This window comes from Lethenteron reissneri, chromosome 13, assembly GCF_015708825.2.
Source record: "Lethenteron reissneri isolate LAM-NWPU_2019-01 chromosome 13, ASM1570882v1, whole genome shotgun sequence".
Classification (NCBI taxonomy): Eukaryota; Metazoa; Chordata; class Hyperoartia; order Petromyzontiformes; family Petromyzontidae; genus Lethenteron; species Lethenteron reissneri.
In genome coordinates this window covers 11,254,132-11,379,470 of record NC_083791.1, presented here as the reverse complement: position 1 = coordinate 11,379,470, position 125,339 = coordinate 11,254,132, and the positions used below count along the sequence as shown (strand labels likewise).

General features: G+C 52.0%; 2 protein-coding genes across 5 annotated transcripts; one reads left to right on the top strand and one right to left on the bottom strand.

The window, feature by feature from the left end:
• Positions 1–24,079: 24,079 nt before the first annotated feature.
• Positions 24,080–51,312, top strand: LOC133342117 (A disintegrin and metalloproteinase with thrombospondin motifs 4-like). Of its 3 annotated transcripts, XR_009755090.1 has the most exons (9): positions 24,080–26,162; positions 31,682–31,814; positions 42,749–42,931; positions 45,868–46,175; positions 46,648–46,837; positions 47,171–47,391; positions 48,870–49,045; positions 49,354–50,221; positions 50,270–51,312. XR_009755090.1 is itself a non-coding variant. In XM_061551064.1 (8 exons), exons 1-8 carry the CDS (start codon positions 24,855–24,857, stop codon positions 49,784–49,786), a joined length of 2,949 nt encoding a protein of 982 aa, XP_061407048.1. In that variant the 5' UTR covers positions 24,080–24,854; the 3' UTR covers positions 49,787–51,312. The 3 variants fall into 3 exon arrangements, 2 of the variants coding, with proteins under 2 accessions (XP_061407048.1, XP_061407047.1); XM_061551064.1 differs by having other exon boundaries at positions 47,174–47,391; positions 49,354–51,312; XM_061551063.1 differs by having other exon boundaries at positions 49,354–51,312.
• A 6,220-nt stretch (positions 51,313–57,532) lies between these two features.
• LOC133342116 (palmitoyltransferase ZDHHC3-like) lies at positions 57,533–123,969 on the bottom strand. Of its 2 annotated transcripts, XM_061551061.1 has the most exons (10): positions 123,617–123,969; positions 101,959–102,050; positions 99,243–99,319; positions 98,250–98,362; positions 94,861–94,922; positions 93,484–93,583; positions 83,455–83,527; positions 70,632–70,752; positions 63,495–63,546; positions 57,533–61,876 (listed from the first exon to the last, which is right to left on the bottom strand). In XM_061551061.1, the coding sequence occupies exons 1-10, from the start codon at positions 123,742–123,744 to the stop codon at positions 61,834–61,836; spliced, it is 861 nt and encodes a 286-aa protein (XP_061407045.1). In that variant the 5' UTR covers positions 123,745–123,969; the 3' UTR covers positions 57,533–61,833. The 2 variants fall into 2 exon arrangements, with proteins under 2 accessions (XP_061407045.1, XP_061407046.1); XM_061551062.1 differs by having other exon boundaries at positions 57,533–63,546.
• Positions 123,970–125,339: the final 1,370 nt, after the last annotated feature.

The following is a 125,339-nucleotide window of genomic DNA, read 5'->3' as shown; positions in this document are numbered from 1 at the left end:
GCGTCACTTTGGATGGCAGAGAACAAACAAAGCTGGTGGTTTATTGGCATGTCGGGGATGTTCGGAGGGAGAGAGAAAAAGAGGCGGAAGGGGGGTGGGGTGAGAGAGACACGATGGAAATGTAAGGAGAGAGACACGGAGAGGAGGGGAGAGACACACACGTAGAGAGGAAGCTAGAGGCAAAGAAGAGAGGCGCAGGAAGGGGGAGGAGAGGAGACACGGCGAGACGGATTTTAGAGACACACGAGGGAGAGAGAGAGACACGGGGAGAGAGACAGAGACATTCAGAGAGAGACACACGCAGAGAAACGTAGGGAGAGGGGAGAGAGACACGGGGAGACCTACACGAGAGTAAAGGAGAGAGAGAGAGACACGGGGAGAGGAACGGAGAGGCACAGTGAGAGGGAGACTCAGGCAGAGATCGTGGTAGAGTCGGGGAGAAGGGGAGAGAGGGAGAGACGCAGGGGGGTGAGGCTCATAAATCTTCCCCGCCGGGGTCGCGGTGTCGTCCCTCGCGGACGTCACGAGCCGCGCGCGTGCGTGAGGCGCGCGCGCGCGTGCGTGCAGAGGAGGTGGGAGACGCGGCACGGGCAGGGGGAGAGGTGTTGAGGGCTGGGAAGACGACGCGAGGTGAGGGGATGTGAGGTGAGGGGAGGGGAGGTGATGGGAAGATGGGATGAGGTTGTGGGAAGGAAGACTAAATTGGGGGGGGGGGGGGGGGAGGGAGATGATGTGCGGTGAGGAGATGTGAGGCGAGGCGGAGATACGGTGAGGTGAGAAAGAGGGGAGATGAGGTGAGGGTCAGATGACGTCAGCCGAGGGGACGTTAGGTGCGAGGATGGGAATTGGCGGTTGGTGAAGTGTAGGTGAGGTGACGTGAGGTGAGGGCGGATGGGGTGAGGTTACGTATGACGAGGGAAGGTGAGGGTAGACATGAACTAAGAGAAGAGGCAGTGAGGTGGAAAGGGTGAAGAGGTGAGGGGATACTTGAGGGGACATGACGTGCGATGGAAAAGAGTGGAGATGGGTGAGGTGATTCAGAGACATCGATAGGAACGAGGTGAGAAGAGGTGACAGCTGCAATGTTGAAATGAGATTAGGGATGAGAGATTGGTAAATTAAATTACGACGATGGCGGTGATGGTTGACTCGCGATGAGGAGAGACCAGATGAGATGCCAGCCGACACGAGGTGAGATGAGGAGAGACCAGATGAGACTAGGTGAGATCAGGAGAGACCAGATGAGACGCCAGCCGACACGAGGTGAGATGAGGAGAGACCAGATGAGACTAGGTGAGATCAGGAGAGACCAGATGAGACGCCAGCCGACACGAGGTGAGATGAGGAGAGACCAGATGAGACGAGGTGAAGTGAGGAGAGACCAGATGAGATGCACGCTGTACTCGTTAAGGCCCTGCTAGTATGTAAACACCATTGATCACGAACTGAGCTCATTTTACTATTCATGTGTATTACTTGTTTAATGTGCTGGCTTGTCAGGGAACAGCGACAGTGCGTGTGGCCACGTGTGTGTGTGGGGTGGTGTGGCCGCGTGTGTGTGTGAGGTGGTGTGGAGTCTGTGACCACCACAGTGGCTAAACGGGGGCTCTGGACGGGTGCGAGGGGCTGGTAACCCCTCCACCTTCAATTAATTACCACTAAACCACGAATTAAATATGTAACTAATAAGCTTGTGCCAGAGGCCCCGGGAGGACAGGCGTCTATGACGTCTCCTGGCCAAACCCCAATTGACGGAGCCAGGAGATTGAATCTTTACCCTCGGGGCTCCTCCAGAAACAACGAAAAACCACTTCGTGTGGTCACGTGGAATGTTCGAACACTTACTGCGGAAGAGATGCTGCCACTCCTATGTCGGGAGCTGGACAGGTACCGCCTGGATCTCTGTGGCATTCAGGAGGCTCCTGCCACCATGAGGGGTGGACAGTCCTTCACTCGGGGCAGGAGACTGTCAAACAACAGGGTGTGGCTCTTCTGAACAAAAGAATGAAGGGGGCGTGGGAGCGTGGAGGTGAGGAATGGGAAGCTGTAAGCCCCAGGCTACTTTGGGCTCGCCTTCCATCAACCGGAGGCGAGGAGTGGTGGTCGTGATTACTTATGCCCCCACCGAAGACGAACATCCGTGGTGGGATGCAGGCAAAGCCGATGAGTCAGATGCCTTCTATGACATCCTGTCACAGGTTCTGGCTAAAGTGGCCACTCGTGATAGAGTCATCTTGATGGGTGACTTCAATGCCCGAGTTGGTCATGATGCTGGCACCTGGTCTGGAGTGATTGGAGGGCATAGGCCAGATCAGCTCAATAACAACAGCTAGGAGGCTGCTAGATTTTTGTGTAGCCCATGGGCTTGTAATTACCAACACGCTCTTCTGGCATCGGCGCATCCACACAACATCATGAATGCATGCCGGGTCCAAGCAAGAACATCTGCTGGACTACATAGTGACGGACCAGCGGATGCGAGCACATGTCCTTGACACCAGGACCTACCGTGGAGCTGATCTGCCCTCTGACCATCGACTAGTCATCTGTAAGATGCGCCTGCCATTCTTCCACTCCGGTGGTGGGTGTACTCCCAGGACTCCATTCCAACCTAAGGTGGCCTGGTCTCAGTTAGCTGATGAAAGTTACAAGCGAGAATTTCATCATCGCTTGCGGCTGGGGTTGGCATCATCCCCCACTCCTCTTGATGTCGAGGGTAAATGGGCGAGGTTTAGGACTGTTACTCATGCAGCTGCAATGGCTGCTTTGGGTACGCGGTCCAGACCTCCCCAGAGATCCTGGCTGACAGAGGAGGTGTTCAGGATAGTTGAGAAAAAGCGACAGGCCCACTATCATCGGCTACAGAATCCCACATCAGAGAATGAGGAGGCTTACCGCAGCCTTCGCTCGGAGGTTCGGAGAGCCGTAAGGCGCTGCATGGATGGGTGGTGGTCGCAGGTTGCTGAGGAGATGGAGTCTGCCTCAGTGGCCCGCGATCACAAATCACTATTTATCTCCATCAAAAAATTAACCTGCAGCGCCACACCTATTACCATCATTAGACGACAAAACGGTGATCCAAACTCCGACCCTCAGGAACAGGTTTGCAGATTTGCTGAGCATTTCTGTGAGGTTCTGGGGAGAGGAAATCCCTCAGCCAGGAAAACATAATGGCACAAAGTGGGGATGGCCATGCTGAGGCTTGCGGTGCCTCAAATATTGGAAGAAGTCACTCCCTGTGAGTGGCTAGCTGAGGTGCCATCTGTTGAAGAAGTACTGAAGGTGATCAGGAGTCTGAGACCAGGAAAGGCACCGGGCAGAGATGATCTCTCAAGCGAAATGCTGAGGGAGGGTGGCGCTTGTGCACAGACTGCCCTATATGACATCATAACAACAGTCTGGACAACTGAACGGGTTCCGCAGGATTGGAAGGATGCCCTGATGGTCCCCCTCTTTAAGAAGGGGGACCGCACAGACTGAAACAACTACAGGGACATCTCACTCCTCAGTGTGCCGGGAAAGGTCCTGGAAAGGATTATTCAACATCGCCTTGCTAGGCACGCTGAGGAGAGGCTTGCGGAGCCCCATTGCGGTTTCAGGAAAGGGCGGTCCTGCACAGATGCCATATTTTTTGTTCGTCTGCTACAGCAGAAGTATAGGGAATTTCAATAAGACTTACATCTCTGCGTTATTGACCTGGTCAAGGCCTATGATACCATCAGTAGGCCTGGGCTCTGGGTTGTTCTTCATGCTTTCGGAGTCCCTGATCCTCTGCTCACGATCATTAAGGACCTTCATGGCTCCCTATTGGTCAACCACGTTATGTATACCGATTATTTGGTATAGCTGCTCATTCAGAGTAGGAGTTAGAGACACTGCTGCTGAGACTGGAGCGTGCCAATAAGAGGTGGGGCCTTACCATCAGCCCCACCAAAACTAAGCACCTGCCTGGGTATTTTGTACCATCGGACACTCCACCCACACAACTTCCCAATCGGTGATGGGGCAGTTATGGAGAGAGTGGAGAGTTTCCCATACCTGGGCAGTGTGCTTATGGCCGGCTCCAGTTTAACAGCAGAGGTCTCACTCCGAATCAGTCAAGCGGCAATATATTTTCATCGGTTGCGTAACGCTGTGGAAGCTACCTGGTCTGTCGCTCCGCACGAAGCTTCAGGTATTCTCGGCCACAGGCATTCCCTCCCTTCTCTACACTTGCGAAACGTGGACCCCTCTAATGGAGCATCTTCGCCGGTTAGAAACATTTAGGCTGGCCTGCCTACGATCCATCCTGGGTTTAACCAGGCTGGATTGTGTGAGGAGCTCACAAATCCTTGAAAGATCTGGGCAAGGACCCATCGGTGAGCTCCTCCGGCAGGCAAGACTGTGTTGGCTGGGTCATGTAGCCCGCATGCCCAGCCACCTCATGCCTAAACAGCTTTTGTTCGGCCGGATCGAGGGGGCTAAACGGGCGCGGCACGGGCTAGAGAAGAGATGGAGTGATGTGGTACAGGAGGACGTGGAGCTGAGTGGACTTGCCGATGATCGGCCTCTGTGGAGGAAGCTCGTGAAGGACGCTACTGGGCAGTTGGAGGCAGTCGCCCTCCAACAACAACGTAGGGCGGAGGAGCGACGCTCATAACAACGAGCGGAGCGCCCGGTGGCTAAAGCACAGCAAGTTGGCACAGTAGGGTGCACAGGTGGTGCATCAGCCAGTCATCTCAGTCATCTCAGTCAGTCGACCCGTGGCACCTGGGACTGCCCCGTGACCTCCTGCCAGCGGGCGTTCGACACTTCACGTGGCCTCAAGGTGCACTTGGCCTGGCACAAGCGTCGTGGTGACGTCACCGCCACTTAGTGGCGAATGGCGGTTGTTGTTGTTGTGGCTGTGTGTGTGAGGTGGTGGTGTGGCTGTGTGTGGGGTGGTGTGACTGTGTGTGTGTGGGGTGGTGTGACTGTGTGTGTGTGGGGACCATAGGTGCTCGCTAACAGCACTTGCCCCAACAGTCTGCAATGGCTTTGCGGGAGACGGTTGTCTTTGCGTGGAGCGGCAGTGGTAGTGGTTAGCGCACTGCGCTACAAACCCCGCTCGTAACAAAAAATAGCGGCGAATATTTGAACCGGTCCTGGACCTCCCCCTCGGTCGACTCAGCCTGAAATGCGAGCCACACCGGCCTCTCCATGTGCTGTGTTGACCTTAATAGTTGCTCGCTAACAGAACTTGGCCAAACGGAGATCCAATTCTCTAATTCGTGTGGCGCTGTCTTCTGTTGCTCTCTTCAACTGTGCCCACGTCCTTCCTTGTTAGACATCGTCCAGCATCGCCCTTCTTTTCCTTCATTCTCTGTCTTGTTCCAAACAATCCTCACCTCGTTCAGCTCATTCCCTCTCACGACCACCATCTTGCCCAATCAACTCGTTCAACTCATTCCCTCCCACTACCACCATCTTGCCCAATCAACTACGTTCAACTCATTCCCTCCCACTACCACCATCTTGCCCAATCAACTCGTTCAACTCATTCCCTCCCACTACCACCACCTTGCCCAATCAACTCGTTCAACTCATTCCCTCCCACTACCACCACCTGCCCGTTCAGCTCCTTCAACTCAATTACTCTCACTACTACCACCTGCCCAATCTACAGCAAAAACAGCTTGGGTAGGCCTTCAACCAGCGGTGGATTAACCATGGCTGATGATAATGATGATAATTACAGAGAGTCTGTAACCTTCTCTCACTCGGAGCCATCTGTTCAACAACTCAGCACGTGCCCATGTGTTGTATGCTGGTGTGCAGTGAATCCATGGTGCCATGGAATCAGCTGTTGGACTAATGCTCAGGGCACACTCGCCATCTGAACTCTCGCTCATGTACAAATGTTTATCTCTCCTCCTTCATCTTCTTTTTTGCAACTCCTGGCGTCTTTTGCACGCCGTCCAACTGAAGTGAAATCTCTGCCCGCCCGTCATCCTGTCTCTCTGTTGTAACATAAATAAAAACTCAACACAGTTGGCAATAACACCGTAGCCTTAAAAGGCAACGTATTATAGGAGACGTTTCGGACAATGGTCCTCATTCATAGCGCACAAATGCCCATTGTTCATAGCATGGAATGAAATAGATGTATCTGTTATGTATAAGGGTCATTGCCATTCGTTATCTCCTTCTTCGTGTGGCTGATGTAGATGAAACATAACAAAACTCAGATTGTCATTGAGGTGGTTGAGCCAGAGAATGGCATTAAGACTAACAGAGGGCATCGCTGTGATGATGCCTCCGTATTTGTGGAGTGAGAAGTGAGTAAGTGAAGGTTCCGTGGTCTGTTCTGGGTGACAACGGGCGTGCGTTGCTGGAGAGTTTATTATTTATTTTACATGTCTTATGAAAAAGGCCCAATAACCAAAACGCCACCGGTTATATATTGTCATCTTTTTTGAGGCCACGGTGTCATTGACGAGTGTGTTGAGTTTTGTGTTTGTATAATTGTCCTTGTGTACCACTGCCACCAAAGCAGCAGGGAGTAGGGAGGGAGGGGAGGGAGGGGGGGTGGAGCGGCGTCTGTTTTGACAGCGGGTGGCGGGGAGAAGGGGGAGGGGCTCGTGGAGGGGCGTGGGCACACACACTTCGTATAGGTATATTGATATGCATTTAATGAGCACTCACAAAATAATTGCACAATGTGTAAATAGGTTATGTTTGACCTTCATGGAAATAACGATGTTTAGTTGAGTAAACAGCAATGCATACATATATATCAATGCTCGTCACCTTACTCCTGAATTAAGCCGACATTTCTAGGAAACCGCAATCAAATCTGTAAATTATAATAACAACCCATCAGAAAGAAAGGGCCACTACGCCCTTCTTCCTGAACTGCTGATGGACGTTTGCACAATGCACAGAGGCTGAGTGCGTTTTTCACCACTGCTTTAGTGTGTGTGTGTCGAGTGAGGCTTGAGGTCATTTGGTCAGCACACTCCCTGGATTGTCCTTACTATCTATGTACGTTGAACTTCTTTAGCACCGTACGTGGCGACAAACTAAACACACGAAAAGCAATTCTAAAGAAATGCGTTTTCAATCTGGACGACAAGCGTGTTTTTCAATCTCGATGTGATGTCCTTCAGTGCCCTCTTAACTGGCGGGTCTCAATCCGTGTGTCATGTCTTTGTTTCTGCTCCACAGTTTCCGGTGCGGTTTTGTTGTTTCCAGCAAAGGGTCCGATGCCTTCCGGTGGAAGGCGACGTCGCTGGCGCTCCACCGTTCGTTTTGTGGTCAAATGCAAGAGTCCACTGCCCACGACCACTCTGTTCGCGTCTGCATCGTTTGGGGAGGGCGGGGAAGGCAATTACCCAGTTAACGTTGGGGGAACATTGGGCGTGTGGTTGGAACTGAGAGATAAGAGGTTCGGGAAACGTCCATGGTTACTGAGTATAAACACTTTAAAGAGATCACCAACAAACACCCGATCGGCAAGCCCACCACTACCACCACCACTACACTGCTCGGCTTCCATCTTCCACGGAAACCACGGGCCGCTCTTCACCAGTGCCTCACGCACACGTGGACAGTCAGAGACTCCGTCTCCTGTGCGCGACTGCGGCTGTGTCAGTGAGTGGCTGGGGAGATGTGTGGGTGGGTGGTTGGGTGAGTGAATGAGTAGCTCTGTGAATGAGTTGGGTGAGTGAGTGGGGAGCGGTAGCGTAGCGGTTAACGCGCTGCGCTACGAACCCGGTGTTCCGGGTTCGATTCCCGCTCGCCACCAACACCCAGTGACGATTATCTGAGCCGGTCCTGGGTGTCCCCTAGGTCTACTCAGCCTCAAATGAGTACCTGGTGCGATGTGTAACGTCGCCACTCGGGAGACAAAGGCGGCCGGGCGTGGCACTGGCCACCCACCGCTTCGTGTGCCGTGCCGGCCTTCATAGGTGATGCTACTCGCTAACGGCGCTGGGCCCTGCACGGGGGTCCGTGAAGGCTATTGGGGGGATTTTTGTCTTCGCACCTGCAATGCACGAATTCTCGGGTTCAGCAACCGAACGGCCAAATCACTCAGAAGTGAAACTCTTCAAGAGTTGCCCTCCATTCGGCCGCGCACGTGAAGGGGACTAAGCGCTCCTTTGTCTGTGTGGGGTTTTTTTAAAAGAGGATTTTCAGTCTATTGCACAAATACCCGCATGTACGAGGGGCGTTCACCACTGAGGGGGGAGGGTGGGGGATATTAGGGGTCGGCAAGGGACCGTTTTAATGTATCCGCCGGATCGAGCCTCCCAAGATGACGGGGGTAGAAGCTGAAGAATAAAAAAAACCTCGGTCACAGCCGCCGCCGCTCCTTCCCGTTCCGTCTCTCCCCTCCGCTCCGCTCTGCCCTCCAGGGAAGAAGTCTAAAGCAGCCCTGCCACGTGCATCCGTCTCGTGCGCCGGCTGGCGTTCTTAATTCTTGAAAACGAAATTAAATCCGCACGTGCAACCGCCATTTTTCTTGATGTTGTTGATGTTGTTGATGTTGCGAAAGGTCGCGGAGACGCGGGGACTTGGAAGATGTCCAACCCCCCCTCCCCCCCATCGTCGTATCCCACGCGGTTACAAACTGCGAGCAAACTTTGCACCCGCCACGGTGGGCGGAGGTAACGTTTGTTGTTGTTCTTCTTGGTTCTTTCGGTAAAGTCACGTAGAAGGGAAATAATTAAATAATTATAATTAAACATAATAAAATAACATTTTCACGACGTTTCGGCCACAACGCAAGCAGCCGTCCTCAGGTGAAGCACAGGGCTGTCGGAAAGACAGCGTCCGAATGACAGCCCTGTTCTTCACCTGAGGACGGCTGCTTGCGTTGTGGCCGAAACGTCGTGAGAATTGTATTTTATAATGTTTTACTTATATTATTTTATTATTTCCCTTCTACGTGACTTGACCGAAAGAACCAAGAAGATGAATCCCTGCAGTCACGAAAGCTTTACATCGAAATTTGTTGTTGCTGTTCTGGTGTTGTTCTGTTGAACCGGATTGTTGTTCTGTGGCCGCGATCATTCTGCGATGACTGCGATACGCCGTGCGGTGTTGGGGGATTGCGATCGAAAGAGGTTGAGCATGCGTAATGGTCCACTTTGCAAAATGCCACGACGTGTTATCATTGCTGAAGGTCACGCAATAAACCTGCCACTTACCCACAGCAATTACGCTGACTCGCAATGGCTTCGTCATTATTATCCGCATGCGATATATTTTTCGTTCGTCGATTCTTACACCGCTGTTTGTTTACTGAGAGGCGTACGTCGACGAGATGCTACGCCGTCACAACATCGCCTGTCCGACTATCGACCAGGGCCAAACGACACACACGTGCGCACGCATCCAGCGCACCACCCAGGGCTCGCCATCCTATTGTTTCTCGTCGACGCTCCACGCGTCCGCGAGTGTCACGCAGCGATCTCTCGCGCCGCGCGTCGCCTCGCCCGGGCTCCGTTCGGCTCGTGCGAGCGAGACGACGAAGTCCAGGGTGCAGCCGTGAGCTCGCGGCGTCGTTAGTCAGGCGGTGGACGTTGAGGCGGCGATGCTGCACGAGGTGCAGCAGCAGAACGAGAAACACCACGACCGCGTCCAGCATCATCAGCAGCAGCATCAGCATCACCAGCAGCAGCATCAGCATCATCAGCACCAGCAGCAGCATCAGCATCATCAGCACCAGCAGCAGCATCAGCAGTATTAGCAGCATCAGCAGCATCAGCAGCATCATCAGCAGCATCATCAGCATCATCAGCACCAGCAGCAGCATCAGCATCACCAGCATCAGCAGCAGCATCAGCAGTATTAGCAGCATCAGCAGCATCATCAGCATCAGCAGCAGCATCAGTAGCAGCATCGCCTTCTCGCGCGCCATTACGAAGATGTTGTCCACGTGAACGTTGTCTCGCGCACACATTCGCCTACCAATAATATATTCGGTTGAGCATCTCACTACGTGTTAAAACACATGTTTTGCTTCTTTGAATAGACCTTGTTATTATCTCTAACACATGTATGGTAGTATTGTATAATTTGTACTGAAACCGGTGAAATATGTAGACGTAAGAATGAGGTTCGATAGCAGTGCTTTCCCTAACCCCAACCATTTCCGTCATTTCTCGGGGAAAATGACGTTTCATTTTAGACGATTAATCATCGACTCGCCGTTTATTTTCCAAGAACACAACCCCCTCGCGTAAAACGAGAGGTAAGCCGTACATGAATCTCAGCTTTGATTTCCGTGAGACCAAAACTCGTTTTGTTGTTGCTGCTGCTGTTGCGAGGCGTCACACGAAGCGGCCGCTCGCTTGAAGTTCACTTGACAAGTGATTTCAAACTTCAGAAGTCTTTGACGCACCGTTCCGGGGGGCTGCGGGGTGTCGTTTCCTCGACGTCACGCCGCCTGCCGCGAGACTTGCAACGTCTCCGAGTGTAACGGCAAACAATTAACACAATTGCAATTCCGAAGCCAAAAAAAAGTATTTTAAAAATGTTTTTTTAATGTTACAAAAATAATAATGAAATAAAATTAGGCGACCTGAGGATGCTGGGAAGGAGGAAGACAGCTGCATCCGTGCTCATGACGATTGGGTCGCGATGACCATGGGACAATGGGGTGGGGGTGGTGGTGGTGGTGGGAGCAAAGACCCCACCCCTCTGCTTCCCTCTGCTCCTTCATCTGAGCCATATCGGATCCATCTGCGGCGACGCTTAATTGGCCACTTGCCTCTGCTCAAATTGCCGCGATTAAGAGTCGTTGGCGGGGCCCCTTCTCTCCTCCAGCCGCCCTCCCCACAACCTCCTTCCCCGAGCTGCTGCCAGCGGTGGCTGTCTTTAGTAAAAGTGCCGCCACTGTGCAGAAAATGTACAAATGTGGCCACGGGTTCTACAGTTAGCAATCACAGTGGGTGGTGAATCCACATGTACCCGTGTACATTATTACCCAATCGGCATCGTCGTCGGTATGCACGCGGGTCAGCCCTTTTGTCGATCCACTGCTGGATGAAGGTCGCCCCAGGCCCACCCCTCGGCAGTCCTGCAATGCAGCACCCCAAGCACCACGCTGTACGTGCTCTGAAGAAGGTCCGTTGTCCAAAACGTCGACTATCGTATCACATGTTTATCTTGATTGGCGAATGTGAGTGTTTTTGTTCTCCACGCTGTGTGGGTTGTGGCAAGTCATGTTACCATACTTCACCATGGGAACATAGATGTACAACTACGTCACCTGTATTTTTATGCGGAGCTCACAGCACCTGTTATGCATGGTGGCTGAATTTCAAAGCCCTTTACAGTCCCGACGCTGGTTAACGTCATAAGATCTGACGAGTTCTGATGCATTGTGTGTGATTTGGCCGACGACGATGCATGTGCGGTGTATAGAAACATACGTCTTAGTCATCGTCATTGTGATTGTCGTCGTCATCATCATCAATCACCGTTCTGATCACCATACATACTTAAATAATAATTAATTCCTTCATCCAATCATTAATTCATCTGCGCTCCGTCGATCAATCATGCATCATCCATCCATGAAATATCTATACATTATTTATCAATTATCCATCCAACGATCATTATCATTGAATGAATGCTTCCCTACGCCGTTATCATTCCGCATCATAAAGTAATTCCGCATCATCTTGTGCTTTTATTCTCAACTACCTGGACATGTCACTATGAATCGGGCAACCTGAGTTTGATTCCCAGCCATGGTTTATATCAGTGGTGAGTTGAAACCAGCACCTCCCACCCCTCCCCCATCCTCGTTCATGATAATGTAGGTCAAACATTCTCATTGACCGAAAGTTGTGGGGAGGCCTTCATCCAGCAGTGGATTGTTCGTTTAATTTGACAAGGGTGGCTGAATAATTGGCTGGTTGAACGTCTTTTGGTGGCCTTGTCGGCGGTGTGGCTGGCTTGGCTGGTGTTTAGTCCCTGGGTGGCTGGGAAGTTGTGTGGCTGATCTGCTTGGCTCGCTAGGGTGGCTGCGTGTCTGACTGGCTATGCGACCAGGTGGTTGAATTTCTTGCTAGTAGGTGGCTTTATCGGGAGAGGCTGCTTGTAGTAACTGACTTGGGTGACTTCCTGTGTGACTACGGCCAGCTGCGTGGCCGGACAGCTGGCTGGCTGACTGACTGGCCGTGTGGTGAGCGGCTAGCTGACTCAACGGATGGCCAGGCGGGCCGGGTGAGCGATTCGGTGTGGCGTGCGTTTTGGGTGGGCGGAGGGACCACAGGAACTGGGGCATGGGCCAGGAAATCCTCGTCTCCCCACTGATCTCTCATCCACGACCCCAATTGCCTTCCGACAACACAGCCCCTGCCAATAGCTCACGGCGGGGAGGTTCGCGCAGAGCCTCACGTGGTACAAACGCACACACTTAATTGATTATTTATAACGGCCTTGCGGGGTTTTTTTGGGCAAAGAGAGCCTTATGGGCATGATGAAGGAATGGGCCGCGGGGTTCCAAAATGCCCTTTATTCAATCGCTGACCGTTTGCCCTCTATCACTTAGCCTCTCTGGACCATTTGGGATGCATACTTAAATACAAATTAGGCAGACTTAAAAAAAATAAGAAGGGATCAATTTCTTAGCCCTATTTGGCTGAGCACGGTGCGAAAGAAGTTATATACACATATCCATCCTGAGCGTGCCTGGCAAGGCGATGTTGACTAATCCTTGCCAGGACCTTTCCCGGCACACTCAGGAGGGAAATGCCATGGTAGTTGTTGCAATCAGTGTGATACCCCTTCTTAAACATGGGGACCACCAAGTCATTCTTCCAATCCTGCGGAACCCATCCAGTGGACCGAACGGGTTGTAATGATGTCACATTGAGAAGCCTGCACGCAGATATGAGCCCGCCGCAGCAGTTCGCTTGAGAGAGGGCATCTCTGCTCGGCGCTGGACCTGGTCTCAGGTGCTGGGTTTCCCTGCACACTTCTTCCCCAGATTTCACATCAACCATCGATTCACGGCGGGTTGCATCTTACTGCAAAATTTGGGGCACCACAGCCCCAGCAAGGTCAACCCCACAATGCCCCATAATGTTGACTGAGTTGAGAGGTTTCTCCTTCCCCAAGAACTCACGAAATTGCTTAGAAAACCTGTTCCTGGGAGTCGGAGATCAGATCACCATTCACTAAAGGATGGTAATTGGCGTGGTGGTGCAGGTTACTTTTATATATAATTAATGAGAGATTTGTGATCGCGTATTACTGAAGCTATTACATCTATTGAGCAACTAACGAATACCACTCATCTTTGCAACATCTCACAGCTCTCAGAATTTCCGAGCGAAATATGCGGTAAAGCCTTCTCATTCTCGGATGTGGGTTGGTTGTAGACGGTGGGGGTGGTCCAGCCGGTGTCTCCCCACACACGAACAGATGCTTCATCCTTTGCAAAAACAAAACAAAATCCCCATATATACCCTTAAATACTGTTGGGGCAAGTGCTGTTAGCGAGCACCTATGAAGGCCGGAACGGTACACGAGGGGGTGGGTGGCCAGCACCACGCCCGACCGCCTTTGTCTCCCTAGTGGCGATGTTTACACACCGCACCGAGTACTCATTTGAGGCTGAGTCGACCTAGGGGAGGAGGCCCAGGACCGGTTCAGATAATCGTCACTGGCGTTGGCCGTGAGTGGGACTCGAACTCTGGCCGCCGGGTTCGTAGCGCAGCGTAGTGCTAACAGTTGCACTACCGCTCCCCCCTCCCGCAAACACACACACACAACACGTGTGCACATTCATAAGAGAATCTCTGCTCGAGCTGGTTAATAAGTTGGCCCGGTGATTGCCAAAACCGCTGATGGCATTGGTGGAGCGACACACACTCGGGTGGAGAAGCGCCCGTGTGCTTTTCTTGCCGAAGGAGGAGGAGGAGGGAACGTCTGGCAGTTGGAATCCGTTTTGCTCAGTGGGTAAATATCCACCGCTGCGCCATTGACGCACGCTAAGTTAATGGCGATGATGATGGCGATGATGACGATGATGACGATGCCTGTTCCCGGCAAGTTGCAGCGCGGAGCTGGCGAGAAGCGGGGCTCAAGTAGCAGCTGTGCCAAGAGAGTGACTACCCTAAGGACCGGGTGATTACGAGCGATCTGGAGGACGCAAAGAGCGCTCTTCCCCAGTGGATCGCTCACACAAAGGGTGTTGGTAATTCGGCTTCTGCTGCTGCTGCTGCTGTGTTGGCAGCGGTGCACAAGGACGAACAATAACAAACAACACGTAATGAACAACAGACAACAATAACAAACAACACATTCAAAACTATTGACCACATTTATTCTCTCCGCGTGCCCTGTCACGTCTCAAAGACGTCAGTGACCATGGCTTTCTTCCATTTAGCGCCGTCCATTGCATTACTCAACAACTTTGGCAAATTGATTCTCCCAGTTGCATAGAATTACTCAAATTGTTTGCCGTGGCTGCTTGTGCTTATAATTTTGCCAGTCAAAACGCGATACTCAGTGTTGTCAGTATCAGCTGGATGGTGCTTGTTTGTGGATGCTCCTAGCCCTCCACACTCTCATCCTCCCCACAATATTCTCCACGAATAGAGAGGATTGTTTACATTAGATGTGTTTAAATTGTCATCATAATGTTTTTATTTCTTCCAGTTACCCCCCCCCCCCAAAAGAAGGAAATTAACCACCCTACTATATATGTTAAATCTATTTAAGAGCGATCTGCGTTTTGATTGCAATTTTTCTCGTCTTGAACCATCGCTGCCGAAATCACGCACTCCCAGAAGGCCGTGCGACGGCCGATGAGTTGTGCAAGAAATAATTGTATTATTTTCGTGGATAAACGCATGAGTGGAGATGTCCGCTCATTTTTTTATGCGATTCATATCGCTCAACGACATGCTTGCCAAATGTGAGTTTGAGCCATTCTAGAAGGTCAATGCGAATTGACCTCAAACACTGTGCCCCGATGGCCTGTGACATGTAGCGAAGTCGCCGGATCACCTGCGGGTTTCTTCGCTGGCCGGAACAAGAACGTTTTTATTTAGCGTCGGCTTTTACACGTCCGGTAACTGATATTGGCCCCAAAAAAATCCCCATACCAATGCTTAACAAAGTCAGCATCAAATTACTGAATTGGGAATACACAGAGCAGCAACATCGCCCCCGACTGCGACCACAGGATCCTACTGGGAAATAGCCTCGAGACTCGGTGATCATTCCGTGGCTAAGCAAGTGCAACAATGTACATATTTACGTAGTACTTCTTTCGCTCCGTACGTAGCCAGCCCGCGCTAATCGGAGGTGCAGGGGGAGAACAACAAACTAAACGCACAAAAGCAGTCTTAAAGAAATGATTTTTCTGTCGAGAAGTAGCTCCAGTGGCTTCCTAATATATCGGAAGGAAGAGCGTTCCAGACGGCCGCAGAAGCACATCTGAAAGTGCACGATGCAGTGAAAAAAATAATAATAATGAAAATATTTTTCAAGAATTGCGTCAATGCGTCTGACACTGAGGCACTGCACACACCTGATTAGGGTATCCGTGGGGAAGCGTGGCTCGGCGTGTCGAGTGGGAGCCGTGTGATAATGATTGGCTAACTTAGCCAAGCGGAACAAAGTGACCAACAGTGACTTTGGGGTCGTGGTGGTGGTGGTGGCGGTGGCTGCCGGTCAAAGCCGGTTTTACTTTGCTTTTTTTTTACTTTGCGAGCTGCCAAGTTTGAGCCCCTCACCCGTTTTTTTTGGTGTCCCGTGACCTTCACAGAAACGTTGTTCACGTATCAACACTATGCTGTAATCTACTCATCCTTATCTATGTTTGTCTACCGTGGAGAATTACAAGATGTACACTCACGGCATCCGAGATACATAATGGCGAATAGTTGATAATTTAAATACGTTGAGAATTTTTGAAGAGAAAATTTTTCAGATTTTCAATTTCATACGTCGCAGATTTGTTTTTACATTGCCCTGCAATAAACTTCGTGGTTGGACGGATGACGCAACGCTGCGGTGGCACGGCATTGTGGGGGCACTGCGTTACGCAGGCATGGAGCTGCGGTGTCACATCGTTGCGGTGTCACAGCACTGCCCTCACCGCACCGTGAGCACCGCACATTGAGAGCGACTGGCAGTGAAAATCAGAGACAATTCTGCAATGGCGACGAGCAATGTGGAGTTGAGGGGATGGGCCAGACTAACACGAGTCATATCCTGCAACCCTAACTGACCAGCCGCGAACACCAGCCCTGCCGATAATCATAACCCTGCTCAAATAGCCAATCAGACCTTGGTAAAAGCCATTTCAACTTACTCTAACCATAGCCAACGAGCTAACTAATCACTAGCACGGTTTTATTAACTCTAACCAATTAAACACCCAGGCATTACGCCTAAGCCTAATCATCCAGCCAACCATCCGCTCGTACTAGCCCTCTCAATAACCCTCACCACCCACTCACCACCACTCACCTTCACCAGCGAGAGCCAGGGGTACTGTCCCTCTCAATAACCCTCACCACCCAGCCTCTAGCACTCACCTTCACCAGCTAGAACCAGGGGCACTGTCCCTCTCAATAACCCTCACCACCCAGCCTCTAGCACTCACCTTCACCAGCTAGAGCCAGGGGCACTGTGTCTCTCAATAACCCTCACCACCCAGCCACGACCACTCACCTTCACCAGCTAGAGCCAGAGGCACTCTCTCTCTCAATAACCCTCACCACCCAGCCACCACCACTCACCTTCACCAGCTAGAGCCAGAGGCCCTGTCTCTCTCAATAACCCTCACCACCCAGCCACTAGCACTCACCTTCACCTTCACCAGCTAGAGCCAGAGGCACTCTCTCTTTCACTAACCATAACCACCCAGCCACTCGCACTCACCTTCACCAGCTAGAGCCAGAGGCCCTGTCTCTCTCAATAACCCTCACCACCCAGCCACTAGCACTCACCTTCACCTTCATCAGCTAGAGCCAGAGGCACTCTCTCTCAATAACCCTCACCACTCAGCCACTCGCACTCACCTTCACCTTCACCAGCTAGAGCCAGAGGCACTCTCTCTCACTAACCTTCACCACCCAGCCACTCGCACTCACCTTCATCAGCTAGAGCCAGAGGCACTGTGTCTCTCAATAACCCTCACCACCCAGCCACTCGCACTCACCTTCACCTTCACCAGCTAGAGCCAGAGGCCCTGTCTCTCTCAATAACCCTCACCACTCAGTCACTAGCACTCACCTTCACCTTCATCAGCTAGAGCCAGAAGCACTGTGTCTCTCAATAACCCTCACTACCCAGCCACTGCCACTCACCTTCACCAGCTAGAGCCAGAGGCACTCTCTCTCTCTCACTAACCCTCACCACCCAGCCACCACCACTCACCTTCACCTCACAAGCTAGAGCCAGGAGCACTGTATCTCTCAATAACCCTCACCACCCAGCCTCTAGCACTCACCTTTACCTTCACCAGCTAGAGCCAGAGGCACTGTCCCTCTCAATAACCCTCACTACCCAGCCACTAGCACTCACCTTGACCTCACCAGCTAGAGCCAGAGGCACTGTTTATCTCAATAACCCTCACCACCCAGCCAATAGCACTCACCTTCACCTTCACCAGCTAGAGCCAGGAGCACTATCTCTCTCTCAAGAACCCTGAATGACCCCTAAATCCGCCTGCGACACTTTGCCAGTTGACCCCTCCCCCCGTCGGGTCTCGGTGCTCGCTCCAACGCCCAGGCCAAGCCGTGGGAATCCGTGAGGCATTTTGGAATTTCGCCGTGCGTGGTGGAGGGGTGAAGAGACGGAGCGTGGAAGTTTTCAATGACTCCGAGAAGAACGTGGTGACGTCGTCACCTGATCGCGGTGTTCTTGTTTGGGCCGCTCCCACACCCTGTTGGTGTTTCTTTCCCCCGAGTTTCCCCTCCCCAGAGGCGATTACACATTGTCGTTGCAAAACCGTACTTCTTCTTCCTGTGAGCGAATCGCTAATATTAAATCTAAAAAAAAGCAATTGTAACCGTTCTGGGAAATGCGCACTCACTCGCTCGCTCACTCACTCGCTTCCGTTGAAAGGTGACCGCAGCTGAATGAAGTCACTTCATTTCGTCACCATGCATTCGTTAATGATTTCATTCACCTGTGCCGTGTCGTGTATGTAAGGGTTTGCCGCCTGTACGGGTTTGACCCTAGACAGTCCGGGTGGCCTGGATCGATGAGATCTGGTACCGGTATTTGTGTTGAGCTTCAACGGAGTAAACTGCACAATTGCGATAACAGACTTAGTCCGACTGCGGAGTGTGCGCGTCGCCTTTCTCCTCCAGAATTCGCGTTCGTTGAGTTTGCGAGGACAAAGCAGCGCCACCGCTTCACCCAGGCAACCAGAGAGCACAGACCTGGACAATTCTTGACCTATCGCTACGACGACAAAACAACGGCAACATCATCCACGTGTCTTTAAGGAACCCACACGTGAAAAATAAAAGGTGGCAGACCTGCAGGCACGTCACGTGTCAAAGCTGCCGACCCCCGAGACCGCCCCACCAGGTCCAGTGAGCCAGGGGTCATCCGAGAACTCGCACGTGGTGCGTGTATGAATGGGGATCGACGTCTTGAGAGGGACGTGACATGAACTCTGACCCAGCAGCTTGGCTTATCGGCTTTAGCGTCGCTAGCCCCGCTCGATCATTGCAAATCACGCCTCAACGGGCTTCCCGTTGTTGTATTAGCCCGCTGAGTGGCGATGATCAGGTGAGGATGCGGTGAGTGGTAAGTGGCGAGGAATGGTGATGACTGGTGACTGGTGATGACCTGGTGAGTGGTGAGGATGCGGTGAGTGGCAAGTGTTGATGACTGATGAGTGATGATGACCTGGTGAGTGATGATGGCCTGGTGAGTGGTGAGGATGCGGTGAGTGGCAAGTGGTGATGATTGGAGAGGACCTGGTGAGTGATGATGACCTAGTGAGTGATGATGGCCTGGTGAGTGGTGAGGATGCGGTGAGTGGCAAGTGGTGATGACTGGTGAGGACTGGTGAGTGATGATGGCCTGGTGAGTGGTGGATGTGTCGAGAGGGATGTGTTGGAGCCGTGAGTGTCACCAGGACGCGCCCATGGGAAGGGCTGCCCACAAGTCGTGACGGCCACACCGACCGATCGCAGCGGTAGTCCCGACGATTTGTGAACTTCGTGTGTCCGCGCACAGCTTTCAGCTTGGGGTTCGGGCTAGAGGTTCACTCGAGCATCGTTAAGGCACAACTTAATCACTAACGTCGTTCAATCATTGTGTTCTGCACAGCGATGCATGTTCAGTGGTTTGTGTTGTGTGTTATCCAGGTTCGCGTTCTAACTAGAACACCCTTATCTAGCAGAGCGGGGGTCTTTGCCTAAAAACATCTGTCAGTTCGCCAGCATTGCTGCCAGCGAGGCTGACTGCCGATGAGCACACTGAATGTCGAAACCGATCCAGAGTTTGAGATTTTGTTGAACCGTGTGATCTCTGGATCGATGAGGTGCAGGGCTGGCGGTCGGCTTGCTACCTGCGGCGTTCGAAGTAATATTTAGAAGTTGACCGAAGAAACCAAGGCAAACTATTTCAAACTCTTTTTTTATTTTACCAGGTAAGGCCCACTGAGCCATACAGCTCTTTTTCAGAAGCGATGTGGCCACAAATGATACCTCAACGAAGTGGCTATTCATGTGAAAATGTATAACAGCCAAATAATCGAAACGCGTGACGTTGATTCTAAACGTAGAGGGAAAAATTGGAAGACCCCGATTAAAAAAAAATCCACGCGACCACTGGGAAAGAGACACACAACCCCCAAATACACAGGTGCTAGGGTTGGGATCGAATCCACACGCTCCTGCATACCAAGCGAGGCAATTAACATCGTGGCATGCCGGTCTTCACAAGTGCTCGCGAACAGCACTTGCCCCAACAGTCTCTAATGGCTATACCGGGGTGGATCTTTGTCTTCGTGGTTGTGATTTTGCTGGGGGGGGGGTGAGAGGGGGTGGTCAGGATGTGTGGACTCAATCTTGATTTGAAGCATTCGTGACTGCAGGAATCCATACTCGTTGGTTCTTTCGGTAAAGTCACGTAGGTATAAAATAAGATAAAATAAATCACGACGTTTCGGGCGTCCGTCATCACCTGATCACCTGATGACGGACGCTTGTGTTGCGCCCGAAACGTCGTGATTTTTATCTTTTACACCATTGGAACCTCATTTGCCAGTAAAAAATATGATAATTGTTTTTCCAATGGTGTAAATGCTTACCCCGAGCTCTCATACTCTGATGGTGCATTGTGTTTGAGTTGTGCGCCTTTCGGCGTCATCTGGTCCAACACCATGTGAGATGAGGCTCTAAGGAAATCTGTCTCGGGTGTGGACCAATCAACTTCATGGACAGTGCGTACATTATCAGAGTTATGTTTTTGTTTGCATTATGACTGCAGGTATTGTGGTCTATGCAAACATGACTCCTCGTAAAAAAAAGTGCCAGTTTTGTTGCCAGATAGAAGGGTAAAAAAACTATTATTTTATTTTATCTTATTTTATACCTGCGTGACTTTACCGAAAGAACCAAAGAGTATGTGTGGACTCGTAGCTCCCCCTGGTGCCGCGCCTGTTCCACGGTTCACACGCGCGGATCGTGGCGCAAGATTCGTGGGACCAACATTGCCACCTGCTGCACGGGCAAGGAATCGTCGGTTCACGGGTGACACAGGGCGAGACTCCGTGGGGAAGACTCGCTGTGCGTGCTGTGTGTGACATTGCGAGGTCGATCTTCTAGAATCATCCCACACTGCAGCGATGGTTGAGCAAGCACGGGTTGGTGGACCACGCAGTGATGGCCATCGTAATTTTGTGGTGTGATAAATGTCAGTTGCAATAAGTCGATGGGTGGGTAAGTGAATTGTTTGAGTGATGTTTCTCTAGTTCCTGTGGTGGTGGTGGTGGTAGTGATGGGTTTTCTCTGGTTTAAGGCCAGACACGTTCAACGAAAACAACACAAACTCAGCTCTTCAAGGGAATTGGCCAATGATCCCGACGTCGCAGGACCGTCATGAAAATGTGTCTCGACACTCATTCGGGGCCCTTTCTGGACCCCACGACGGCATCGCTGCCCCTCCATCAAGGCGACGTCTCAGCGACAACACGACCAGACCCTGGACATTCGCCTGCCCTCCTTCAAGCGTCCGTCGCCGTGCCGTGTGGCCGTGAAAATGTCAATCAATCAATGAATGTGGGATCTAACAATGCTATCGCATCCTTTGTACACTACACATGATAATCATAATAACGAGCGATTCCTCGTCAACCCCCCTCATCAACATCATCATCGTCTGCGTGGGTTCTTTTCAAAAATTTCCAGCTGACATTATCTTCCTGTTCTGCTGATGATGATGGTGATGGTGCTGCTGGTGGTTGTTATCGTACTTTAAATATTTGATTAAGTAACAGTTTCCTCGACCAGCCGTGGCTTTCTCGTCACCATCAATCATTGGCCGGTGTCCACATGCACAGGGGATCATTGGCCGGTGTCCACATGCACAGGGGATGAAAATGGAGTGGACTGCGCTCGTGGCGTAGTTTCGAAAAAGTGCAACGCACAAAGAAGCGAGCGGTCAAACCATCAATGCATCATTCACGTGCTTATGAATAAGGGCCATTGCCCAAAACGTCGCCTATTTTACGTACACATATTTGTCCCCCTCCCCCCGAAACTTTTTTTAAGACCGCGAGTGTTAGTGACGAATGTTTTATGGTTCCGTCCAAAATGTTGATGTCGCAACTCGCTGCGTTCAGCCGTCTACGCAAAGTGACAGTCAGCGTAGTGCAAACAATTGCCCTGCCTATCGCTTGGCCGATATCTTTTAAACAACATGAACATAAAGTGTGTCTCTGTATGCAACCGCATCCCAATATGTTGCACGGAATCAGTAGGACACGCGCTTAACTGTAAATGGGAGAAACGTGAATTTGTTTATTTTCTAGAGAAGAAAGGGGAAGGCCCAGGTCCAGAGAGTGCGGACTTGGACAATGAGTCGACAGCACGGATAAGTGGTGGGGTGTGGGGTGGTGGTGGTGGCAGGGAGAGAATTACACGTCAGGTTCAGCAGAGGCGACGAACCCACATCCCACGCACGTGTCCAGAACATCACAATCACGCGCGCGACTCCAATGCTGCGTTTTTCCACTGCCATGTCAGGATGCAGAGCCGAGCCGTGCCGATCATCACGCCGAGCGCCTCCTCTTTTTTTCATCCAGCTCTACCGGCCATGTAAATATCTTCAGGGACTTCTAGTCGCTCAGCTGCTCGTAAAGGTGAAGGCAATCTGTTTGATATCAGTGACGTCTACTGCCTGACCTCAGTGAGAGTGAGGCAAGCTTTGTTCCGGCGGTTTGGAGTGCGAGTGTGCGAGTGGGTGGGTGAGTTGACGTCTGTGTGGCTCTGGATAAGGAACATTGTTGATTCGGGACAAGACGTCAGGGGCTCTCTCTTATCGCTCTCATTGCCGTCACTGGAGACCCCCGGGGTCACGCAGAGAAGCGTTCCTGAGATTGCTGAACGCCTTCACCTGATCGCTGGGATCACGGCCCGTTGTGGATCGTGGCCTCCTCTCTGTGAGAGCAATACATCTACAGTGTATATACTGTATATACATACTGTATATATGCTGTATGTTTGGTTATCAGTCGGTCAACATCGCGCGTCGTCGTTCTTTCGTTCGTTCCGCGAGTGACGGCAATTGGCAATGTCCGTGGCACTTCGCAGACGTGACCCTAAACCCCCTCGTCTAATCCCCCCGAGTAGCCTCGAACCCTCCCAGCTGATCCCCACCGCCTCCCCCGCTCTGCCAGCTCCCTCGACTTTCAATCAATCATCCACCACCCACCCACCCATCCACCACCTCCTCCTGCTCCCACTCACCCGCTCACCAGACGGGCCCAGCACGCTGTCTCCGCGTGTCGCGCGCGTGCGTCTCGCCAACTTCAGCTGAACCCCCCCCCCCCCCCCCCAACGTGGCTTCCTTGTGAATGTTTGTGGCGGTTGTGGTGGAAGTTGAGTTTTGAGTTGGTTTAAGGACAAGATTGCAAGAGGCTTGCCGAGTCTGTCTGGTGAAAGCGCCTCCACACTGGGTGGTCTCAGGCCCATTGTTGCTGCTGTTTCTCTTTTCAGAGGCGCAGCTAAAACTCCACGATCGTCAAGGCCACGCAATTCTACTAACACGAGAGACGTCAATGACTAAACTCACCACCGCACGGGCTCACCAACACTGGTGCTAAACTCACTGCACGGCTCACCAATGAAGGACAACTTTGCATGCGGAGCGTTCATCGTTCTACCAGCTCGCGTGTTTATTTGTGTGCGTGACATTTACGAAAACCGCTATGCGACGACTTGCGGCAAAAGGGGAAGAGCAATCATGTGGAGTGAGCGAATTACTCAGAGCCCTGGGCCCCGGTGATCACGGGGCGGGTGTTGTTGGAAGGCTGGAAGGTGTGCGTGCGTGCGTAAGCGCCGGTGTAGAGAGACAGAGCGAGGGGGGAGCGGGAGAGGGTGTCAGAGTTTCTGGACGAAGCCATGCCCCGTCTGTGTGAGCGGGAGTTCTGTAATCTATCCAGCTGTAGCCCCCCCCCGTCTCTACCCGCGCCCAACTCTCCCTACCCCCCACCCCTCCTCTCTGCCGCAGTGCAGTCGGTGTAAGTATAACCTACCCACCCAACGTGTATACAGCGAGGGCGGCACACGCGCACACACGCACGCGTGCTCACGAACACACTCGCCCAAACTTCGTGACAACAATCGCCCTCCCTCCTCCAACACCGTGACCACTCCCTCCCGTGCGCTTCCAGCCACCCACCCACCCAGCTACCCAGCCACCCCCTCCCCGGCCTATTCCCACTCACCAAAAGCCCCCCCCCCCCACTCACCACCCCCCGCTCTCCCAACCCCGACTCCCCCCCCCACCGCCACCACTCTCCTACCTCCCTTCCTCCCTCCCTCGCTGCTACCACCACCACCACCACCCCGTCGTGCCAAGAGGCTCGGCTCATATAAGGCGAGTTGCGCGGCGCACGGGCAAGCGGAGAGCGAGCTGCTGTGGAGAGAGAGAGAGAGAGGGGAAAGAGAGAGAGGAGAGAGAGGAGAGAGCGGAGACGAGTTAACGTACTCGCTCAACTCCACTCACTCAGAGAGTGCAGAGAGAGAGAGAGTTGTAAAGGATTGAGAACGGACAGGAACGGTAACAGTTGCACTTGCGGATAGGGATATTTGCACACCACGTTTGTGCCATCCGATGGCTTTTTAATGCAACGTGACTTTACGCCGTTGTAACTTTCACGGGCTGATAGAAGAGTCTGCGCGTATTTTGATTTGGCGAAGGTTGGTGTACGCCAGTTGTGAGTTGTGCGCGTGTGTTATTGTCTGTGAGCAGATGTGGCGTTTGAAGAGGTGTATTTATGAGTGAAGGAGTGTATCTATAGCCTGCTCTCTGCAGTAACACACGGGGTGACCGCTTTTAGAGTGAACTTTTGAGAACTTTTTTGTTTTTCCCACCAGCGGGTCGCGTAACCTTAAAGCACGGAACTCAGAACACGCGGCAAGAGAGATTGATCGAGCAAAGCCAATCGGCAGGCAAAGACAAGAGATTTTGTTTTGATATTTAACTTATTCATTTAATTTATTTTTTGACACGGCACAAATTCGTGCTTCATTTCGTCGCAGTAGCAGCAGTCTTAGCGCCTTCGCTCGTGTTTTTGTTGTTTTGCAACTTTACACGGGCAGCCACGACGAAGCGTCGTCCCTGACGCTGAAGATCCACGCATCAACGTTTGCCTTTGAATCGTAAAGATGCTCGCGACCGGCGTCTGCGTGTTGCTTCTGGTCTCTGCCACGAGCGCCACTGCACTTCGTAGCGACGTGACGCTGCCCAGACGCGCGAGCCCAGACGGGCAGCACTTGGGTCCCGGACAGCGCCACTTCGAGCCGGTCACGGGCTCCATGTCGACCTCGTCCTCTCCTTCCCTGCCCGCCCCTCCGCTCCTCTACGCGCTCTCCGCCTTCGGCCGCCGCTTCCAAATCTCGCTGCTGCGGCCCGAAGCGTCGTTGCTGGGGCCCGCGCTCAACGCCCATCACCGCGGCGACGGTGCTCGCTGCTTCTACTCGGGCACCGTGCGGGATGTAAGCGGCCGCGGCGAGGAGGAGGAGGAGGAGGAGATGGATCGTCGTGGTCTCGGTGTGGATCTGGATCGAGACGGGAGCGGAGAGGCCGTTCTCAGCGTGTGCGGGGGACTGAGCGGTTCGTTCCAACACGGCGGGCGCGTGTACGCGATCAGGCCCTTGGTAGGGAACCACCGCGAGGAGGGGCAGGAGGATGAGGGTACGGGAGTGGGGCCACACTTGATCACGCGAAGCGAGGTGGCGGGTGGTGGTGATCGGGAACACAACCGCCAGCACCGCCACCACTACGACGACGCTGCTGATGCTGACGATGCTGCTGCTGCTGAAGCCGTGGCTGATGTTAACGACCCATCTGAAGCTGACGCTGATGATGGTGATAACAAAAATAATAACAATGCTGACGATAATGCCGCCGCTAAGGAAGACGACCACCTGATCGGCGATAGAGACAGCATTGCCGGAGAACTCGGTAAGGGTAACCATGACGACGTTGATGAAGACAACGACGATGACGACGACTACAACGATGAATCAGAAGACGGTGACATCGCGGGAGAGCGCCCCCCTTCGTCATTCTCCTCGGCGGCTGCTCCGGCGCTGGCTCCGGTGCGCACCCGTCGCTTCGTGTCGACGCTGCGCTACCTCTCGGTGCTGCTCGTGGCGGACGAGGGCATGGCGCTGGCTCACGGCGCACGCCACGTGGAGCGGTACCTCCTGGACGTGGCGGCCCGCGCCGCGCGCCTCTTCTCGCACGCCAGCCTCGACAACGCCGTGCGACTCAGCGTGGCCGGTGTCGTGGTGCTGCAGCAGCAGCAGCAGCAGCAACAACGTCGCCACGGCTCCAGGGGAGGACCTCCGGCCGTCTCGAGCAGCGGAGGACTCACCCTGCGCAACTTCTGCGAGTGGCAGAAATCGCTGCGGAGGGCGGGAGGCGCTGGGGCGGAGCATTTCGACACGGCTGTACTCTTCACCAGAGTGGTGAGTGGTGGTGGGTGCGGGGGGTTGGCTTGTGTGTGATGTGGTGGTTGGTGGTGGTGTGATGTGGGGTGAGAGAGAGAGAGCGATGGAAGGCAGTGGGAGATTGCAAAGCGAGCGCGTGTGGACATTCGTACCCCGTGTTCCCACACTCGTGCGCGTGCGTGCATTCACGAGTGTGCACACGCTCGTGAAAATACAAAGACAAAGATTCCTCCCCCTCCCCCGGTATAGCCTTAACCAGAGTGACGGGGCAAGTGCTGAAAGCGAGTATCTATTACGCACGAGGGCGCGTGGTGGCCAGCACGACGCACGGCCGCCTCTGCATCCCCAGTGGCGATGTTTACACACCGCGCCAGCTACTCATTTGAGGCTGAGGCTCGGATAATCGTCACCGGTGCTGGCCGTGAGCGGGAATCGAATTCGGTTCGCAGGTTTCAGTAGCGCAGCGCGTTGACCGCTGCACTGCCGCTCCCCACAGTAACACACGCAAACACACGTACAGACACAGACAGACACTCACACGCAAACACACGTACAGACACAGACAGACACTCACACGCACTCGTGTACAAAGTGAGACGTGCAAGAGCTCACGTCCCCGTGGGGGAGGAACTTTCCTCAACGCCAGCCGCACGCACTTGCGAATTCACAAAGATAATGATCACCCGTATAGCCTACGATAGGATGTTGGGGCAAGTGCTGTTAGTGAGTTGTACCTTACACGCGCACTCGCATATACAAGACACAGATCGCCAGTATGGCCTTTAACAGTGCCGTTAGCGAGCGCCTCTGAGGGCCGTTACGTATGTTGAACTTCCTTCGCCCCGTACGTATCCAAACTTGCTCATCGGAGGGGGTGAGTGGCCAGCACCACGCCCGGCCGCCTTTGTCTACCTAGTGGCGATGTTTACACACCGCGCCAGGTACTCATTTGAGGCTGAGTCGACCTAGGGGAAGCCCAGAACCCGTTCAGATTATCGTCACTGGCGTTGGCCGTGAGCGGGAATCGAACTCGGGTCTGCAGGTGCGTAGCGCAGCGTAGCCGCTAACCGCCACACTACTGCTCCCCACACACAGACCCACTGAGACACACACACTCACTCGCCATGGTTGTTAGCCGTGAGCAGGAATCGAACTTAGATTGGCGGTTGCGTAGCGCAGCGCCACCAAGCCGTCTCCAGACTGCTCCCGGACACGCGCTCAGTGCTTCCCACTCGCCCGCACTCCTCACCGACCCCCCCCCCCCCACTCAACGCACGTACTCTCTAAGAGAGGGACGGGGGGAGAGACGTAAAACGTTGTCCAGGTATCACCGCCACTACCACGAGGGGCCAGAACCGACCACGTTCCCTCCCTTCGCCCCGTGCCACCCGTGGCCACGAACCCGACCCTCACCACCACCGCCGGATCGAATTCACGCCGTCAGACTTCACGACTCCTGCGGGTTGTTGCACGTCGCCTCTGTCGCCTTTGCTCGATCACCATCATCCAACAGTATAACGATGCCTTCGACACAGCCACCGCTACGACCACCACCACCGTCATCATCATCATCATCACGAGACATGTTCTATCCACTGCTAGGCGATGGCATCCGCGATATACGTGTGGTCCGTCGTTCCCTCGTGTCGCGCGGTGCCACTACGACCCTTCTTTCTGAACTCAGAGCTCGGTATCCGTGGGTTGTCGTTCAATCAAGTCGGGCGAGTTATCTCCCTCTGCTCTCCTTCGGCTGCCCAGTCCCTTCTCGCGAAGATGTGTCCTGCCCAGTCAATGTAGCTTGGGTCCTGAATTGCGTTTGTTCCCTGGCGCATGCGCGCGCGTGTGTGACTGTGTGTGAGACTGTGTGTGTGTGACTGTGTGTGTCTGACTGTGTATGTGGGGGAGCGGTAGTGTAGCGGTTAGCGCGCTGCGCTATGAACCCGGCGACCCGAGTTCGATTCCCGCTCACGGCCAACACCAGTGACGATTATCTGAAACGGTCCTGGGCCTCCCCTAGGTCGACTCAGCCTCAAATGAGTACCTGGTGTGGTGTGTAAACATCGCCACTGGGGAGACAAAGGCGGTCGGGCGTGGTGCTGGCCACCCACCCCTCGTGTACCGTGCCGGCCTTCGTAGGTGCTGCTCTCAAACAGCACTTGATCCAAAGTCCGTGACAGGCTACACGGGGGGATCTTTGTATCCACCGTTGTCTCTCTGAGTAATCTCAGTGTCGTTTTCAAGCAGCGCGTCTCTCTCTCTCTCGCTGCACGGATTGTATCTGATGATTATCTTCGCAGTGGGTGATGCGAAATGATTGCACGGTTTCCTCTCCACGCACATCGTTTGCTTTTCGGTTTATCCTCGGACGTTTGTTGCCAGTATCAAAGTATGAAAACAAAAAGTTTCAAGGACAATCAATCATATATTATCAGAGCATGTTTTGTTTGCATGTCCACCACAAGTACTCTGTGTGGTTAACGCAGAATCGATTCCTTGGAGTTTGAAAGGGTAAAACACTTTTCTAGGTTTTATCCGTAACATTTATCCTGCTAAGTAAGGAAGAGTCATTTAACCTGTTCTTCATCGCCTCTATTTTCTAATGTTGATCTCCAATCCCTTCCAATCCATCCCCCCCATGTAGCCTGTACATACATGCTCTATAGCCTACACATGCTCTATAGCCTATACATGCTCTATAGCCTATACATGCTCTATAGCATGTATATGCATAGTCTACAGCCTATGTGTGCCCTAGAGCCTATACATGCATACTGTTGAGTTTACACATGCATACTATATGGCCTATCATGTACATGCGTACTATATAGCCAATGGATGCACGCTCCATAGCCCATAGGCGCGCGCCCTCTAAGCATTTACAAGCCGGTCCATACTTCGTGACCCGATCAGCGAGACGGAGTCTTCGTAGGCACGTGGGACGTTGCCTGTTGGTGGGGGAGGGAGATTGAGGTCAATCGTGGGCACGGGTGACAGTGCAGAGCGAGAAGACCCATAGACTTACATAGAGACCCATAGACTTACATAGAGACCCATAGACTTACATAGAGACCCATAGACTTACATAGAGACCCATAGACTTACATAGAGACCCATAGACTTACATAGAGACCCATAGACTTCGAGACGTGTGGGCTTACGCAGAGACCCGTAGACGCACGCAGAGACTCATAGACTTACGGAGAGACTCAAAGATTTAAGTAGAAACCCATAAACCAGCACAGGGAATCATAGACTTACACAGAAACCCATGGATGTGTAGACCCATGGACACACAAATAGACCCAAACACTCCCATAAGAGCTCAAAGAGTTGCACAGCGACCCATCGTAGACTTGCAGACACCCACAATTGTAAAATGTATAAAACTGTTAAGGACGAGTGTGTCATTATTTTTAATTTAAAACGCCTCTTGGATCTGGGTGGCCCCGGAAACCCGCTGTTGACGATCGCTCCGCGCGTGTCCCTGCACAGAGGGGCACTCAAAGCCACCCTACCCGAACTGGAGCCGCCGTGACCTTTAGCACAAGGCTGCTGCTGCTGCCTCTCATCTCTAATCTGCCCGGGGCTTTCCTCATCCCACCCCATCCTCTCCCACCCACCACACCCACCTACGCGTCCCGTCCACGCATCCTTCTTTTCTTGTTGCAAATGGTCGAGGATTCATGATTTCCCAAACTCCAGTCCTCGCCATCGCCCACCACGCTCCGTCTTTCCGCGTTTACCTATGTACTCCCTCTCCCCCCCCCACCCAACCCCCATTCAAATACGAATTAACTCGTTCCACGCTGCACGTGCCCGATGTTTGTTAAACACGTCCCACGTGACGCGCCAAGCAATTAACGCCGTCTGCGTCACGCTGAACGAGTGTACACGCGCCACACCGAGAGAGATAGCAGTCTTAATGTGAAGCGGCTCCATGAAGGCAGACAGTGTGAATAGAGCAGTGGGTTCATACCGGAGGTTGTCGATGTTCGCGTGTGCACGTAAGTGGCTTAGAGCACGCGCTCTCAGTGTGGGAGTCTCGACGGGGTAGTGAGTGCTGGGATCATATCACGGCTAATCTCAAGCCCATGCTTAGGGTTTGGTTGGGAGTTTTGTTTACAATTTCCAACTGAGGTTGAACACGTGGGAGCATTAGCTCCGTCCGTAAGGCGGGGGCATGCTACCTAGCTGTGAACGATTATAATCCGACACGAACACAACTTGAGTGTTGCTATTCGGGTAATCGTCCTTTGTGAAAAGCGGCCACATTGATCGGAGGAGTTGCCCAAAAGTTTGAGACGACAACCAGAGAGAGAGAGAAAACCAGTGACAATTTGTATCATGTTGGAATGCGTTACATAATCCCTGCGGTGTGCATTTAACCAAACACATTGCGCCGCGTTATGAGCGCGCATATTCACGGGAGCGTTGATTGTCCGTGCTCGCCAGCTTTCTCCGCACAGTCCAATCCGATTCACCGACGACATTGGAGGCTCCATAAAAGTGCCGGGCTTAGCGAGTTTGTGTTTTTTTTTCTCTTTGTGTTTATACTCCGGTATGCGCGGGCAGAGGCAGCGGCGGCGTTTGGACCACGGGGGGATTAACCCCTGACCTCCAACTCTAACCTCAAGCCCCGCAAAAAAAACCGCGCGCTGTATCCGAATCTTTTTTTCAGGGCCCATAAAAGTTTTTTTTCCCCTCCCCGACGAATGCTTCCTCCGCTCTTTGACGACGTGTGCACCTCCTCCTCCTCCTTCACTTGGTGCCCGGATACAATTGAAGAGGCTCCATTGTTCACGATGACTCCTGCGCGCCCCCATCACGCAAGCCCAAGTCCTTTAATAGAATAAATATATTAAATTGCTTCCAGAAAAGGTTCCCCCCGGCTCTACAATAGTAGTTCCATTAGCACAACAAAGACGGAGATCCCTCCCCCCGGTTCGGTGCACGAGGGGGTGGGTGGCCAACGCGCACATACACATTTGTCTCCCCAATGCTCGAGTTTACGCACTGCACCAAGTACTCATTTCATGACGAGTCTACCGTTGTTTGAGTCGAACTCTGGTCTCCGGGTTCGTAGCGCGGTGCGCTAACCACTACACTATCGCCCCCCAAAGCCCCAGACAAACGCCTTGCCCAGCCGCACACAGGCGTCTGATGAGTCGAGTTTGCGCGCAATATATTTCCCACAAGCTACTACGCGTCCCTTGCTATCGTGCTCGCTTATAATCTCGACACCGAATACTTCGAGAAAATCACCGGTAGCATTTGCCACCCTGACTGTTCTAGATTTGAAACTTTCGTGACTCACTTGATACAGCAAATCTGGCTGTGACGGTCCCACCTAATGACGGAGACGTGTGTTGCCTCCGAAACGTCGTGATTTTTATTTTATTTTTATTAATTAAAATTTCATTTTTTACCTACGTGACTTTACCGAAAGAACTAAGAGTATAAGCCCTGACTGTTACCGATGTGACCCCCCCCTCCCCACCGCTCCCATCCTACCTCGCCGCTCGCTTGAAACCACGCAGGATATCTGTGGCGCGTCGGACTGCAGCACGCTGGGGGTGGCCGACGTGGGCACCGTGTGCGACCCGGCCAGGAGCTGCGCCGTCATCGAGGACGACGGCGTGCAGACGGCCTTCACCCTGGCGCACGAGCTCGGTGAGGCCCCGCGAGCCACGTGCGCGCGCGCGCGCGAGCCCGAGGACACTCACTCACTGCACACTCACTCACTCCACACTCACTCACTCCACACACTCCACACTCACTCACTGCACACTCACTCCACGCTCGCTCACTCCACACTCACTCGCTCCACACACTCCACACTCACTCGCTCCACACTCACTCCACGCTCGCTGACTCCACACTTACTCACTCCACGCACTCCACACTCACTCGCTCCACACTCACTCCACGCTCGCTGACTCCACACTTACTCACTCCACACTCACTCCACACTCGCTTACTCCACACTCACTCACTGCACACTCACTCCACGCTTGCTCACTCCACACACTCCACACTCACTCCACACTCACTCGCTCCACACTCACTCCACACTCACTCACTCCACACACACTCCACACACTCCACACTCACTCACTCCACACACTCCACACTCACTCACTCCACACACTCCACACTCACTCCACACACTCCACACTCACTCCACACACACTCCACACTCACTCCACACTCACTCGCTCCACACTCACTCCACACTCACTCTACACTCACTCGCTCCACACTCACTCCACACTCACTCAATCCACACACACTCCACACACTCCACACTCACTCCACACACACTCCACACTCACTCACTCCACACACTCCACACTCACTCACTCCACTCACTCCACGCTCGCTCGCTCCTCACTCACTCACTACCACCCCGCCTGTACGCGCGCTTGCCCTGCACCCATTCCACCCTTGCACTCGTCGCACGAGGCCACCCCTTGCAAAACTCGACTCGCAGCATGTTTTGTTTTGCGCCGTTTTGCCACAAGTGCAGACGCGGTTGTTGCAGACGCGCGGCGACCTTTAAAAAAGGGTGGGAGTGCTGTTAGCGAGTAGCACCTATGAAGGCCGCCACGGCACACGAGGGGGTGGGTGGGTGGCCAGCACAACGCCCGGCCGCCTTTGTCTCCCTCGTGGCGATGTTGACACTCCGCACCAGAGGACTCATTTGAGGCTGAGTTAATCATTACACCAATACACTCACCATAAATACAAGCGTACGCATGTACTCAAATCAACCCCGACAGTTTAAACTCACCCGTTCCACCTGGACCGTGACTCACGCACCCACCCACACGCTCACATTCACACAGTCACCTCTTGACCTCTAGACAGCAGCAGAGGCAGAGACTCACGATGATGATGATGATGGTGGTGGTAACGATGACAACCACCATCACCACGACGGTGATGGTTATTCGAATGTTTGGCTTCGGGTCATCCAGACGTTGTAAATAAACGAGAGGGGTTGCTGGTGATTCATTCGTTTGAACAAATTTACTCTTGGCTGCCCAGTGCTCCTCGCACCTCGTGTACGAATGTAGCGGTGACGTCGCTGGCGGAGAGCGCTTTGAAAGGCGCTTCATCTGTGTGTGTGTGTGCGTGTGTGTGTGCGTGTGTGTGGTGCATCTGCACGTGTGTGTGTGGTAGTGTGGTACGTGTGTGTGTGTGGTGCATCTGCACGTGCGTGCGTGTGTGTGGTGTGTGTGTGTGGTGCATCTGCACGTGTGTGTGTGTGCAGTGCATCTACACGTGGGTGTGCGTGGTGCATCTGCACGTGCGTGTGTGTGTGTGGTGCATCTGCACGTGTGTGTGTGTGGTGCATCTGCACGTGCGTGCGTGTGTGGTGCATCTGCACGTGTGTGTGTGCTGCATCTGCCAGTCATCACAGTCAGCCCATCGCACCCGGGTCTGTCCCGTGACCTCCTGACAGCGAGCCTTAGACACTTCACGTGGTCTCAAAGTGCACCTAGCCTGGCACAAGAGCTGTATAGAACGTCATCGCAATATAGCTGTGAATGGCGTCCGTTGTGACGGTGCTGGTCACACCACCCACTCGTTGCTGCCAGCTGCTCGCGAGGAGGACTTGCCCGTCCGATCTTTATGGATTTGCCGGGCTGCCCCCCAGCATCTTTCATCTGCCGCTCGGTTCAATTGCCTCTGTGCCGAGCGTGCGTGGAGGTCGGCAATAGAACGTTGACGGAGAAAGCGATGTAGGTGTTACCTAGCAGCGGGGGGGGGGGGGGTAGGTTGTGATGATGGGTTGGACACGTGTGCAGGGTAGAAGGAGAGTAGTCCACGGACAGAGGGGGGTAACACACACAACCAGATGGTGGTGATGAGACTACGAGCGATCCTTGAAAGCGCTGTTTACTTTGGTAGCAAGGAGACGATCTGGAGGCAGGATGGTGATGAGCGTGTGAGATTGAGCTCTGCCTGAGGTTGGGCTGTCGATAGCGCAGCGGCTGTCGTGTTTAGCAGAAGGAAGGAAGCGATGGCGGTGGTGACATCGACGCCTTCAGCTGTGGGTCGCCTTCTCGACCTTGACTGAATTAGCAAATCCTCACTGCGCCACTCCACTCCTCCCCCTCTCTCGTGGCGCCTGCACCCCTCCCAACGTCACTTGCTCTCATCCAAGGCCAAACGCGCTCTCACTCTCACAGACACACCGATGAACACATACACAGATTAACACACACACAGATGAACACACACACAGATTAACACACACACACAGATTGACACACACAGATGAACACACACAGTGTACCGTACGTAGCCAACCGTGCTACTGGGAGGTGTGGGGGAAGGACAATAAACCAAACACAAAAATTAACCAGACACACACACACACGGACTTGTACTCACACACACACACAATCACACGCTTTATTTACGTGCATACATAGAGACTCGCACACACACAGACCCAGGCATGGGCCTCTTTACGCCAGTGTTGTTGTAAGCGGCACACGGAGGGGTAGGTGGCTGATTTTAGTCTGAGGCGACCTAGGGGAGGCCCAGGACCGGTTCAGAAAATCGCCACTGGTGTTGGTCGTGAGCGGGAATCGAACTCGGGACGCCGGGTTCGTAGCGCTAATCGCCACACTACCGCTCCCCACGATTACACACACACAGATGCACGTACACAAACACGGGAACTTACATCTACACAGACCCACTTATAGACACGCAGATCCACTTAAACACACACATGGACCCAATGACACACATACCCACACATGCGGAGGTCCACACACAGACCCACTTACACACCCACACAGACCCACTTACACACACACAGACCCACTTACACACCCACACAGACCCACTTACACACACACAGACCCACTTACACACACAGACCTACTTACACACACACACAGACCCACTTACACACACAGACGTATTTACCCGAGGACCCACTTACTACACACACCCCCCACAAAGACAAACCCACACACATACCCACTTGAATCCACACAGACACACACACTGACACACACTGACACACACAGATACACACCAACTGACACACACACAGATACACACACAGACACACACACTGACACACTCTCCCTCCGCGCTGTGTGCTATGCACTCATTCCTGTTCGCGTCGCCTCCGCTATTTTTGCGACAGTGAGTTGAGCCGCGATGGTTTTTAAGCAGAGGTCCCCCGTTATTTATGTTCTTATGAACATATTAAGCATTCGCTCGATCTTGATAAAAGCGCGACGGATGGCCTTTTCACCCAACCTGACCCCGTGTCGCCCACGGGAACCCGTCTGCATGCTTTTACTTCCCCACGGGAAAGTTCACGTGTGGGGTCATCGGCACCGAGTACAGACCGTGGGATGCGATGCCACTTTTATACGTCCAGCCAAAGCCTCCCCCGAGTCTCAAGGGCTCTTTCGTGCAGGAGGCAGTAGAAGGAGGAGGGGGGGTCGCGTGCATTCGATTGTTCGACCGATGCCACGAGCCGATGGTCGTTGTTTGTCGTCACGTGGTGAGTGGGAAAACTGCGGTGACCGGAGGACAACCCCAGCCACGCACGAGGAAGCATCACCCCGCGCCTGGATGGCTCGCGGGCTCAGTAACTCGGTACAACCGAATCGATGTTGAGTCAACTCAAGGGGAGTGGGGGGGGCAACATGCAGCTCTTTAAAGAGCCGCTTCGTGGCGTTACTTACAGAGTGACCGCCGTCTGGTACTCGCCCGCAGTGCGCTGCGACTATTGGAGTATCGAGGTTGGCTGTTTTGTTTTTAGACCGAATTCGAGCAAAACGCCTCCGCTTGCTACTTTTGGCTTCCGACCCCCGGCTGAGGGTGCAGTTCGGTGGAAAACAACAAGTTTGTGTCTCTGCAGCGGCCGATGCTGACCGTCGCCTGTTGCTGCTGCTGCTGCGATGTATTTATGGCAACATTATTTATTCGTGTATGACTGTTATTTACGCTCGTGCTTTATTTAAGCAGCAAGGGGTGGGGGGGGGAGGTCTAATCGGAGCTGTCTGAAACGGCGCGAATTTTTTTTTTTATTTCGTTTGCGTCTCGGCGCAATGGGCATCTCAAGAACTTGTTACAATCCACCCCTTCCCACCTCCACACGTTTACATGATCATAATCGCATTAATTATACAAGCTATAACGGGTGTAGCTCATGTTTACCCGCTCCCCGAGCAGAGAATTTGATAAGTGTATGATGAGGGGTAATATGAATGATGATATCGATTAATATGTTGGTGGTAATAATGATGCCAATCAGGGGGTGATGATGTAATGAAGATGATTGATATTGACTGCGATGACGACGACTGTGATGATGATGATGATCGTGATGGTGGTGGTAGTAGTCGCAGTGACAGACTGTAGAGGCAAGTGCTGTTAGCGAGCACCTATTAAGGCCGGATCGGCACACGAGGGGGTGGGTGGCCAACAGCACGGCCAGCCGCCTTTGTCTCCCTCGTGGCGATGTTCACACATCGCACCAGGTACTCATTTGAGGCTGAGTCGACCTAGGGGAGGCCCAGGACCTCCCCTAGATTCGTAGCACAGCGCGCTAAGCGCTACACTACCTGCTACACTACCACTCCCCCAAGTTTGTTACAGGCTATACGGGGGATCTTTATCTTGTGGTTACAGTTGTGGTCGTGGGTTATCCTTCAGCGGTGTGGTGAGGATGTGCGTCTCTCTCTATCGTGTGTCTCTCTACCATGTGTCTCTCTACCGTGGGTGTCTCTCTATCCTGTGTCTCACTATCATGTCTCTCTACCATGTGTCTCTCTACCGCGTCTCTCTATCATGTGTCTCTCCATAATGTGTCTCTCTACCGTGTCTCTCTCTGCCATGTGTCTCGACCATCACCTCTTATCGTGTATGGTGGACGTCAGCTGTGGCTCCTCGTTTAGACCGACAGCCACCAGCAGAGTGGTGCAGGGACCGTGTCGGTGTGTGTGTATGTATGTCGGTGTGTCTGTGTGTGTATGTCGGTGTGTCTGTGTGTGTATGTCGGTGTGTGTGTGTCTGTGTGTGTGTCTGGCACAAGCGTCGTGGTGACGTCACCGCCACTTAGTGGCGAATGGCGGTTGTTGTGTGTGTGTCGGTGTCTGTGTGTGTGTCTGTCGGTGTCTGTGTCTGTCGGTGTGTGTGTCGGTGTCTGTGTGTTTGTCTGTCGGTGTGTGTCTGTCGGTGTCTGTGTGTGTCGGTGTTTGTGTGTCTGTATGTGTGTCTGTCTGTCGGTGTCTGTGTCTGTGTGTCTGTATGTGTGTCGGTGTCTGTCTGTCGGTGTCTGTGTGTCTGTATGTGTGTCGGTGTCTGTGTGTCGGTGTCTGTGTGTCGGTGTGTGTGTGTCGGTGAGGAGCGGTAGTGTAGTGGTTAACGCGCTGCGCTATGAACCCGACCGCTTCTGAAATGAGTTACGTACCTCAGTCGGCCTTCACCTGCTACAATAATAATACTATATACGTGTGCTTTGTGCTCACGTACGTGGATGGATGAGTGGAAATCTTCATTTATAACTAAAATGTCTTCTTTGGGAGGCAGGCTGTGAAAAAATACGGGGCTCGAAGGAGAATATGATGAGTGCCATTGCAAGGCTCGTTTATTAGCGAGCGTCGTGATATACAACCACTTCCTGTTTTAAAATCAACGACGATTATTATAGCAGCAATGCACATTTTTATTTCACTTTTACCGTGGAAGCCACTACTGAGTCTCAGTACTCTTTGTCGGGAGGGTCCTGCATTGGCAAGTTCGAGTAAATGACTTCAAAAGAAACGCCAGGGGCACCCTCTGAATCCATCCTTCCATACTCACGAAAAGCCGCCTGGTGTTTTATGACCTTGCCTGGAACTTTCCAGCAACCCCAACGACTTTGGTTTTTAATCGGTCGCAGCTTCGCCGATGGGAGTCATAAAAGTAAAAAAAAAACGGCCCAGAATGTAGAGAGGTTTAAACGAATGCTCTCAGAGCACATTGCTTCATGCACATTATAGGCCGGTTGAGCCAAAGGTTGTTAACCATTTTGGCAATGCGACGTAACTTTCCCTGTGTTTCGTGATGTAACTTTTTGTAATGTCAGAACTTCCTGGCAACATCTTTGAGTCTCGGTGAGGGTTGCCCAAATGGCGTAATGAATCGGTATTATCGGCGGCTGGTCTGCATGTATCTTTGTTATTATTGTGTAAGTTTGTCTGGAATTCCTCTTTAAAATGCTTCGAATTTTTCCCACTAATCAGGAACTATTTTAAACCAATGCGATACGTGGTACAGTTTATGGCGGCCCCGTAAATCTGCCCTGGCGCTGCTTGTCCACTCTCGCAATTTCAAAATCGACGGATACATGTACCATTGTTAGAACGCTACCACAGTTATCCCAGCGGTCTCAGTCGGTCAACCCGTGGCAACTTTGGGTATGTCCCGTGACCTCCAGCCAGCGGGCATTCGACACGTCACGTGGCCTCAAAGTGCACCTCGCCTGGCGGCTCAAGTGCCGCCGTGGTGACGTCCCCGCCACTAAGTGTTGCACGAGAGTCACGTGTAAGGGAGGGAGCGGTCGTGTCGTGCTTCGCGCACTGCGCTACGACCACAGCGCACACCGGTTCTATTCCCGCTCATGGCCAACACCAGCAACGAATCTCTAAACCGGTTCTGGGACTCCCTCTAGGTCGACTCGGCCTCAAATGAGTACCTGTTTTGGTGTGTAAACATAAGCGCTAAGCCGGTCTTGATGCACTTGCTCTGATAATCTTGGCGAAGTCGAGAACGGGGGGGAAGGATCTTTGAATCTGAGCAGGCTGTCCCACGATTGTGTCATGGTGGCTGTGGCCACATCGGTCCAGAGTGCGGATCTCATCTGTGCCTGTGCAGCAGGGTTCGAGCCATGCTGCTATTATTAGTGTGGAGGCAGCAGCAGCAACAACAAAACGCCTGTCAACACAAAGGCGATTTAAATGCCTTTGAGGTTGTGGGTGGTGGGGGTGGTGGCTGCTGGGTTGTGGACAGGTGAAAGTGTTTATGTGTGTGTGTGACTGCATGTATATGTGTGTATGTGAAAGTATTAAGTGTGTGTGTGGGGGCGGAGCGGGAGCGCAGTTGATAGCGCACCGCGCTATGAATTGCAGTTAAGGGGATGAATGAATCTGCTCGGCTTGTTTGTACACCAACACTTTGCGGATGTTAGGAGGCAGTTCACGAAATGTGGAAGAACATGGGCGCACACACACACGTTTTCGTGGAGCATATCGGTCCCGCGGATAAACCCCATATCGATGACATGGGGTTAACAAAACTGCTTCACTTCTTGAAAACGCTCTCGAATGTAAGACGGGTTATCGTGACTGCTGTGAATCCCGACAATATCCTAGCGGGGCTCGACAGCTGGAACTTGTCACGCAATTAGCACGAGTCTACGCTTGCGACTTGGGGAAAACATCCGAAAACTATAAGTTTCAAAATACGGTCGGTTCCAGTCAGAGGGCAAAAAAAACGATAGAGGGGGCTTGGGAATCTTGAGGTTGGAGTGGCGAGGCGTTGAGACCACAGCCACATTCGTGGGCGATGGTCTGACCACGTGTCTCTTCCCCGCGCATCCATCACGCACTGCGATGCCTCGGAAACTCTGACACTTTGGAGTTTTTTTCCCCCCTCTGCCATAGAAACGTAGGCTACATGTGCCGGGGGTGGTGTGTGTTGTGTGTTTGGGATGTCTGTTTGTTTTGTGTGCGCATGCCTGCGTGTGTACGTGCGTGTGTGTGCGTGCACGCGTGGGTGTATGTGTGTGGGTACGGTGTGGACTCATCCTCAAATGAGTACCTGGTGCGATGTGGAAATATCGCCACTAGGGAGACAAAGGTGGCCAGGCATAAATTCTGGCCAGCCCACCCCCTCGTGTGCCGTGCCGGCCTTCATAGGTGCTTGCGAATAGCGCCTATGAAGACTATACGGGGGATCTTTATCTTTGTGGGTACGGTGTGGAGTCAACGTCGGCACTGGGCTGGCAAATGTGGCCGGGCGTGGTGCTGGCCACCCAGAACGGCTGCTCAAGTCAGTGCTGTCGTGTTTAATTTGCCCTGCACAGAGTGGTTCATTGCCCCTCGATCATATATATTTGGGGGGGTTCGGGGGGGTTGGGGGGTTGCACGTATGTTGAACTTCATTCGCGCACCGTACGGAGCCAACCGTGCCACTCGGAGGAGGTGCGGAGGAAGGACGACACACTGTTCTTCACATATATCGATTTTTTTTTACCGAATTTTAGTGCAAAATTCAGCTTCTACGTGAATTTGGTTTCCGTGTCTTTTTTGTTGTTTTGGGTTTCCCCCCCTATTGAGGATAAAATCACGAGCCACATCGAAAGCCGCCACCTGCATTCACCCCCCTCCAGGTCGCTGAGCTTTCGTGGCCGGCTCAGCGTCCTGAGCAGCCCTCGAAGCCGCCTGCTGGCCACCTCCCTACCACGACACGCGCGGTGCGTGTGTCGTGGGTGTCTCGCTCACGGAATCAGAATCTCTTAAAACGCGAAGACGCTTAAACCAGTGATTCTCAACCCTTTTTTCTGGGTTTGGCTACGTTGAATTTAGTTTCAAACCCGAGCCATCCCGTTTACCTGACCCTAACATGGTTCTGAGAAATAAATGAACGTCAATATTGTAAGCAAATTAAGCGCAATGATACGTGGCAGTCTCAGGCACATTGATAAATCACCTCTCGTTACTCCCCTGGGGTATCGCCACGTACCCCCAGGGGTCCCCGTGTATCCCCAGTTTGAGAACCACCGACTTTGTCCCATTTTATCATCATCAGCAGCAGCTAGCAGCAGCCGCCTTCCTTCTGCAGTCCGGGTTTGATGATCCCACGATAGAGTAAGGAATTACACTCAAGGCTGGCCAATGTAAATAAAGAAATAAACCGTTTTGGTGAAATGTTTGGGCTAATGGGACCTTATCGGAGGACTTTGCTTAGGCACTTTGGTGTGAATGTTTTGGCGTGGCTTCAACTCTGTCTCTGTTACTGAGCAGTGTGGTGTAAATACCAAAGTCGCTTATCAAGCTGCTCCGAGCCTGCACACGATTACACCACAATATGACGGCCTTTCTCATCTCCTGCTTCCTTTGTTTTTCTCCCAGGCCACAAGTCACCAACAACACAAATAATAATCAACAACACAAACAATAATCAACAACACAAATCATCAACAACACAAATCATCAACAACACAAATCATCAACAACACAACACAAAACATCAACAACACAAAACATCAACAACACAAATCATCAACAACACAACACATAACATCAACAACACAAATCATCAACAACACAAATCATCAACAACACAAATCATCAACAACACACTCCGTGCACGGAGAGCTGTCACAGCGGCCTAACGGTTGTCAGCGCGCCGGAGTTGCGATCCAGAGATGGTCGTCGGTCCGATTCGATCTCCCGGCGTGGCGGTTCAAACGATAGGGAAAGTTTATTTAAATCTCCCTCGCTGCCCTGTCCACCCAGCAGTGTGCAATTGCGGTACTCCGCGAATTGTCGATCGGTAGGTCAGGTGTGGTGTGGTCAAGTGTGGGTGCTCCCACTTCTGCTGGCACGGTTGGCTACGTACGGTGCGAAAGAACTTCAACTTACGTACATGGCCAATGTGAAAGAGTAGGCCAGCTTCCTCTAGTTGGTCGTCTGTAAAAAGAGCTTTATAGCTCATCGGATTCCTCCAGCGTTAATAAATAGATTGTCATTCTGGAAGCCCTTCTTCTGCTGCCCATAAAAATATAGAAGTGGCTTGAGAGGAGCAAATTGCAGGGCTGCTCCTTTGTCTAGAAACCAGCTCACCTCGGCCTCCAGAGCACCGCTCGTTTCTGACCCGGCCTCTCGTCCGCTTGGGAACCTTTTCTCAACCTCACACGTGGTGCCTGGCGTGTCGGACGCACTATGGAATGTTATTTTTTTGGGGGGGAAAACTCCGTTGGGTTTAGTTCCGCGCACTTTGCTCCGTGCACATGTCTTCGTGTCGCCATCTACCACAGCGTGTTTATATCAACAATAATACCATAACATACGCACAATAACATAACATATGCCCCCTTCCCTTAAGCATCGGTGTGCAAACCCACGGGATGTGTGGCCATCGGCGTCTCGTCACTCTCGACCGCGTTGCTGTTGTTGAATGTTTAGTCAGCGTGGTATAAACGTTTAGTTACGGAGTAAAAGTGCGATTTACTGTTCCAGTTGTGGTGAATCTTGTCACTGCTGCCATGGTCATCCCTATCATTGTCACCGTTACCATCGCCTAGGTTGGCATTGTCATCCCTATCATTGTCACCGTTACCATCGCCTAGGTTGGCATTGTCATCCCTATCATTGTCACCGTTACCATCGCCTAGGTTGGCATTGTCATCCCTATCATTGTCACCGTTACCATCGCCTAGGTTGACATTGTCATCCCTATCATTGTCACCGTTCGGATCGTCTCAATCACCATGATTCGAGTAGTCAATGTGAGCATTACCTCAATTGCCCCCCCCCCGCTCCCTCTCCCCCCATCACCCCCCCCCCCCCCCCCCGCAGGCCACCTGCTCGGCCTCCCGCACGACGACAGCAAGCAGTGCGGCGGCAACGGCGGCGCCCCGCTGGGCTCCGTGGCGACGGCGGCGCACATCATGGGCGAGACGCTCACGCGGGTCGAGCCCTCGCGGCCCTGGTCCACGTGCAGCGCACGCCACCTCACCGACTTCCTGGACAACGGGCACGGTGAGCGCCGCGCCACGGACCCGGCCACGGGGGTTCGATTCCCGCTCGCGGCCCCGACACCCAGTGACGAGTGTCTAAATCGGTTCAGGGCTTCCGCTAGGTCGACTCGGCCTCGAATGAGTACCTGGTGCGGTGTGAAAACGTTGGCACTCGGGAGACAAAGGCAGCCGGGCGTGGTGCTGGCCACCCCCCCAACCCCTCGTGTGACGTACACTCACCGTCATAGGTGCTACTCGCTAAAAGGACTTGCCCCAACAGACTGTTAAGGCTATACGGGGGATCTTTGTTTTTTTTATGCGGAAGCCTCTCACTCGCGACGACTCACTCCATGCCCCTCACCCCGGGAGCAGAGAGGCCCCGCCGACCCGCCTCGATCTGGCACGGCCGGGTGTGACGCAGGCCAGGTGTGATGGACTAGGTGTGACACACACAGGTGTGATGGACTAGGTGTGACACAGGCCAGGTGTGATGAGCCAGGTGTGACGCAGGCAGGTGTGATGAGGCTGGTTGGCTGATTTCTTCCAATCGCCGCTTGCTCTCGCTCTAAGCCTCGACTTGACACACGGCTGCTGTCGTGAAGGCGGCCGCAATGGTAGCGGGGGTTTTCTCCGGCGTTCGTCTGGCAGCACAGCAAGTGGGATCGTGTACACCGTATTGTGGCGCTCTGCAGTGTTTTATCTTCTCTGGGGAGTCTCTTATTTTCCTCCCACACGAAGCCAAACCCTCGTGAAGGGGAACCGACCAAGTATCCCCAACGTATCAGGGACCCCGCTTGGAAAATGATTCTCGAGACTTGGCATTGTTTCCCTGGATAAACGAATTGAATTATTGTGACATGAAGATAACTGTGGGGGGGAGGTGTGTGGGTGGGATCCCCCAAGACGACCACGCTGCTCCCAAACGCAACCACCGTCCGTCATCAAGAGGACAGATTTTCCCTCATATGTATGGATGCCAGGAATTAATTCCGTAAATATATTTGTCTTACTCCAGATCGTCTGAACATTTAGTTCCTCATGGTTTACCTCTCGCCTTGAGTGTCGCGTGGGCTGCATCTGTCTCGTCCAGAGGGGGAGAAAAAAATCCCAAAAAACTTTCCGTGCCCCATTTCTCCAATGTCCGCCCCCTCACAAACGCCACCGCCACCTCCCCCTCAGCCCCCCCCCCCCTCGGGCCCCCTCCCCCCGTCCCACCACAACACCGCCCCTCCAACAACCGCTTACCGGTGAGTGATGTGAGTGACGTCATCTCTCATCTCCATCATCTCCACCCCACCCCCCTATCGCCACCGCCCAACCGCCTGTCCCTTACAATCCTCTCGGCACTGATGTCATCTCGGGCCAAGTGAGGCGAGTGTTTGAGGATGGAAGCCAGGAGTCTTGCTGGAATGTGTTTTTTTTTAAACACATTCACATCATCATCATCATTGTTATCATCGTCATCTTCCTTGCGATTGTTGCGATTATATTCTACTTGGAGGCACCCCGTCTGCTCGACGAGGCCTGACAGATGTTGCGATGGGACGAGACATTTGAAGCGTGCTGACACTTTTCTACGCACACTGTCCTATAACTGCCGGCACATTGTATTATGCAGCTGCTGCCTCGCAATGAACAGAGAGCAGCCACCCTCGTGTGCCGTGCCGGCCTTCATAGGTGCTGCTCGCTAATAGGTGGGGGGTGGATCTTTGTCTGTGTGTCTTAGTGGGGAGCGGTGGTGTAGCGGTTAGCGCGCTGTGCTGCGAACCAGACGGCCCGAGTTCGATTCCCGCTCACGGCCAACACCCAGTGACGATTATCTGAACCGGTCCTGGGCCTCTCTTAGGTCGACTCGGCCTCCAATGAGTACCTCGTGCGGTGCGTAAAAACATCGCCACTAGTGAGAGAAAGGCGGCCGGGCGTGGTGTTGGCCTCCCACCCTCTCGTGTGCCATTCTCGCCTTCATAGTAACTCGCTAACAGCACTTGCCCCAACAGTCTGTTGAGGCTATACGGGGGATCTTTGTCTTGGACCTGTGTCTATGTATATTTGCTCCCATCTGGTTAAAATAAAAAATCATTGATGGAAGAACAATTCAATCAGTGAAATCCACCTCCATCACTTGTGTCTGGAAATCCGACAGAGTTTGTCGCCAACATGAAGCTGAAGCCAGGAACCAATCATGGGGTCATCCTCCCTCTCTCTCTCGCCCTCTCTTGGTGGCTGGGTGGCTCAGAGGTCAGAATGCTGAACTGACACCTCTGAGATGTTGGGATGTTGGGATCCGAATTTTAGCCACTTGTGAATTAACCGGGTTCTCAAGTGTGGCGAGTTGGTGGTCTTATCTTGGTCAGCAATGACCGTAAAATAAACACTCACATTGGTTTTTCACGATCTTGGCTATATTCCAACTCTGAGATTTAAAAAAATATCAGTCCGATCGCTATTTTTTATTCGGTCTGTAGCAGAGTCCTGCAGTGAGAGCCCAGCGCTCCCCTCGTGTGTGCATGAAAGGTCACTTGAAGGGATGGATCTCAAAGGTATCTCCTCCCACAACCAATTCACTGCAAGAATTCCGAGAAGACGTGTCGACTCATGGCATGAGGCTCTTTGGCCAGATTCAGATGCTGCTCACACACACACACATTGACGTGCGAGTTTGTTTTGCTTAACCGGCTGTGAACTCCAAGAGCCCAGGACGGGTCTCATGTGCAAGAGTGACCTGGGGAATTAGTCTGCCAGTAGGGGGGCGATGGTTTGCCAGGTATAGTCGCAATTGAGTCAATTGTGCGGTGTATTAAAAAATATTGGAAAATTCACACGAACAAAATGAGTAGATTCCATGGGACAGGAACATTTGGATAGAATCGAGGGGCAGCGACAGTATCTAAAAAATAAAATATCTTCATCTTTCTCTCTCTCTGTGTCCCTCTCTCTCGCTCTCTCCGCAACACACAGGCGACTGCCTCAAGGAGAACCTGAAGCACAGCAAGTCGCTGCCGCTGCCAGCGCTGCCGCAGGGGGCCTTGCTCTCGCACGACGCTCAGTGCCGGGCCGTGTTCGGCTCGGACTTCCGCCACTGCGCGCTGCCCGGCGAGGTCCCGTGCCTGGCGCTGTGGTGCCGCAATGTGTCGGCGGTCCTCGCCTCCGCCAGCGAGTTCCTGGGCTGCCAGACGCGGCACTCGAACTGGGCCGAGGGCACGGCCTGCGGGCAGGACAGCGAGTGCTCCGATGGGCAGTGCGTCGCCTCGCTCAGCCTCGTGCAGGTCAGCTGAGCGGCCGCGCCGTTGTGGCGGGTGGTAGTAATGATTGATGGGTGGTGGTAATGACTGGATGGTGGTGGTGATCATAATTATTGGATGGTGGTGGAAATGACTGGGTGGTGGTGGTCATGGATGGGTGGTGGTGGTGATGAGGGTAGTGTTGATCATGAATGGGTGGTGGTGGTGGCTGGATGGTGGTAGTGTAATGATATGTGGTGAACGATGATGAATGTTGGTGGTTACAATTTGAATGGTGATGGAAGTCATGATAATTAATATGGTGGTTGTGGTGATATTCATAATGGTGAAGACAATAAGGGTGGCAATTAACATAACAATGGCATGACGAGACCTGCTTGCATCACTGGTCCATAGCCTTGCAAATATCCCTAACCAACTCCCCACGAGTACTACCTCTACCCAGCTAGGCCCTAGTACTATTACCAGCCCTAACCCTGCCGCTGTGCCGCTGCAGGTGCCGGTGGACGGCCAGTGGGGCGAGTGGGGCGCGTGGAGCGAGTGCTCGCGCTCCTGCGGCGGCGGGGTGCAGCTCTCCTCCCGGGGCTGCGACGCGCCCGAGCCCCGGCACGGAGGCGCCTACTGCGTGGGGCAGCGCGTGCAGTACCGCTCCTGCAGCACCCTCGCCTGCGGGGACGCGCACTCCGGTGAGCCGGGCTACGAGCGGGCGCGCGTGGGTCATCGAGTACGCGTGGGAGTGCGTGAGTGAGTGAGTCGGTGTGTGCGAGTGCGAGCGTGAGTGCGTGAGGTGCTGAAAACATCTTACGAATAAAAAGCCAATTTCGCAGCGACAGGACACCCCCTGAAACAACCGGCTAACCGGCCACTTGTACCAGTGGACAAATCGGTTCATTACCATTCTTTTTATTATCATTATACGCATCCGTCGCTCGTTCATTCGCTCCGCGCGCGATCCCATGTGCTCACGCGCGCGTGTTGTCTGTGCCCGTGCGTGTGCCCCCCCCCCATCCCGGGATCGGCAGACGGGAAGAGCTTTCGCGACGAGCAGTGCGAGGCCTTCAACGCGCCGGCTCAGAATGGCAGCGGCGGCCTCTTCCCCGGCGGCTTCCACCCCACGGGGGGCAGCAGCGGGGGCAGCACCCACTGGCGCTCTAAGTACGCCGGCGTGGCGAAGCGGGACCGCTGCAAGCTCGTGTGCCAGCTCGGAGGCAGCGACGTGTTCGCGATGCTGCGGCACAAGGTGACGTGTGTGTGTGCGGACACGCGCGTGTGTGCGTGTGTCCAGACGCGATGCTGGCGATGACACACTCCTCGTGTGCCGTGCCGGCCTTTGTAGGCGATGCTCGCGAACAGCACTTGAGGCTATACGACGGATCTTAGTCTTCGTGTATGGGCCTCCCCTAGGTAGACTCAGCCTCAAATGAGTAGTAGCTGGTGCGGTGTGTAAGCATCGCCACTGGCTTGGTGCTGGCCACCCACTCCCTTTTGTGCCGTGTCGGCCTTTATAGGTTTTTCGCAAACAGCACTTGCCCCAATTCTCTGTTAATGCTATACGGGGGAGCTTTGTGTGCTTGTGTGTGTCTCGGCCAGGTGTTATGAGTCGAGTGAGATGACTGGCAGAGACACGCACGCGTGTGTGTGTGTGCGTGTGTGTGTGTGCGTGCGCCTGTTTTCCCTCTGCCAGTCATCTTAGCCGGTTAACCCATAACACCTGGGTCTGTCCCGCGACCTCCTGCCTGCGGGCCTTCCTTCGCTTCACGTGGCCCCGAAGTGCACCTAGCCTGGCACAAGCACCATGGTGATTTCACCACCACTTAGTGACGCGGCGGGTTGTCCGTCTGCACTCGTGTGCGAGGAGTTTGCGGCGCATGGGTTAACGTGCTGCACTACGAACCCAGGGACCCGAGTTCGCAGCCAGTGTGTGTGTGTGTGTACGTGTGTGATTTGGTTGTGGTGAACTTTGCGTAAACCGCACCTAGCATGGCACACGTATCCACACGTGTGCCAGGCTAGGGGGCACGTGCTGTTAGCGAGCCACCCGCTCCCGCGCGCATACACATGCGGCGTGCACGCACGCGAATCTCGCGACCTGCGCATGCCTCTCCCGTGCCTCTCTCGTGCATTCCTCCAGCGCGCCGCCGTCCCCCAAACCCTTGAGTCACGGCCGATGATGGGCCCCGCGCGTAACTTACGTGCGCGTGGCCGCTCATTCCCCACAACACAATCTCAAAGTAAACAAAGCCGATGCATTTCCTGGCCGCAGCACAAACCTCTTCCTCCACCCCCTCGAGTTTCAGGGAGGGGGTCGGAGGGGGTTTGGCTCGAATCGCCGTCATTCCTGGCGGCTCTCGTCATAAATAAATAAAGTAAACGGAGGCGGACTATAAAAATGTTCACATTCCCCCATGTGTGGGTGTGCGCGCGCTCGTGTGTGCGCGTGTGCGTGTGCGATGCGCGTGTACGTTACTTGCATGGGGGGGAACGGTGGCGCAGCGGTTTGGCGCACCGCGCTCACGGCCAACCCCCCTCGACGATTATCTGAACCGGCACTGGGCCTCCCCCTAGGTCGACTGGGCCTTAAATGAGTACCTGGCGCGGCGCGCCCAGCAGCACCGACCTGGCGGTGCTGATCTTTGGCGTAGCTCGTTAGTAGCTGGGAGCTCCACCCCCCCAACCAAACCCCCTCTAACGATCCCGGCTCTGCCTGTGCGCGTGCAGGTGGTGGACGGTACCCCGTGCTGGCCCGACAACTCCGGGGTGTGCGTCCAGGGCAAGTGCGTGCGCGCCGGCTGCGACCACGTGATCGGCTCCAGGAGCAAGGCGGACAAGTGCGGCGTGTGCGGTGGGAACGGCTCCACGTGCCGCAAGGTGTCCGGCTCCTTCAACCACGCCAGGTGAGCGGGGGGGCCCTCGGGAGCGTTAATGGACGGGGTCGGTGAACATCCATTCGATGGCATCGATTGTTTTTCGGCGATCTTGTGAAGGTCGTACCACCGGCACACTCGCGCCGGAGGATGGTCTGGTACTCGTGGCCAGTTAGATTGTTCGTTAGGGTCTGCGGCATGTCCTGTAGTCGTGGCTGGCCGGTCACAATGCTCGGCACCGGCGATGCAAGTCTGGTCGGGGGAGGAAACAACAAACATTTAGAAACTTCAACGCAATTAATGCAACGTCTGTCTCCCCTCCCCCCACCGCCCCCAAGAATCTACGGCTACAACACTGTGGTCACCATTCCGGCCGGCGCCACCAGCGTGGAGGTGAAGCAGCGCGGGCGGCGCGGCGGCGCGCCCAGCAGCACCTACCTGGCGGTGCGGGGGGCCGCGGGGGGCCCCTACCTGATGAACGAGCGGGACATCCCGCTGCCCGGCGGGGCGCTGCTCCTCTACAGCGGCTCGTCGGGCTCGCTGGAGAGGCTGCAGAGCTACGGCACGCTGCGCGAGCCCGTCACCGTCCAGGCGCTGTCGCTCGACCCCAGCGTGCCGATCGGCATCAAGTACTCGTTCTTCGTGCCCAAGGGGGCGGCCGCGGCGGCGGCGGCGGCCGCGGCCTCCTCCTCCTCCGGCGGGCGCAAGGCCAAGGAGGCCAAGGGCCACGTGGGGCAGAAGGCCCCAAAGCGCGTCGGGAAGAACACATGAGCGCCGCGGGGTTCTCGCGGTCGCGCTCGGCGGCGGGCGGTGGGGGGGGTGTGGGTAGGATGGTGGCGGGGAGAGGTGCGAGCGAGCGGGCGGGGGAACCGAACTCGATTACTCGAAGGAGCTCCCGGCGTGCAGAGCGTCGAAACGTCGGACGTCGTGCCAAACGACGCACGGCGCGACCCCCGAGATGCGGAGACGCGCGTCCACCGCGTGCCGCTCAGGAGCGGCGGGGAGGAGGGGGGGGAGAAGGAGTTTGTGGCAGAGCGAAGATGGACGGACGCGGACACAAGTGCCTTCGCAGATGTTGTTGGGGCGGCAAAGGACAGGACGAAGTTTGGGGGGGGGGGATTCTGCAATGTCCCCCCACCGACCTGCACTGGACGAGGCGGGCGCTCGCTACGGGACGCCGCCGCCGCCGCGTTGGGGCTGGACGAGGTTTGAAGACGAGGAGGGGACGAGGTTTGAAGACGAGGAGGGGACGAGGTTTGAAGACGAGGAGGGGACGGGACGGTTCCTCGGAGTTCAGCCGACCAGGTTTTTCGCAGCCGCCGAGTGGACGGCCGCAGATCCCGGTGGACGCCACCGACGACGCGAAAGTTGTACGCGTGTGTTTTTGTTGTTGTTTTTACTTTTTGGTGACCAACGTTTGACGGGACCTCAAAGGCTCGGCCCACGTTGGCCACGTGATCGGGTTGTACGTCAGTATTGTGTTTAAACCCGAGCAAACACATACACACACGCAGGCACACAAACACAAACAAACTTCAACACACACAGACATAAACACAAACACACGCTGCCGAATGCTCACGAGCACATCCACCCACGCAAAGACAAAGACACACCCACCCACCCTCCCACGCACACCCACAAAGACACTCGTTTGCGCACACACGCACGCACACAGACACATACACAGACACCCACACACACAGACACACACGCACACAGACACGCACACAGACACCCACGCACACACCCACGCACACAGACACACACACAGACACATACACAGACACTCACGCACACAGACACCCACACAGACACATACACAGACACCCACACACACAGACACACACGCACACAGACACGCACACAGACACCCACGCACACACACACACCCACGCACACACACATACACAGACACACACACAGACACCCACGCACACACCCACGCACACAGACACACACACAGACACCCACAGGTGATAGTTGGTGGCGGCTGCCGCGCGCGCGGCTCAGGTCGCCGCCGGCACGGAGCGACCGACAGTTGTTGTTGTTGTTCTGGTGGTGGTGTCTTTAACGAGGTTCACGCGAGGCAGGGAGGGGGCTGGTGGGGAGGCGAGATTCACTAACACGTCGACGCGACGGTCCCTGCACTGGGAACGCGCCCAGGCTTAGATGTCGAACCTGAACGGCTCGGGAGGTGACGAGCTGGGAGGGACCCCGGGTCCCCGCAGCGATACTAACACGTTTTGAGGAACAACGCAAACAGCTCTCGTCTTGTGTACGTTCGTGACGACGACGGCGACAACAACGAAAACATTAATAACAGCTGATGTCAACACAAAATAACAGCTATATCCGACCGTCAATTTCAAGTCCTTTAAATTCTCAAAGTGGAATCTATCGGCTTGTTGTGCTGGGGCACACGGCTGGGCGCAGCTGCGAGTGCTATGAAGAAGGGCCATCGCTCGAAACGTCGCCTATTCATTTTGAGGCCACGCAGTGTTATTGGCGATTGATTTTGCTTGTCATTTGTGCTTGTGGCAGCACGGTTGATGCAGCAGCAGCATCAACGTCACGAAATAATCCGTTGCATCTACAAGATGAGAACTGTTTGCGATTTTTAAATGTTTTTGTTGAGGTTGCGTTTTTTGTTTTAACCAAGACGAGCACGTGCACGCACTCGCGTGTCAAACACGAAACCGCGTTTACTAACAAACCCACGCCCCGCCTCGCCTCCCCTGCCCTGTCCTCCCCTGCCCTACTCTACCCTCCCCTGCCCCTGGCATGTCCTCTCCGTGTAAACCCTCCGGGCAGAGGTCGCAAACAGGTTTTGATTCCTTACCCGTACCCGGCCGCACCAGGGTCACAAATGGGTACCCGTTCCCTACCCGTACCCTACCCAAAATGAGTGACAAACGGTTACTCACCAGTGACTCACGGCCTACCCGTACCCGGCCGCACCAGGGTCGCAAACGACTACCCGTACCCGTACCCGGCCGGGTACGGGTAGCCGGGTATCGGGTAGGGTACGGGTATCGGGTACCCGATTGCGACCTCTGCCTCCGGGGGGTGGGGGGAGATCTGTGAGCGTCGCACCGGGGGGATGACGGTCGTGGCACGAGCGTCGTCGCTTCTCGTCGTTGTCAAGGTCTCTGCGGCCGCTGGAGTCCATGCCCCCTCCACCCCTTCCTGCGATACGCGCCAAGCGCTCGCGAGCCCCCCAATCGTTCCGTCTGCTGCCCCCTTGCCCGTCACAAATTGTATTTTCCCCACGAGGTGGCCGGGCGACTTTCAAAGTGAGGGGGTTCGCTTTTCCGGAGAAATCCCCCTGCGTTCGGATCCTGGGTTTTCAAATGCTCACGATTTTTTTTTGCGAATATTTTCAACATCGCGAGTCTTAGCCCGGCCGCCAATTACTTAATCTGGCAAATTCCTGGTGTGTGTGTGTGTCCATTGCCTCGCAACAAACGCATCCCGAGCGGGGGTCGTGTGAGACGACGCAGAGCTGAATGTGGACCTCGAAGTGGTTCCGTGTCGTCTATTCCACAACGTGTTCCTTGTTCCTTGTGTGTGTGTGTGTGTACGTTGTGTGTGTGTGTGTACGTTGTGTGTGTGTGTGTACGTTGTGTGTGTGTGTGTGTGTACGTTGTGTGTGTGTGTGTGTACGTTGTGTGTGTGTGTACGTGTGTGTGTGTACGTTGTGTTTGTGTGTCTGTGTGTGTGTACGTATGTGTGTGTACGTGTGTGTGTACGTTGTGTGTGTGTGTGTCTGTGTGTGTGTACGTTGTGTGTGTGTACGTTGATCTTCTTTTGCGCACCGTACGTAGCCGGCCTTGCTAATCGGAGGTTGCGGGGGAAGGACAGCAAACTAATAAGACAAAGCATCTTGTAGTCTCGTGACTGCACACGATGCTGATAGCACAATTGATAATAAAGTAATAAGTAGGAATAAAACTAAAAATATATTTAGAGAGCTTTTGCTTGACTCTCACAGCTGCCCCCACGGGAGGCAGATCTACAGCAGCGAAAGACTTCGTAGCACAGAAGCCACCAGGTGTGTACGGCTTTTACCAAAACGCGCCAACCGCAACCAACCAAACATCACCAAACGCCGTCCCCTCTCCGGGGCGAATGGACCGCTCCTTGCCGAGGGCTTCTCGCATTCACCGACCAGCCACGGCACGTTCCATTGCGGTGGAGAGGGGGGAATGCTTTGCCGAGGGAGACGGAACTATTTATTGTGGGAGATTTATGCCCCCCCCCCCCCACCGTGCCCCCCCCCCCCACCAACCCCATCCGCCTTCACCGTAACAGGCAGCTAACAAACGCGCAGGACGCCTAAACACATTTTTTAAAAACCACACAACCAGCAGTGTCTCTCCCATTGGGAGGGTGCTCATCTCTGATGGCGACCCTGAGCCCCGTGGTGGACATTCCACATTGTGATGGCAGGGGGCAAGTCTATCCACAGGACAGCCGCTGTTACTTTACCACAGAGTGCTGCTCGATGTTACCCCCCTCCACCTCGACCCCCTCCGCCAGGGAGCCACGGTGACCGCCCGAGTCGCACCCCCCCCTCCCTCCTCGTGTGCGTTCCCCCCAGCAAAGCGCAGTGGCGTGTGGGGGGGGGGGTGTTGGCTGTGACAAGAGCGAGTGGGCATCGCCCTTTGGCCGTGCCCTCCTGTCGGGACGGCGAGCGAGGTTCGAGTTCAAATCCGAAATCGGGAGTCGCGAGCACTCCGACGAGAGACGCGCACAGGGCTCGCGGCGGCTCAACGGGCCGAGCCACAACCGCGAGAGGGCGGTCGTTGGAAGAAGAAACAACAACAATCCATTTCCGACGGCCACCTCTCTCGCCCAAGCGATTTGCGCTGCGTGCGTTCGAGGAGGTCCCGCGCGGCCGCTTGAACGCGCGCGGTTTCGCCCCCTCCCCCCCTCGCTCTGCTGTCGCTTGCCCCGTTCCTTAAGCTCGCCCCGGGGTCGGATCGACGGATGGGAAGAGAGAAAGGGGGGGGGGGGAGGTGTTTGTTTTTTTGACGGTTTAGTTATTTGTTGTTGTTGATCTTGTTGCTGCTGCAAAAGCACGAACGCCCCTCCGCGGCTGGGGAAACGAACGTGGAGTGGGAGAGACGGACCCCCCCCCCACCCCCCCACGGGGCGTGCCGAGACTGTGGCCGCCAGCAAAACCACGGAGTCCTCTCGGCATCGAGATCTCAAACAAACTCACACGAAGGTCACGTGTTAAACAAACAAACTCACCCAAAGGTCACGTGTTAAACAAACAAACTCACACAAAGGTCACGTGTTAAACAAACTAACAAACTAGAACTCTCACGGATTCTGGACTCGAATCTCTGACCCTGACACAAATCGCTGACGAGTCGAATCCGTCGGCGGGGCGGGAGAAGGGGCGAATCGTTTTCACCTCCAGTTTGTAATTTTGTAATGATGAGACAATTGGAAGTGCATTCGAGAATCGGAGACAAATTGTTTTGTTTGCCCCCCCCCCCCCCGCGCCTCCGATTAACACACATACATGAAATGAGGATTGAATGGTGGATTTTGGAGTTCCATCTCCGCTTTTTAATGCGTTGGAGTTTCTTCAGAGGGGTAGGAGGGGGGGGGGGGGTTGAGCTTGGGTCTACGGAGGCACGAGATGCCTCTCCCGGTGTCAGCGAACACACAAGGTTTCCCGTGATGTCCGTGACTTCACATTGAGCGGTGCGCGTGCGTGCGTGCGCGTGTTTTTTAAACTTTTATCTCGAGATTTATGTTTTATTCCGGTTTTTTTTTTACATATTTATGAATTATTTTATTTTGTACTTTTTTATATAAACATAGTCGACTTTATCTTACGCGTAATTCATAACGAGACGACGAGCTACTCTGCGCGAGTGGTAATACATAATTTAACAATAATATATTACGTTATATATATTTTAATGAAAAGTTCTACTAAAAAAACTGTTTAATAATTTAACGAAAGGAAAAACCGACGTCTTTAGCTGTTGAGTAAAAAAAAAATAACCTCTATTAACAAACGACGACAAAGTGAAACAAAACTAAATTATTGTTTTTGTTATATAACAAATTGTTGGACTACCTCACAAGTTTTAGTGTAACCTTTTTTGAGCTGTGCCTTGCATTAGCCCGGTAAACATGAAACCCTTGGGCTGACGTTGGGCTGACGTTGGGCCAACGGTTCCAAACCACGCGGCACCAACGTTGGCTCGACGTCGTCATGTTTATCGGGAGAGGTGGGTAACGAGTGCTGCTGCTGCTGCGGTAGAGGAGGAGGAGTAGGAGGTGTGGATTGGTGTGTATCTGTGCCGTGTGTGTTCGCGTGCGCGCTCGTGGGGGGGGGGGGTCTACACACGTGCGGCAACTTGCGACGCGACGCGGTTCCGAGTTTCCACGACAGTCGCTGTCGAGCGAGCCGATTACAAAAAATAAAAACTCCAAAAAAGAAACTTTGAAAAAAATCGCACGGAATTTGAAGCTTTAAACATTTACGGCGGTGGCTTTTGTGAAGACCAGAAAACCCGTTTCGATCAAATGAGAAAGCGGGTTGGACTGGCGCAAGGATACGAATCGGAGTTTTCACAATTGGACACTGGGTCACGATCGAGAGGGAAATTAAACGGCAAAAAGTCGGCGCACCATTTTCGATTTGTAAGTAAAATAATTTACCCCGAGCCTGGATAAATCTCAACACTGTGTGGTCTTTAAAAATAACACTGTGTGGCCTTAAAAAAATACGAATATGATTGCACGTGCTATGATGAATGGTCATTGCCTGAAATGTCACCTATTATTATTTTTTTTCTTTTAAGGCCACGGCGTTATTGACGAGAATGTGTTGGAGGTTTTTATTGTGTGAATTGTGCTTGTGCAGCACTTCCAATGCGGCAGCATCACCAAAAATAATTTGACAAAAAAACACGACTTTGAATGTCCTGGTTGACTTTTAATGTCCCGGGCAAGGCTGATGACAGATTTCCCCAGGAGGGCATCTGCCTCCTCTACAAGAGGATCATTCTTGCAAAACCAGGAGAGGTGGGGCAACCCCCTCTCACTCACTCATTCACTCCCTCACCCTCTCACCCTCTCACTCACCCACTAAGATCTAAAGCTTATCCCAGGATAGCTACCTCGCCAAACGAGGGACGATCCTGGAATAAAAAAAACCAGACCAGGTGGCAAGCCCTGAGCTTACTGTGCGACACCGGCCGTGTTAGTCGCTGCGAGTCGCTGCGTGTGGACCGGGCCCCGAAACGTCGCCCCCCCCTCCCTCTCCTCTTCTCCACCGCAGAGAGGAGGAGGGGGCGAGAGAGCACGGAGTAGGATGGTGCCGAGTCAGATGCCGGTCGGTTCGAGGGGGGCAATATGAGCGCCCGATTATCCTTCTGTGAAGGTCTAATATTATTATTGTTGTTGTTGTAATATAGGCAATACTATTGCTACTCTCGTTATTGTTATGTTACCCTATCTAGGAAGCCTATTTGTTTTTTTTTTTATAAAGCACTGCTTTTAAGTATGCCATACTATCATCATTATAAAGAACTGTTACACAAGCTGGTGTTGTCGTCTCTCTGCACGTGTGTGTGTCGTGTCGTGTGTGTCGTGTGTGTCACGGTCACGAACACCCAGCGCCCATTATCTGAACCGGTCCAGGGTCCTGCTCTAAATTGACTCGGCCTCAAATGAGTACCTGGCGCGGTGTGTAAACATCAACACGAGGGAGACAAAGGCGGCCGGGTGTGGTGTTGCCACCCACCCCGTCGTGTGCCTTGCCAGCCTTGAGAGGTGCTCGCTAACAGCACTTGTCCCCTACAGTCAGTTAAATGCTATACGGGACATCTTTTGTGGTCGAATGCCTTTGTAGCCGGCTGGGAACAGCTTTAACAGCTTTTTTTGTGTACTCTAAATACCGTCCTGTTGCTAAATCTACGTGCGGTTAAGTCGAATGTGTCGGCTCCCTAATTGTGTATTTTTAGCTTTCGCACCACGCGTGGGTCAGAGCGGAGTGGAATTGCCCCCCCCCCCCCCCCCACAGTGGACGTGAACTCCGTGAACTGATTTCAATGTCCTACCACGGCTAACGTCGGCGACGAGGGCGATATTTGAACTGCTTCTACATCTCCACTTCACTGACCACCAGCGCGTGGCGAAGTGTGGTGAAACAACCTCGCTGGCACAAAACGGCAGGGGGGGGGAAGAAGAGGCCCTCATCCAGCAGTGGATTGAGCGAATGACTGTAGATTACACCGTCTGATACAAGACAGCCGGAGCGGTGATGCAGCGGTGAGCGCACCGCGCTGCGAGCCCGGCCGCCCGAGTTCGACTCCGGGCCAGGGCTAACATCGGCGGTGAGTGATGTCAAAACCGGATCGCTTTACCAATCCCCCCAATGATTGACGAGGCACGGATTGACCATACTTCACCACGCAGGAAGTGCTACCAGTTTATTATTAGTATCGCACAGGCATTCGTCAGACTCGCTACACGACATTTGAGTTTGAGAGTGCAGAGGATTAATTTATTGAAACAAAGCAAACGATCATTTCACCGCGGACATACGTTTCTCCCCCGATTGTAACAACCGCCGGTTTTTGTGTTTGTTTGTTTGTAAAATCGTCCGTCCCGTCACTTCAAACACCGACCGGTGACCAACAAGTAACGTGCACACGAGCGCCGTGACGAGCGTAGAGGCGCAAGGAGCTATCGGGGGAGTTGACCATAATCGGAGTTGTTTCGGTGAACAAAACGCAATAAACACAACACCCACATTCCACGCACAGCAAGGGGCATTACTACTACTGCTGCTGCTGGAACAAAAACAATAAATACCCTTAAAACACACACACATATATGTAAAAGAGTTGAACAAGGACGGAGAGCATACGGGTGGCTGGGTGGCTGTCTCCAAGTCGCTGGGTTCGAATCCGGCTGGTGGCGCGGCCTCGCGGTGCCGCGTTGCTGGCGCAGAGGTTCACGGTTCAGTTAAAGCGGCCGCCCCGGTTAATACTGCGGCGTGTGATGACCGGAATAACACTCCCGTCTGCGTCTGCTTCACGGTGGACGTTCAAGGATACCCTGCCGTCCATCGCAAGAGTCGGCCAATTGGGTGCCCGCGTCAGGGTCCTGATTTGAAACATTCTACCGCAAATAGCGCCACTGGGATGATACCCTATCGTGATCATAGCCGCCTACTGGCAGGCTGAAGCCCCAGGACAGCTTTGCAAATTGAGACTATACTGGTCCCTTGAGTTGCCACCTGCTTAAACAATTAAAACTTTATTTAAACTTGAATCCGCGTTTCGACCGCCTGTGGTTAAACCGCGTTCTCAAGTATCACGGGAGCTGATGGTCTCAGCTCAGCCACCGTTGCCTGAACACGCACACGCACAAAACCTCCCAGCATTACATTCGGTCGTCCCCTTAACTTTTGCTCAAACTCCTCCATCTGTGAGGATCTGAACAAATTGGAACACGCCACGTGGATCGGAGGCAATTGGATATAGCCGCAGCTGTAGTTCCGTGACGTCACCTCGTTCTCTGACACGGGGTAGTGCACTGCTCACCGAGATCCTTGCGAATGTAAACGTCTTCGTGACAAAGGTAAGGAGGTGCTGGTTTGGGGGCGGTGGTGGTTTGGGGGTAATAACACAAAAACAAAACGATAACGGCAAACATGCATTACCACACCTCCCCGTCCCAAATCATCCCAGCACCAAATAAATTCATTCCCCGTCAAATATAAATAGCGCGACTCAAATTCACACACGCAACGCACCTGCGATCATCCAGAGATATGTCGGCTAGGGTTGGCGGACCGCGTACGGATCAGTGTTCGCGAGGCGGGTCCGGAGAGGGCAGTGCAGCATGCAGGGTTTGGGGTGAAGCCATCTGCGCAGAACATCTGTGAGCGGTGTGGTTTTGAGCGTCGCCCCACGAATCGCGTGTTGCGAAGCGGCGTTTTCAAAAACAAACAGATCGGGCGAACATCGGGCTAACACAGCGGGGACCTTTGTTTTATTATGTTTTATTTTTATTATTTTATTACTTCCCTTCTACGTGACTTTACCGAAAGAACCAAGAAGACAGCGGGGACCGTCGTGGATGAGGGTCTGGGAGACGCGTCCAGTGGAGGATCTCCTCCATGGATTTGACAAAATATAAACGGCGGTTCAAAACGATTCCAGGCATGTGTTGACAATGATGGCGAACAATTGGAGACTGACTTGTTGAAGCTATTAACATTACATTTGTTATTAAATTATTGGTTCTTTCGGTAAATTCACGTAGAAGGGAAATAATAAAATAATATAAAACAATAAAACATTCTCACGACGTTTCGACTGCAACACAAGCAATCATCATCAGGTGTGAAATCCACAGAAAGAAATTTGAAAAATTACATTTGTTGTGATGTTACAGTGTATTATTATACGTTCTTTTTCCATTAAAAACGATAGTCCCATGTAAGTGTTAACATTTTTTTAAAGCACCCCTGTATTTGATGATGGCATTTGTGCACAAGCACGGTTATCAACAACACTCGTGTAACACACACGCCAGTTACAACACTGTGCCCCTAAACGGTAAAGTATGTAATCGGTGACGTTTCTGGTAACGCCCCTTCATCATTAACACGCAAGTGAAGAAGGGGAAATTGTCCGAAACGTCACCGATTAGCTTTTTTGTCCTTTTCAGGCCACGGTGGTGTTGACAACACGTGCCGGCAGTGGTGTTGACAACACGTGCCAGGATGCTTATCCTCCACGGGGCTCTGTCCGCCGCATTAACCGCTCGTCAGCCCATAACCGGTCAGCCAGACACCGCGTCTGCAGGACATTGCGACGTGCGCATCGCAATTTATTGGAACGCAGCGGAGGCGGACGATGATCTCCGAGCCGCACTAAGGCACCGTACACGAGACGAGGGAGGTGCCGTGAAAGAAGAAGTTCCTGTATGGAATGCTTCTCGATTGCTTGCATATTACTGCTGCCACATCTGGGAAGGGCTACCCCGTTCCTGGCTCTCCGCACTTGATGCAACGCAGAGGAAGCAGGCAGGTTGACCGATGAGCCAGCACTCACCGACTCACCCCAGTCACTCATCCTCCAGCGGACAGTCGTCTCCTTAACACTCTTCTATCGCTACTAACATGGTTAACGTTCCCATGGACTTCACTCTGAGTTTCGTCTCACTCACCTACTCACTCACCCGCCCACTCGCTCACCCGCTCAATCGCTCACCCGCCCACTCGCTCACCCGCCCACTCGATCACCCGCCCACTCGCTCACCCGCTCAATCGCTCACCCGCCCACTCGCTCACCCGCTCAATCGCTCACCCGCTCACTCGCTCACCCGCTCACCCGCTCAATCGCTCACCCGCTCAATCGCTCACCCGCCCACTCGCTCACCCGCCCACTCGCTCACCACACCGCAGGTCACAACGCATCTCCGTCGTCTTTTTCCACCATTGCTCGAAAAACAACCTCGCTCAATTCAAGAAACACGTTACATTCTTACATTGTAACAACTTTGATAAGTGCCAATTGTTGCTGGCTGCCTGACTTTTTGTGCCATTCGTCCTGCGCCCAGCGAACCGTGTTCAAGACACACACACATATATATAAAGAGAAGACATGATGGTTTCTGTATTGGACGGGATGAGGTGGTGTTGTGCTTCCACTTGCTTGTGGATCACCGCACAGATGTTATGAAACTCCCTGCCTGTGAGCGTCGAGGATGTTGCATATCCTGGCTTGCCAGAAGGCGAGACAGCGGGTGGACTAATAGCCATCAGTTTTCATCCGTATGGGGATAGAGCGTTGCCCCCTTTGCGTGCGTGGATTTTCTCCGGGAGCTCCGGTCTCCTCCCATGTGTATGGACACTCGTCGTTCATTGGCTGCAAATATTTTTAAAGAAAAACCCAAAGCCGAACCCTCCAGAAAAAGTGCTGTAACGCAACGTGGCTCTCCTGCACAAACGCGTAAATTATTGTGTAACAATACAAGCACAACAGAAGATGGATTCATTAATCCGCTGCTGCACTGCCCAGTCTGGAAAACCTTGCAGTCCAAGTCGACAACTCCGTGGTATTTCCATGAAATTTCCCATCCAAGCAATAATTAACTGGCTCTACCCTGCTGTCTGTTAATTTATAGAGTTATTTATTCATTTATTTTCGTCTGTTATTTCATTACCTGGGGTGAAGCGGCTTTGGCCCAGCGCTTGACGCATTTCCCTCTGATCACCGTGACCCGAATCCGATTGCCAGTCACGGCTTACCGGCGCGATTCCTAAACCATCCCTCCTTCACCAATCGGCACCGACCAGCGTGGTGAGGTATGGCCAAGCAACCCGCGTGTCTGAGAGCGTTTGGGCGGAATGAATGGACAAAAGCGGCTGCAAATCATTGCCGTGATTGTTATAATTTCACGACCTACGAGAGAGCTGTTTGGTTTGCTTCGGGCCGCGGGTCTCTCCCTCCTCTCTCTCCTTCTGACGAGCAACAAACCGCAGGTCACACTCTTTCAGACGCGAGTTTTGACGGGCTTGCGATGGTTGGCACCTTGGGACTCGCGATCCACAAAGTCGGTGGTTCCACTCCGTCTCCCGGCACGGCAAGTTTCTTTCGTCCTCCCCTGCGCCTTAAAATCCCCGTCCGCCCAGGTGGCGGCGTGCGAGCGAGCGCTTGCAGGGGCTGCGCCTTGTGCCCGCCGTGCGCGAGGCGGCGGCCGTCGTGGACTCAAGAGGCCGGGACGGGTGGAGCAGTTGGATGCAATCATGACGCAGATTATTGAACTCACTCGGACAAATTAATTCCATGTTGATGGTGCCTGGCGGTCCTGCGAGCGGGCGCATGTGGTTTGGGAGGAGAGGAGAGGAGGGGGAGGGAGGGAGGGAGCAGTGGTGCGGTGCTTTAGCCACGCGGCGCGCAGGCTAGGGTTCGATTCCCGGTCGCGTGTACGCAACCGCCGCTGGAGCTCTGTCGTGCGACATGTGAACGTGCGCTTCGCCTAGGTCTGCTGACAGGTGCCCGCCGGCGGAGGAGAAGTGCAGGAAAATGAACGGAAAATGAACGTGGCGAGGCGCTGGGAATAGCACCGAGAGACTCGAAAGTTGAGCGCACGGATCGGGGAAAAATGTAGGGAGAGAAGCGCAATTGGCGGTCGACATCGCGGGAGAAGCCACGCGGGGGCTTGGGCAGGAGACGCCACCATCGCGACGGCGGCCGGCGGGCCGGGACCCCCACGGAGGAGATGGAGCGACGAGATTAGTCAAGTTCGCGTGCGTGCGTGCATGAGGAAACGCGGGGATGCGAGGGATGGAGGTGGGGTGGGGAGGCCTTCATCCAGCTGGCTGATTTAAAATAAAATTTAAAAAACCCCGACACTCACACCGGCCCTGCGATCCAATTAATCGCAGGGTGTATATGATCGTTGCATAAGATAATCAAGGGGGTCTAATTAGACACCCCACCGGCATACTTTGCGAACACACCCTGGCAGCTAACTCATGCAAGACGTACTTGGTGCTCGTACTGTGCACGTATCGAATGCAAGCCCCCCACCTTCTGCAAATCCCCTCCCAGAGATTCGCCGAATTGTCGCAAGCCGCAGTCTAAGTGACATCACTGCATTGAAGCCGACTCCCAAGTCTGATGTCTTTGTCACTGGCAAAGATTCAGACATGTGTGAGCATCGCACAAGATCTCGGTAGGATTCTGTCTAACTGGCAACTCCCTGCTGATGAGAACCAGAGAAGTAAAACCGGCGCAGAGTTTGCTGCTGAAATGAATGCGACTGAGTAGCACTCCTCGCAAGGCCGGTGGGCCTGAGTGTGATTGTATTTCGACGAGGCGAAACAGACCCCAGCATGCAACAATGATTGCCTTAATTTACCCGGGCGTGAATCACCCAGTCTCAAGGTCTCCTTGGTATCGTCTCGTTTTGTACAGGATGTCCCAACTGCTATGGTCTTCACTCCGTTGTGTCCACTGGATGCCTCGTCTCTACTGTTGTGTTTTGACGTCTGTCGTGTCGTTTGCACTGCCCGCCTCGCCCGTCCTGATCGGTAGCCCCGCAGGAATCGTTTGCATAAAATGTACGCGCGTGCAGAATAACCGATCGATGGGTGCATTCACACGCGTCGGATTCCTCCAGTCTAAATGAAAAACTCTGAATCCACGTGGCATTATGTTACCGCTCGTCATGCATCCGAAATGCGTTGAAGCACGTGGGATAGGGGAGGACTCTAAAATGCACCTAGCCTGACACGAGAGCCATTGCAAGATCAGTGGCGGTGACATCACCACCACTTAGTGGTGACTGACGGCCGTTGCGAACGTTGTTGTCGTTGTTGCTGTTGTTGTTGTTGTGTGCGTGCGTGGTGGGAGGCGCCTAAGGGCAGGGGGCTAGCTAGCAAGAGTCTGCTCAGACGTCGTGGTCGGGCACGTGGCTGTACCCGGTCTCTGATGGGGGAGAGTCGCAGGGACAGAGCCACAGCGCGATGTAACCTGCAAGACACACGCACACACACAGTCAGTTTGACACACACACACACAGTCAGTTTGACACACACACACACACAGTCAGTTTGACACACAGACAAAGATCCCCCTTATAGACTCAACAGACTGTTGGGGACAAGTGTTGTTAGCCAGCATCTATTTGGGCCGGCATGGTACGCGAGGGTGGCCAACACCACGCCCGGCCGCCTTTGTCTCCCCAGTGCTGATGTTTTAGACATCGCACCAGGTGCACATTTGTGGCTGAGTCGACCTAGGAGAGGCCCAGGACCAGTCCAGATAATCGTCACAGTGTGGTGTTGGCTGTGAACGTGACACGAACTCGGATCACCGGATTCATAGCGCAAAGCGCCAATCAATAGGCCACTGTTTACACGCACACACAGTTTTTACACACAGACATACACGTGGTTAGCTTCATAGGCATTTGGCAAAGACACACAGACACACACACACGGACCCACAATCAGTTTAAAACACAAAGACACAGACTCAAGTCAGTTAGACAAATACAGATACACATACACAGCAATACACGGTCAATCTAGGACACCTGCAAAGACAGAGACACACAAACATATACACACGTGCACATACACTCACAAAAAACAAAGACAAAGGTCCCCCATATAGCCTTAACAGACTGCTTCTGTTAGCGAGCACCTATGAAGGCCAGCACGGCACACGAGGGGCTGGGTGGCCAACACCACGCCCGGCCGCCTTTGTCTCCCTCGTGGCGATGTTTATTCACCGCACTAGATACTCATTTGAGGCCGAGTCGACCTAGGGGAGGCCCAAGACCGGTTCAGTAAATCGTCACCAGTGGTAACCGTGGGCGGGAATCGAACCCAGCTCGCTTGGTTCGAAGTGCAATGCGCGAACCACTGCACAACACCGGCATGCACACACACGTCAGGTTACACTCCGGATAATTATTTTTTCCATTCTCCAACCTCCCTCCCATCTCTCCTCCCCTCACCTCTCTCCTTTCCGCCTGCCCGCCCGCGCGCCCGCCCACCTACTTACTCTCCTCTTCCCCAGGGGGGCTCCATCGCCCCCTACAACCCACGCTTTTCGGAGCCACGGACGGAGATTTCGTTTTCCCACGACACCTGGCGGTCCCCCAAGCAGGACTAAGCGCGATCGTAATTGCGCGGTTAATTACCAAAGCTAATTACAGACTCGTTAAAGACCGTTGCAATCGAAACCGAAATTCGATCTGAAGTTGTATTTGTGACCGGATTTTTTTTAACCCCCACCCCTCCCTTCCAACCCCGGCCAGGATTGATGCAGGGACAACGCTTGACACCAACTTCCTCCGGACTCCGCGTGAACCCCACAGCACCGGGTGCCGGCCTTTAGCCTCTCGATCCGCGCGCGTTCATCCAGCAGTGGAGCGCAGTGCGTTTCGATCCGCCTCGTTGTTACGCCTGCCACCTCTACGAAACATCGGTGATGGATTTGTGAGCAGAGGAAGAATTGTCAGACAAGATGGGAATCATTGATGACATTTAAAGTTAAAATTTGTTTCTTTTCATTCTTATTCTTCTCGCTTGAAAATGTGCTCTTTGTTCTTTTCAACTGTGCATTGTTAGCTATACGTAATTGCTGTTGTACTAGCGAAAAGTCAATACATATCTAAGTGTGTGTTCTCCGGTCCTTGCCTAATCCCGGCCCAGCTAGCTCGGGAAAACGCAAGAAACAATATGTCCCGAATATTCCACGTGTAAACACTCATTATTAATTGACTGAAAACTTTTGAATATATATGCATAATACTCAACTATTCACGAATATGTTGAGTTTTTTTTGTTCTTTGTGCTTGTGGTGCATCAATGCCAATGCAAGTAACGTGTTTAATATCTGGGGGACTGCAGAACTTGGGCAATTATTTCCGCTGGATCACCACTGCCTGGCTGCTGCCTTCAAGCCTTGCCTGTGGTGAGATGCAACTTGCATGAATGACGTTACTCTGAAATGAAACCAAACATTATCATAATACGGGAGAACAGCATGACAGCATGTAAATGCATTGCCTTGCGTGGTGTACAATCACGCACCTCCAATGGGAATGGTTGGCTACGTACGGTGCGGTAGAAGTTCAACATAAATCCATGGCTGACGGCAACAGGGACTTGCCATATCTGATGTTCCCGGGAAGACTTCCGAGCAAAGCTTCCTTAAAAAAAGAGGACAATCCTGGCAGGTGGGTCGCCGAGGTGTTGTATCTGTCGTGCTGTCGGGACACGACAACTGAACACGCCAATGCTGGAACCTGATTCACGACTGATTACTTTTTGGTCAGATCCCCGTGTGAGCCCCCGCCGCGTGTCGCACCCCCCCCCCCCCCGACTGCCGACGCAGCCAGATAAATACACTTGTCGCTTGAATAAACGCTCCAATTTTGTCATTGATACAAAGCGACCGCTGTGTTGTACCGACGATCCACACAGCGGTTACTGATTTGGTGTACGGCCCTACCACCGTGTTGGTCGTCAGGGTGTAGGGAGGGAGGGGGAGGGAGGGGTGTACGACACACACCGTCGGTTGACTCGTGCTATCTGACCCAAACATCCATTATGGATGACGATCATGATGATTCATTCTGGCAGCGAAAGCCCCCCTCTGCGTTAAATGACGTCTGTATATCTCACGGCGCAGCGGGTGGTAGCGTAGCAGCTCGTGCACTGTGCGCCAAACCCGGTGGCTACATTCTATTCCCGCTCACGGCCAACCTCAGTGGCCCTGGGCCTCCTCTGGGTCGACTCAACCGCAAAGAACTGCCTGGTGCGGTGTGTAAACACCGGCACTGGGGAGACAAATGCGGCCGGGCGTGGTGCTGGCACCACGGCCTTCGAAGGTACCACTCGCGAACAGCACTTGCCCCAATAGTCTGTTGAAGGCTATACGGGGGATCTTTGCCGTGCTAATGGGACTACCATGGCAGGGTCGGGGAAACCTTTTCTGGAAGTCATTTAATCTCATCTCAAGGGAGGAGTGGTGGAGAAATAATGAATAAATGGTGCAAGTTCAGAGCGCGTACACCACACCGATCCCCACGTCGGGAGCACAGTCTGTTGAGAGAAGTCCAAGCTCCTATTAAAACCACGCGCACATTGACTCACACTCCCATGACTAAAAGTGCACACGTACTCACACACACACACACAGCCTCTCGTGTTCACCAAGACCCTCTATAAAGATTGTGCCGATTAACAGGCACCTATTAAAGCCACTCAAGCGCGCACCCACACGCAAGTATGTGCACACACACTCTCATCATCACAACAAAGGTAAAGATCACCTGTGTAGCCTGTATATCCTTAAACAGACTCTTGGGGCAAGTGCTGTTAGCGAGCACCTATGATGGCTGGCATGGCACAAGAGGGGGGTAGGTGGCCAGCACTGCACCCGGCCACCTTTGTCTCCCTAGTGGTGACGTTTACACACGGCACCAGGTACTCATTTGAGGCTGAGTCTACCTAGGGGAGGCTCAGGAAACATTCAGACAATCGGCACTGGCGTTGGCCGTGAGCGGGAATCGGACTTGGGCCGTCGGATTCGTAGCGCAGAACGCCAACCACTACACACACACACCACAGACACACACACACACGCGCATACACGCGCACACACACACACACACGCGCACAGACACACACGCGCACCACAGACACACACACAGAACCTCCCCCACCGAAGGCAACATCACCGATCACTCCTGGGCAGCTCCCGTTTCGCCATATCGCCCTCATCTCTTATCTCCTCCCAACATCAGAGCCACCCCGCTCGCGTCCCCGCGACACGAACAGTCTGTGCCGTGTCCTTCGTCGCCTGCGATGCAGGCACGCCGAGTGGTCAGGCTGAGAATAAAATAATAAACCCTCTCCCTCCCCTCTCTGTCTCTCTCTGTCTCTCTCTGTCTCTCTCCCGCGCGACGGAGATTCTCCCTCCGTCCGAACAGATGACGACCACGCGACTGACGTCAATTCTAATGATGTTCTGGAGAGGCGAGCGAACCGAACTTTGCCACAATTACAGCCGCGTCCGTGCGTGACTTTCTTCAACGATGCCGCGTCCGTGACCGTCCAGAGGACTTTGCCCACTTCTGATGTCTCTCGGCTTCACCGTGGCACGCCGCAGGGAGGCTCGTTGCTGGGTCCACTTCTTCTAGTGTGGATACAACTGAGCGGCAACTGTAAATACTAATAATCGTGTGGGTGGTGGTTTAGCAGGATGCTTGAAGCGATGTAGAACTCTGGACTGACCCCCGCACCCCGTGAGTGAAACCAGTCAGCCTCCACAGCTGTCATTGTCTGGGAGCCGAAAGGTGCGGTCCTTGGATTGTTCTCGTTCGAAGCATTCATAAATATCGATCCATCGATAAACCTCTTGTTGTAAGCCACACCACCTCTTTCTCTCGTCCGATCAATTTCCTCCACGGCTATTCCTATGATTCTTATTCTTGTTTACCCAGCAAAGCCTCCCTGAGTCTCACGACTTTTTTTTATGAGCGTCGTATGAAGCGCTCGCAAGTAGGGGCTGAAGTTGCTGCTGCTGCGTGTGATCCCAGTTGACTGGTTGGGAGCGGTGGTGCAGCGGTCAGCGCTACGCTGCGCTACGAACCCGGGCGACCCGAGTTCGATTCTCCGCTCGCGGCCAACACCGGTGACAATTATCTGAACCGGTCCTGGGCCTCCCCCTAGATCGACGCAGCCTCAAAGGCGGCCGGGCGTGGTGTTGACCACCCGTGCCGGCCTTCATAGCTGCTCCCTAACAGCACTTGCCCCAACACTCTGTTCAAGGTAGACGGGGGATCTAAGTCTTTGTATGATCCCAATTGAGTAATTTGCAGGTCGATTTTCAGATGGGGACGTTTGGCCACCACCAATTGCATTGTGGGTGTGTTTAGCAATGGGAGTAAACGGGAGAAGCCCTGGCATACATCACCGTGCGACACGTGGGAGACGCACGGAACGGGTTTACATGACCCCTGCAGCCACCAGGGAAGGGTCACCCCCCCGTGTCCAGGTTTGACCCGGTACTCTCAAGGAATTGGCATCTGCGTGTCGGGTGGCAGGAATCGATGTGGTTCCGGTTTTGTGTTTTAACCTTCATCACAGGATAACTGCACATTCTAGATTTGAAGCTTTCGTGACTGCAAGGATTCATACTCTTAGTTTTTTAAGAACTTGCATCTTGGAATCCCTGCCTCACTTGATACAGCAGATCTGGCTGTGACGGTCCCACCTGATGACGGAGACTTGTGTTGCCTCCGAAACGTCGTGATTTTTATTATATTATTTTTTATTAATTTTAATTTCATCATTTTTTTTACCTACGTGACTTTACCGAAAAAACTAAGACTATGATGACTGCACAGTTTTTTTTTACATATAAAATGGACCTATGTGGCCGGCTGAAAAACATGTCCGGCTTTGGCCCATGGTCAAGGTGCCCACTGCCCTGCAATGTCCGTATGACGGACCGTGGTGAAGACGTTCACGGCGCGCGGGTACGGTGCGCTGATCACCGTCAATCCACTGCTGGATAAAGGCCTCCCCCCGCCCCCCTGCCAACACCCCCCTGTCTCGCCGTGTCCGTCAGAAGGATTGTCGGACCAAAGTTCACCGAGTTTGTTCAATGGCGGTTCAGTTACCGCTCGCCCACTGACGTTAGCAGTGGCCGGGAATCGAACTCGGGTCGCCGGGTTACCGCTACGCGACCGCTCCCCCCCCTCCCCCCTATTTAAATTTACAGTCTTCTTATATTTACTTGGGGTTTTTCTTTTTGGTAATGAGGTAATTACGTACAGTGCCATAGTTCTGTTTGTGCAATTACGCGTAATTACAGCCGTGTGCCGCACAGTGAATGGGCGGATGAGTGAAAACACATGCAAATAAATAAATAAACATGCTAGATTTTGGCAAAGCGGGGGGGGGGGGGGTTAGATGGGGTGGCGGGAGGTAGCGAGGAGGGGGGGTGTCATCAGAGAGACCGTGAGTGGGCGAGTTAGACACACGCACGCACGCCGAGTGTGCGTGTGTGCATTAGCGAGTGTGCGTTAGCGAGTGTGCGTGTGTGCATTAGCAAGTGTGCGTGTGTGCGTTAGCGAGTGTGCGTGCATCACAGCTCCGTACGAGGAGCGCGGGTGCAGCGGTTGGCGCTACGCTGCGCTGCAAACCCGGCGACCCAAGTTCGATTCCCACCCACGGAACAGCACCGGTGACGATTATCCGAACCCGTCCTGGGCCTCCCCCTTGATCGACGCAGCCTCAAATGAGTACCCGGTGCGATGCGTAAACATCGCCACCGGGGAGACAAAGGCGGCCGGGCGTGGTGCTGGCCACCCGCTCCACACGTGTGCCGTGCCGGCCTTCATAGGTGCTCGCTTACAGCACTTGACCCTACGGTCTGTTAAGTCTGCACGGGGGATCTTTGTCTTTGATGTGCACCACAGTGCGTGCGTCTGCGTACGCCGGTGCGGAGGCGACGTCGCACCGCGTCCGTGCGACGGCGCCCGGCGCCACCACGCACGAGTGAATGCACGCGCGCGTGCGGGTGGCGTGCGTGAGTGAGTGCGTGCGAGCGTGAGCTAGGGTTGCCAACTGTGTCCTGGTTTTCCCAGGATCATCCTCACGTCAATATCGCTGTCCTGGGTGGGTAGGCTCATGTGCGGGCGACTGAGTGAAGGGGTCGGTTAGGGGTGGGTGGGTGGGTGGGTGGGAAGTTGGGGAGGTGATTGAGGGGGTGACGGGATGAGGAGGGTTGCCGGCTGCTGCTGTCCTGGGACATCTGCGAGTCTTCCCGGGACATTCAAAGTTTCTGGTTTTCATCAGTTACATAACAACAATAACAACAATGCACCACTCAAAACAACGGATTTTCATGCAGCTCTCCAGCTGGTACTGCGAGGAACCCTTCCTCCCATGTTATTGTCTTGGGTTTTTTTAATACCACAGACGTTAAGCGTGTGTGTGTGTGTGTCAACGTACATACACGTGCGTACACGTGTACACATACATACACGTATGTGCGTGCGTGTGTGCATGTGGGAGTGGCGGGAGTCTCACCGCGTCCGAACACCTCCCGTAGCACGGCCATGCCGCTCCTCCTGCGTGGCCGCCTGGCGTCGCGCGACGCCTGCTTCATTAGCTGCTCCACCGCCGTCTCGTCGGCCAGCACGGACGTCAGCTGTCGCGCCACGCGCACACACACGGGCACACACACAGGCACACACGCACACACACGGGCACACACACGGGCACACACGGGCACACGCACGGGCACATACGCACACACACGGGCACACGCACGGGCACACACACGGGTACACACACGGGCACACACACGGGCACACACACGGGCACACACACACGGGCACACACGCACGCACGTCAGGCGAGTGAGACACACACGTGCGCACAACGGACACGTGACATCCAATGTTACTCTAAGACAATCGCCGCCACCTCTAAAGCCGCCTTCTGAGTTTCCCTGAGTTGGGTTGCCACGTTCCGAGATACAAAATAAATCTGGGTCATATCGCAGGGAGAAGAATCTCTCACAACACCGGAACGATGAGAGAACTGCACGCAAACGCACCGCCTTCCTGAGTGGTGTCTTGTTACTCATTGTTATTGTTGTTATCGTGCAGTGCACAAACTGGGACCACGATCTTTGAAAAACCAGGACATGTGGCAACCTTCCTCCTTGAACCTTTCTGAGATCCCCTCAAGTCTGAGGCGAACTCCCCCCCCCCCCTCACCCCTTGTGCACCCCCCTGCAGCCCCCTCCGTGCGTCTGTTTGCTTCTTAGGGGTCAGGGACAGCAAGCACAACCTTTTTATAAGAAGATGGGTGAGGGGGGGCAATCTGATGGAGCAGGCGGTAGTGGTGGGGGAGCGGTTCACATTCCTGTCCCACAATGCACTGCGGAGGGGGGCGTCTAACCGATACCCCTGTGAGTGGGGGGCGTGATAGGGGGCAGAGGGCAGGGAGAAAAAAGGGGGTATTCGAACCCCCGTGTCAGATTCAGTTTGTTTTCTGACCTGCCCCCTCAGCTACGGTGTCTCTCAAGTGAGTTGCACTCTTGTTTTGATGAATGTTTACGGAGTGACCGGCGGTGTGGCTCAGTGGTCGGTCGAGCGAGCGGCTCCCACAGCGGACGTTTGCGAGTTCGACTCCCGGTTGGTTGGGGTTGACTCGGCCCATCATGCCATCCTTTGTCGATAAAATAAGTACCACTCTGTGGGGAATCCATCAGTGGTTATGCTTGTTAGGAGACTCGCCCCACCGCTATAAGAATGTGGAGTTCCCACCACTGGCTCTGCAGGGCTGTAAACAGAAAATGAGCACCATTGCCTTAATGGTCATTTGAGCAGGAAATGACTTTCGAATTTAAATCACTTTTACGATATCAGTAAAACGTATTCGTCAGCAGAGCAATGGTACAAACTTTTTTCAAAAAAGATCATTTGTAACAATCAACCGATAAGAGCGCCTACGCAATCGTCATCTCGTGCGATAGCCCTCGTGAAACTCGGTGCTTGTAAACGAGTGTTTTTGCCATGGGGCATTTCATCATCGCCATCGTCGCCACCGTCAATCGTCGTCGCCACCATCGACCTCTGCTTTCATGACGTACGCGGCTCCGCAAGCCTGGCCACAACGCCCAACCGCAGAAGGGAACATTTCCCCCCCCCCTCCCCCCCCCCCCGTATACAATTACTCGCGTAAAAATGTCATCTCGGAAATGAATTAAAGTTATCTTCATCCGATCTCACAAAACAAAAAGAGAAAGAAAAAACCTCCGCCGCACGGCCCTTATGCAAGGACACGTGGCTTTCTCAGAGGGCCCTCACCGACTCTTGACAAATGAGCTGCACCCACGTCTGGCATCGCGGGAGAATATTTCAATGCCCCCACCCCGTCCCACTCCCTCTTCCCTCCCTCCCTCCCTCAATCCCTCACTCCCTCTTACCTCCTGTCCATCAACTCCCAGACGACTCCCAGACACACACACACACACAGACAGTCCGGGCTGCCTTTATCCCTGCTAAGTTGTTGGCGAGATCGCTTGCAATTGTTTTCGTTTCCTGCAACTTCCCACTGCTGGGCAAAGGTCGCCGTGCCCCCCCCCTGCCACCACCCCCCCCCCCCCCATTTTTTTACATCCCTTCCCTTCGTTGCTCTGGTCCGGTGGTGACCTCTGAACTCTGTGATTTCGTCTCACTGCGAACAGCATGTGTGCGAGCTGCTACAAGACTGCTGTACATGCAAAGACAAATACAACGATCCCCCATATAGCCTGAACAGACTCATGGAGAAAGTGCTGTTAGCGAGCACCTATGAAGGCCGGCATGTCACACGAGGGGGTGGGTGGCCAGCACCACGTCTCCCTTCTGGTGATGTCTACACATTGCACCAGGTACTCATGTGACGCTGACTTGACCTAGGAGAGGCCTAGTACAAGTTCAAATATTCGCCAGTTATTGGTCGTGAGCGGGAATCGAACTCGGTTTTCCGGATATCGTAGCGCAGCGCGACAAACGCTACACCACCGCTCCCCACACATGCACGCACATGCGCGCACTCGTACACACGCAGACATACACATGGACAAGAAAGCAGAAACACAAACACAAACGCGCACACACATAAGGACACAAACTCGCAAATACGTGTGCACGTTGAGACACACACAGGAAGCACGTACGTACACATAAACCACACACGCACATACACGCGCGCACAGATGCACGCACGCACACACATCCTCTTCCCTCCTCCTGTCTCCCGCAGTAATTACAGGTGCTGACATTTCCCTGCTGTGCTCAACGCAAGAGGGAGGGTTCACGGAGGAGCTGAGAGGGGAGACGAGACGCTGAGTGAGACGCGGAGACAGCGAGAGAGTCTGAGAGGGACACAGGGAGAGACGGAGAGCGAGAGACGCAGAGAGATAGAGAGACGCAGTGACTGGGACACAGAAGGATACGCAGAGAGAGAGAAAAAGAGAGAAAATGATAGAGAGAGGCAGAGATAAAGAGTGACCCACACACAGAGATAGAGGCACAGAGAGAGAGAGAGAAAAGAGAGAGATCATTTGGAAAAGATTATATTTTCCTCATGTCATTCCAATTCTGCTGGCCAATGGAAGATAGGTATTTGTGTTTGTGTGTGAATATGAATGCGTGTTTACGCGTGTGTTCGCTTGCGAAATGTGGACCCCTTTAAAGGAACATCTGCACAAGTCTGAAAGATACAGGCTGGGTTGCACTACAATTCATCCTGGGTTTAACCAGACTGGATTGTGTGAGGATTTCACAAATCCTTGAAAAATCTGGACAAGGTCCCATCATTGAGCTACTCCGGCAGGCAAGGCTGACGTTGGCTGGGTAACCCGCATGCCTAGCCACCTTCTCCAAATGACATTACGATTGTTGAAATTTGACGTTTTGATGTTCGGAATATATTTCGAATTTGGAATGCTCACAGCAAGCAGTGTTCACGAGCGTCCCTGGAAGGCTTCAATTTGCGAATCGTTGTCCAAAATTGGTAACGCTGTGATTTGCTATCCCCAACACAACTGATGGGCTGGAGCGATAATAAGCTGGCACGTTTGTTCACGCGACAACTTTATTAATTGCCCGTGTCGGGTGGTGGAGGGTGTACGACACACATTCTACCGATGCGATCCGACTCAAGAAAAAAAATCAATTACGAATTGACGACTAAATTTAATCACAGCTGGCTTAAACCAAACCCAGGTTCGAACCCAGGCCCTCAGCGGTGCTGGGCTCGGTGATTCTGGCATGGCCATTGTAAACCCCCCTGGACCACCCTGTGCCACCTTCCTGTGAAGGTGACTGCGCGCCACGTGAACCTGCCCGGGCGGTCACAGAGAGAGATCCACCGCCACCTGCTGGCAACTGACGGGAGTTACTGGGCACCAAGTGGCTCTTGGATACGCGACACGTGTATATTGTTGACATTCTACTATTCATTATTATTTTAGCACTGAGCTATGTGTAGCTATTTTTCAGAAGTGACTTGGCCACAGGTGATAGCCCAATAAAGTGGCTTTTCACGTGTAAATGTATCGCAGCCAAATAAACGCATTTCGATTCTAGATGTGGATGGAAAAACCGGAGGATCCAGAGAAAAATCCACGCGACCAAAAGCACAGCAGGTGTCAGGGTCGGGATCGAACCCTCGACCTCCTGCACACCAGGTGAGCGAGATGACGCCTCGCCATCACATCAGCCATTGTCTATCCGCTGCTAGATGGACACCTCCGGCCTCGCGGTCGCCATCGGCCACGGGTCCGCCGATGGTGCGATCCATCTGACCCCAAGCACCACCAATCGATCTCACACCTCCAGGCTGTCCCGCCTGGAGGCGACGGTCGAAGGATGACGATTCTCGATACCCGCGGCGCGTGTTTACGAGATTCTCCCTCCCTGACGGAGCGTTAGCGGCAAGTCTGGAGATTATGAAATGAGGGAAGGGGAGCGAGAGGGGGGGGGGGGTGTACATTCTGGGGCTGTCTCTCTGGACCCGTCCAGGAAATACTTGGAGCCCTCTGCCTGCCTCACATTCCAGATTTGGGGAGAATTTTGGATGTAGTTTTTTTTGGAGGGGGGGGGGCTGGATGGGCTTGCGGGGGTGGTGGTGGGGGTAAGGAATTATTGGGGTGGTGCGGAGAGGATAGGAGTGGGGGGGGGGGTTACATATTTCGATGATGACAATAATCGTAAAAGGGAACGGATTCGAGTCTAGAATAGGCATGCGCCGATTCGCACACCCCCCCCTCCCCCTCTGCGCCAATTTCGTGAATTTTCAGTTCACGGTCAGAATATGGTGAAGCCATTTACATTCCCTTCTCCCTGTCACGTTCGTCAGGCTGATGCTCTTTGTTGTGCCGTCCGTCTCGTTTGTTGCGTCTAATCAGTCCCGTCTGTCTGCTTGTTCGGCCTGTACGAATTTGCACCATCCCACTCATACTATCTCATTCATAATGTCCGTCCCACGTGTACTTTCTCATGAGGAACCAGCCGTCCTGCCTCCGCTGTCTCTTTTGTTTTTCTCCGTCTTGTTTTGTACTCTCCGATTCGTTATGTCTCGCCTGTGCTGCCTCATCCGTGCTGTGTCTTAGTTCGTACTGCTGAGTGTGTGCCGTCTGTTCCGCACTCTCTCTCTCTCTCCTCGGTACTGCTCGTCTCGTGCGTGTCGCCTCCTTTGTTTCGTCTGTCTCGATCGGTACTGTCTGCGCTCTCCAGTAATCTCTGTACTCTCATCTTGTGTGTACTCTCGTCTTGTGTGTACCTGTCTGCCTAGGTTTTTTTTGCTGGACATCTGTGAAAAAGAGCTTCATCGCTCATCAGATTCCTCCAGTAGAAATAAATGTTATGATTCTTATTCCTTTTGGCCCGTAATATTAGAACGTCATAGGCACAAGAAGTCGGGTAAGACGGCAAATTAAGTACGGAAACAATGTGATGAAATTGGATGCAGCAAGGGGGGAGTAGCTGATGGAAAGCTATTGATTACATATCACGGCCAGAGCTAAATAGACAGAAGGCCGTGATCGCCGGTGTCTTTGAGAGAGGACAAGGCACACCGAAAGAAATGGCTTAGAGAGGTCCATAACATTCACGGGAATGACCAAGAATCAATTCTCAGGCACGCAACCCAAAAGTGTTCCGTGAGCATCGAATTAATCGGCGAATCGCGATAACTCCTCCGGACTGGAATCCCTCCTCAGCCCCACCACCGACCCGCAAAAGGCAACTTCATTCCACCCTTTCCCACCGCGGCTGAAGGCGTTGACACATTATAACTGTGTCCGTCTGGGAGGTGGGGCCCCACACAGGTGCACGGTTCGTGAAGACGGTCTGTCATGAATTACGTTTTAGTAAAAGTTGTGTTGCTGTTAGGAGGGATAAACCCTCAACATAATAAAAAAAATCGGGCGGCATTGTAAACACGGAGAGAAAATAAGCAAATACAAACACGTACAAATATTGCGCTGGGTGTGGTTAGTCTGTTAGCGAGGATATGTGATGGTCAGATATGCAACTTTTATAGGACAGGATGAAATGATCTTGATTTGAAGCATTCGTGGATGCTTATGTTGCGCCAGAAACGTCGTGATTTATATTATTTTATACCTACGTGGCTTTACCGAAAGAACCAAAGAGTAAGGATGGAAGGAGTTGGAGGCAAGTAGCTGACACTGGGAAGAACGAGTGAGGAACGAGAGATATCAAAAAGTTAAAATCCATTTCAGAAACGGGTCGAGCGACGCGTTTGCTTCTTCAAGGCGACGCCGCGGCTACGCTGAGACGGCGGTCTGGGAAGTGGGTTGAGAGTCATCGAACGATGTCTGAATCTCACGTGGTACAGCACGGGACAAACACACACACACGAGGCCGCGAGACGTACGTCGGCACAATAAGAGCGACTCGTGTTATTTTTATCTGATGATGTCTTCGTTTAAGGAACACGTGCGTGATGGCTCGCTCTCTCTCTCCGGATGAGACGGACACCACGAGGAGAGGTGAGATTAATGGAGGGGGGAGGAGGGCATGCCCTGGGGGGATGGTGTTTGGCTGGGGTAGGGAGGTTATATAAAAAATAAGGGGAACATAACGCAACAGATGCAAGCGCTCTCGATTGTCCGTGACCTTTGCTAACGAAGTATTGCAACAATTCATCTCCCCAACCGGCCCCAGCCAGCAAGCCAATATCAATCACCACGAATTTGCACCGCAATTCCATTCAATGATCCACGCATGTATTCCCTTTTCACCTCGTTTGTTTTCCGCCTCGTCTGTATTCGTCACGATCGTCGTCGTCGTCATCAGCCACGATCCCTCCGCAGCCTGTGGATGAAGAGGGCCCTCCAAGACGCCACCAACTCTGCCGTGCAGCAATCCGTCGAGCTCCCGCACGTCAGCTGATTTCATCGCTATATTTAATTCACTCGTGCTTTTTTTCACCGCCGTGGTGGTCAGCAAAAACGCGTGTGTTTTTTTGTAAGGGGTTGACAGCGATCCGCGCGTCCACAGATCGGTGAACTTGTTTTTTAACGCGAGTTTTTGTTTTGCTAATTTGTATCTTGAGCTCCGATCTGTATCCTTGTTTCGTGAAGTTGAAGATAGTAGCCGCGCTCCTGATCCTGCGCCTTTCCTAGACTGCCAAGGGGCCCCTTGCCCCAGCGGCCATGGGAACAGTGCCGGGCATGGATCCTAGCTGGCCCAAATCGTCCATGCGGTGACTTCATCCCGCGGGCGAGACCACGCGTCTCCCCGCACGCCCTGTCCACACTTTGAGGGGCGCAGGTGCGAGTCCAGCGGCAGAAAAAATAAAACCTCAACTTTTCGTTCAGCGGAAATCTCCCGCGCTCTTCTAGGTAACGTTGTGTGTATGTGCGTTGAACTTCTTTCGTACCGTACGTAGCCAACCGTGGTAATCGGAGGTGCGCGGAAAGGAAACACAAACAACGTTAACTCTCACCCTGACGCTACCCAATAGCCCATGAGCCCTCACCATATATTTCACTTGTCGGAAACCAGCTGAGCCGGCAGTAGCTTTGGAGCTTTCAATTTATTTATGTGGCCAATAACGGTGAATTGTGTGATTATCATTTAAAATGAGTGCAGTTATCAAATCATTCACGCTTATTGGCCGCATAAATACACCCGGTACTGATAAAGTCTTGCTACCTTAACTGGTACCGATTTCTGCTCTGGCCCATGTCCTACTCGGCCCTAAACTTCTACCCTGAACCTAACCCTGAGCCCAACTCTGACCCTGACATCTGTAACCCTCATCCTATCACTAACCCTCACAAACTCGCCAACCAGCCACCGGTACTGCGGCTTGCAACTGTGATTTGACAATTGTGAAATTTCCAAGTAGGAAATTATCCTGTTTGATCGCTGTAATTTCTCCCCCCCCCACCCCCGTATTATTGTGCGGCGCCGATCGAGTTCACACACAGCCGTTTAATTTATCCACCGCCGCGATTCTCCCAGCCAAGGGCTGGGGTCGGTGCGTGCGTCCATGCGTCCCTCCGTGTGCGCGAAAAAATATGGCAAACATTAACATCTACTGTTTGATCAACAAACACAATAATTGGCATCATATTTATAAATGCCCTTGTTTTTAAAGTCGCCAGATGGCTTTTCTTCTTCTTCTGACGTGCAAGCCGCCGCCGCCGCTGCTGTTGTGAGATAATTTTCATCGGGGTTTTGACTCCAGCTTCTCCCCCGTGTCTGTGTCACCAGTCGCGCTCCTCACAAACAACACTTCCCATTCTTTACGCTTTCTAGCAGAGCTTGAAAGCATTAAAGCGTCAGCTTTGTCCATCCGTCCGTGGTAATGTCAACAATGTCGACTTGTGACAAGCCGCAGAGTAAGAACGGCTCAAGATGCGCGAGGAGGAACCGCTGACAAACGGGATGGCAGCAGCCACGCGGCGAGCCGGTGCCAAGAATTGCCCAAGCTCTGCAGTCCCCTACATATATATTAAGGTGTTTTCAGCCATGTGGGAGGAAACCGGGGCCACGCGTGCGAGGGGGTAACACTCGATCCCGCACATTCGGAACGGGTGGAGGTCCACATTTTGTGCCGACTTCTCCGTTCCCAAGCCAGGCCCATGGCACCTCGTCGACGCCCACGGGAAAGGAGTTTCAGGGCCCATCTGCGTATGATCCGCCAACCCTCGCCGCTGCCTCCATAGTGCTGGATTACGGGCGTGCGCCACCGCCACATGGCTAACTCGATAACTCATTTTAAGGTGATCCAAAATGAACCAAACTTTTGCGTAAAGTTGTGCTGCGCCTAGGGACTCACCCTGTTGAAATCTGGCTGCATTGATCGGAGGGTTGCCCAAATCCTTTGGGGAAACAAAACCGGTCCAAAAAGGACTCCAGTAATACGCCGGTTTATGTCGGAGGATGCGTTCCTGAAAGGTGCGACGACAAATATTGAAGCGACGTCAATCGAAGCGATTTACAGGGTAGGCGGTGGAGGTGAAGGCTGAGAGGCGGCGGATAACGAGAAAGGGCGGATGATGTCAGCGACGTAAGTGTGGGTTGAGGCGACGCCAACCGGGTAGTAGTAACAATTAAGTGATGATATATATATTTACGAAACGACGTGAAAAGGGGAGACGTAAATCAGGGTATTGCCGCGTTTGAAAATATCCCAGAAGACCGACTGATGTTGGAGGGCGTCGCAGTCATTGTTGCTGCACCGTGCGCATTTTGGACGACGTGCGGCAAACCTTGCAGAGGCAATTGTCAAGCCGTTCCGTTCATCGCAGCGGTCAGCTCACGTCGTTGGCTCCCGCCGAAAGTGACGGCTGCACGTTTCAAACTACATTTAGCGCTAAATAACTAAGAGAAGAAACAAAAGATTTTGCGCACGCATGGATTTTACGAAGCGCGCTCTCAACACACGCAGCTCTGCCCCCGGACGCGTTCCAGTGACCATAACGGCGGCGCCCGCATGAGGCGCACGCAAGAGGCGGCTGCGCCCGTAGGGCCTCGTACCAAGTACGACGCCGCGACGGTTACACGTCACCGAGCCGGACAACGGGGGGTGATCTCAGGGCGCACGGCGTGTGAATGTCGCGGGGTGACATCGCACGTAATCATCGGCCTGCCTGACTCCTCGGCCAGAGTGCTGGGGTGGTGTTTGTTTGGACAGCAATCCGCTGACTGTTTTTTTTATTCTCCGAGACTCGTTGAAACACAAACGATGCCGAATGGCCTGGTCAAATAGCGATGCCTTTGATTATCTAAAACAAGTTTAAAAAAAACCTCACTGAGTCTCAAGACTTATTTTTCAGGAGGGTCCTGCAATGCGGTGGTTGGCCAGTTCCCTTCTGGAGTGCTCGACATGAAACTAAAACTAAAGTGAACTTTTTATTTTATTCTATCACGGAAGGCCCACTGAGCTATACGGCTCTTTTTCAGAAGCGACCTGGCCACAAGTAATAGCTCAATTAATCGGCTATTCATGTGGACATTGATAGCAGCCAAATACTCGAAGGGCACGGAACAAGCAGACTCCAACTATACAGGTGTCAGGGTCCGGATCGAACCCGCGACCTCCTCTATACCAGGCGAAGTAGTAAACATCTCACCACCGTGACATGAGGAAGGAAACCAGCTCGTGCCACTGCTGGTGGAAGTGGCCTCCACTAGAGGGAGCTCTGTCGAGGATAATTGACCTACTCTGCGATGCTGGCCACCACACGCGGGCTGCCGATCAACGGCGGCATGAACCCGTTCACACCGCCGGGTGGACAGAGGCGGTTTGGGGCGGGGGGATCTAAGAAACACGCCCCATTGCTTCAACTGCCGCGCCTGGAGATCAAATTCAACCGGTGGACTCTGGATCGTGAACACTCATTCATTGGCTGAAAACCTTCTTCACGTATAGAGGACGGCAAAGCTTGGGAAATTGCCGGTGCCGGCTCACCGCTGGGCTGCCTATTCCGCGCTACTAGTGGAAAGTATCATTATAATTGCTCCTACTGCAAGGTCAGTGTGCTAACCATTACACCATGGCAGCGTAAAAATTGTAAATATTTTTGCGGACCAATTTCTCGAGGCCCATTCTGCTTAAAGTATGGCGCAAAAACATGAGGACACAGGGTGTGTGGGGGGGGGATAGCGTTTGGGAGTTCTCTTATAGCTCCATGGCCATGACTCAGAATCCCAAGCACACACACGGCATCTGCTGGAAATTGGGACCCGGTCCCATCCATCCGTCATGTTGTGGAATTTGGTGGACTTGCTAAAAATGAGATAATACTTACCAAAGATTAGATCCGTACGGCCTGCGACGATTTATGCACAGATGGAAAAGTGTGAGGGTGCTGCTGCTGCTTCTGCTGGTAGTGCCAGTCATCTCAGTCAGTCAACCCATGGCAACTGGGTCTATCCCGTGACCTGCCAGTCAGCGTTCGACACTTCACGTGGCCTTAAAGTGCACGTATCCTGGCACAAGCGCAGTGGTGACGTCACAGCCACTTAATGGCGAATGGCGGTTGTTGTTGTTGCTGCTGGTGGTGGTGGATGTATGTGGAGGAGATGGTGAAACAATGGACGGCTGACTTTCAACCGAGGGAGACAATTCGGATTCTTACTCGGTTCTGCTCTATTAGTGATATATATCTGTGTCTATCCGTGCGTGCGTGTGTGGATTGGTTGGCACATTTGACTACCACGCTGCACTGCGAACCCCGCTGCCCTATGTTCAATTTCCAGCCACGACTGCTAACGTCAGCGGCGAGAGCTTTCCGAAATAGTCCTGGGATTTACCTTCACCGACTTGGTGTGGTGTGTAAAAAAAAAAACATTTCAGCTCTAGGGAGAAGGCAAATGTGGTTGGGCGTGGTGGCGGCCACATCGCCCCGGTCGCAACATGTGCTCGCTAACGGCCCTCGGCACCAGCAGTCTGTTGGGGGCTTTCCGAGGGGGATCTTCGTCTTTGTTTTTGTGGCTGCGCGTGTGTGTGCGCGTGTATGTCTGTCTGTCTGCGTGTGTGCGCGGCAGTGTAGCAGTTAGCGCGCTGCGCTACGAACCCGGCGACCCGGGTTCGATTCATGCTCACGGCCAATACCAGTGAAGATTATCTGAAACAGCCTTGGGCTTCCTCCCCTAGGTCGACTCAGCCTCAAATGAGTACCTGGTGCACTGTGTAAACATCGCCACTGGGGAAACAAAGGCGGTTCGGCGTGGTGTTGGCCACCCAACCCCTCGTGTACCGTAGCGGCCTTCATAGGTGCTCGCTAACAACACTTGCCCCAACAGTTTATTAAGGCTACATGGGGGATCTTTGTCTTTGTCTGTCTGTGTTGAGGTGGCTCCGTGCCAGGCTGGGGCCCCCCTCTTCAATCCCAGCAGCCGCGATGTCTAATTCCTGCCCGTGTACGTCACCGCCCTTCGGCATCTGCGGCCGGCATGGGCCTCCCCCTAGATAAACTCGGCCCAAAACGCGCGCACACGCACTCCTTGTTTATGTTTTTTCCCACATCTCGGTCGCTGAGCGAAGGCACGGAGCGGCGAGCGGGCAGCAACAAACGGCGCTGTTTTGAGGTTGTGATCAATAACGGGTTTCTTGAATTGACCGAGGTGACAAGAGCCTCGAGGGTTAGAGAGACGATGGAGCGGTGCCACCGAAGGAGCAGAAATATTAACAGAAAGATGAACATCTTCTTGGTTCTTTCGGTAAAGTCACGTAGAAGGGAAATAATAAAATAATAAAAATAAAACATAAAATAATTCTCACGACGTTTCGGCCACAACGCAAGCAGCTGTCCTCAGGTGAAGAACAGGTCTGTTGGAAAGACAGCGTCTGACTGCAGTCACGAAAGCTTTAAATCGAAATTTTTAAGATGAACATATCCGACCTGCAGTGTGGTGAGCGATGAAGCGAGAGCGAGAGGGAGAGTTGGTGAATCAGTAAGCGGGTGAGGGAGCGGTTGGCGAGAGAGCGAGCGAGTGGGTGGGCGAGTTGCCGTCACCTGCAGGATGGTGGTGGATCAGACGGAACCAGTCAAGCGTCTGGCAGACCCGAGTCCCCCCCCCCCCCCAACATGGGCGCAGGAATACGACAATTCAAGTTGACGGGAATAGCGACCACGGTAATTCGCTGTCAATGAGTTATGAAGAACAACGATGTTACCATACTCTTAGGTGACTTTACCGAAAAAACCTAAGAGTATGAATCCTTGCAGTCACGAAAGCTTCAAATCTAGAACGAAGTTACCACCGACCACCGGAGCCGACCGCGGCCCGCGGAGGCAGTTTAGCCGCAGCCATGCAGGTGGTGATCGTGCCCGGCGGGTGTGGGAGTGTGTGCGAGCGTAACTCACCTGGTCGTAGAGGATGACGATCACAAAGATGCCAAACAGGAGAGACTCCACGAGTAGGACGATGGTGTGCGCCCTGCACACCACAGACAAAGACAAAGATCCCCCAGTGTAGCCTTAACAGACCGCCGGGGCAAGCGCTGTTTCGCGAGTGCCTGTGAAGGCCGGCGCGGCACACGAGGCGGTGGGTGGCCAGCACCACGCCTTGCCGCCTTTGTCTCCCCAGCGGCGATGTTTACACGCCGCACCAGTTACTCATTTGAGGCTGAGGAGACCTAGGGGAGGCCCGGGACTGGTTCGGATAATCGTCACCGGCGTTGGCCGTGAGCGGGAATCGAGCTCGGGTGCCCAGGTTTGTAGCGCAGCGTAGCGCTAACCGCCGCACCACCGCTCTCCAACCACAAAACGCACCGATTCCGATGCGGTACCACAATTTATCACTCAGGCGGAGCCCCCATGGGGCAGCATGGCCAGCCAGCCGGCCCAGCTCGCCGGGTGGGCCCCTTGTCTACGGCGACGGCTGAAGAGCCACCTCGGGGCATTCGACGACGAAACGCAGCGTACCCACGACGCCCGCTGTTCTATATTCACACCGGAGGAAATCCAATGAGCTGTAAAGCTCTTTGTCAAAGATGTCCATATTGCTGGGCACCACCCTGCCCCCGGCGTCACCCACGGCCAGAATTAACCTAACCTCAATGGGGGGGGGGGGGGGGGGGGGGGTACGAAGAGGATGAATTCATATTCTTTGGGTCTTTCGGTAAAGTCACGTAGAACAAAAACATTTACAAAAAAACTACGACCTTTCGAGCGCAACACAAGCAATCGAAACGTCGTCGTTTTTGTTTTGTTCTACGTGACTTTACCGAAAGACCCAAAGAATATGAATGCCTGCAGTCACGAAAGCTTTAAGTCAGGATGAATTCATATTTAAAAAGCTATCGTTCATGAAAATGGAAAAAGCGCGAGTGACCTGAAGCCTCATTCGGGTCCGTTCACTACCGCCCAGTCACTTTTTGCAACATGAGCCACAATAACCAAACTGGGGGGGGGGGGGGTGGAGGGCACGCCACCACGCATTGCCAGAAGCGTCGTGAAATTATTGGGGTCGTGTTTTTTTTGGCGCAGATCAAAGGTCAGAAGTCGTACTGGCTCATCGTTAATAGCGTCAGTCTCTGGTTGCTTCCACTCAGAATGGGCTCTCGCTCAGCTCCGCGTGTGGAAAGTTACCCCAGTAATTTTGTGACTAACGGACAAATTGCGCTTCTTCTAAGAATAAGCACAGAAGGGTGCATTACTGGGCATGTGCATATGCCCAATTATCACGGTTGTCTACATAAAGTTCAACATACGTACATGCAACAGACAACTGGGCCGCTTGAGACAGCCATCCTCCACCAGAATGTCTGTGTGGAGGCGCGATGCTCACGAGAACTGAGCAGAGCCACACATGCAGTTCTGTTGAGCTGGTGGCCTGGTTAAGATTGACTGCTTTTGTCAGTGTGTATGCAATCGTGTGCAACACACACGTTTGTGCATTTGTGTGCATGCGTGTCAACGTCAGTACACATTTATGTTTGTGCGTGTATTTGCGTGCATCTGTGTGTGTACGCGTACATTTACGCACAAGTGCCTTGTGTCTGTGTGTATATGTGTGTTCATACAAATGTTGGGAGCGGTAGTGTAGCGGTCAGTGCGCTGCGCTACGAACATCACGGCCAACACCAGTGACGATAATCTGAACCGGTCCTGGGCCTCCCCTGGGTCGACTCAGCCTCAAATGAGTACCTGGTGCGATGTGTCAACATCGCCACTGGGGAGACAAAGGCGGCCAGGCTTGGTGTTGGCCACCCACCCCCTCGTGTGCCGTGCAGGCCTTCATAGGTGCTCGCTAACAGCACTTGCCCCTACAGTCTGTTAAGGCTATATGGGGAATCTTTGTCTTGTTATAAAAATGATGTTTGTTACCAAAGCGACGTTGAGATAACATTATGGGTCTGTAGTAACGACTGGAGGGAGAGAAAAAGAAAAGGGAATTACAGTAAACTTAGTGCTCCACCGACTGTGCTTCCTCATCACATCACAAATGACACCACAATTGGTTGCCTATGACAGCCACCATCATGTGCAATTGAATTATGTGTTTTTTTTTAAAGGTAAAGATATCGTCCCTCGGAAGACTCCATAACCCTGGCCCATAAGAGACGCCATTGGCTCATGATTGTATCGCTCGACTGCCCTCCGTTGATTTTGTCGTCAACTGCCCAGCGGCGCCGTTCGTGAGCCTCCTCCGCAGCTTCCGCTCTTGTCACTCCTGGTACGAGTCATTGGCAAGTCCAATCAGTTCCACTTCCTCTCGTACCACATCACCCCGCAGTTCCTCTAGCCTTTACCGTGCCCGTTAAGCACACTCGCATCTTGCCAAACAGAAGCTTCATGGGCATGCTGTGGCTGGGCACGCAGGCTACATGACCCAGCCAAGGCAGCCCCCTCGCATGCTGAGGGAGCTCACTGATGGGACTGCGTCCAGATCTTTCAAGGATCTGTGAGCTCATCGCATAATCGGGTCTGGTTAAATCCAGGATGATGGATCATAGGCAGGCCTGCCTGAATGGTTCAAGGTGGCGCAGATGGTCCATTAAAGTGGCTAGCCTGACACTTTTACGTGCACGCACAGTGTTGGGGAAGCTTATTTGAAGGGTAGCAAGCTAAAGCTACAGGATAGTTGTAGAAAGGTAGCAATCTATACCCATAAGATGTATTGAAAAGAAGCAGCTGCTGCACTTTAAGCTACTTCGAAAAAGTTTTTTTTTTAAGCGAGCTTACGATCCATGTTAAAACTGTATCCCATTTAAAACGTTATGCATGGTATAACATCACTGAATAACATTTTAAGTGTTATTCACGTCATAACATCACTGAATTGGACGTAGAATATGCTATACACTTCATAACATCACTGTATGACATTTGAAATGCACTATAAACTATGTAACACTACTAGATGACAATTAAAATGTACAAAGTCAAATATCCCGCATGCAGCCTTGTCAGATTTTTGGGGCAAGTGCTGCGAGCAATCACCTATGAACACCTGGCCGCCTTCAACTCTCGAGTGGCGATGTTTACACACCGCACCAGGTTCTCATTTATGCGTGCCGAGTCAACCTAGGAGTGGAGTGGCCTATAACTGATTCAGATATTCATCACCGATGCTGGCCATCTGGGTGGCTGGGTTCGTAACGCAGGCCACTTACCCAATTTCACTAATAGCCACGAAATATACATTTAAAATGCGCACAATACTAAACATATATAAAACACTATACTGTATAACAATTTAAATGTATTCATCAGTACATAACATCCCTATGCAGCTCTTACAATGTATTTTACGTTATGTGACACTTTTGCACGGAATTTCAAATGTAAATGAAACATTGCTCAACCTCTTGATATCGTGATGATCTAAACCGCGACGTTGCTATGGAGATGCAGCCGTGCCGTTGCCATGGCGATGCAGCCACACGATCACTCGGCACATAACAAATAGTCGTGTGCGGCGGAAGAACGGTCATTTCTCAACGAAAAAGATTCCACCTTTGACGTTTCCCATGAAAACCTGATGAACGTCGTTGGCAATAGCTTCCTTGTAGCATCTGCGCTAGATGTGTGCACATAAGCGTCGTGGTTAATTAATGGGATCACAAATCACCGTTTGCCGAGGTCGTCGGTGGCAGCAACAAAAAAACTACCCAACCAAAGTTCGTCAAAATTGGCAGCAGGCCTCATCTCCCTCGGGACAACAAACCTACCATATGTCACCACGGTGCGTCATTTCTCCATCACGCTACGAAGGAGGCTTGCAGTGCCGATCGACGTGCCCGTAACGATAGCAATAATATGTTGGCGAGCGCTTAGCGCACTGCCCTACACAAACTCGGTGACCCGAGTCTAATTCTTGGCCCCGGCTAACATCGGTGGCGATTCCCGCTCATGGCCTGCACCAGTGGCGATTATCTGTACTGGTCACGGGCTTCCCCTAGATTGACTCGGCCTCAAATGAGTACCTGGTACGCTGTGTAAACATCGCCACTAGGGAGACAAAGACGGCCGGGCGTGGTGCTGGCAACCTACCCCTTTGTGTGCCGTGCCACCTTTCATAGGTGCTCGCGAATAGCACTTGCCCCAACGGGCCTGTTAAAGGCTTTACGGGGATCTTTGTGTGCATGTGTTTATCTGTGTGTACATATACGTGTGCATGTATGTGTATACATGTGCTGGTGAGCGTATGTGGGCGTTTGCTAAGAGTAATGTGGAAAGCGCGGCTGTTTGTTTGGAGCCGGTCCAAAAGCCTGCCATTTGTTTTGTGTTAATGCGAGTTGTGGTTTTGGCCTCCATTGTACATAACTTGCTTCCCATTATTAAGAGCAAGTGTGCGTCTTGGCCCCGCTCGATCAGCCACTAGTAGAGGGTGGGCTGTCTGACAAGCCACGCCAAGTCTCACGGCATCGCACAGCCCCATTTACACACACACACATGAACACAAATATCCCCCGTATAGGCTACACAGTTTGTTGGGGCAAGTGCTCTTGACAAGCACATATGAAGGCCGGCACAGAGCACCTATAAGGGGGAGTGGTGTCTCCCACCGGTGCACATGTTTTATTCCACATTGCACCATGTAAGTAGTGTACGGCTAAGCCGGCCGAGGCGAAGCCCAGGACCAGATCAGATATTCACCGCGAGCGGCAACTGAACGTGGATTCCCAGGATTGTAATGCGGTGCACTAACCACGACACCGAGCGCTTCCCACTCGCACACATACGTACAGAAAGACAAAAGATCCCCCGTATGGCCTTAAGAGATTGTTGGGGCAAGTGCTGTTCGAATGCACCTACACATACGTACACGGCTATACAGACACACGTGCACACGTGCACACAGAGTAGTCTAGGCAATGTGAGTGTCGGAGCCAAGGGGCCCCAAGGGCTGAAAAATGGGATCTTGTGACGAAGAGGGAACTCAGTCCCCTTTTTTCTGCGAAAGAGAAGAAGGATTTGCATGGTCCGGGCGAAGGCTTAAATGGCCTGCTGCAATATCGCCAAGGGAGCCCCCCCCAGTGGTAGCTGTCCCTGTGCGGCACAAAGTGTATGCAGCACCAGCTGGCAAGTGGGAATTGGGTCTGCCAGTATGGGGGAAATGCTGCCATGTGGTTATTTTCCTTGTTAAATACTTTTGCAATGTAATTGATCAAATTTGGAGCACGACGTCCAAATCTACTCTTCGAATAACTTCACGGACCTTTAACGTCATCCACTGTGAGGCCGATGGTTGTGCACCCACGGTCAATGCACCTGCGGTGTTAACCAGGGTGGCAGCTGGGATTGAACTGTAAACCATCAAGCAACAAATGCGCTAGTGCCCGGCCAAGTCACAGGACGTTTTATTTCCCCTGCGTTTCATCCACGATGGCGCTATCGCCGTCACGTCAGCAGACCAACAGCCCATTCGGAAACTCTCCCAAAGCAGTGCGTGACCCTTTGTGTTAGAGAACAGCCCAGGGGAGCGGATATCACAGAGTTCCCTCTCAGATCCCTTCAAGTTACCTCTTACCCACACGCGAAGGGGCGTGTGTGTACAAGTGTGTGTGTGTGTACGTACACCACCGCCTGTGAGCTACAGTAGGCGCGTGTGCGTGTTTACTAAAAGGCAGCGAGTTGGCACGGCGGGGAGTACAGGTGGTGCATCTGCCAGTCATCTCAGTCAGTCAACCCATGGCACCTGGGTCTGTTCTGTGACCTCCGGCCAGCAGGACAATGACACTTGACGTGGCCTCAAAGGTGCACCTGGCCTGGCACAGGCACCGTGGTAACGTCACCGCCACTTATTGGCGAATGGCTGTTGTTGTTGTTGTGCGATTGTGCAGGTGTGGTCGTGTATAGCAGTGACCGTTAATAGGCGTTTGCTAACACGAACGGATGCACGCACACACACACACACGTACACACAAGATCTCTAACTCAATTCGAAACAGCGGGCTCCTCTCTCTCCGTCGCGTGGAAAAACAATGTTTAGCAATAGTCAGGCGCGTGCAAGCGCATAGCAACGAAATTCGTGCTTAAAATGCGGGTACTGTGCATCGGTGTGCTGGAAAAGGCGCAGCAGCCTCACGAGGAACGGAACTCGGGAAACCTCCGACTCTCGTCACCGAGGCGTCTTGCGGTGCGGGATTCAAAGGCTGTTTTTGTGCCCTTTCGCAGAACTGTTATTCTTTGAATCTTGACTTAAAGCTTTCGTGACTGCAGGAATTAATATTCTTGGGTCTTTCGGTAAAGTCACTGAGATAGGTTCAGAGATGGGTTATTTTCTTTGTGACTTTACCGAAAGACCCAAGAAAATGTTATTCTTTGGTTAATTCAAAATTTACAAAACGCAAAAGGCGAGGGACTCGTCCTCGCGACGTCGTGCGACGGCACACGCGTCTCACTGCAGCCATATGCAGCCCCCCTCTGCCACTCCGTCGCTGGGTGAATGGCCTCTCCCATGCCACGTCGATCCTGGGGGCTGTCTGACCGTGCTTCACCACTGACGTCAGCCCTGGCCAGGAGTCGAACTCGGGTAGCCGAGTTCCTAGCTAGGTGGCCTGACTGCTGCATCACCGCTCCACCCGTCTTGTATTAGATCGTGAATGCTCAATCCACAGCTGGTTGAGGGCCTCTTCTTTTCCTCCCCCTGCCGTTTTGGGCCAGCGAGGTTGTTTCACCACACTTAACCACGCGCTGGTGGTCAGCGCGCGTTCGCGAAGTGGAGATCTGGAAGCAGTTCAAATATCGCCCTCGCCGCTGCCGTTAGCCATGGCAGGACATTTAAATCAGGTCGCGGAGTTCATGTCCACTGTGGGGCCATTCCACGCCGGTCGGACCCACACGTGGTACGAAAGCAAAATGCTAAATTGGTAAATTGTTAAATTGTACTGCAGAGTTCATCTGCTAAGAAAGATTCTTGAGACATCTGTTCCAAGGACAGCACGTACAGCATCAAAGCATATTTGTTTGCATTTTTTTACCACAGGTATGTGTTGTTCATGCCGACTCGATGCTTGTTAATAGGTTGTCTATTTGGTGTTTGAGCATCTTAACACCTCGTGTATTTTATGCCAGAAAGGGTGAAGCCTTATTTTGTAATCATGCAATATCTCGATACTGCCAGAGAAGCTCCCACAGATCGCCAACAACAACAAGTGCGCCGCTGTTCGCGATCTCGAAGCGCTTGAGCTCATGTTGTTGTGCAGCTACAAAGACAAGATCTGTAAACAAGGCTTGGCACCGCACAAACCGGACGATGACGGTGGCTCACAGGTATGATCGTGAGCGGGCTGACAGCCGCGCGAGCCAAGGACGTCTTTTCCCGATTACGTTCAAGGCGTTGGTTTCTATCGTCTCTGCAGCTCTTCCACGGCCACTTCCTGTTTCACGGCCTCAATTTATGCAAAGGGCATGGCCAATCGGAAAACAGTTGGGCGAGACAACCAGGAAATAAAGCAACCGAGAAAGGGGAGGAGGAATGGCAAAAGGAAAAGGATTGGGAAAGAGAGAAGTACGGGAAATGTGTGCATGTATGTTGAAGTTTTTTCGCGCCGTACGCAGCCAACCGCGATCGAGAGGAAATGGGTGGGGGTTGCCACACGGTCATGTGACTTAGGGAGGCTTGAGCTGATTTAGATGTATAGGATTCCAAGGAGGATCGGAACCCATAACAAAGGTTTTTAGGTTAGATCGCGTAAGCATAAATGTGTCGTAACCCTCCACCACCCGACACAGCCAGTAAGGTTTGTCACGTAAACAATGCTTCAGCCCAATGGTGTGTTGGAGAGTAAATCCACAACATTTACAAATTGAGTAGAACGACGTTACGCTGGTAATTACATCCAGCATCATCGGGCGATTTGCCAGAATATTCTGGATGTGTCGGGTGGTAGAGGGTTACGACACATTTATACTTATGCGATCTAACCCAAAAACCTTTATTATGAATAATATTAATCGCGAAACCTTACGTGTTAAAACGAAGAGAACCCAAAACAGGGAAATAAAAGAAACAGAAACAGCTAAATAAACATCGCGTGGGGTTTCCAACAATTCAAGCTGGAGGTTGAGAAATATTGGCCGCGGGCTAAAACTTGAGATAAGAGTTGATTCCCTTTTGGTTTGCGTATTTTGCTAATGCCAAACGTCGATCGGTTGCGTTGCTTGGAGTGGCCCAGCGGTTGGGTGGACAACAGACGGCACAAAGCGTGCGTCACGGTGGATGGAACGAGCGACCAGGTTGTTTGGCCCGAGACGTCTCCCGCACCTTCCCAACAAAAACACGCGGAGCAGAGTCGCGGCCAAAAAAAAAAAAAAGCGGCGGAATGGGACGTGCGTGAGCGCGTGCGTCACAAAAACCAGATCTACAATTTCCCGCCACACTCCATGGAAAGGCTCCAAGGGTGAGGAGAGAGCTACCGCCGCCCCCATTGAAGTTGAGAGAGAGAGAGAGAGAAAAAAAATGGATTGCAAAATATTTGAGAGATAAAAAAAAGATATAATTGATAAATGGGACGCAGCACACGCATCCTTTGCGCGGAATGTGTGGCGATGGCAAAATTGGTGCAGAAAATCGAATTAAGCTTTGTTTGCATTCACATTCCACGCATTCTGTGCTAATGCATGGAGGAGGGGGACGAGGGGGGGGGGTGCGGCGCACGTACGCACGTAGACGCGCGCGTTCTTGTGCCACGAGCGAGGCCGCTTTAAATGCGCGGAGATGAATTTGTGGTAACGGTGCGTTTCCAAAATCCACTTGGGCGACTCGGAACAGCCGTGATCAAACTGGATTCTGCCACGTAGAGTAGATGGCCTCAACTGTGCCACCTACGCCTGTGCCAAGAACACCCCCATCGCACCCATCGTGTTCAATTTGATTGATTTCCACCGAATTTTTAATATTCCAGCTTTGAAAATCCCCCCCCCCCCCCATATGCCCCCAAAGAAACGTCCGATTGACGTTTGATAAACACGATTCACAGAGCATATAATAGGTGTTCCCTTACCAGCAAACATGACGCTACTCAAGTGATTTCAGAAGTGGACCTATGAAGTCATGTTTCCGGCGTCAATCTTTGACACGATGTTCTGTAACACTACTCGCTGTGAGAGTTCGGAACGTATATTTCTTCAGCTCGTGAAAAACACGATGTCACTGGCGCAACAGAAAGTGAATTCGAAATAGAAATAAACACAAATTATTTCGGACAATGTTCTTCGATGTTCTTTTAACTTAAAACGTTGGCCATAGTTTCTGTATTTTCATTAATTTACAACATGCACTGTATCATCGTCATGTTAAATTTGGTTCCGCACTTGATTTGGCAAAATTTCAGCCCTTAAGGATGTTATAGGGCGTCAGGTGGCAAGATGTGAACTACATCGCCTGGTATACAGGAGGTCGTGCATTCGATCCCGGCCCTGATGCCTGCTGTATATTTGGAGTTTCCATGCTCTCCCCATGGTTGCGTGGATTTTTCTCCAGGTCATCCGTTTTTCCCTCCACATTTAGAATCAACGTGCGTTTAGAGTATTTATCTGCAATAGATGTCCACACGATAAGCCACCACGTTGAGCTATCATTTGTGGCCAGGTCGCTTCTGAAAAAGAGCTATGTAGCTCAGTGGGCCTTGCCGAGACAAAATAAGCTAGTTAAGTAAAGGTTTTGAATGAGTAAGTAATGGTGTGGCAGCCGTTTCTGTCTGCGGCAGGGCGGGTGGGAAAGTGCCGCCCCCTATTGTGAGAAGCAAAGGTCAAAGGTCACAGAGAAGGTCACAGAGAAGGTCACAGAGATGGTCAGTGCGGGTTGGTTAAAGGGAGGGGCTCGGACCGGTGTAGCTGTGGCAAGGAATTGAACTTGGGTTGCCGGGTTGATAGAGTAGAGCGATAACCACTGCGCCACGACTCGAGCCCATATGAAGTCGTGACAGTGACTATGCTTACACTGAGGCTTGGCTTTCCGCTTCCTCCTCAGGTTTCTTCTCTTTGCCACTCGTCACCAACTTGGCGAGGACCAGGAGGAGTGCATAGATGCTGCCGATGCCTGGGGCACAGACACAACGCGCGTAATCAACACGCAAGCCACACGTACAGCGCGTACGACACACAACATACACGGCACGCGACCAGCACATGGCCAACTACAACAACAACCGCCATTCCCCAATAAGTGGTGGTGACGTCACCACAGTATTTGTGCCAGGCCAGGTGCATTTTAAGCCCACATCAAGTGTCCAAGGCTCGCTGGCAGATCACGGGACAGACCCAGGTGCCATGGGATGACTGAGATCACTGGCAGATCATATAATAAACATACGATCAACACGCATGACACACACACACACGCAACAAACAAAGAACACACCACAAACACGATGCACACCATCGTACACAAACGGGCGTCCGTCCCGGAAGAAGATCGCGGACGAAACGCACGCTCGTGCGAGCACGTGCCAAGGATCAACACCGTCAGGACGAGTGGCCGCCGTAACGTAACCGCAATCCGCAGGGCGAGCGATCGAACACAACCCCCAGGTGGGCACCTTCCCAAGAATCTCGCCGCCCTCACTACCGCACTGGCACACGAGCATGGAAACCCCCCCGTGGCCCCCACTGCCCCTTCCCCACTGCCCCCCTCACTGACCGCCCCCCCCGCCATCGGCATAAACGTAAACAAACGAGCCCCAGTGCAGTGGACACCATCCAGCTGTGGCTATCCCAGAGGTGGCCGCGTGGCCCAGGGGGTGGAGCCGGCGCCGCCGAGACGATCCTGGCGTTTGTGGTTAAAGCGCTGCGTCGGGGTCTCTCAAATCAGTGCGTTCATCATGGCCATTTCAAGTGCACTGTGCCAGCACTCTGCCAGCGCTGCTGAGTTCATGTGTTCATGGTTAAAGCCCTGGGTCTGGCTGTCCCTCTCTCAGGGGCTGACGAACTGTCCGAGCACCGAGCAGTTGTGATTGTAATGCCGGAGGCGACGGCCTACTCGTTTCGGATGACGTCACGGGATCTTCAACATCCACTCCGAAGCAGACGGTGCGTGTTGAGGATGGCCAATAAGCCACTAATTAGCCCACTAGATTGAGGATCGCACAAGGCAGCAACACAACATCACCGCCCCGACTGCTAAATCTTGGCAGGACCCTCCCGAAAAAGAATCTCGAGACTCAGCGAGGTTTTCCTCGTTAAAAAAAGTGTAAAAATAATAATAATAATGGCCGCTGGAGCGAAGAGTGTGCAGAGTCCGATGTTGGTATCGTGATCGCAAGAACCGATTTTATTCGTGGGATGGACACATCGTCACGTGGCTCGACGGACACCCACCGGTGTAGAGGAGGAACTGGATGAAGTACTTCTGATTCAGCTCCCCCACGCAGTTGTTTATCCTGAAAGAATGTGACACGACGAGGCATCGTCAGTGTGGGATCTCCGCAAAGTGTTGGCTAAACTCGAAGCAGCGGCCCGGGATGACGGCAGCGGTGAGGATGCAAGAGGTCGTAAGTCACACGTACACAAACACTGACACGTAAACAGAGACACTATCGTAATTACTGACGACACACGCTTACCGAGGGCACGCAAATGTAAACGGAGAAAAGACATCCGCACACAAAAGGCAAAGGTCCCCCATATAGCTCCTAACAGACTGTTGGGGCACGTGCTGTTCACGAGCACCTGTGAAGGCCGGCACGGCACACGAGGGGGGAGGGGGGGGTGGCCAGCACCACGCCCAGATGCCTTGTCTCCCCAGTGGCGATGTTTTTACCCACCGCACCAGGTACTAATTTGAGGTTGAGTCGACCTCAGGGTGGCCCAAGACAAATAATCGTCACTGGTGTTGGCCATGAGCGGGAATCTAACTCGGGTGGCTCCGTTCGTAGCGCAATGCGCGAACCGCTACACTCCCGCTCCCCGTGCACGCACGCACACACAGACCCGTGCACACATAACAGGGACATGTAAATAAACAGACACACGCATGCATGCATGTGCATACCCATGTGCACGTGCAATTGCACTCGTAAAACACACTCACACAGGTGCACAGACGGTGAGCGAGCACCTATTAACACACACTAGCCCTTTTATATTTTACTCAGGTTATCACCCACTGCGGCAGAATAGTGTTTATAATAACAATGTCCTTTATTTATCTACCCATTCCTCGGGGAGTCTCTAGACTCGCAAAAATTTGACGGCTACGACATCAAATCCCAGATGGAGGTCAACTCAGCCCACCATCCCACCTCCTCCCGTGGTAAATGCACGCAAAGTCAAAGGTGGCCCCGATGTCAGAAGCTTTGGTGTCCCGTGTGAAGCCCTCCCCCCCCCCCCCCATTAAGCTGCACAGTTGTCAAATTCAAGGGTGACTCGGAGCCATTTCCACAAATGATCGAAATATTCGCACCCCTGTCCACCGCAATCCCAAAACGGTTCTGCTTCAGCGAATGGAGCGACGGCCGAACGGAGATTCCCAGCGAGATGGAGACGCCGTGGAATGCTCGTGCTTCCACAGACCTTGGGATTGTGCTGCAGAAAGACGCTTTTTGTTGTTGTTGTTGTTTTTAAACCGAATTGCGTACATGGCATTCGAGGGGCTCCGGGGGTTATCAGGTCATCGAGCCGGACCGTCGCTGAGGTCCTGAGATTTGAATCCAGGCGTCGGCTGCCCGCGATCAAATCGGGCCCTCGGGGGTAGTGGGCCGATGGCCTCAGCTCGGCCACCAATGGCTGCTCAGAAAAAAAATATCCCCGTCGTATTGAACTTAGCGTTTTGCTCCGTTTGGCTAAATATCCAACTCAGAGGTCAAACTAATTTTTCTCATTTTATTGCCCTGTGACGAAGACCTCCACAGCAGGGAAATGTGAGACGATACAGCACCACCTAGTGTGGATAAGGGGATTTTCAAGGGATCCCCAGCAGTAGTCCTTTGACCTATGTATGTCCACAACAAAGAGTATTCTTGGGTTATTTTGCGTAAATATGTGTCGTCAAACCCACCACCACCCGACAAAGCCAATTGGTAATGTTTATCACGTTTCGTTTACGTGGCAAGGAAGAGCGCTCCAGACGGCCACAGAAGCGCACCTGAAAGCGCGCGATGCGGTAACCGTCTTTGTTCGATGCCCAGCCAAAAGCCGCCACTGCGAGGGTGACCGGAGTTCACTTGGTGGTTTACGCTCCTTGACGAGAGAATCCTGTCTCTCAGTGTCAATTTCTCTCTCGGTGTAAATTCCGAGCGTGCGTTTATAACCATGAACGCCAGGGATCGCCAGATGTATGGTAGATCATCATCAATGAAAATGCCTCCGAAATTGAGCTGGACAGCATTTCATTTGAGGTGCTGCCACTGCTGCTGCTGCTGTTGCTGCTAGCGCTGACATTCGCAGTCTGTTTACAAACCGCGCCCTCGGTGTCCTGCGCCATGCGGGAGCCAGGTGGACCGCACTTTATATTTGGGCGAATTTAAAAGAACAAAAAATAAACAGAAAAGGAACAAAAACACACACACGTACACGGGCACCGGTCTCCCGGGTTACTCTTCAGACACACACCTCCTTTATGTGTTTATATATATGCACACATTCTGTATATCTGTCTTAGTGTCAAGCTCAAGTCCATCTTCAAGAGAGAACTTGAAGTTGGAAAGGCCGATAATAGAGAGGAACAAAATAAACAAGCCAACGACTCACCTGCTTCACATATCTGTCCGTCCGCATTAAAGGAACGTAATTGTTTATTTTTTACGCACATCCCAGCAGCCACACGGCCTTCTGGGAGGGCATGATTTTTCAGCAGCATCGGTTCAACGCAAGCACAACTGTGGACCGGTTTCGACATTCTGCGGGTGGATGTGGGTATGTCGCGTCGAGTCAATTGTAATTCTTCGCCTAAAGACGTGCCGCCTTCCTGGCACAAATCTGCACACCCAAGGCGCTGTGGTCGCGTCCGAATAACGCCACCAAACAGGAATCTGGCAAAAGCGATGCAGCCGCTAGCGCAGGGGTTGGACTGCTCTGTGACGTAATGTGTGTATGTACGTACTCGCGTGCATTGCGCCTCTTGAAATATTGAGTTGTATCGAATTCGAAAAAAAAAGGACCCTTCTTGTTATTTTGGTTGTTGACCCCCTGCTCCAGTGGAAGGGAGGTAGAGGACAAGGGGGAGGTGGGGCGGGGGAGGGGGGAAGGAGGTAGGGATGGAGGAGGCACGAGAGTGGACAGGAATGACAGCAGATGGGATATGATGATGATAATGGTGACCGCTAACAGAGGAGGACTGCTGCTGCTGTTGTCCCAAGAGCGTGAACTCAGCGATCTCCGTAAAGGGGCTGGGCAGGAAAGGGGGAAGTATGTCTGCCTGCCTGTGTGACTGTGCAAGTATAGCAGCCAATGTTATGATTCGTAAAAGGTTGTTTTTCGGTTAGGCCGCGATGTAACGATCGATCGGACCAAACCTTTGTCGTTAAAACCCTCCACCACCCTACGTGGTCGAAAAAATTACTCATCACGTGTCTGAGCGAGCTAAGTGTTAACAAAGCCAAATTTGACAATTTGATAACGGCGTTTCGTTTGAAACTACGTCAAACAACATCAGGAAGAGATCCAGGAAGTCGAGAGTAACAAGAGTCAACAACCTATTTGCTCTACTCCCCCATCCCTGTCTTGCCCCCCCCCCCCCCACCGCGAATCCCCTCCCAACGCGGCGGTACCAGGGGCAGTGATGGTCCATGCGTCGAATGCAGCGTTGGCACATGCGGCAGTGGTGGGCCCGGGGAGGCCGGTACGCCTCGCACCGATTGCACACGGTCCACGACTCGCTGGCCTGCTCGCCGCAACACACACACACAAGACAAAGATCCCACGTATAACCTTAACAGACTGTTGGGGCAAGTGCCGTTAGGGAGCACCTGTGAAGGCCGGTACAGCACACGAAGGGGTGGGTGGCCAGCACCACGTACGCTCGGTCGCCTTGTCTTCCTCGTGTCGATGTTTACTCCACACCGCACCAGGCCTTCGACAACAACATCGCATCAAATTCATTTTGTTGCTGCACGTCAATTGGCTGAATTATTAAAATTTAAAAATTGGGTTTTTCATGTCACAAACATTGCTTTCTGTAACAGGGTGGGATATAAAAGTGATTCACCCCTACCGTGTGACCTCTGGAGCCTAACCTCTGAACCAAAGGTCACTTGGAGGGATCTCATGGCTAGCTCCAGGATGTCTGCTTGCGTGCGGTCACTCTGTACCGTACGGGGCGATGCGCTGATATACGTGAGATCCGAATGGATTCTCCGTCTCGTGGCCTGATTCCGATATTGCACGTGGGATAAACTTGGCGGCAAAGACCGTAGTGTCAGTAACACTGCGGGCTTAAAAGGAATAGAATGTATAAAAGCTGATGAGTCTAGCAATGACATAACACATAAATGCTGCATGTGCAATCAATGTATTACGTGCTATGAAGACAGGCCATTAAGTGCAATGAAGTTGGGCGAGCGCCTGAAACATCGCCTATTACGTATATCTATCTCCTTCTAAGGCCACCGCATTATTGACCGATGCGTCTAGTGTCCAGCGGGTAAGACGGACGAGGCCACCCGTCTAGTCCGTGGGGGAGCGCGAGAGTGGCGGGCGGGCGGGCGGGCTGGTGAGGCTGATGGTGGGTGAGCGACGGCTTGGCGGAGGGGGAGGGCACGCACCTGCTCCGCGCCGTTACGCGTGGCGCTCGAACGGATGTCCGAGAAGTCGATGGCTGTCGCGGGCAGAGGGACCACACCTGCAGCAAACCGGAGCGGGGCACGCGAGGCGAGCGTCGCGCGACGATTAAGTCGATTGATCAACGAGAGGTTATTCTTCGTGACTCCCATTTTTTGGGGGGTTGGTTACTCGGTGCCCCCTGTAAAAACTGCGGCTGGCGCCTGCATAATCCTTCCTCGAGGTAGGTGGGAAACCTACTAAAAGTTCAGCCAACCCTGTAAAATACCAACATTGAGCCCTGTAAACAAGGACGCGCACGACCCGTAACGCCGGACGACGTGTTTATTGTTGGAATCGCGCCATGTGACGTAAATGCGAATATAAAAAAAACTGTAAAAAAAATCTAGAAAAAATAAGGCAGGAAACCCCCAACAAAGCGATTTTTAGCGTGACGCACGGCTGATGAATGATGCCAATTCAGTCACCAAGCCCCGCCCCCATTACCTCCCGTCCAGCGGCACAGGTGACCAACTATTTGGGTGTTGTCCGATTGGTCGAGCAACCGAACCGATAAATTGGAAGAGCAATCAATGACTGAATCAGATCGGCTGGTTCTACATAAGACACACGTTAGAACCAGCACAAACCTCTACACACACAGAGACGGAGATCTTCGTACACTCAAACATTTCGACTGAAAAGGGCAAGTGCTGTTAGTGAGCAGCTAAGGTCAGCACGGCACACGAGGGGGCCATGTTCAAAATCACGCCCGGCCACCTTCATCTCCCCAGTGGTGGCATTTACACACTGCGCCAGGTACCCAAATAAGGCTGAGCTGACCTATGGGAGGTCCAGGACAAGTTCAGAAACCAATGGTCACTGATGTTATCCAATGACATCAAGAAGCCTAGTGGCATTGTTTTAACAGGCCACATACTGCTGGAATTTCAGCTGCATAGATTCATGGACTAAACATTTTCTTTTAATGTTTAGAGTTCATATTTATTCATAATAAAGGTATTTACCCTTGTTATTATACTTTTTATTATTTTTTATTTTTTCACCTACGTGACTTTACCGAAAAAACCTAAGAGTATGAATCCTTGCAGTCACGAAAGCTTCAAATCTAGAATTTACCCTTGTATTTTTATTGTTTAGTACTCAATATAGTCGTTTTATTTGAGTCGGGTGAAGCGGTGGCAGGGTGTTCAGGACACTTGTCCATGCACACAGTGAGCCGAGTTCGATTCACGGCCACGGCTAACATCAGCGCCTTCGGCAGCCCCGCGCTGGCCAGCTTGGTGAGCTGCGCTCGAACAACCTCGGCCGCCACTGCACGGGCAGAACTTCATCCAACAGTGGAGTGACGAAGGGGCTGCGGATGATTAATTTTCATGGTATCTTTGCGGCGTGCGGCCGCAAATCTTTCGGCAGAAGCTGATTACCGTGAGCTCACCGCCGGGGGGGGGCAACATAATGAGCTGGAAATAGACTCTGGCAGATTATGACGCTGCAAGCCTGCCACGCTATTAATCCTCAACGACAGTCTGCCATTGAGGCTATAATGGGACCTTTTATTGCAAACGAGCTACCCCCCCCCCAACCGGTCCATTAAAAGGGAGATGCAGCTCAGAAGCACAAGCAGCCATTGTCTTGTCGTGATACACACACGCGGGCTGTGTCCCGACCACCCCCCTCCGTGCTGTCCCCCGCGGAGTCTGAAGCTTCCGCGGTTATATTTACAAGCCGCCAACGCTCTCGCGGTTTGCGCCGGACAGTTTTAATGAACCCGTTCAAATGTCCCCACCCTCGAGATGGAGCGTCTGTCTCATTAGCAAGGGTGTCCAGGGTGTCGATTGAGGCGAACGTAGCAGACGCGTGACTTGGCGCGTAACTAAAGATTTTAAACCCGTAACTTAATCGTTGTTTCATTTGCGCGGTGGAAGTCACATCCAGTCGAACACACAAATAAACGGATGAATAATTAAATACTTGCGCACTGCCGGTTCACGTAGCATGTACCCTACCGGGGTTGCGCAAGAGTGTTTGAGTTAAAGATTTAAATGAAGAGACACGGGCTGCGGGGAGTGCAGCTCTCCGATGTGTTCGTGTCGGTTACCGCGCGTTGATTGGCACGAGGTCCCACATCGAACGTGACGCCAGGACAGTGGTGGCGCACATCTATCACGCGGCCCTTTGGAGGCAGCGAGGGGTGGTGGATCGCACGCGAGTACTGTGCAACTCCATTCCCAGTGAGCCCCGAGGTTTCTGGCCTTAATCTAAGTTGTCTTGTGGTTGTTGTTGTTTGACTTGCATCCCACTGGGATATTTGCACAGGGTTGGTGTATGGTGATTTTTTCTGCAATATTTTGCTGTCTTTTCTTGGATTTTCTGTTTGCACATAGTCACTTTAAGATATTTTCTTGTTCATGTTTTTGTTTTTTGTTTGTTGCGGTTGCACCCGATTCAAGAGCCGAATGGCTCACAGGGCTATACCTAATAAATTAACTTTGAACTTTGAAATGTACCCTGGCCTTCCGGAAGAAGGCGGCCGAGCGCGTGTCGTCTCCAGCTGTTCCATCTGTATGGGAATGAGCTGCCTGCATTGCCCAACCCTGGCACCGCAGGCCCCCCACACAACCGAAAGTGCTCACCCCCCCCCCACCCCCGGTGCAGTTGCACCGCCTACACACCCGACGTTCCACGCCACTGCCTCACCTGGGTCGGCGAGCATGGCGCGCGTGTGGGCAGCGAGGAGGAAGAGGATATCGAGCGTGTAGAGGGACGCGTGGAGGTAACGCCACCAGCCACTGATGCACGGGGAGGGAGGGCGACGGGAAGGGGTGAGAGACACAGCAGGGGGTCAACATTAAGCATCGCAGCCCGCACAGAAGGTTCACAGTTCAACCGCCGGTAACCGGCTTCAGCAATTCGTACACTGCATCGTTCATGAACCCTGTGGGGTCGTGGTGAGAGCATTCCACTCGCACTTTCGTACTCGGACCTGTACGCCTTGTGGAGCCATGTTCAATCACGACCCCAACCCCGACTTCTATCACTACTCCAACCTCTATCACTACCCCAACCCCGACCTCAATCACGACCCCAACCCCGACCTCTATCACTACCCCAAGCCCTCCGCAACCACTCCCACCTGATCTCCTGCCACCATAACTACACCACCACCATTCATAACACCACTCATCGTCTTTGTTTACTTACAAATTGGTTGTGTCGGGTGGTGGCGGCTTTAACGACACATTGATATTTACGCGATCTAACCCGATAAAAAAAAAACTTTATTTATAACTGTTGTAAAGCGCCTTGCAGTAAGACCCTGCTATTTACATCTACACAAGAAGATAAGATTTACCGCAAGGGGAGAGTGAACCTGGGTGTGGAGGGGGGGGCAAGGGACATTTGGTGGCGCGGGGTCCACCCCCCCCTCCAGCCCCCGTCCCGGCATCTCTGCGTGGTGGCGGTGCGCTCCCGAGGCCGGCGTCCGTGCGGACAACTCGCGTGACGAGCGGAGCCCCGACCTCGCGACAGGGGCCGAGGGAGCGGCCGGGCGACTCGCCCCCCGCATTACGCAACGCGAGACAGGGCCCACTGCCAGCGGCGGCATCGAGACGCGCTTCCTGGGAATAAGTTCAAGGAGGGACGCGCGGGGGGGGGGGGCACGGCCAGGATGTCGGCCGACAGACGAGGGCTTTGTGCCTTTGCGCGTTACGGGACGGGGCCGCAGACGCGGCATGTTTGGAGACAAAGCGCGCGCTATTTTGCACGCGGGCGGGCGGGCGCACAAACGTGTCGGTGTGCACGTGCGTTATGTCACTTGTTCACGAGGCGTGCCCTGCGCTCTCTTGCCATCGCACACGCGCGCAACATTGCGGCTCGCTCACAACGCGCCCCGTTGTTGCGGTGCGAAGTGCGGCGATTGCTGCCCCTGGCCGGCCGTTCTCAGCGGATTTGTATTTCTGGTTCAAACGCTGGCTCCGTGCCCGCAACGATCTCTGTGTGTGTCCGCGCGCGTGTGAAGTTTAAAAGACCGAGCAGCTTGGAGACGGCGCCGCTGTGTGGCTCGCAAGGAGCGGCGACGCGGGAATGTGAACGGCGTTCTGCCTCGGTCCATCCCTAAGAGAAGGTGATCTCATTTTGGATGAGGTGACACGTGGGTGTTGGCCATTGCACCGGAGATGTTCGCGTAACCAGGGAGGAGATGATCATTTCGTGTTTAGGATATCGGCAGACGACCATACATCTCACAAGCGCAGAAATTCAACTTTAGCGGACAACAATCATATCGGGAGAATCATACGGCCACGAATCTTGGGGGCCGTCCATAAATGACGTCACGCGATTCTGGACGATTTTTTTTTACCCCCACCCCCCTCGTCACACGGCGTCATGAAAAGTCAGACCCCCCCTCAAAATGACGTCACAAAGCTCTGCCCCCCCCCAAAAAAACCATATTTCTATTTTGAAAATAAAACATGCTTCAAATCGCTTTAAACTATTGTCATTGTAGTGCGTATTTAATGTGGCGCTGCACTCTGATGTTGTAGGAATGTTTTTATAACAATCATTTAAAGTTGCGCATTTTGATGTGACGTCACATTTCTCAAACCTCCCCCCCTCGTCACACATCGTCACAAATGTCTGACCCCCCCCCCCCCAGGTGCGTGACGTCATTTATGAACGGCCCCTTGGACGCTGACAAGTGACGCCGTGCAGAGAACCCAGGATGAGGATGTTGAGATGCGGCGTTTCTGAAGACGGCGTAGCACTGCTCATCGTTCTCAGGAGGCAACTAGTGAGGAGTAGATTATACACTCTTAGTTCTTTCGGTAAAGTCACGTAGGTAAAAAATGAAATTAAAATTAATAAAAATAAAAGAATAAAAATCACGACGTTTCGGAGGCAACACAAGTCTCCGTCAAATTTTAATTTCATTTTTTACCTAAGTGACTTTACCGAATCCTTGCAGTCACGAAAGCTTCAAATCTAGAGTAGATTTTACTTTTGGTATTGTGGTAAATGCCGAGCCAGCCTTCTTCAGTGGCTGCCGGGTTCACGTGAAGCAATCACTTTGCAACATAATGGATGGACCATGGGTTCAAGTGAGGTCTAGGCCTGCGGTTAGGGGTAATGTTTAAGATAAGGAAAGGCTTAGAGGGGTAGATTATTTAGCTTTAGAGGCACCAAGGTTAATCTTTTTTAAAGTCGCATCACAAACTCTAAATTGCTAAGATCAACCTAATTTCTGAACACGATAATTAATTTCATCATCATCCAGTGTCTCTCCACCGCTGGATAAAAGTCTCACCAAGTCTCAGAGCGTGTTCACAAAACCCACTTACTGCACTGCCACCTCCTGGCCAATTTCACGAGCGGCCTTCTACGTGACCCACCAACCCGCTGGATCACCGGCACGCACCATCACCCTCTGCTCCACGTCATCCTCTCCGTCATCACCCACAATTCCATCACCACCATCCCTTCCCTACCGCCCGCACGCCCCGATCTCGTGTCTCCGCATCAGTCATTATTAATGAGCGGCGCTGGGGAGAGAGCGTCTCTCATTCTGTAACTCTACGAAGCGAGGTTGAAATTAAACCAGCGTATCGAAGAGGAATAGAAGTTGTTACCGTGGCGCTAACGGAGCTGAGTAACCTCAAACCTGTTCACCGGCTGTGGTTTACACACACAGCCCACACAGATGTCTCCATGCCAGTCTGCTCCTGCAGGGCAGGCTTGCACGTTCTCGTTTACGGGACATTACTTTTTGTTAAAATCATACCACGATAATCGTTGCTCACTTGTGTGTTTTTTTTTATATTTCCTCTCCTGGTCAAATATTTCTGGAAAAACAATAAGTAACATTGACAATAGTTATGAAACTTGTGTAGACCTTCCTATTAACATTAAATCAGGGCTTTGTTAAGAATTTATACGCACCAATTGATGGCGTGTGACGAAATGTCCAAATTTTTTGACAGCGTTAGCATTATAAACATTACATATTGTAAATTTACAATGATTATAATACTTACGGCAGGCTTATGTTGAGTGAACTGTAGTTGATTAACTCTTTAAGCAATCCTTATTCCTACTTGAAGTGCATCAAAGGACAACACACACGTCTATATACGTGTGAAATACAATTGCAAAGTTACGGGAAAATTACATTGCGATAATCATTATATCGTGAGATATAATATCACATTATATTTTAGGGTTGCCACCTGTCCAGATTTTACCTGCATCGTGCAGAAAGAGGTATCTGTGTTCAGGTGGCAGGAATTGTGTTGAACTGCATTACAGTGATCCTGCAAGGTCTGGCAGATCCAGTGCTCGCTGAGAAATGTGTCCGGGTTTGGGTCGACTGTGGAAAAAGTAGCAGGCATCTCGTGCCGAATTGTGCAAAATTATATTGCGGCAACCTACCTGGACCTCATTCATCACGACCGGGACATGGAGATTGAGAGAAGATTGGAGGCAAGGGCTATGGACGAGTATTGGAGAGTGAATACTCAAACACGCCACACCTTCATGAATATTTGATCACCCACTGTACACGCACGAGACCGATGCTGTTCAAGATTTCAATGCCAAATGTTTTTCAGGGCAAGAAGGACCGAATAGGTCTCTTAACAAATTGACCTCTTCACAAAATTTGCTTTGTCACCCACCGTCGTCATCAGGGTTCACGTGAACTAATTACATGCAACGTATACGAATCGAATATAATCAATTCTCACGCAAGGGATTCCATGCGGGTATCGCGGATGTCAAGAACCCATTAAAAACTCTCGCGAAGTAGGGCAACCCCTTTGTGTTTCGAGAAGAGCCCGCAGAAGGGAATATCCCAAAACTACGTCCGAGATCCCCAAGTGCAGCCGGTGTAATCAAAGACGGCTGCCTGGATTCAGACCCCGGTTCTCAGCTGTACCGGCTCGGCCTTCTGACCTCTGAGCCGCCCGGCCACATTTTGTAAATGTCGAGTTTTTGTTGCTGTCGTGAGAAGTGCATATGTGTGTGTGCGCATGCGTGTGAGCATCTGCTGTGTGTGTGCGTGAATGTACAATTGCTGTGGATTTACGTTCAGGATAAACGCAGGGGCTTTAGGCGATGTAGTCCGGAGCCTCCCCCACCCAAATATTGAATACTGCAGCCTTGTTGTATATGTTGGGTAATGAAAATTTGTTATGTTGTATGCGTGCGTGGGTGAAATTATTATGTTGTATATGTGGGTTATGAATATTCAGTGAAAATAATAATAATTAAATGAAATTTGGCCAAATGTGTAATTATCCGGAAATATGTTAATTTATATAATTACGCACATTTTAATTATGCCAATTCGAGAGGTAATCGGATTAATTATGCGAGTGGGTGTAATTATGATAATACAAGTCGTTATGATAACCAGACCCCGGTTCACCCCGTTATCGCTTTAACATTTACTGAGTATGTATTAGTGTGTTTATTAAGGTCACCAAGTTCAAATCTCAACGCAGAAGCAGATCTTATGCATAGATTTCAGGAAAGAATCACACAACCACTTCTGTATTGATCAATTTATTACTAATTCAACCTTAACTATGATATAGTATGCGAACTCTCAATCCCGGAACGTCAATACGGCATCAATACAGTATCATCAACGATTGTCTGATTTCACTTTGACAACTGCACATGGATCCCGCATAACGCGATGGTTGTTAGTGAGAGAGAGAGTCGTTAAAACATGCAAATACTATGCTAAGAAAACCTTAACGTTAATGAATGATTATACTCAATATTGTTCACGCAGTACCGCACTCCTTATTGATCATACGCAACCCTTATCACGTTGTTAACACCTTGGGTCACGGGACAGTTGAATATTCTGTAGAGGATGCGAGTACGTGCGGCGATTATGACTGAAGGATACTTGAAAGATTATACGGCGAAAAAAAAAAACACAATCAAAACAGTTACTATTCTTAAAGGCACCAATCTCAACAGATACATCGGCAGGTTATCTGACAGCAGAACGGCTCGGAGTAAGGGCCTGCGACGGTGCTCCTTTTCCGAAGATCGTTATCTTATACCAAGTTTACTAATTGGGGACCAGATCACCTGATAAGGATCCGGTGGGCCACCACTCCCCACGTGAGCGTGGCTCGGCGGAAGGAGGTGCCAAGAATCAGTTCGTATTGATGGATCTGTTGGGAATTTATGCGATTAAGAGTACAGCCCACTAAATATTAAAGATAAAAATTAAGAATACTCTTATACGACGGATGGCCACCACTCGGTCTCGTTGTGATGCCTTCCCAGCCACGGATGACTTATGGGTTCGAGTGTGTTTGAGTGGTAAGAGTTGTCTTGAATAGTCAGTGTTCGGAGTCGATTCTTTATGTCAAACAGACGCCTGGTGGTCGTGTGGTGAGGGGGCGGTGCGCGTCATACGTATCCATCGCTCCCCTGTCGGATGGCTGTTGATACGCTGTCGCAGTTCGGAACCCGGTCGGTAGGTGGCGCCCACAACTCGCTCGTAGCGTGCAGCGCTGGATCGTCGCCAAGTCGCGACGCTCACCACCGGCGGCAGCGGAGATCTCCGGCGGCAGCAGAGATTGACGAGCTGAAGATGAGTCGAGCCGACCCGCTGGTCGCAGCTCGCTCCTGAGTCGACCCTCCCGGTCGAGCTCGCTCCTGGGTCGACCCGCTGGTCGCCCTCGCTCCTGAGTCGACTCTCTGGTCGCACTCCTGAGTGGACCCGCTCTGGTCGCACTCGTTCCTGAGTCGACCCTCCCGGTCGAGCTTCTGAGTGGACCCTCCCGTCGCACTCCTGCTGAGTCGACCCTCCCGGTCGAGCTTCTGAGTGGACCCTCCCGTCGCACTCCTGCTGAGTCGACCCTCCCGGTCGAGCTTCTGAGTGGACCCTCCCGTCGCACTGGTTTCCAATGTTCAGGATCCGTTCCTTTATGCTGAAAAATCCCCCTGGATCCCGCCCACAAGGCGGGGCTTCCGATTTTTGCTGTGTCAGGATCTGTCCGTAGGCAGGTGTGTCCATGTGTGTGTCCGTATGTCCTTGTGTGCATCACTGACGGTATATTCCGTTGTCAACTCCCTCCATAAAACCCACGAGCAAACAACCAGATGTTACAAATTGTCTCGAAGTCGTCTCTCTGTCTGGGTGCAATTTATCTCTTGTCTGGCCTTCTTCATGAACCCAAAACACAGACGTTACAAATCGTCTCATAGGCGTCTTTGTTCGTGTTGCACAACCTGGAGGGGGGCAACACTCTCTCCGACCCGGCGCACAAAGAAATGGTTAAAAGTTTTAAGTTAACATTTGTCCCTTACTATTTCACAGTTATGATTCTGTATGTAACCTAAGGTCTGTCGTTTCCCATCGTGGTGCTTGACTCAAGTGTAGGTTTCCCCGAGCGTATACACACTCCTATCCCGCGCTGCGGGGATACAAAGACGGCCGGGATCTCCCTTTCTCTCCGACCCTGGGTTTAACATTGTTTTTTTTTTATTATGTATTTATATTCGACCTGGTGGTGATTCATCCCGTTATCCTGGCTTTTCCATAAGTTTTACTTTGTCTTTCATGCATATACTTATTACTATTAATTTATTTCCGATATCTTAGGTTAAGGGGTAAGTTTCTTGATCCTAGGAATTCGTATTCCTTGGTGCCTGGATGGTTATATAAGCGGAATATAGTTTACGGTGAATAGCGTTAACATTGATGTTATGTGCGATATTATGTATTGTGATGTCTTTAACTTAACTTGTTTGTCAGGGCTTTACTGACACGAAGTTGCATTCCATAGCCTGCAGTCTTTGCCCCACCCTATCTCTGCTCGCCGTTGTTGTTGCCTGCCGTTAATTCAAGGCCTCATTAATTTCCGTCACCCCTGAGTAGGTGAGGGCGGTTGAACCTTGGAGTCAGTTCTGGTTTTTGTCTGCCTGCTTCTTCTTGTGTCCCCTGACCCCGGGAGTTATTATTCTACTTTATGGCCTGTCGAAGCCCCACTCGCTGTTGCTGGGCTGGTGTTGTTCCCGGCTTTTTGCTTACGTTTGCAGTTCGCCGTGCTCTTGATTTCCTTCCCTCTTCAACCTTATATTGACTATTCGCTCCTGTCTGGGTGCGATTCAATTTTGACTTAGGAAGGTTCTGATTGTCATATGCTTCGGGTCGAATTGTATAGAAAGTATTGAAGTATGGAAATAACATTTCATATTGACTTAATGATGGTGATGGTTCAGTAGGCGTAACTTGTGACCTGGTTTAATTGGAGTGGGTGTGAATATCAATAACTTTAGCCTACTCTGTTGTTAAATTCCGACTTTAACGTTACTTTAATAGCAATACAGAATAATTGAGCTTTTTGTCTTAACTAGGCGAATGCGAACTTCTGGTGACCCCCGCAGCCGTGTTGTTCAGCTGGGTCTTGTGCCTTGAGAGATATACAACCCTCTTTTAAATCACCTCTCCCCCTGTCCACCTTCTGCTCTGGGAGTGTTTATTCTTGATTCCAGGTCCAAGGCCCCCTCACATCCAGACGCGCAGGGTTGTTTACATCAGCTCCCCCCCTGTGCACGTGTTCTAACTAGCTCGGAATTCCTGAACACACAATCAGTGATGATTCCTGGCTTTCTGTGGTTGTGATTTAGACAAAGGCGCCTCTGTTTCTTCCATTGCCTTTGAGTCGACACTGCCCTATTATTTGCCTATGTGCTGAGGTCATAGAATTCGTTTTGACTTCAGTAATATTAACATTCAGTATTGGATTAGCAAATGGGCAATGGTTCATTGATGTAGCTCGCAGCCTGGTCTCCAATTTGAGCGAGCGCGAGGATCGATAATTTAGCCTACTCTGTTGTTGAATTTCGAATTTTGACGTTACTTTAAAACCATGCAGGATGATTGGGCTTTTGCCTTAACTATGTCTGGCTGACACTCCCACTGTCTCTGCCGCCTGCACGGGTGACATGTGCCCGTTCATCAGGCCTTATCTTCCCTTGAAGCAACGTTGTAAATTCTGCCATCCTAGCCCTCCTCCGGTTCATTACTTAACAACACCTGGTGTTTTGCAGTTTGCTGCGCTTGGTGTGTTTCACTCATTAAAAAAACAAGTAAAAAGATAATATATAAAAATCATCAAATATTATTAATCTCAATTATGGAAGAAGGGTTAGTATACAACATTCCGCCCTTTTAAAAATGACCAGTGGTCAAATGGCCACGGGTTATTTTTAAAAAAAATGTATACCCTTCTTCCATCATGAACCATCGATTGTCCTCAAGTTTTGCTGCTATTCCTTACAACGCGCGCGTACGTGTCACAACTTAACATGGTTATTTTGAATTGAGCAAAGAAAATTAAACAAGCGTTAAACATCGATATTGCGTTACATCGGTTCTGACACATCATGACTCCGACGAATATTCATTTTTGTTTTTGTTAAATCCTGGGAAACGCTAGGTAGCGGTTTCGAACGCATTTATGCGTTACTTTCCTCATGTTGCCTCGTTCACCACTTATCACTTCGATAATTCGATCACGGTTTTCGGGGTTCGTTTTTGTAGTTTCTTCTCTCACTCTCTGTGTCGTGGGAGTGTGTGGTGAAAAATTGTGCTGCACATAACCAGAATTCGCGCACCCGACCCACTTTGACCCTTGGTTCGAGGCATTCGCTCTCTCTGCGATTACATGCACATTTGCCGAGTCCGTGTGTCGATTTAATTCTGTCCCTCGTAATGTTGCCCTCTTTGTTTTTACTAGTGTGTTGGATTTCAACACCATTCCCGATACGTCATGGACATTCGTCTCCATTTTAGCACTCCGATCCACATAATTTTTGGTTTCCCTTGGATATTTTCCATTCAAAGGCTCATGCCTGCGCTCCTCAGGGCGTGTCCCTGCTGTCTGTTTTTGTACTGTCCGATCACGCTTCAATGCAACCCTGTCCTTGTATTCGATCCGCGCGTCATTTACGGGAGCACTGTCCACGTTTTTGCCCGCCCTGTCACTTGCAGCCTGCCTGTATTTCACATTGAGCGCCGGGTTTAACACCTCGGCGGGTGTGGCGCGTATGGGCTGCCCGCTCTCAATCACTGTGGATGGTTCATCACGTATTTGGACCGTATTCTGTGTTATTCCTCTATTCCCTCCTGGTATAGCCGGTGGAGGAATTGGTCGGAATTGTATCGATTGTGTTTGACCTCCCATCCTGCGATTCTCGTGAATGTTCGCATCCATACCTCCGCGGTATGTGTAACACCTTCCCGCTAGGTGGTTATCTTCCCATCTCTGTGCGTAATTTGAACCTTGCGTGTGTCGTGGGATGGGGTGTTGATATGGTTCTGTTCTGAACCTCCCCCTCCTACGATTCTCCTGCACCCTTGGCCCAGTGTTTTTCCCATTTGGGTGCCAAATTTTTCCTGGATTGTTACTTCGCCATCCCTGTGGGTAATCTTGACCTTGCGCATGTCGGGGCATGGGGTGTTGGTATGGTTCTATTCTGAACCTCCCCCTCCTGCGATTCTCCTGAATGTTCGGCTTTGTGCCGCTCTCATTCTCGTGCCAACCTCTCTCTGGGTTATTTTGCCATGTGTGCGTGCGTTTCTGCTGCTCTCTGCATGGTGGGACTGCTCGGTGATTTTTATTCCTCTCTGAGAGGCTGGGTTCCTCATCCCTCTCCCTGTGTTCTGGATCCGAATTATGATTCTTAGCTCTGTATAACCATGCCATGTACGCCTTGCTCTCTATGCGGCGTAAGGATGCGGTTTCTGGATTCAAAACCATTCTCACCCTTTCTGTAATCTCTGGGCTCAAGGATTCAAAAAACATTATTTTGAACATTTTATCCCCTTCGTGGTATTGATTCACATCGCCTGCGTAATACGCTCTTTTAAATTGGACGAGGTAGTCACGTGGATCTTGGTCCATGCCCTGGGTCATCGATTTTACAGCATAAAACCCCTCAGTGAGTGTCGAATATTCTCCAAACTTCCGAATCACTGCCAGGCTCAATTGTTTAAAATCATTTCTAACCTTGTGTGGTAGTGACTTTACCCATGGAATAGATTCTTTATGTAAGGTCCGTTTCAACAAACTCGCTTTTTCATCCCGTCTCCTCAGCCCTCTAATCATTGCCTCCTCTTCCACTGTCGCGATATGTGTGTGGATATCCATAGTCTTATTGTGGGGGTCAAAATCGGGAATTCTGACTAGAGCCTTGTCCATCAACTTAAGGGTTTTACTGGTGAACAGGTATTCCGAAAGTTGATTGCTGACAGCGTCATCATCAAACAAGTTATCATCAGGCAATCTGTCACTTTGGTCTGTGCTGTCTCTCTTGTGTTTAAGTGGTGTGCATTTTCTGTGTGCGCGCCCAGGGCCGTGTCGCTCGTGTTGCCATTTCCCTTCAGTTTTTGCCTCTGCCCTTAGTGTACCATGTCCTGGCGATTTTACTTTAACTTTTGTGCGATCAATCCCTGGACTCTGTCCACGTACCCAAGAGAGTGATTTGATGTTACTTCCATATTTATTTTGTGGCTCAACGTCTGTGAGTTTCGCTGGTGTCGCGAGCTTTGACTTCTCCTCCCTCTCGAGGGCGTCTGCTGCTTCAATTTGTTGTTCTATTTGTTCTTCTATTGTAAGGACTCTTCCCTCTTGGTTTGGATCTAGGGCCTTCGTGGTTTCGGGCGGCTCAATTGAAAGTTCCTTTTGCGTTACTATCGGTTGAGTTGCCTTGGCTTCATCCGAGGGTAATACGCTCTTGCCCTTGGGTTCTCCTTCATCAGTTTGCAGTTCGTCGGTTTGGCCTCCAGGGGGCGGTATATACTCCATGAGGGGACGGTCTTTCGGTGATACTGACTCTAAGTCGGCTTCCTTTCGGACTTCTCTCAGTCTGTTAGTCATTAGCTGAGTGATTCGAATTCCTGCGGGGAGCTTGTCTTCGTTCCTGATTGTCGTTGATAGGTCGTCGAGCTCTTGTGTTATCACTTGGATTCCCGTGGAGTCTCTCATAACGTCTTCATCTTCTGAGTCCCTTTGTTTCTCCGGCATTGACTGTGCCCAAATTTGTCGGGATTCAAGGTTCACAATGGGTTTCAGGCGATTCAGTAGTTCGATCCCAAAAATCAGTTCTTTACCTGGGTATTGTACGACATATAGGGGATGGTTCATGTTGATTTTGTTGAACGTCAACTTCGTCATAACTTTGCCCAAAGGTCGCATGTGGGTCCCTTCACATCCTGAGTAGGTAAGTTTACTTGGCATCATTTGTAGTGTTTCATTCTTCCTCTGGAGGGCAGTCTGGAGTTCGTCAAATAATTCTCTGGATATCATGGATATTTCTGCTCCAGTATCACAAAGGCCCTGGCTGGTCAGGGTGTCTTGCAGTATTACTTCCACGTGGACTCGTCCGACTGGTCCTACGGGAATCAATTCCCCCAGATGGTACCCTTTTCCCTCTGGTACCACTTCGGTGATTGCTTCGAGGCTTCTTGTCTTCTCTACGTTCACTTGGGCTACCTTTGCTCTGGGTGTGTCCTCCTCCTGTGTGGGTATAGTTGGTATTCTTCCCTTCGCTACTTGCATGGAAGTCTTCATACTCCCTAGGAGCTCTTTTTCCATCCTAATGTGGTGAGCATATCGATTCCTGTTAGCTAACGGTGGTCTATGCTCTATTGCTGGTGGAGGCGGCAGTAGGGGACGATATGGTGACTGGTTTGGTGGGTGTCGGCCTCCGCGGTGTAGGTATGGCCCGTCACTCTCTCCTCCTCCTCCATAATTCCAGCCTCCGCCCTCTTCTGCATTCCATGGTGGTGGCGGCTGTGGGTGCCATGTTCCTCTGGCCTCGTTCCTCCTCTCACGTGGAACGTTATTCAGCGTGTTGTGGACGGGTGTTGATTCTATTGGGTTAGGCGCCCTCTCCTGGGGGAATTCATGTTCACCCCGTGTGGCGCTAATATTATTCCTTGGATATTCGCTTCCCTCCAGATCGAGGCATTCTTTATCTCTGGTGACGATGTGGGTTTTGGCTATGCCAGTGGTTTTCCGTCCGTTCACCCAGGCCGTGTGGGCCTTGCTTTCAATCTGGCGTAGGGAGGCAGTCTCGGGGTCCAACATCATTCCTACTATTCTCACTATTTCAGGTCTCAATGATTGGAAGAACATCACTTTTAAGACTGTCTTATCTCCCTGGGCATTGTCCACGTCCCCTGCGTAATATGCTTTCTTAAGGCGCAGGAGATAATCTCGTGGGTCTTCGTCTACACGCTGGGTCATCAACTTTGCCGCGTTCAATCCCTCGGATAGTGTGGAGTATTCCCCAAATCTCTTAACTACTGCTCGGCTCAATTGTTTAAAGTCACTCTTCACCCTATTTGGCAGGGAGGCTACCCATGGTCTGGCGGGTTCATGTAGGCTCCTTGATAATAAACATGCCTTTTCTGCTGATTTACCCAGACCCCGGATCTTAGCCTCCTGTTCTACTGTAGTTATGTGAGTGTGGATATCCCTGTTTTTGTTATGTGGATCGAAATAGGGAATTCTCACGAGTGCTTTGTCCATTAGTTTTAGTGTCTTACTGTTAAAAGTGTGTTGTTCGTCATCAGTGGTGTCGGTTCCTGAGGAGTGCTCCCTTGAGCTACCCTTGTCTCCACTATCACTGTTGTCATGTGTCCCGTGTCTGTGTCGTGATCTCCCTCTGTCCGAGGATTCGTATCTGTCCCGTTGCTTGTGTCTCTTGTTTTCCTTATGTGGGTCTTGTGATTCGTGCTTGTGGGTTGGTGTGCGTGATCTCCTTGAGCGGTGTCTATGTGGTGAGTGTTTTTGTCCTCGACCTTCATGCTGCCTACTACGTGTGTGGTGCCTGCTAGGTGAGGTGTTGAATTTATGTTTGTCTCGTGCTTCATGGTTATCGGGATTCCTGTCTCTGGGATTTTTTGTGCGGGTGGTTTTGCGTGGGTGATTTTTACATGTCATGCGTCCCTCTGGTGAGCTCTCTCTGGTACCCATGTCGTGTTGGTCATTGTCAGAGGAGTCAGTGTTAGATGAGCCGTCACCATCACGGTGGCTCTGCTTAACATAACTTTTGTAGTGCCTTTTGCACCTGTTACGTGGGTCAACTTGGCTCGGTGATTTCTGCTTATCCCATGGCTCATGCTTGTGTGATGTGCGTCTCTCTGGTGAGCTCCTGTTATCCGTGTCGTTTTGGTCATTGTCAGAGAAGTCAGTGTCAGATGAGCCGTCACCATCACGATGGCTCTGCTTAACATCACTTTTGTAGTGCCTTTTGCACCTGTTACGTGGGTCAATTTGGCTCGGTGATTTCTGCTTATCCCATGGCTCCTGCTTGTGTGATGTGCGTCTCTCTGGTGAGCTCTTGTTACGTGTGTCGTGTTGGTCGTGTTTGTGCGAGGTGCGTTTCTCTGGTGAGCTGTCTCTGTCATCTGCATCATGTCGGTCATACTTGCGTAGCGTGCGTCTGCCTGGTGTTCTGTTTATGTCATGTTTCCCGTCTTGCACCAGCTCCGCCCTTTCCCGCTCTATCATTACAGTGTATCCTGATGACTTAGGGTTAATTATTTGTCTCTCTCTAACGTTGGGGTGGTCGGCCTCATGTTTTCCCGTTTGTATTATTATTTCCTCTTCTCTCTCCTCGATTTGCGAGGGTGTTACTTTATCAAAATTGCTTTGCATAGTAGCCACACTCATTGTGGGATCTGGCCCTGGGCTACGTCCCCGTGGCTCGGAGTGTGGTAAATTGTTACTCCCGTATGTGTCCTGTGTATCAACGTCTGGGTGTTTCACTGGTGCATTTAGTGCGGATTCTTTCTCTCTCACGAGGGCGTGCAGACGCTCTACCTGCACCATTAAGGACAGTTTCTCTTGTCTCTCCCTTTCAAATTTTTCCTCATTCCATAATCTTTCTCTGTCTGTCTGTGCGAGGAGATACGAGTCTACCCTCGCTATTTCTGCAATTTTTACGTCACGTTTGGCTTTGCCACATTTCATCACATCCTTAAGTAGTTTCCTTCTATGGGCCTTAACATCTTCTGTATGGCTCCCCTCCCATATATCTCTCTGCTCCGTCTGCTGGCTAGCAGTCCGTCCAGTACGTTTTAATACAAATTCCCGATATTGTTTTTCCATAGATTCCATCTCCTCCTCAGAGGTCCACTCTGTATCAGTGTTATGCGTTGGTGTGTCAAACTCAGAATGTTGTGGATCCTGTGCCATCTCTATTATGTAGTGTGGTTAATAGACTTAAGAGTGTATCTTAATTCTAACATCTCATGTGCGTCGTGAGTTACTCTAGAATTCCCTTTCAGAGCACATATAAACAATTGTATCACAGGATGCGTCAGTTTAACTCGAGCAAATAATCTCAGCCCAGCTGTCTTTTTTATACTCTGCTACTCTGGTACCTCCCTTCAGAGCGCGTTTTGTTTGTATACCCCCGTTTACAATCACAAGGCAACGTTAGTTCACAACACTTTGATTAACACATCAGTGATTCGTTCCTGAATTCATGCATAACTGTCTGCGAGAGATCCCGGAAGACGAGCCCCCATTATGTTGTATATGTTGGGTATGAAAATTTGTTATGTTGTATGCGTGCGTGGGTGAAATTATTATGTTGTATATGTGGGTTATGAATATTCAGTGAAATAATAATAATTAAATGAAATTTGGCCAAATGTGTAATTATCCGGAAATATGTTAATTTATATAATTACGCACATTTTAATTATGCCAATTCGAGAGGTAATCGGATTAATTATGCGAGTGGGTGTAATTATGATAATACAAGTCGTTATGATAACCAGACCCCGGTTCACCCCGTTATCGCTTTAACATTTACTGAGTATGTATTAGTGTGTTTATTAAGGTCACCAAGTTCAAATCTCAACGCAGAAGCAGATCTTATGCATAGATTTCAGGAAAGAATCACACAACCACTTCTGTATTGATCAATTTATTACTAATTCAACCTTAACTATGATATAGTATGCGAACTCTCAATCCCGGAACGTCAATACGGCATCAATACAGTATCATCAACGATTGTCTGATTTCACTTTGACAACTGCACATGGATCCCGCATAACGCGATGGTTGTTAGTGAGAGAGAGAGTCGTTAAAACATGCAAATACTATGCTAAGAAAACCTTAACGTTAATGAATGATTATACTCAATATTGTTCACGCAGTACCGCACTCCTTATTGATCATACGCAACCCTTATCACGTTGTTAACACCTTGGGTCACGGGACAGTTGAATATTCTGTAGAGGATGCGAGTACGTGCGGCGATTATGACTGAAGGATACTTGAAAGATTATACGGCGAAAAAAAAAAACACAATCAAAACAGTTACTATTCTTAAAGGCACCAATCTCAACAGATACATCGGCAGGTTATCTGACAGCAGAACGGCTCGGAGTAAGGGCCTGCGACGGTGCTCCTTTTCCGAAGATCGTTATCTTATACCAAGTTTACTAATTGGGGACCAGATCACCTGATAAGGATCCGGTGGGCCACCACTCCCCACGTGAGCGTGGCTCGGCGGAAGGAGGTGCCAAGAATCAGTTCGTATTGATGGATCTGTTGGGAATTTATGCGATTAAGAGTACAGCCCACTAAATATTAAAGATAAAAATTAAGAATACTCTTATACGACGGATGGCCACCACTCGGTCTCGTTGTGATGCCTTCCCAGCCACGGATGACTTATGGGTTCGAGTGTGTTTGAGTGGTAAGAGTTGTCTTGAATAGTCAGTGTTCGGAGTCGATTCTTTATGTCAAACAGACGCCTGGTGGTCGTGTGGTGAGGGGGCGGTGCGCGTCATACGTATCCATCGCTCCCCTGTCGGATGGCTGTTGATACGCTGTCGCAGTTCGGAACCCGGTCGGTAGGTGGCGCCCACAACTCGCTCGTAGCGTGCAGCGCTGGATCGTCGCCAAGTCGCGACGCTCACCACCGGCGGCAGCGGAGATCTCCGGCGGCAGCAGAGATTGACGAGCTGAAGATGAGTCGAGCCGACCCGCTGGTCGCAGCTCGCTCCTGAGTCGACCCTCCCGGTCGAGCTCGCTCCTGGGTCGACCCGCTGGTCGCCCTCGCTCCTGAGTCGACTCTCTGGTCGCACTCCTGAGTGGACCCGCTCTGGTCGCACTCGTTCCTGAGTCGACCCTCCCGGTCGAGCTTCTGAGTGGACCCTCCCGTCGCACTCCTGCTGAGTCGACCCTCCCGGTCGAGCTTCTGAGTGGACCCTCCCGTCGCACTCCTGCTGAGTCGACCCTCCCGGTCGAGCTTCTGAGTGGACCCTCCCGTCGCACTGGTTTCCAATGTTCAGGATCCGTTCCTTTATGCTGAAAAATCCCCCTGGATCCCGCCCACAAGGCGGGGCTTCCGATTTTTGCTGTGTCAGGATCTGTCCGTAGGCAGGTGTGTCCATGTGTGTGTCCGTATGTCCTTGTGTGCATCACTGACGGTATATTCCGTTGTCAACTCCCTCCATAAAACCCACGAGCAAACAACCAGATGTTACAAATTGTCTCGAAGTCGTCTCTCTGTCTGGGTGCAATTTATCTCCTGTCTGGCCTTCTTCATGAACCCAAAACACAGACGTTACAAATCGTCTCATAGGCGTCTTTGTTCGTGTTGCACAACCTGGAGGGGGGCAACACTCTCTCCGACCCGGCGCACAAAGAAATGGTTAAAAGTTTTAAGTTAACATTTGTCCCTTACTATTTCACAGTTATGATTCTGTATGTAACCTAAGGTCTGTCGTTTCCCATCGTGGTGCTTGACTCAAGTGTAGGTTTCCCCGAGCGTATACACACTCCTATCCCGCGCTGCGGGGATACAAAGACGGCCGGGATCTCCCTTTCTCTCCGACCCTGGGTTTAACATTGTTTTTTTTTTATTATGTATTTATATTTGACCTGGTGGTGATTCATCCCGTTATCCTGGCTTTTCCATAAGTTTAACTTTTGTCTTTCATGCATATACTTATTACTATTAATTTATTTCCGATATCTTAGGTTAAGGGGTAAGTTTCTTGATCCTAGGAATTCGTATTCCTTGGTGCCTGGATGGTTATATAAGCGGAATATAGTTTACGGTGAATAGCGTTAACATTGATGTTATGTGCGATATTATGTATTGTGATGTCTTTAACTTAACTTGTTTGTCAGGGCTTTACTGACACGAAGTTGCATTCCATAGCCTGCAGTCTTTGCCCCACCCTATCTCTGCTCGCCGTTGTTGTTGCCTGCCGTTAATTCAAGGCCTCATTAATTTCCGTCACCCCTGAGTAGGTGAGGGCGGTTGAACCTTGGAGTCAGTTCTGGTTTTTGTCTGCCTGCTTCTTCTTGTGTCCCCTGACCCCGGGAGTTATTATTCTACTTTATGGCCTGTCGAAGCCCCACTCGCTGTTGCTGGGCTGGTGTTGTTCCCGGCTTTTTGCTTACGTTTGCAGTTCGCCGTGCTCTTGATTTCCTTCCCTCTTCAACCTTATATTGACTATTCGCTCCTGTCTGGGTGCGATTCAATTTTGACTTAGGAAGGTTCTGATTGTCATATGCTTCGGGTCGAATTGTATAGAAAGTATTGAAGTATGGAAATAACATTTCATATTGACTTAATGATGGTGATGGTTCAGTAGGCGTAACTTGTGACCTGGTTTAATTGGAGTGGGTGTGAATATCAATAACTTTAGCCTACTCTGTTGTTAAATTCCGACTTTAACGTTACTTTAATAGCAATACAGAATAATTGAGCTTTTTGTCTTAACTAGGCGAATGCGAACTTCTGGTGACCCCCGCAGCCGTGTTGTTCAGCTGGGTCTTGTGCCTTGAGAGATATACAACCCTCTTTTAAATCACCTCTCCCCCTGTCCACCTTCTGCTCTGGGAGTGTTTATTCTTGATTCCAGGTCCAAGGCCCCCTCACATCCAGACGCGCAGGGTTGTTTACATCAGCTCCCCCCCTGTGCACGTGTTCTAACTAGCTCGGAATTCCTGAACACACAATCAGTGATGATTCCTGGCTTTCTGTGGTTGTGATTTAGACAAAGGCGCCTCTGTTTCTTCCATTGCCTTTGAGTCGACACTGCCCTATTATTTGCCTATGTGCTGAGGTCATAGAATTCGTTTTGACTTCAGTAATATTAACATTCAGTATTGGATTAGCAAATGGGCAATGGTTCATTGATGTAGCTCGCAGCCTGGTCTCCAATTTGAGCGAGCGCGAGGATCGATAATTTAGCCTACTCTGTTGTTGAATTTCGAATTTTGACGTTACTTTAAAACCATGCAGGATGATTGGGCTTTTGCCTTAACTATGTCTGGCTGACACTCCCACTGTCTCTGCCGCCTGCACGGGTGACATGTGCCCGTTCATCAGGCCTTATCTTCCCTTGAAGCAACGTTGTAAATTCTGCCATCCTAGCCCTCCTCCGGTTCATTACTTAACAACACCTGGTGTTTTGCAGTTTGCTGCGCTTGGTGTGTTTCACTCATTAAAAAAACAAGTAAAAAGATAATATATAAAAATCATCAAATATTATTAATCTCAATTATGGAAGAAGGGTTAGTATACAACAGCCTACAACAATGCAACTTCAACCCTGATGATGCTTTGCAAGGCGAAATGAGTTCACAAGATACCACGAACGTCTCGTGAAAGACCGGACGCAGGAGATCACTGGCTTTGATCTTCTGTGAAGTTTATGGCCACGACCATAAAACCGCATCCGCACACAAACCATGGCAGCAGCAGCAGATGTGGACGCTTGATGATGTTGCACGAATGGAAAAGTCAATTCTCTGGCAGTGTGCGGCGGCTGTGGTCACCCTGAACAGAACCACGGAACGTATAACAGACTCAATGGCCGGATTCACAAATACTGGATGAGGAGGCATCACCACAGCGGCACACCACTCCACTACTTGGGACGCAATCATCTGGCTCAACCACTTCAATGTAGTTGGTGCTCTTCAACAACATCAGCCATATGAAGAATAAAACTATGGTAATGTGATATAGTCTAATAATATACGATTAACCCTATAGGTAATTTGGCAATTAAAGCCAGAGCATCACTGTGTGGAAATTAAAGAGTTTGGATCATTTTATCTCTGCTTTAGCTTTACATTTCATTTTTCACAAGTAAACACTGGAACTGAAATAACCAAGGTGAATAGCGATGGCATCGTGCATGGGTGGTGGGCAATCAAGTGTAGGCATTTAAGCCACAAAGAGGGCCCTCCAACAATGTAACAGTCCCCGAGGCCCCCACCAAACATGAACTGTCGCTGCTCATAGTCTTAGGTTTTTTCGGTAAAGTCACGTACGTAAAAAATTAAAATTAATAAAAGTGAAATAAAAAATTTAATAAAAATCACGACGTTTCAGAGGCAACACAAGCTTCCGTCTTCAGGTGGAACCGTCACAGCACGATTGCTGCATCAAGTGAGAGAAATTCCAAGAAAACAGTCCTTTTATATATACTGGTTGAGGGTGGGAGGAGCCAAGGCAGGCGCCTGGGGCATGCGGTGGCTGGGCATGCGGTGGCTGGGCATGCGGTGGCTGGGCATGGGGTGGCTGGGCATGCGGTGGCTGGGCAAGCGGTGGCTGGGCATGCGGTGGCCGGGCAAGCGGTGGCTGGGCATGCGGTGGCTGGGCATGCGGTGGCTGGGCATGCGGTGGCTGGGCATGCGGTGGATGGGCATGCGGTGGCCGGGCATGCGGTGGCCGGGCATGCGGTGGCCGGGCATGCGGTGGCCGGGCATGCGGTGGATGGGCATGCGGTGGCCGGGCATGCGGTGGCCGGGCATGCGGTGGCCGGGCATGCGGTGGCCGGGCATGCGGTGGCCGGGCATGCGGTGGCCGGGCATGCGGTGGCCGGGCATGCGGTGGCCGGGCATGCGGTGGCCGGGCATGCGGTGGCCGGGCATGCGGTGGCCGGGCATGCGGTGGCTGGGCATGCGGTGGCTGGGCATGCGGGCTACACGATCCAGCCAACGCAGCCTCGCCTGCCGGAGGAGTCCACCAATGGAACTGTGTCCAGACCGTTTTAGGGATCTGTGAGTGGCTCACACAATCCGGGCTGGTTAATCCCAGGCTGGATCGTGGACAGACATAGCCTGAATGTTTAAAACCGGCGCAGAATGGCAAGCCAAGACGGAGGCGCACGAACGCGTACACACAGACACGCAGAGACAGCTAGAGCAGGCGATGCCCCAACTTTGGCACGTCTACTAGGAAGACGGATCACGGTAAACATGCAACTAAAGTTGTCCCAGAGTTCGCATGCTTACTGCGCCTGTTGCATCGCACATCCGTGACACAGGCGATGGATTTCGGAGGGTTCTGTCCAGCGGTGGATTGCCCATGGCACATTGAAGATGACGAAGTTCCCACGGCACACGCGGACTGGCGCAGCAGAGTGTAGAATACGGGGTAGGTCGTGTTGGGGGTGGGTGTCAGCCAAGGCCGTAATTATAATATATATTGGGGGGGACACACATCCCCTCCCCAATATTCAAATATGCTCAAAATGCCCCCCCCCCGCCCCCAATATATTGCTATCAAAAATATTTTAAAATAATCATTGCTACGCTATGTAAATAAAAACAACAATTTGCTAAACCTCGGCCACAATATCTGGACTTGTCTTCATCTAACAATGCATAGATGTGTTTATATTATTGTGGTTATGGTTGTACTTTATTAATCCCTAATCTCTGCCATTACATACAATGAAACAAGAAAAGGTAAAAAAAGAACAAACAGAGCAATGTAAATACAATACACTATTAGACATTATTGTAAAAAAATAATAAAAAGTCTATCCCATGTGTTAGTGAATTTTTTTATATTTTAGGCAGGAAATTAGTTTTAAAATTTAGATTTTTTTTTTCTGGGGGGGGGGGGGGACCCCAGACCCCCTGGAAGATTTGGTCCCCCCCAATGTTGACTCCATGGCTACGGCCTTGGTGTCAGCCAGTCGTGTGGTTCGCCACCTCTGTCAACCCTCTTGTTGCGACAACTCCAGCTGTCAAGCGCAAGTTTACATCACGACACACCAGGCAGGCAGCCTCCCATCCAAGTACGGAGAGCCAGCCTCGACGCCTGCTTAGCTTCCCCGAGATACACGGCCAATATCCGGGCGCGTTCCAACTCAATTGATCTCATCGTTAATTTAGTTACGTGATGAACACAAGCAAGTATTTTCCGGAGCTCAGCCCCCGACCGGTGAGCTCCGGGCCAAATGCCACACAGTGACCACGGACACACTCCTGGGGGGGGTGGGGTGGGGGGGTCAGTCGACCTGTCACCCGTCACCTACCTGCCAGAGTAGCCAGGCAGTATCACGGCTGCGAGACACGCGTACTCGGCATATCCCACGCACGCGTATGTGAGCAGCACGCAGAAGATCCCGCACGGGTCTGGGCAGCGCGACAGAGTGACGGCCATGCCGGGTTCACTGCCGAGGGCACCATCACGATCTGTCGCTTTGCCTCATGATGGGACGGGCTCACGACGTTGGTGACCGCTGGTGGTCGTGGTAGATGCCGTGGTGCTGGTGGTTGATGGTGGTGCGGAGTGGGGAGACACGGATTAACGCGTCACGGCAGCCAACCTCTTCCTCGATATCCTCCTCCCACCGCTACCGGCATCATCAGCAGCAGCAGCAGGATATCGCTACATCCGCAGCGCTGACGCCACTGCGCGCCCAACCGCGCTGCGAAATCCAAAGCGGCGCTCCGCTGCCACTGTTGACGGGTGGCCAACGTCCGGTTGGATTTCGTAACGCGCTTAAGGCCCCCCGGCACCTCCCGATGAAGACCGCCAGATGGCGCGTTCGTCCTTTGCTCAAGACGAGGGACATTGACCCCCCCCCCGTCAGCCGGGGCACTAATTGATGTAATAATAATAATCCTTCGCTCTCACCGCGTCTGTTCTGTCCGTTCTGTTTGCTTGCTCCCTTTCGCGTTCGTCTGACATGCGGATAAGTAAGCCGTGCCCTGGCGATGGTGAGGTCATCATCCAGCAGCGGAGAGACCGTGGCTCACGGTGATTGTGACGTCATTCAGCTGTGTGGGCAAAGTCTGTATCGAGCAGTGGGTAGACCACAGACCATGATGATGATGGCGGTGACGTAGACTATGGCTACTGATGAAGTCTTCATCCAGTTGTGGATAGACCATGGCTGATGACGATGACGAGGTCTTTCTACATCCGGCGTAGTGGGTCGATCTCGGCTGGTAACGATGATGAGAAGGGTATTCATCCAGCAGTTGATAGACCACGGCCCGCGTAGAAGGTGGTACGGGTTTCATCCAGCAGTGCATAGACCATGGTTAACGATTGTGATACGCAGGGATTTCGTCGCGCTGAGCTCTCACAAAGACGGGTTTTTCACGAAAGTGCATTCCTCAAAATCTCTGAATTATTTCACCATGAGCATACCACACAACTTTAGCTCCCGGGTGACAAACTCCGTCCCTACCACTCTATAGGGTTGCACATATAGAACTCCTATTGTGATATGGGGGACACGTGTCGCGAATCCTATTATCAGCGGGAGTTATTTGCGATTTTTACTCCTCTTAAACGCAAGGTTTAAACAACTATCACGGATGATAGGAAGAGTTAGAGCATACTTTAAGAGAAGTTCTCCTGCAGTGTATTAGCTAGCAACAAAATACATTCACAGCATTCAGGAACTATACATATTAATTTCCGGACTCAATTTGTATCGCCGTTTACGAAAAACAGGACCCTGCGGGGTGGGCTGGTAGGAATAATACTTAGTACCGGTACAGATATATCGACCGGGTATAGAGGAGTTAAAGAAAAAATTACTGTATTCTAGTGTAACGTTAATTAAAAGTGTTTGTTTTGACAAGAAACGCTGTGAGATTTAAAGACTCGTAGTCTTTCATTTCCAACACCACCCTCAACACCACCCCTCCCACGGACGGACGGACGGACACATTAATCTATTGGTGGTCTGGTCCACTTCGTTCCTACCAGTATAACCTCCCACATCTACCAAGACATAGAAC

Excerpts from the sequence above, each read along its gene's own strand:
- LOC133342117 (XM_061551063.1), top strand. The coding sequence starts at position 24,855 with ATGCTCGCGACCGGCGTCTGCGTGTTGCTTCTGGTCTCTGCCACGAGC. Across the intron at positions 31,815-42,748 it reads CACCCTGGCGCACGAGCTCG|GCCACCTGCTCGGCCTCCCG; the intron begins GTGAGGCCCCGC and ends CCCCCCCCGCAG. Across the intron at positions 49,046-49,353 it reads GGCTCCTTCAACCACGCCAG|AATCTACGGCTACAACACTG; the intron begins GTGAGCGGGGGG and ends ACCGCCCCCAAG.
- LOC133342116 (XM_061551061.1), bottom strand. The coding sequence starts at position 123,744 with ATGGCCGTCACTCTGTCGCGCTGCCCAGACCCGTGCGGGATCTTCTGC. Across the intron at positions 94,923-98,249 it reads ATGGACCATCACTGCCCCTG|GATAAACAACTGCGTGGGGG; the intron begins GTACCGCCGCGT and ends ACATTCTTTCAG. Across the intron at positions 93,584-94,860 it reads CCAGTTCCTCCTCTACACCG|GCATCGGCAGCATCTATGCA; the intron begins GTGGGTGTCCGT and ends TCTGTGCCCCAG.